The sequence below is a fragment of the Plectropomus leopardus genome, chromosome 5, assembly GCF_026936395.1.
Source record: "Plectropomus leopardus strain MGB_pleo_1.0 chromosome 5, ASM2693639v1, whole genome shotgun sequence".
Taxonomy (NCBI): Eukaryota; Metazoa; Chordata; class Actinopteri; order Perciformes; family Serranidae; genus Plectropomus; species Plectropomus leopardus.
The window spans coordinates 8,329,815-8,473,993 of NC_142180.1; the positions used below are offsets into that span (position 1 = coordinate 8,329,815).

The 144,179-nt window shown below is 38.9% G+C and overlaps 1 protein-coding gene and 1 pseudogene across 1 annotated transcript; one reads left to right on the forward strand and one right to left on the reverse strand.

The window, feature by feature from the left end:
* Positions 1-328: 328 nt before the first annotated feature.
* LOC148189522 (uncharacterized) lies at positions 329-4,918 on the forward strand (annotated as a pseudogene).
* Positions 4,919-48,979: 44,061 nt separating this feature from the next.
* Positions 48,980-115,099, reverse strand: LOC121940582 (BMP/retinoic acid inducible neural specific 3a, tandem duplicate 2). The gene is made up of 9 exons (XM_042483317.2): positions 114,420-115,099; positions 92,838-93,195; positions 73,634-73,824; positions 71,490-71,680; positions 64,929-65,034; positions 63,290-63,526; positions 58,511-58,733; positions 51,992-52,334; positions 48,980-50,303 (listed from the first exon to the last, which is right to left on the reverse strand). Exons 2-9 carry the CDS (start codon positions 93,056-93,058, stop codon positions 49,533-49,535), a joined length of 2,283 nt encoding a protein of 760 aa, XP_042339251.1. The 5' UTR covers positions 93,059-93,195; positions 114,420-115,099; the 3' UTR covers positions 48,980-49,532.
* Positions 115,100-144,179: the final 29,080 nt, after the last annotated feature.

The following is a 144,179-nucleotide window of genomic DNA, read 5'->3' on the forward strand; positions in this document are numbered from 1 at the left end:
CCCATCTATGGGAGCAGTGGATAGGTTCAGGCCTCATGTTAACTGTCTGACACCTTTACAATACTCTCAGCACTCTCATCACCGACATTTCTGCTCCTTGACCGTTTCTTGAGGGTGCGACGTAGCTGCCATACAAGCACTACCACAAATGACATGCTCCATATTTCCGCATCTTTACTAAGAAGCCCCAGGATTGCTCAGTGGACGGTCATCTTCACAATGCAATTTCACATTTCAAAAGCTCCTTTTCCCCTGCTCTGTTCCTCTGAGAGCCAAAATAGATCCATAACCAGGAGGACAAGTGATATGAGTGGTTTGGGAGAACTAGATGGGGAATGAGCAAGGGTTTGGGCATGTCTCAGGGGACTGTGGATCAGAATCAGAGGTCCTGGTAGGTCCAGGAGGAATGGATCGAGGGAGAGTTGAGGTGTGAGGGAGGGAGATCAAGAGGCCGGGAGCCCTGGGAGATGGAGAGGTGAATGTAGTGGGAGGAGGGTTCAAAATGTAGTGGAGGAATGGAAAAAGTGTGTGTGTGTTTCAGTATATGTGTGTTTGGGGTGGTCTCCCTCACCTTTCCTTCAGTTGTGGAAGGTTGCAGAGATCACTGAAGGGCGCTTAGGCCTGTGCCATAAAGCATACTAAGAGAAGTGGGGATTAAAGTCCACAACCTGACTTGAATGAATCTCACAATCAGACAAATTCAACACAGGTTCAAGTAGTCAAGATAATTGCGTATGCACTCTGTTCTTAAGCACCCCGAAAGGTCAAACATGGGTTAAATCAATACACCGTGGCAAACTGCACTAGTAAAGAGAAAGTAGAGATGTCCATGGCCTCTGAACAGTGCTTACTTTCATATCATTTTTTTAAAAATTAAAATATCTTATGACTCTAAAAAGCAATATAGCTGCTATCAACAAACAGAAAGGCTGCAAGAAACTGGTAGATCGAATGCATAAGTAGCAACTAGGTTAACTTAAATAAATACAGTTTTATTTTGAAACAACCTCATTAAATCTTTGGCACAATACATTCCGATTCAACAGAAAACCTGTACGTTGTAAAATATCTTATATAAGAATACATACATAAAACCTCAACTTATAGAATTTCAGATTTTGTTTTTGTAAGTCATGGACTTTGTGTCCTTTGGGCTAAAGAGGAAAAGGACCATCCAGATTGTTACCAGCACAAAGCTGAAAAGCCAGCATCTGTGATGAGTTGGGGGAGTCTTAGTGCCCATGACATGGGTGACTCGCATAAGTGTGAAAGCACCATGAATGCTGAAAGGTACATGCAGGTTTTTGAGCAACATATGCTGCCATCCAGATGTCTTTTTCAGGGACGCACCTGCATATTCCAGCAAGACAATGCCAAGCTACATTCTGCGTGTGGCAATAGAGACCTTGACTGGTGAGTAACTGAAGATGTGTGTTGAACAAGAACCGGAAGGAATTTCACTCTCAATACTTCAACAATTAGTGTTCTCAGTTCCCAAACACTTACTGTATACTTACTATATATGGTTTATATATATATATATATATGGTTTATATATATGGTTTATATATATATATATATATATATATATATATATATATATATATATATATATATATATATATATATATGGTTTATACATATATATATTGGATTCTGTGAAAAACTTCGAGATGACATCATGACTGCATCACACTCATAACTCGACATTCTTAATTCTAAATTCCTTAGAGGCTGTAAATACAGGTGCATCTGAAGATTCTCCCTCATTTGGTAACACACGGTTATCCAGACCCTCTGAGAGAAATATATTTGTTCACTCGTTCTACAAATCTGTTTACTGTTTTCATCTTATTTAAAACTCAACAAAATGGACACCCACTTCATTTTTGAGCAAGTCAAAAAGACGAGACCATCCTCTTTCTCAGAAAAAGAGCGACCCTGCTACCAAGCAGCAAGTAACCTTAACTGTCACAGCTCAGGTTTCTTAGGTTGTTTTCATTCATTCATGTTGTTTCCTGTTTTATTTTGAAACTCACATCTCCTCTCATTTCAGATCACTTCACTTCCTGCCCCTGTGTGTTTTCCCTCCCTTTTGATGGCTTCACCTGTGTCTGATTGTCTGTCCTGCCCTGATTAGGCTCACCTGTGCCTTGTTATCCTTCCCCTCACCACAGTATTTAGTGTGTGTCTTGCTTCCTCTCTGTGCCAGTTCGTCTTAGCCTTTCTGTGTGTCGACGTTCCAGCCTTTTGATTCCCTTGTGTCTCTTTGTTGGTTTTTTGGACTTTGCCTGTTTTTGACTTTGCCTCTGCCTTGCTCTTTTTGGATACTTTTGCCTCATTGACCATCCTGTTTGTACCAAAGCTATTTCGTCCAGTAAAGACTTTCTACTTACCTGAACTGTCTTCTGAGTCGCGCGTTTGAGTCCATTTCTACCTGGTTCACCAGTTGTAACACTTAACTGTGAAAATGTACTGTTTATATTTAAATTATATTGTACACAGTGTTAAAAAAGGCTACTTTCGACATGTTATGGGTTACAGATTACTAGCTACCCTGTTAAAAATGAAAAAAATGTAACTATTGTGATTATTTCAACAAATTAATGTAACTTGACTTTTCAAACAAATGTTAATGTGTTGGACTATACAACTGTCCAGGTAAAAACCAGGTAGGGTAAATGTCACAACAGTACTTAACACTGATTACTGTCAAACTTATATATCTATATATCTATATATCTATATATATATATATCTATATATGTGTGTGTGTATGTATGTATGTATGTGGATGTGGATGTGGATGTGTGTATATATATATGTATGTATGTATGTATGTATGTATGTATACATATATAATAATTTATGTATATAATTTATTATATATGTATACTCATATGTAACACCTTTGTAATCACCAGCATTTTGATTAGTAATTATATAATTATCTATTTTTCTCAGTAACTGTAACCAATTGCAATTACATTTGTGTTTTGATTTAATTAAGTAATGCTGTAACTAATTCCTCTCCAACATTGGTAACATAGTATGGCGTTTCTTTGAGCAGCTGAAAGCCTTCACTGTCACAAATTTTGCCATAAAAGTCTGGTTAACTACTGACTGCTGAAGTGTCCTACCATTATTTTACAGTGTCAACACAGTAAAGTACTTTAACTGTATGTATATTTGTGTTTTACTGTCTTAACACTTGATTGTTTGATTTTAAAACACATATGTACAGTGTTTTAAAATAGCAGGTCTTATATTATTGTTACAATTTGGCTGTATTTGTACAGAAAGTTTTTACAGTGTACCTGTATTCAATCCGTGTTGCAGAAAATGATGCTGAGACATGCTGCTCATGAAGCAGCAGGATCAACTTCCTGACTATTTAACTGTCAGAGACATGAAGACCTGGCTGCTGACATGAAGAAGCTTCCTGGAGGAATAAGTCAAACTGCTTGATTTATACACTGATAGAAAACACAGTCTATAAGAACTATTTTTACCAATGTGTTTAAGTTGAAAACGTTTTAAAAACAAAGACTTTTTTCACTGGTGCAGGTTTCAAGAAACAATTGAGAGGACAGAAATTGATCATCTGTTCATGGCTGAACTAGTAAGTAATCTGTCTACAGACTTGACTGTGCAGCATCATGTGAAATTAGCTACATTACTGTGAGACTAACTAAAGAATGATGCTGGCAGGCCTGGACAACAGCAAGACACTTTTGTCTCTATCAGATGGAAGCTGAGCTCCTGGAAGAACTGGACAAAGAAAAGCATCTTTCACAGCTGTTTGGTAGGAATGTCATACTGGAAGGCCTTCAGATGTTTCTCTCACTCATCCACGCAGCAGCAGAGGAGGAAGTACAAACCTTCCTTCTATTACTGCACAAGAAGCTGCTGAAAATCTTTGGTGGCATCTAGATCACCAACGGTCTGGTCTCTGCAGGTAACACCAAACCAGCAGAGCCCCTGGTACCAAAGGTGGTGGACACTGCTCTCAAGTTCCTCCTGGACGAACCAGAGCAAGAAAACAAGCGTGAAGCTGCCAGTGTCGAGATTGGTAAACTGCTGTCTAAGTCAGTAGCTCCCTGCCTCTCTCAGTTTGGAAACGTTTCTAAAACTCTTCTGCTTGGCCTCTGCACCACTGATGCCCGGCACATGGTCAAAGCCATCTATGAGAGGTTTGACAAGTCCTCGAAGTCTTTTTTATCTAATGGACTGTGATGAAAGCTATCACACTGCCAATGAATGCATCATTTCTGCTATCCAAGACATGGGCTATGAAATTCAGTCTGATGCATCCAGCCAGGCTCACCTTCAGCTGGAAGACGGACTTTTGGAGGAGAGGGAGGCCTCTCCAGAGATTGCTTTGGATGAAGAGATTGACACTATGCCAAATGATGTGACTGAAGACAATACAGAGGTAACCCTGGCTCTGTACTCTGCTGTCCAGAATATGGACCATGGAGTGCAGAATGATACATCCAGCCAGGCTCACCTTCAGCAGGAAGAAGGACTTCTGGAAGAGAGGGGGGCTTTCCCAGGAGTTTATCTGAATGAAGATTGTGACACTTTGCCAAGTGATGTGACTGAGAACAAGACAGAGGAATCCCTGGTTCAGGACTCTACTGTCCAAGATATGGACTTTGAAGTGCAGTCTGATGCATCCAGCCAGGCTCACCTTCAGCTGGAAGAAGGACTTCTGGAAGGTAGCAGGGCTTCTCCAGAGGTTGCCTCCAAAGAGAAGCTGGAATACAGACTCGTTGAGATTGACACTATGGCAAATGATATGATTGAGAACAAGAAAGAGGAGAACTGTTTCAGGGCCCTGCTGTCCAAAATCTGCACCACGATGTGCAGTCTGATAAATCCAGCCAGGCTGATCTTCAGCTGGCCACCATTCTAAGCCCACCTGATGGTACTGAGGACACACCTTCAGCCAAACTGGAAACCAATGTTGTTGGGCACTTGGAGAAAAGGGAGTCTTCTCCAGGAGTGATTCAGGACACGCGCTCTCAGACTGGAGAGCAATGTTATTGAATACATGGATGATGAGCTGGAAGAACTAAAGGAGGAGGAAGTGACAGGAGTAGGTTCCTTCTTCTGTGGTCTCTGGAAGATGGTGACATGCTGCTTTTGTGTTTCCACTGGGAACTAAATTACAGCAAACCCTGCTGTAATATTAAATGCATTAGATAAATACTGTTCATTCTCATTCATTAATCATATTTTCTCTGCATTGATTTTTTTAATGCATTGTTTTCACATTGGTGTCAATTTCAGTCATTTTACAAAATTTATTGAAAACAAGTTAACCCCTTGAAAACTGGACTTATACCACTTTTCTTGTGCTGATTTCAGACACCCTCACAAATATTTAAATCTTAGTACATTAAGCATATTGGTTTTCTTTTGAAAATGTAGGGGGAAAGAGGCAGTGAGCAACATCCTTTGGAAATTGAAAGAAATTAAAAATACTGAAAAAACTTAATATGATAATTAATTCTTATTTATAATGATTTTAATTATATATTTAAAATGTTGTACGGAAATATTATTTTTTAAACACATTTATTTTCCAGGTTTCCAGCTTTCAAAACCAACTTTCAAAATAAAATCCTTATACTTGTCAGTCAGCATTTTATTTCCTACTTAATACAGAATGTGCAAATAAAAATTCAGCTGACTGTACAGGAAGGTAGATGTATTCAGGTTTCATATTTTCATATTTTTTATTACATTTTGGCTGTGTATTTAGTCAGCTAAACACTTCCCTGCCAGCAGTTGTAGTGAGGGCAGAGGAATGAGGATCATTTGTTTAACATGAAGAGAGCTAATGTGTCTCTGGGCATCAGAAGATCACAGGTTGGGATCTGCTGTTACAGCTTGGAGTCAGAGTGTGCTGTGAAGCCAAAGTGCAGTTTGAAAACGGAACCTGAGTCCACATTATGAAGCAAACTTACATTCAAGGCTGCACTACCAATATTTTTTCAGGAATAATGTCTAATGCTGAAGGCGGCACTCAAAATCCCCAGATAACTGACAAGAATTTCTTAATATAAAATAAATTTTACTTGTGCTTTGCTGCTGACATTTAAGTTGCAGCCAAGACTTGAATACAAAACTAATTGCTTGAAATGGGAGTGCTGAAAGAGGTTTTGGTTACACTTCAACTTCCCCCAGTGTGACCACTGGAGGAAGTTGAAGTGTCAATTTGACTGCTAAGATTTGAATTGTCATCTTGAAGCGTAGGGGTTGAAAGCAGTCAAAGAGTCAGTTTCACGAGTAAAAGATGATATAAATATATCAAACAAATATCAGTTGAAGAATAATTATCTGTTCAAGTGTCAGTTGACATGTAAGTGGTGAAAGCAGTGTAAGTGTCAGGGAAGATAAAGGATGATAGCTGTTGAAAATTTAATTCAAATGTATGTTAAGGGGACACGTAAATCTGAAAAATGATGATGTAAAAATGATGACAAATTATTCAGATCATTTACAAAACTATATATATGTATATATTGTGTTTCTTCAGTGCACTAAATTTATTTAGTATTTATTTATCATTTATTTAATGTTTTGTTCATATTTTCCAAACAACTCCTTGTAATTAGATGTATGAGTTTAATAGAAAGGGCTTCAGTCCAATTGGTTAAATCTGTTGATTAAACCATGGAAACCCCTTATGTAAATGAGGTTGTTCATATACTATACTCTGTGATTATATACTGTACTTTTCATTTATTACTTTGTAATTTTTCAACACTGTTTAAATGTAGACAGACAGTAATTTCTGAATTTAATCAATTTTAACATATTTTAACTAATAATTACAGCTGTGGCACAAAACTAATTTAAAATCCTAATGCATGGAACAGAGATATTCAGAGTTAGGTAACAGTTCTTGTTGCATTCATTGCATAAAGAGAAAAGAGTCAAAACCAGGATATCAGTCAGAGACTGCAAAGTTAAGCAGGTATGGAGCAGGCAAAGGATTGTAAGTCCAGGAATCAGATGGTAATGCTGAAAAGCCAGAGCAGAAGCAAACTGAGTGAGTGGTTGAGGGCTGATATATATGCTGCAGGACTAATTAGGGAATGAGAAGCAGGTGAGCATGTGGGCGGGGAGTCAGGTGGTGGAAATGGCATGGTTACTACAGAAAAGGAGTGAGTGATTTAAAAGTTACTGTAGATAAGGCGTTTTTCAGAAGAGCAAAGTTGCAGTAATGACATTAGCTGTACATGAAATATAGCTAGCAATGCATGCTGTCCAATTTATAGGACAGGTAAATATTTATAATTTCCTCCCTACATAAAATCAATACTTTTTTACTTTGTATTCCTCCTTATGCCCAGGCCACACTGCATGTGTGAGCAGCTTGATGGCAACCTCACCAAACTGCTGCGCCTGGCAAGCTTGTGGCATTCACAGTGGCAGCGTTGTTGCTGCCTGTTGTGACCACTATGAACCTCCACATGGGCTTTGTAGAAAAAATGCAAAACAACAAATATTCATCTCTGAGACATATAAATAAGTCTAATGTCAACCTTTTTCCCCATGCCATCAGTGCATGTGGCTCAGGAGGCCAAATTCTAACAGAAAGCAAAATAGCATTGTTAGACAGAGATCTCTCTCTTTAATTTCGTAGTGTTTTTTTTTTCCTTTTTGGTGTTATTTACCATTTCTTTTTTTATAGTATGGCCCAAAGCACTATTTGTAGGTTAAAGCTATATTTGTTAGTAGGAAATGCAAGACTGCAAGTGCTTATGATTTATACATTTTACTATAAAAAGCCTTTAAAAAAAGCATTTTTGTAAACAAGGTAGTTCACATAAAAAAAGAGCAAAGGTTTTGAAAATTATATACATAGTCGCTTTTTGTCTGACCTTCAGCAGCAGAAAATACCACATTTTTATCCATCACAGAAAAGCCCTGGCATGTTTGCCTGAGGACCATCCCGTTTCAAATGTGGATTTTGCATGTAGACAACAACCTAGTAATTTCCCTCGGCGCAGCAGCTGAGCACACTCGTCTGTGCGATGACAAACGGAAAGGGTTATCCACTCCCCTCAGAGTACCACACAAACATCGTTCAGATAAACCTAATTTTGCCCAAGGCTCTCTTCACCTGCTTGAAAACTAGAGCAATAAATTTGCAAATATCTTCCAGAATTCCCAATTCTCTGAACCTGCAGAAACTATACCTCCACAGGGGCTTATCACTTTCCCTTGAGGACTTTGGGAAATATCGTTGAGGCCTTCAATTTTTATTTATTTATTTATTTATTTTCTCACGATAACAATTACAAATGTCATGGAAGAAAAATCACAAGCTCCATCAGGGGCCCTATAGCACTTTTTAAGAGGTGACATTGCCAAATGTCTTGGCTGTTTATTTATTAATTGTGTCTTTTTTTACATTATTCATGAATATTAATGTTGCCTCATGGTGGGAACTGTTTGCAATACTCAGTGAGCTGGAAGAGGCCATGAAACAAAGCTAGGAAAAATCATACTCGCTAATGTGAAGTGGGAGTTGTGGGCTTTCAGTGCAGTGGATCAGCCATTGAAATGACCACTCAGTAACAAATTTGATTTCATATATACTGTATATATATATATATATATATATATATATATATATATATATATATATATATATATATACACACACACACACACACACACACATATATATATATATATATATATATATGATCAGTGGGGGAAAAAAAAGAACATAAAGCCAGCCAAAAAAAGGCAATTTTCAGTCAAATATCTGACTTTTTTCCCCTCTCTGGCTTTCCAAAGAGCTGTCCAAGAAAAGCATCATACTGTTTTCCAAGAAAAAGTCATATGGGAGCTGTGAGCTGACCTATAGTGGGTCTTTACCCTGAGACTTGAGCTGCTTTTAGAACAGACAGCCAAACTTCAGGTCAGCAGGGATTAATTAGCTTTTTGAAACCCAACCAGCAGATGTCAAGGTAATCTTGGGATGCAGGCTGCAGAGGTCAGTGCAATATCTCAGAGCAGAGGGAACACGAGGCGATCTCATCAGTGTCCAGCGCCTTGCCATGCCAGGCATTAGTCCTAAATAGGCTGAGACTGCTCAGTGCAAACTTCCAGCCCTCATTCAGGCCTCATTAATGGCAAATGGTATAATTGGGTCACACTTTTCATGCCTTCAGATATCAACATAACTTTTTTTTACTATTTAATTTCAGACCACCCATGGGTAACTGTGGGGCATGTGTGAAATACATCATTTTTACATGGATAAAACTTAAGAGACTTTCTGATCTCTTTGGATAAGTCAAGTTTTCACATATGAGGAGGAGAGAGGAGAGATTGTCTTGTGTCTCTTTGTATCTGGGTGAACAGCGTCTCTTGTTGCCAGATTAACCTCCACTTTTCTGGAGCTTTGTGCCAGCACAAGCAGAAACTGTGGCCAAACCCATTATCATTCTCTAAAAGGTGAGAACACACTCAGGGTTGAGAGGCGTTGAGATCAGAATTGTCAAGAGCTGGCCCAGACTCTTACAAAAAATATGTTGGGGACAAATATGATGGGGGGACATGTGAGGACATAAGCAAACAATAGTATATGGGGCCCATGTAGATGGTAAATGGGCTGAATAATAGCCCAGACACTTGCAGGGTTTACCCCAGGGGACCTAAAATAAGATGCAGGGGACGACCACAACCTGGTTCGTCTGTCCCCTGCATACATTCCAATGGTGAATAAACAACCACCCACCAAGAAGTATGTACGGTGCTGGTCTCAGGAGACCAGCATGGCACTGAGGGACTGCTTCAACACCACGGACTGGGATGTGCTGTGTGAACCTCACGGGGACGACATCGACAGCCTGACCACATGCATCACAGACTACATCAACTTCTGTGTGGAAAACACTGTGCCTACCAGGAGGGTACGGTGTTTTCCCAACAGCAAATCATGGGTGACACCAGAACTGAGAGCCCTGCTGAACCAGAAGAGGAGGGTTTTCAAATCTGGTGACAGCGAAGAGCTGAGGAGGGTGCAGAGGGAGCTGAAGAGGGAGATAAGGAGGGGCAAGGACAGCTACAGGAGGAAGCTGGAGGAGCACCTTGAGGGGGGCAACACCAGAGAGGTCTGGAGGGGCCTGAAAACCATTTCTGGCCACTCCAAGGGCAGTGGAAGGGGCCCAGAATCTGGAGACCAGAACTGGGCCAACGAGTTGAATTTGTTTTTCAACAGATTTGACTCCACCACCTCACCCTCCCCCACCCACCAAAGCCCTGACCTGTCTGGGCATTCACACCTCCACCACCCCCTCCCCCCGTGTCACCTCAGACACCAACAACCACCCCCTCACACCATGTCACCCCCCTCCACCACCTACCAGACAGATCCACACACTCCACCCCCATCCACACTCAGCAGGAGTCACACCACAACTCCACCCCCTGCCTCTCCATTACTGCTGACCAGGTGAGGAGGGAGCTCAGGAGGACAAAGTCAAGGAAAGCCACTGGCCCTGATGGCATCAACTCCAGACAGCTTAAAGACTGTGCAGACCAGCTCTGTGGAATTATTCTGCATATCTTTAACCTGAGCCTCAGTCTGGAGAAGGTGCCACTCCTCTGGAAAACCTCCTGTGTGGTCCCTGTTCCAAAGACCTCGCACCCCAGGGAGCCCAACCACTTCAGGCCAGTGGCTTTAACCTCTCACCTGATGAAGACCATGGAGAGGATTGTTCTCACCCACCTCCGGCACCTGGTGAGCAGCGAGAGGGACCCCCTGCAGTTCGCGTACAGGCCGGCATCAGTGTGGACGACGCCATCATCTACCTGCTGCACCGGTCACTTTCACACCTGGAGGGCCCCGGGAGCACTGTGAGAGTCATGTTCTTTGACTTCTCCAGTGCTTTCAACACCATCCAGCTTGCCCTGCTCAGGGGAAAGCTGGAGGGAGCCGGGGTCGACCGTCACCTGGCTGCATGGACCATCGACTACCTCACCAACAGACCGCAGTACGTGAGGCTCGGCGACTGTGTGTCTGATGTGGTAGTCTGCAGCATGGGGGCTCCACAGGGTACAGTGCTCTCCCCGTTCCTGTTTACACTGTACACATCAGACTTCACCCACAATACTGACAGCTGCCACATTCAGAAGTTCTCCGATGACACAGCCATCGTTGGATGTGTGTCAGAGGGGGACGAGCTGGAGTACAGGGAGGTCATCACCTCCTTTGTCTGCTGGTGCTAACAGAACCACCTGAGCATCAACGCCAGCAAGACAAAGGAGGTGGTGATTGACTTCAGGAGGAAACCACCTCAGCCTGCACCGGTGAACATCCAGGGCCTGGACATTGAGATCGTGGAGAAGTACAGGTACCTGGGTGTTCACCTCAACAACAAACTGGACTGGGCACACAATACAGATGTCCTGTACAGGAAGGGCCAGAGTCGTCTCCACCTGTTGAGGAGACTGAGGTCCTTCGGTGTGAGCGGGACTCTGTTAAGGTCATTTTATGACTCGGTGGTGGCATCAGCCATCTCCTATGCTGTGGTCTGCTGGGGCAGTGGAAGCACAGAGCGGGACAGGAAGAGGCTGAACAAGCTGGTCAGGAGGGCCGGCTCAGTCTTGGACTGTCCCCTGGACTCCATCGAGGAGGTGGGTGAGAGGAGGATGTTGGCTAAGCTGACATCCATCATGGACAACCTCTCTCACCCCCTTCATGAGACTGTGGGAGACCTGAACAGCTCCTTCAGCAGCAGACTGCGGTACCCACGCTGCAGGAAGGAACGCTACCGCAGGTCCTTCCTTCCATCGGCCATCAGGCTATACAACACCAGCCTGAGCCAACAATAACCTGGACTCACTACAATCAAACGTTTCTGCCAGTTGCATCTTGCACATGTCACTTTTTCTCTTTCAGTGTATTTTAAAAATTGCCCCTGCCTAATTATCCTTATTACTATTTATTACCATAAAACAACAGTGCTCCCTCATTCTCCCACATTCTTACCTGCATCTTGTTTAATCTGTATATCTTTGATTTTTTTCTGGTATATCTTTGATTTTTGTATTTAACACATGTACATTTTTTCTTCTTCTTTGATACATGCCTATTTTTGCACTTTTGTATATTTTATATTTTGTATATATTGATATTTTATATATTTTTTCTGTACACACGGCTGCTGTGACAAGTTAATTTCCCACAAGTGGGATAAATAAACGTGTCTAATGTCTAATGTCCATCGTTAAACCAATCCCACTTGGTACCATAACATAACCCATGTGGGGCCCACTTGGGTAAACCCACCCATTTCAGTGATTTATTGAAGAATTCAGCTTACAGGCTCATGCAGATGCAAGGACTGGTACAGGTGTCCCAAAAAAAGAGACATGAAACAATGATGTAGCATAGTTACTTGAACAAACTGGCAGGGTATAAATGGAACTGTGCTGGTACATGAGCTGAAAGGATGCTCAAGGAATGAGATGCAGGTGAAGGGATAGGTGGGGAAGACCCAGCAATTGCAGAGCAGATGAGGGAAGTGGGAACAGATGTGCAGATGGGTGGGGCAGTGAGGTGAGGGGGAAAGGAGGGAAAGTCGGAGGGCATCTGGCGGATGGATGGAAAATGGCAATGAAGGGACGTGGGGAGTAGGAAATGAGACTGAAGAGGAGGAAAAGAGAGAAGGACCGTGACAAATCTTGCATTTTCAGGCTGTATCCGGATGTTTCTTCATGAGCTCACTGCAGGTGATGCTGGAAGATTGTTACTTTGCACACATGAATTCATCTCTTTGAATATACAAGTGTTTAAAATGTAACCTCTAGCAATTTCCCAGATGTTTTCCATCATTAGCATGGAGCATGTTAGCTTAGGCAATTGTCATCATGGCCAGAGACAGACACAAAACAAACATATTGATTACACTAGGCTAATGTCATTGTGCAATATCAGATTTGCATACAGTAAGCTCTTCTAACATTGGCGTTTAACTTATTTGTTATTATAACAAAATTAGCAAATGAAACACGCAAGAGCCATATCTTTTTTAGATTCAAAAACACTGCAGCCAAGCTTTAAAACTCCACAAATCTACTTGTAGGTGCTAATGTTATATTGATGTTTACAAGGTGTTACATTCACCATGTTAGTTTAGCATGCTAGCCTGATAACATGTTATTTTACCATAGTCCTACTCCCAGCCTGTCAAAAAAACAGTGATTTGTCAGTGACCCTCAGCATCAGATATGGATGCATAATGCACCCCAAATTGCACCTGAAATCAACTCAAATGTATCCCCATCTGTGTTGTTATTAGATGGCCAGAGCAATAGACATAGTATGAAGACTAAGGAAATCAGCTTAGAGCAGATGGATGAGGAGGTGGCTAGGTCTCACAAGCACAGACGTTCACCCAGGAGACCTAATTTTTTGGTGTTTCTGACCAAGTTTTGTTGACGAAACCTAACCGCCTGCTCCCTACATCAAAATTCTATGCAAAAGGCTTCCTTCTGCCCAAGCATCAAAATATGGCAAGTAGGGATGAGATCACGTCCGTTATTTGGCATAAAACTCTATAATGACAAGTAGAAATACACATATTTTTGTAACTATTTGGTCATAAAACAAAGAATTAGTGAAATTAAAACTTTGAGGCGATGGCGGTGTGAGGTATAAAGCAAAGGAATCACCTAATACAATTTACGTTGAGGGGGAACAGGAATGACTGTAGCAAATGTCATGACAATTGATCCAATAATAATAGTTGGCATTTCACTCAAAACCACAAATGTCAAACTCATGGTAGACTAGAGGAAAAGTCAGGGATAGCAAAAGTTTTGGAAATTCATCCTCTGACAGCCGTGTTCATTCCATGGGTTGCAATTATATATTCTGACCCAAAGTAGTGGAAAGACTGACCAACATTGCTTTCCCTAGACGCGTGCTGCGACTGTGGATCAACCAGGCTTACACCTGCACAATTTAAACCTCCATCATTAGCATGTGGAATTTTAGCTTGAACATATTTCATTATTGTTGCTTGGGACAGGAGAGAGATCTAAGTCTGTGATTAGGGAAAACGGTGTTGGCAGGCGGGCATTTACTGCACCAAGACAATGTTATTTTTGAAAAATGTACACATGTATAATTAAACACATGCTGTAAGAAGCCAGAAAATGTGTGGATATTTCTATTTAAAACACACACAAAAAAATCTATGCATATCTCCAAGATAATCTACAGAATAACCAAACAAGTACTGCAGGATATAAATCTTTATCCATCATTAGAATGCCAATTATTACATTAGTTCTCACAGTCAGTGTGAGATTTAAATGAGACCTTACAGTATAATTTTCCAGTTGAAGGATTATTGTAGTGGTTCATATCTGATGATTCTGACTATAATGAAAGGACACAGCTTTTCTATATACAGACGAGATGATAAAGAGGTGAAAGGAAAAAACAACATGCTCACATTTTATTCATACCGGTGGCTGAGAACCCCCTTAGTTCCCTTTGTTCCTAGTTGACCACACTGCTGAAAATTGGCAACCCGTTCAGCAGTGGCACAACGTTAATGACTCAGAAAATGCAGCCAGGCAGGATGTGCAGCGTTTAAATAAGCAGGTGCAGAGCTGGAATGTAGGTCTCATCAAATCCAGCAATTAATATGTTTAGAGGAACTTTGATGGTGAGCATTTATTTCAGTAACAGCCCTATAAAGAGCACTGAGTTCAAAGTGGAACATATAAATAATATGCTGTCAGTCCCTCCCTGTATTTTTCGCAGGTGTGCCTGGTTATGATTCATACTTTGAAATGGAATGCTATTTTCATCTTACCAGGATATCTGGGAAATGCCACCTATATTTCTTTAGTGTTAGTGCTGAACACAGCAAAGCTTTCTGAGAGAACCTGCAGCCTGAAGGCTCCTGTACTCCCAAAAGGAACAGCTGAACTCATGTCTGTTATAATAATGGCAGGCCCAACATTTTATTGAACTTTCAGAGCTACTCTAAACTGTATGAGTCAGTTTTATGCAAAATTGCTGATTTATAGCAAAAGCTCACTTTATAGCTTGTACGTATTGTCATTGTAGGGTGATATAAACTGAGAATTACAGAAACCAAATAACAAGTAAACAGGTATCAAAGAATTAGCTGCAAAATCTGATGAGCAAAAGTATTCAGAAGCCCTTCAGCAATTGACTGCAGCCAAGACAACCTGTTACTTCAGTTCATACTTGATGCTATTCATTTGAGAAAAGAAAGTAATTAATTGATGTGCACAAATGGCATATTAGAGGGTATGTAATACTAATTTGTGCACCCAAATGGGTTACTCATGCGTACAAATTAACAACTCTTACACACAAATGAGTAGTTTGAGGTATGCATTTTCTAATGATGAAAAATCTTGCTCCTGATACCTGCTTGGCTTTGAACAATGAATAATGTGAGTGTTTTGCTTATCTGTTGATCTCATTGGTAGGAAGAGGGCATGCCAGCAGTAGAAATTCTGGTCATTCTTTTAAGGGCACCTGTTATGTTTTCCTAGCAACTCCATCCATTCCTAGCTTTCCATAGCAACTGGTATAGTGTTGGATGTTCATATTAAAAGTGGCCAAAAATGTCGAATAACAAAGTTAACATGTAAAAGTAATCCCAGTCACACAGCCTACACTGCTAAAAGTAGCTACATGCTAACATCAGGAAAACATGTGATTTTGTTTAGTGATGTTGTCAATTTCTCCCTAATTTAGGGGCACAATAATTTTGGAACATGTCCAGATTTGGTTTATAGGCTTTTGTTATGCCCATCTAGGGGTGGCCAGGACACAACATGATAAACACCCATTTTCCTCAAGTCCCAAGCAGCCACGAGGACAAGTTTGTCAAGATTTAGGAATTAAAGTGATTTGTTAACAACTTATTTTAATTTACAAGAACAGAAGGTTAGTGGAAATTTACCTCAGAGTGAAAATCAGGCTAACATGTCAAACAAAACGGCTCTGAGAGGTAAAACTAATCTAATTAAATCTAAGAAAACCAAAGTATAATTTAACCTAACAAAACCAAAGCAAAAGGAAGTTAACTAAACTGAAGTTTTACCCTTACATTACCCAAAATAAACTAAACACAAACTCTCAAACAAAGGGAAGCGTGGCAGGACCGGTAAGGAGAGGAGAAAGATGAGGCTTCCCCTGCACTGCGGTGACGTCATTGTGCTCCTTAAATAAGGGAAGACCTCCGTCACAGCCTATCACCTGTCGAAGCAGGAGCTCGATCCACCAATCAGCTCTGAACAATGACGCACCTAAATCATTACCCACACAGGCACTCAAAGGAGCAACACACACAAACACAGAGACACACATCCAACACACATCCACACAACCATTTGACAACAAATTAATGCAACAATAAAGTACATTACGACCTCAACTGTTACAGCTTTTATTGGTAATTTTTCAGATTAAGAAGTGCCACCATACTCTGGTACAGTCATTTCCCGCATGCAAGTACACTGCTACATGTAGCTACACGCTAATGTTAGGGAAACATGTAATCTTGTTTGCCGATGATGTAAATTTCTCCACAACTTCAGAGCATATTATTTCTAAATTATATCCAGTTATTAAGAATTTGGTTTATACGCTTGTACTGTTGATTTCAGATAGAAGATACTGTTATGCTTTGTTACATTCATTCCCCCAGCTGCAGTGCTGGTGCAAAGTGGCAGAGAGTGCAAATACAGAAGACCCTGAAATGCTGACCATTTACAGCAGACTGGGCTTTTTTGAAGGGAGACTTAATGAGTCAAGCACTAAAATGGGGCGTTTCAGACAGACGCTGAATAAACAACATATCCTTGTACAACAGATCGTATATCCTATGAATTAGCGGTCCACAAAAGTAGTCCTAGTCCTAAGCATAAAGTTTCATAATTAACTTTAAGTTACTGAGGTTAGGTTTAGGCGAGTTAAGGGACTTTGGTTAGGTTTAGGAAAATTAGGGAAAAAATTCACTTACAGCTCACACGGTTCCAGACACCAGTCTCCTGGGGAAAGTCCTCGGTTTTGTACCCCATCCATGCCACAGCCAAATGCCTAAGACCGCTTCCTTGTTTACTCTGTCAGTGCATTGGCCACATGTTCGCAACCTTCTAAAATATGTTGGTTATCCACAAATTACTGGCGTATACTTATGTGGGATATGTACAAATTTGGTGCACTACTTTTCATGGAAAAACAAACAAACATTGCAAACAAACAGCCCGGAATAGAGAGATAGCACAGACAGTATGATGGGGGGTAAAAAGGTTTTTTAACATTCAAGTATGTAAACATGTTCTAACAGAAACACAAAGTAAAAGTATTAACTAAAAATAAGGATACTAGGATCCATCTTAGGTTAAGGCACACATTTTATTTTGTTGAAGTTGGATGGAAGATGGAGTGTAAACAATTAACACTTTGCACAGCAATCCATCAACACAGTTTTTTGCAGTAGTTAAATCATCAGTGCTGTAATTTGTTGGTGTTTTGTTCCAATACCCAAACCACCTACTGCTCAGTAACTTGATAAATTTAAGGAAAGACATACAACAGAATTATTCACAAAGACTTAACTCTGGTGGTTTAGAAAAACCACAGCAATGAACACTTGAAGCAGAAATGTAGTGCAAAACAGTAGCTATTCTCAGAATAGCTGTAATGCTCCAAGACTCTCATTGACACAGGGTTGTACAACCTACACAATCTTAGGTGTACTCATTACAATATCATTCCAGTTGGAAAGACCCACAAGTGGTGCAAATGATCAGATTATTCAAGAAAAATGCATGAGAGGTCACTTTGTGTTTGTGTGTGTGTGTGTGTGCTCACTCTCTCCTTTTCTGCGCCTCTGGTCTCTTATTGTATTCTCCCCAGATACTTTTCGTCTTCCATCTCAAACATCTTTCTTTCCTGTTGTATTCCAAGGTGCTGCAGCACATTTACGTTTCAGCTACTGATGACAATCTGGCATGACAGTGAAGAGAGTGGATTCCACATTGACTTAAGGGTTCTGGTTTGAGATCTGGTAAATGTGTGTCTGGAAGACAAATAACAGCAAAACTCAATGTACTCAATGCACCAGGCCTAAAAATACTGGCAGCAAATATATTTTTTAAAAAATCACACTATTAAGACTACTAACTTTTTTTTTTTACTATCCTAATTTGTGTTCACCATCTGTGTGTTTTACTTTGCATCATTGAGCAATTAATACTGTCCTTCCTTAGCACTGTGTCAGAGGTTCCTCATTAAATGGCTCTTAGGCATTAGAGATTCTATATTAAACTCTGTCTCGCAGGTCATTCTGTGTGAGTTGATGATGCCTTGCCTTGCATGGATTTGCAATGCAATGTATCTTAATACACCAGTCTTTACAGATAATGTAATACCTTCTCGCAGATGCAGACAGACACTATGCACCAACAGTTGGATATATTTGAAGTGTTTTAACTTAAAAAAAAAGATTTTCTTGCTTTTATCATTTAAGCAGATAAAGACCTTCTCCTATATCTTGTTGATTCAAACTGTAAGGAGAAGGTGATATTACACAATGACCAAATACAAATGGATGGATAGTGTGTATGAGTTGAGAGGGATAGAGTGTTGCTCCTTGCAGCAAAATTTTCCTTTTTCTCGTCCCCTTCCACATGACAGAGGTCGAGGTAGGGTCGACAGAGAATGCACGCAGGAGCTGGTACAAAGAGTCTCTGTCTTGCTTGCGGACACTTCAAGGTCCAGTGTAGTTGAAAGAGAGCTTTCCTGTTCACTATGAGACCGATGGCCCACAGTTGTGACAACCACAGACACTAAAAAGGTCACAGAGAGAAAAGAAATAACTTTGAGCCATTAATATTAAAAGTGCAATGACATTGTTTGGTGACATTGAATTGCTGAATAGTTTACCCTTTTCTCTCACTTTTAATTGAAGTTTGTAGGACTCATCCAACTGAAAGTGGTAGCATTTAGGTTTAGGGGAATCAGTTCAATTTCCAGTGACTGACATTAACTCTGTACATGCAATTTGCATTTGTTAGTCAAGCTTTCAGTCTGCAAGAACATCAGATTGTAACAGAATGTTAATTGTTTAAATTCACTTTTGCTACAGAGAAGCTTTTGACTTTGAAAAGAGACATGGACTAATTAAATATATATATTTTTTAAAAAATCTTGAATTCATTATACCAGTATTATTTATGTCCGTATTTCCTGTAACAACAGTTCCACTTAAAATTTAAAGTGTTTTTTTTTCATCCACTGTTTGTCACTTCTCTTCCTACCAACCTCTGTCTGACATGTTCATAATTAGTCCTAATTGTGCCACCCACTGTCGCTGACATACATGGCAGGCGATGCTTTTGTTTCATCCTCATAATTGGTAATGGTGGACATTTTCTTTTTGTGCTGGTGCAACACTAAAACAAAGTGTGCAGTCAGGTCTGACTGTGCGAGAAGAGACCTGACGCGACCATTGTTCAGCCTATAAAGTGTGTCAGAAAACATATAATTCAAAGTCATATTACCTTGAGATCCTCATATGAGGCATCACATTTAGTTTGAGACCCTGTTTGAAAACTGGAAGAGACTTGAAATTAAACTTTAGCATGGAAATGTGGTTTGACTTGTTAGTTTTGAGGTAATATGTTCAACGAAAAAGTAATTTTCAACCTAAGAATCATCCATTAGCTTCCCTTATTGCTGCAGCTACTGACACCATCATTCAGCCCTTGATCTAAATATGAAAGTCATGCAGGGAAACACTGGTATGAAATTTTGTATTGTGCTTTTTGGGGACAATGGAGGATATGAGGGAAGAATAATTAAGCTAATCTCTGAGGGCCACATGAGCTCTATTCCTCTTTATTATCTTTTAAAGGCAGGAACACTTGCTGCTTTCTGTTCCCCTTGAGGAACTATTTACCTCTGACTATATTCATTTGTTTTTCCTAATTCTTTGCAAGTTGGGGAATGTGTCGTCTTTGTTGTTTTGAATGCTGCATCAGAGGGAGGTGTTTCATTTACAAATGCATCAGCGTTCACCTCCAAGAAAACATAATTAGACATGTACCAAAACAACACAATGAGTTGATAAGATTAAGAATTCAAAAGGCAAATTCATAGAGCACAGTCTCATCTTTTTTGTAATTGTCTTTTGACTTTTTATGTGTAAATACATATTTTAAAATAATAAAAACATGATGAGGATGAGGTGGCATCCCTCTGATGATCTCAGCCGAGTTTTCTGCGCTCTTGCCATCAGCCCTGCAGTTGATCTTCCACATTATGCAGACAGTTATCTGCAAGGGTTCTCCCTAACAGATTTAGATTCTTCATAGAACCATTTGCTTCTGAAAAACATTTTGATGAAAGAGGTCCTCAAGGATTGTTGAAAGTATGGGTGTTAGGGATCCTTACCCTCAATTTTAAAATGTTTAACAATGATTTAAATGGTGTTTTTATCTGTAATCCTCTGAATCAAATCATTATACTTGTGTTCTACCATAGCTGATATCTTCACCATCATTCCAAACTATGCAATGCTATCTATGGAATTTTATTTTTTTTTCCTACAGGTACAAGGTTATCAGCACTTTGAATCTGGTTCAAATTTGGAACTGAGTTTTGCTACCCAACCCGACAGTACCATTGGAATTGCAAAGGTTGCAGTGGCAGTGATTTCATAACATTTTCAACCCCTGAAAACTTGATTGCACCCTTAAGGCTCTAGATGGAAACCCCAAACAGCCCTTTTTCACCTCATTGGCTCTGGTTGTTGAACCAGTTCCATTCACGATTCTTGGAACCTTGGTACTATCTAGCAAACCTGCCAGCGTTTCCACGAGTTTGAGTTAAACCATTGGAATCAAGCATGGAAAATCAATGGAAGACATTACACAATGGAATAAACAAAAGAAGAAAAATCACAGATTACACTTATTACCTGCAAACTTTTCTTTTGTTCTGTTATTACAAATATTTGTTTTTATCCAAAAAAAACAAGCATGGACCAACTATTGATTAAACCACTGCACTTTTTTTTTCCCCCAAAAGTTTCTTACTTGTTGTCTCCATTGTTACCTTCTTCACCCTCTCTTTCTAACCATGCCCACAGAGGTTAAGAAAAAAACAGCTTTTTTTGGCTGAGAAACAACTTTTGGGGTTCTGGATCAATTTATTTTTGGTCAAAATGGTCTGAACTGTTCAAAATTAGGTGCAGGAACTGAAACAGAACAGGTTCCATTTTGGTGGAAAGGGGGTTAGAGAGGGTTATAGGTGGGACCATTACTTCTCTCAAAGGGGGTTCTGGGTTTCAGAAAGGGTTCTCCTAGTGGGACAAGCAAAAACACCCTATTGGTTATAGTTATAGCACTTATATTTCTAAGAGTGTACAAGAAAAAATAAATGACATGTAACAGCAATGTTACATGGTGGGATTTAATTGAGTGGATATTACTGTAGGAGCCATAACAGTGTGCTGAGAATGTTCACATGAATACAGAGCTGAGAATAGAGGACACAGTCTCTGAATATTTGATGACCGTCACATTACTCAGCCTAATCAAATGATCAGATTTGCACTTGTTTTTATTCACACACTTTATGCATAATGCACTCCTCTTGCATCTGCATAGATCCTCAGAGCCCAGTCAAGAATGTTTTGGGTGAACTATAGACAGACTTGGATCTTTGTGTGTGAGAGAAGCTGGTGGCAAAAAAAAAAAAACCTTCTTTGACCCATATGGTGCATTTTAGGTCACCATTACTTTTAAACATTAAATAATCTCTTCTATCAAGAAAAGTTCTGTAATGCTTCCAGGCTCAAGGAGAGATTATGTGGGTTTTTAGCAGTTTATCACACGCTCCCACTGAGTAGCTCTCAGGAATATACTGGTCAAAACATGATGGAAAGCTTTCACATTAGCCCTTGTCTGCAATCCCTCCTGGCAGCGCCCACAGAGGTATTCATTTACACTTGGCTATGTGGGCGTGAATGTGAATGCACGTAACCATGCAATCTGTCATGCTCGGTCATAGCACGCCGGGGAGCAATTAGCTTTAATCAGGTTTCAACCAGGTCAGTAATTCCAAAAGCAATCACAATACTCCAGACATTTTGACATTAAATGTAGACTTGGCACCGAGCTCATTTCCTCGAGAACTGATTCGTGTTTGTTTTTCATGATAATCACTACGAGAAGTGAACGCCTGGTAATTCTACATTTGACGTTTAAATAATAAATTATAGTTTGAGACAGAGCAAGAACAAGTGCTGGAATGATATTGTTGATTTATATTTTGGCAGATCAACAATAATGAATAAAAGTTCTAAATATTGAATACTATGTATTAGATTATATTAAATTTCTCTCTGTCTTAAGCCCCTCCTAAACAACCTTGGGCATGCACACTTCGGTAACCCAGTGTTTCCCATACAGTTGCCCACAGCACATTTACTCAGCCCGCCTTGCCCTGCTCTCTCTGTATTTCTGTGTTGCTTTTCTCTGTTTATCAGACCACAAATTAAAGAAGAATTAGCTAGCCACCCTGTAGTCTCTTTGCTTCACTCCTCACCACTATGGACTGCTACCCCAAGAGGAAAACAGGCAGCAGTTGAGGACACAAACCACCAGTTGGAGGCATTAGCAGTTAGAATTTGGCCAGCAAAAACCTCCAATGCCAGGTGTCACAGTGGGCTGGTTTCCAGCAGCAGCTGGAGTCGAGTGTCCGGTCCCCTGGTGTTCGGGCTTGCGCTGACTGCCTTCAGGTTGTTGTGGACGGGGGTCCTTCTCCAGAGCTGCTGCTTGCTCCCCTACTGGCAGGGTGGTCTATGGCGGTGGAGACTGAGATACACTAGCTGGGTTAACATGAAGCCTCAAATTGCACAAATTGAAATTGTGTCTAATCGAAACTCATCAATTAAAAAAAAAATTCCATTTATGGAAAAAAAGTTTTTACACTTGCATCAGGTGGTATTTCAGGTGATCTGAAAAAAGCCATATTTCACAAAACTGCAATGGAAACACTTTTTTTTCACTTTTACAGCTCATATGATAGTATGGCTATGCACTTGCCGAAGAAACTGGCTCCTTTAGGCATGATGCAGGAGGTGCTACAAGAGGTGTTATTGCATTACCTAACTCTTCAAAAGCTGATCATCTGGAAGTTTTGAATAAACAATTCCTCTGTGAAATCCTAAACTATCACCTCCCAGAAATCACTCATATGTGGCCCCTACCACGTATGAGGGATTTGCCTTCCCATTATCTCTTGCATAACACGCCTATGTCGGATTCAATTGGAAATAATGACGGCTAGTGTGGTGGCTCCAACAGAAATAAACCTGCTAATGTTTTGAACAACCATCAACATGCTTCTTGGAATGTTATCACCAGAGCAGAAGTCTCATAACATCTCTCAATGGAAACACAGTCATCTCCCAATTTTGTTTTATCAACATTTCAGAAATATCACTTAAGTTTTGTGCAAATCTGTAATGGAAACCCACCTACTGTGATTTGAGATTCTGATAAATATAAGCCACAAAGGGCTAAGAGTAAACTTGAAGATGCAGCTATGAGCTTTTGGCTCCAATATCAGGAGGTCAAACTATTAGCAGTGTTTTCTCTCCATCTCTGAAATGCTTTGCTGGTATTTAGACTTTTTTTTTTCCTTTATTTTCAGATTCTTTTCAAGACTCTGTTTTTTATAAGTCTGTCTTCCGTTTTTGGCGTTGATTTGCAGTGTAGACAGTTGTTGCCAATACTGGAATAGCAACTTTCTCTGCAGGATTTTCCACTTTTGAATCAGGCTTTAACCAAAGGCATGTGTACACACATCTCAATTTTTAGAACAGCCAATAGGAATGTCGTCTCTATGAAGTGACTTGTGATTGGTCAAAGTTTCCTCTCACAAGGCCAGATTTTCTAAAGCCTAAAAAAACGCCAATACAGATGTGGGAGACCAATACTTTACTTACAATATGCTTATCATTCACCATTGGATTTTATCCATATAATGCCAAAATGAAACTGCCTACTCCCACGTAAGAGACGACAAAGAAGAAAAAATGTGACAAATGTGCAATTTGATAACGTCTTTACATTGGTGTAACAGAAAACAGACAAGCGTGAATGGAAAAGCACCAGTCGGAGATGCAGGTAAGACAAAGTCCAAGTTTAGTCACCTTATCAACGTAAAGTCCATTTGACTTTGTCTGTCTAAGTGTTTCAGTGTGGAACCAGGGAGATGACAGCTGTCTCTTACATAACCTGAAAGTGACCTCAGTCTCACTCTGCTTTCGTCAGTTTTTTAACCACCTTCCCAGTGACAGATGATAACTGCCTGTGCCTTCTTTTGTGAAACAAAGATAACTAATTCACAAATGTTCTTTGTCAGGTTCATTGTTTTCTTGGCACTTTCCTGGCACACTTTGGTAACATGAATCTGAGCTACAATTTTACCCCTGCATAGTGTTCTGCGCCCCATCTTGCAATGAACATAGCTCCTGCCTCTGATCACATGTAGAGGATGTTACACCCTCCATGCCTTGAGCTCCTAACTCAGGCTCTCCGTTGCAAATTCGGAGTCTCCCTTCAAAGCCAAAGATGACATTATACAACTTTTCCGTAAGCTGCACAGGACATTGATCTTGGAAATCGGTGGAGTTCCCCCTTTAGGCAAATAAAGGACAACATTTGCAACTTCAGCCTCTCAATTGTGGGGGTTTGGACTTTGGGTCTGGAAAAAAATAAAAATGAAAGAAGTCAGCTTTGGCTTGAGGAGTATGTAAGAGAATTTAGTTTTTTAATTGCTCAAACTATGAAAAAATAGGTGAACCTAAAAATAAACCAACAGACTATTTGATGATGAAAATATCTATTATTTGCAGTTCCTTTCTGTAAGCATCCATGAACATCTGCAGGGCTGTTTTTTTCTCCAATTTTCTTTGTAGATTTGAGCTGTGTGTGTGTGTGTGTGTGTGTGTGTGTGTGTGCGCGTGTGCATATATGTGTGTGAAGTCCTTGTTTACATCTGTTCCGGTGCGCCGGGTTCATTGTGAGTGAGCATTTATTCGATAAAGGCTTAGAGGGATTTGAGATGAATCTTGTTTCTCTGTCGTTTTCTGCTCCCTGTTTGATTTTGCCATGGAGGCTGAGGATGAAGATTAGAAAGAGCTGTCCAACCTTAAAAAGAAAGTGCTGCGGAGCTGCTTGCCCTTCATTTGACCTCTCAGCTGATTTATTTATGATTCAATCTGACCCTCTAACTATTCGCATCCAGAGGTGATGTATCTATAATCACTCTAAATTAACTTGTCCTTCGGTAGCAGGATCCGATCAAGGCCTGATCCTGATGCCTTCTGACGCGTTTTGATGGTTCCCTATTCAACGCAATCCTGGCCTCGCTCACAATAATGTCACCTTGAAATGAAAGCTTGCCATTAAGAAAACCTTGAGTAAATTCCAAATTTGCAGCCTGCTCTGATCTCACACAGTCACAATAACCTTCGTCTTTTGAGAAGACCAGACTTCATTATATAAAGAGTCAAAGTTGGAGAAGAGCCAGTGATTTATCCTGTTAAAATAAAAAAGCTTTGGTGTGTGAACGGATATTTTTTAAGTTCACATCTCATCTCGCATCTCTCACTGACCGACACCTGAATGCCCACACAGGTATCGGAAAATCAATATTGTCCGTCGCATTGTGAGGCCCGCCATAACCTTACATGGAAATACCAGGGCCTGAAAGCAGTAAATGCTTGTGAAAGTGAGCCTCTGCCAAGAAAATGGGCTGTAATTTAGCTGGATTTGTCATGTATGGATATGTAGGATTCCCAGCGGGAAGACAAATGCTGTACCTGCCTGTGTTAGACTGATAGTTATGACATAACATTACATGATATCCTGCTGCTCGGGCTTATCTGATGGAGCTGCAAGCTGACACATTACCGAGAACACTGGTGTCCTTATCAATATTCATTCTGCATCCTGATCCACTACCAAACAGATGGCTTTGCTGCTCTTTTCTACATAAACCCACAAGAAATTGTTACAACTCTTGCATACAGAACACAAAGTAGGCTCGTATAATGGGGTGTCACTCTGCATAATGTCCGCATTTCTGATGGATTTGGGCTCATAATGGATTCTTAATTAATGCTTGTACATTTTGAAAGGCGCCAGTGCCTGAGCAAGTGATAAGGCTTTCTAACCACTGCACGCTAGCTTTTTGGAATCAGTGGACGTGAACGCGGTGATGATGATGGCGATGATGATAACAGCTCTATTTAGAATCCTGTGTGCGACCAGTCTGCCATACATCCATCTGTGGCGTTGTAATATCCTCAAACGTGGGCTGAGAGCGTCATTTGTCTTAAGTGTCAAAGGCACTTGACATTACGGGGCCCTCTGGCTCGCATCTCAAAGAGAGGGCTGACAGGGATCTGCCAGGCGATTCGGAGCCGTCTGAGACAAGGCTTATCCGTCAGAAGTCTCTTCTTCATGCACTTTAAAAGTTAACCACTAAGAAGACTTTCGGGAAATTCGAGTCTTGAGACCAAATCTCAATTGTACTGAAGCCAGTTGCCAGGCTGCAGAATGAAAAGATGAGCAGATTATTCACTGCAGCATGATGGGCTTTGGCCAATTTAGCAATTCATCCAAAGCCGGTTAAGTAGTGGGATGGACGAGATGCACTCGAATTGATTCTGTGTAAAACTCTCTTTCGTCTGTGTCTTATAGATCTAACTCTGCATACTTTCTGCACCACATCATTTCTAGATTTGTATGTGTCAGAATGTTTTTTTTAAGAAAATAGAAATGGATGAAAATTGCACTGAAGTATAGACCTTTTTTTTTTCTTTTTTTTACTCACTCCACTGTTGCTCCAACCAATCTCAGAGAGAAACTTGCTATGTCTGATAAATGTCTCAGCAATGATTTATTTCCGCCAGATACCCATAACGTCACCGTTCTGTCAAATTCATTCACTCTGATCAAGGGCCAATTTCAGCAGATACACTAGAAGAGCTTTTTTGATTTAGTTTTTGACATTTTTGCCAATATGTCTGACATGCAATATATGCAAATTGAACCTCTCTAATAAGCATCTTCTTTGGTTCAATTGGCTCAGACTTTTTTTCCCCTCTCATCTGACAGTCTGCACGCCTAATTTTGGTCATGAAAATAGCCTTATTATTTTCCTGATAAGGGCATGCCTATTGAGATGTCACTATTCTGTTCTTGCCGAGCAATCACCCCATCCATTCAATTTGGATTCAAAATATCACTTGCACTTCTCAGGGGAGATTGTTACCTCTCTGCAGCATGCACGCATGCACACACATTCGGGCACCTCATCATTGTCATTTCGAATAAGACTTGAATGATGGATGGTTCTGCGATGCATTCAAGGCCAAATTGGAACACTGAGTTCTCTCACCCAGTTCCTCCAATTTCTTGCTCTCTGCTCTGCCAGGAGGAGGAGCAAAAACGGGCTGTCAATATGTGCTGTTGATATTTTCCTCATCTAACGATAAAACAACAGGCAGCTCGGGTCAATAGGGCTGACATTAACTACCTGTGGAGGAACAGAATCAAAGACATATATAACCGTAAAAGCGTTGATTCCCACCCTGCACATTCCCTGCACAGTCCCTGCACTCCCTCTATGGGCGTGTTCTCCCCGAGAGGGTGAAAAATGAACACCACCAAAGCAGATCTGAGGAACTGTTACCGAGCAGCTGCGCTGTGAAATTGATATTAATTGAAATTGATTATTCAATCTGGGACACATGGGTCATTAATTTCTAATCTCTGCCTTCAATCAATAATATATCCCTCTCTCTAAAGCATCTTTTACAGCTTTTAACTCTTGTTTATGAATAAAAATGATTACAATGATAGCATTCCTTAATTAAAGCCGAGGCTTCCCTGCCTCATCATTATTTTACTGAATTTCATGCCTCTGCAAGAGGGGGGCAATTAAGCTAAAAGAAAAGAAAGATTACAGGAGTAGGAGGAAACTCCTTATTTGAACTCCTTTGCAAAATGTTTGCACTTTTCTCAAATTCTGCTTTAGCAGTTTGACTCATTCTGATGGCAGAGACAAATGTGTTGTCTAATCTACTGTATGGGTCTGTATTTTTCCTTTTAGCGGTACTGGCCCGTTTTCATCAGTGCAGGGTCGGGAGGGGACAACACAGTCCATGGGATGATATATAGACAACTGTCAGGTCATTTAACACACCCTTTGGCATCCAAGTGGCGGTTTGGGCAGCAGGCTTCATCAGATTATCTGACCTACACACTCACTACAAGATGCTGTGGGTAAGCTATGCTTTAAGTCCTTTTTTTTGTTATTTTTGGTATTTATGCACATGTAATTGTTTGGGTTTTTTGGGGGTTTTTTTTAGCCTCCACAATGACACCAGATACAGCCTATGCTACTTGTAGTCTTTGGTATGCGCTGTGTACCAATTGCCATTGTAACTGTGTCCTAGTTACAGCTGTATATAGTTTGCACAATTCCATAGAATATACTGTTAAGCATACTTTACAGTCTGTACTTGCAGGAAATTTTCCAACTTATGCACCAATGAATGTAAATCAAACTGTGAGTTTGGAGTGACACATCTAATTAAACTTTAGAAAGAGAAAGCTCAGTGTTTTTCTCAAGGCTTATTACTGCTGTTGTTGTTTTCCGACATCTTTATTTAGCTGTCTCACAACAGTCAGTAATTTGCCACAATTACTTTTTTTTTATATCCGCTAATAACTCCTTGGTGCCATTTGTGCATCGAATTGTGGGACAATTAGTGTCCATCATCAGCACACTTAAAAGTCAAGCAGATTGTCTGATTTTTGACATCTGTGATTGTACTTGATTTTGTCGTCTTCTTTTTTTTTTTTTTTTTCCAGTCTAGGCAATGACATCAGTGCAGAAATGAGAAAAGATGCCATGTGTGCAGCATTTATTTAAGACAGAAACAACACTTATGTATGTTCATAGAGACAGTAACCTTTGCATTAAATAAAACATTTAACTTAGATCCACTTACTGGTGCTTTTACCATTCTTTAGTTTGCTTTATGGTCCTATGATAGAGCAGTTGTCGTCACATGACCCAAGTGCGGATGTAGTATGATAAGAAGTCAGGGACTGCAGGTGGGATAACTGCCCCTCCATTTATTTAGTATACTGCATTGTACAAGGTACTTAATTTTGTCCATTTTTGTCAATTGTGTGCACACAAATCTGCCGACTAAACAACTTAAATTGCTGCTGCTGAGGGCCCATTGGCCTCAGGATGCACCCCGAAAAGGTTTTTGTTTGTTTGTTTGTTTTGTTTTTTATTATTATTTATTTATTTATTTTTAATATACAACAAAAAAAAACAGAACTTCCTAAACAAATAAGGATAACATTTTGTCCCATATTTGCCAACAAATACTGACAAAACAGTAAACTCGGAGGGAAGAGAATTGTCAGTTCAGGTTTAGTAAGTAATTTAATGTCCCCTACAAAACAAGCACTCCTGGGATTCTGTGGTACAAAAAACAACACAGTTGTTTTAGGTATCATAAGTTAAACAAAATGAATGAATAAGATGAGAATGAAAGTCAATACAAACTAGGATAAGTATCTTTGCAAGCTATTCTTTGACAGTTTGCCAGCACTGCAGCCCTTGATTTAAGTTGAATAAATTACATTTGGAGGCCAGTTTAAGGAGGTGGTATAATTCTTTTCATACTGCAACAGCCATATGCTGCGTCCTTATGCTCCTGCTGGATTTTTGAGCCGGTGTGGAACTGACTGTGTCATTACAAATAAATATTTAGAAGTTCCTCATAAGATGTCATGAGCAATAGCGCAAATGCATGGTAAACCACTGTATTTGACAGGCCACTGGAATGCCAATATTTTTTTTTTCAAAAGAAAAATAAAATACTTGTGATTAGAATAAAACTAAATTCTAAACTATCTGTAATTCACAGTTTTGGTTCCTATAAAAATGTTTATGTTGGGGTGTATGGCGGCTCAGTGGCGAGAGCAGCATCCCATGTACAGAGGTTGTATCCTCACCGCAGCAGCTGTGGTTTCAATTCTGGCCTCGGCCCTTTGCCGCATGTTGCCCCCTCTCTCTCTCTCCGCCTCCCCCTTTTATACTAAAAGCCCCCCCGGATGTTTATGTTTTACCTTTTGTTTCAAATTTTGCTCTTTTCATGGGCAATTTTATGTTAACATTTCATGTAAAAGTGTTTATTTTTGTCCTTTTTTATTTAATCTCTGCACCAGACTATGCACAATAGTATGTTAAGTTATTTGTAATAAATTTATGATGTGATATATGATTGCCTGGTGCATCATATCCTGCATGCAATATATATAATTTTTTTTGGTCATGTTATATAATTTTAGTGTCTGAACATCTTACACATAAAGAGAGGAGAATTAACTCTCTCAAATAAGCACATAACACTAAAATATGTCTTACTTTAGTAGTTACATGGGTACACTATGTGTGCTTAAACTAATATTTACAATACACGTTGCTTTAGTGCAATGTCAAGTGGCAACACCTTCAAATGAGGGGGTCCCTAATCCAAATCCCTTTCAGGGCCCCAAAAACCATAAGGCCGGCCCTGGTAGTGTTGGATTGGGACATCGCTGGTGACTAGGTTTATATCTTTAAATCTCTAAAAATTCACATATAAGGTTAATTTAGTACAAAACACTCATTCGAATACAGGCATTGTAAATTCTCACCACCAACCACTTGGATACAGAAAATTAACACAAGCTTCTTCAGGCAGAATTGTTTGGCACAATACAGCCTGATTGGGCGTTGATTATGTTTGTTGGTTCAACCTTAATTATCCCGGCTGTTCGGTACGCATCCTCTCTCTCTGATTGCTGACGCATATCACCAACGAGGTTGTGAGGAGCAGCATCGTACGCGCATCAACAGCGACGTTTCAAGTGCCACTGAGGCTCCTAATGATCATTTGCCAGCACTCCAGGCTGCTCGGGATTTGATCTGGAGTGTATGTATCATTGGAAAGGAAGCCTATTCAGCAAACACACGCAAGTGTTGCTTTTTCATGAACTTGTCTTTTTTTGAATCATCACCCTTAAGGATGTAAAGACCTGTTGGCCTCTGAAGTGATTGGATTACCTCTTTTCAGCTTTAATTTATGTAAGAAGCATCTCTGCTCATTCCCAAGCATATGCACATGCTTTCAATAAATACTCTGTGCATTTCAAACAGTGATTTACAAAGAAGTATTTAATTATGTGATTTGGAGCAATTATGGCATCAAAATAATAAAAGCAAACAAAAAAAATCACAAAAAGCATAATCATTGTGATCATTGTGTATATGTGTTTTATGTGATTTATAGTAATAATACAGTCAAATCAACATAGTGGCTGATATCATTACATGAAGTTAAGATTCATGATTATGGGCAAGGAAAACTCAATACAATCATATAATCATCTCATTTGATCCTGGAATATGCTATTGATTTCAAGGCTTTTTCAATTAAGCTGGTGTCAAATGAGGAGCAGAAGCGCTGTAGGAGAGATAAACACTGCTATCTTGTAATATCATAAAGAAACAATCAATGAGTGGCATTAAGCTTGATAAGTCATAAGCAAAACAGCATCTCGGATCATAGTAAGATATGATACACCTTTATTGATCCTCAGTGGGGAAATTTAGTTTTTGCAGCAGTACAAGGACAGAAATGATACAGTTTAAGTACAGAAAGTCACACAAATTAATACGATGTACATCAACTAAAATAAGAATAGAGAAAAAAAAGCATAAATATACAAAAGCATTCAAGGACAAAATGATATGGCTATGTGAATGGTGCTGACAGGGTGAGATTCATATCAGAGTCAACCGGTCTATGTAAACAGTGTATACCAGACTAATATATGATATGTTTAACCCTTGTACTGTGTTCACTTTTTGGACACTTTGGACCTGTTCGGGTCAAACTGACCAGAGACATTGTTGGGCTTTTCAAAGCACTACAGAAATGGAAAAAAAATAAAATAAAATATAGAAAACTTTTACATGCATTGTCTTTATTTCAATTCCAAACAATACACATGCATAGCATTTGGGATTAATGTTTGCAATTAATATTTGCTAGATCACATTTAACAATGAAAGTATCATCCTTTTTTTGTGTAAAAAATATACTATAATAAAGACTGTGATGGCATACATGTAGGAAATATTGAAATTATGTTTCATTTAATGTTTATTATTTTTGAAATGATATATCAACTACCAGCATGTTCTCACTCTAAATTTGTCAAATAGCGCTGCTCTGTCAGTGCTTTTGGCATATGAGCGTGAAGCCAAAAGTCACCATCCACGTCCAACGGTGTTCCAGTTGGATGGCATCTGATGGGAATGCACTCGCACAGAACCGGTGGCATTGTTATCATACGCTGGACAATGGCCAGACAGCATAGGGCGCATCTATTATGCAATGCACATGGGTGTCGCCCCACTTTGTGAACACATATATGTTTAGTTTAGGATGAGGACCCAAATGCAGAACTCGGGTAGGTGGTTTTAAATAAAAAGAGAGCTTCAATGCTCATGAAAACCGAAACAGCATGGCATGAGGAACACAGAGAAGAACTGATCATGGACATAGTGAATAACAGAGAAGAACACAGCAGGGGACCCCGGACAAACAGAAGAACAAAGGGAAACACACAGGTATATATACACAAGGAACTGATCACAAGAACAAGATACAGCTGGGGTAGGTGGACAAGAGCAGAGGGAGGGAAACACAGGGATTGGCTGACAGCAAGGGTATGGGAGGGAACACTGGAGCAAACAGACTAACACAGAACAGGTGTGCAGGGAAGACTCTGGGAACAGAGAGTGACCAATGAGATGAATAGAAGGCAGGTGTGTAAGAAAACAAGTGAAAGGAAGTAACACAAGACATGACACATGAGGATCTTCACTTTCATAATAAAACAGGATATAAACTAAATGGATAAACACTATAAACCAAAACCCAGGATTATGGCAATATTGAATACAAGACACAGTATAAGGTGAAGTTTAGTGATATGGGATCATACGACAAAATGTCTAGTATTGTGCAACAATAGATTAACCCTTTGAAACCTAAGCAAATGGGTTTAATTTCCTTTCAAAAACACGGTAAGAGGGCAATGAGCAGTTTAACAATAAATGGCCCAGAAATTAGCAAAAAATTAGAAAAGACAGAAGGAGATGACTTGAAGAAAGTGCTAAATATAATCCAAGTATAATAATAAAATATTTAAAATTTGTATTTTCTTTTTTCTATAAAATAATTTTAAATCTAATATTAAGATAATTATCAGTATAGTTTTCTGGTATTTCCCTCTTTTTTTAATGATCATTTTTAATTTATTTTACCTTTTATTTTATTTATTTATTTATTATTATTATTATTATTATTATTATTATTAATATTAATATTAATATTAATATTAATATTAATATTAATATTAATATTATTATTAATAATAATACTAATAATAATAATAATAATAATAATAATAATAATAATAATCTTTTTAATTGTTATTTATTTATTTTATTTCTTTTGCCGTTTGCAGAACATTTCTTGCCACATTGCTCAGTATGTTTTTCAAATTTTTTTGATAAAATCACACTCTTATTTTTCTTTTCAGGTTTAATTGTTAGTAAAAGGAGTCCATATGCTGTACAAGAAAACTGATATCTATCAAGGTGTTTAAGGGTCAAGATAATATATCTGAAAATGACGCAATAAAACAGAACAAAACAGAATGTCAGATAATGTATCATGTGGCATAGTAGTACAACAAATATGGTGAGGTTTATTATCAGTCCAGAAGAGAGACAAATGAAAAGAGGAGGTGAGGAGAGTATCTTGGGGGAAGCAGACGCTGCAGAGAAATGGGTCTGTGTGTGTTGTGTGGTGTTCCAGTCCATGGTTCACACACTACTGTTGTGCAGTCTGATAGCAGCAGGTACAAAGGAGTGCCTGAAGCGCTCAGTTTCTCACCTGGGCGCGATGATCCGGTGGCTGAATGAGCTGCCCACTTGCCACAGCCTGTCATGTAGAGGATGAAAGGGATTGTTGAGGATGGCTCTGATTTTGCCCATCATCCTCCTCTCTGCCACCGCCTCCAGACGATCCAGTTCCAGCCCGGCCACAGAGCTGGCGGTCCTCACCAGCTTGTTCATTCTACTGGCCTCCCCAGTGTTTATACTCTACCACCCCAGCACACTACAGCAAAGAACAGCATACCGGCTACTTCAGACTGGTATTCAAGCCTGTTGCACAACCACCAGGTTTTGAGGCTCCTCAGGAAGAACAGAGTGCTCTGTCCTTTCCTCGAGGGAATTGGTGTTGTGAGACCAGTCCAGTTTTTTTTTTTATTGATTTGCACCCAAGGTACCTGTATGAGTCCAACCGCTCCATTTCCACCCACTCGATGATAACTGAAGCAGAGGGCCTTTTTTTCCTTCTATATTACAAAATGTTTTCTTGATATTGTAGCTTTTATTACTGAAGATAACGCAGAAAGGCTTTGGAATTAAGGTTTTGTTGCTCATGTTTGTTCAGCATCTGGGTACTTTAACCCTTACAAACCTGAATCGACATCACTTATCTTGTGCTGCATTCGGATGCCTTTCACAAGTATTTAGAATTATGGAACGTGCGCAAATTGGTTCTAATTGTATCATTAACATAAGGGGAAAGGCAATCAGCAACTTGGTAAAAAATGTTCCACAAATTGCAAGAAATTTGTAAATTTGTTCAGAAAGTTATAATTAAAATGTCCAGAAAACTGTATTCATAATCATACTAACACACTTTACATTTTTTTGACTTTTTTCTTCTCTTTATTTTGCTTTTTTGTTCTTTTTTTTCAGGTTATATTCTTGAATGTTTTACTAATTTTTCTGTTTATTTTGGGGGTCATTTCTTCTGAAGTAGCTCATTGCCTTTGTCCCATGTTTTTTGAAATAAAGGTGCCCTGTGGAGTTTTTGACCACTAGTAATGTTTTTATGAGTGGGTCCCATGTTTTTGCTTCTGTCAGGATACACATGAGCATGTACCCAAACATGCGTACACTCCTTATGCTATTCTATTGATCAACAGTGATGTTAATGTGCAACAGTGCTCCACAACCCATACAGTGCGTTTTTGTGAGTAACAATGAACGTAAACACATTTGTTTCCACAAATCCACTCCCCATGCCTTGTACCTTATTAAAAGGTTCATCACTTGTATATTTTGAGTAGCCTGAGTATTTCTATTCAGTTCTCTCTCATATTCCTACTTATTATGTTCTTTGGAGGGTTATAGGTAAACTATACATCCCACTTCATTTATGTTACATTTATATTCACTTGTTTACTTTACAGGTTAAGATTTACTTAGAAAATGTGATCAACCTATAAAAAATGAACAAAATGTACTTTCTCATGGCTGCTTCCCAGACCTAGAATGAAATTTGAAGGTGGTCATTTTAGCCAACATGGATAAAGTCCTTAAAGGAGCAGTTTGTGGGATTTAGTGGGATTGGTGAGATGGCAGATTGCAAACGATAACAGAATAACCCTCAGCTCACCACTCACTCACGGTGACCTTCAGGTAATATAAAAACTTAAAGGCCCTCTGTAGAGCCAGTAGTTGGTTTGTCTGTTCTGGGCTACTCTAGAAACATGGTAGTGCAACATGGGATTCATGGAGGAGAACCAGCTCACAATGTAGTATTTAAAGGCTAATCCTAAAATGACTAAATCTCAAGGATTAGTTTCAGGTGATAATAGAATAATGAGAACATGCTTATTAACATTTTATTTCGTCTCTGCCAGTATATCCTTTCGGCGCAAGTTTGCTAAACCAAAAAGCTCTTTTTGCATGTGCATGGAATGCTGTTGGATGGCGTCAGCTGAGAACACGACTGAACATTGTTATTATATGCCATCAAATGGCCAGAGGGACAGAAGACCTGTTGTGTGCTCATGAAACGCAGAAGTATGGTATCAGGTTAAAACACCGCCGGTAACCACATGATACAAGGAATGGGAGGCATGTGGGAGGAGAGGTGGAGGGGAGGAGAGGGAAACCCGAACTTTGAGCACAAAGTTTGCTTCCAGTTTGAATGTGATGTTGTGATGTTTTTTTACATCTTCCCCTAACTCTAACCATCCATGACTTTGTCGCTTAAATCTAACCATCTGTGCCAGCATGTGCATTTGTTGACATATGAACGTAGTAATGCGCTGTTGTTGCCTTAACATAAGCACATGCAGCATCATCCCACCATGTGCATTTGTTGACATCACGGTAGCGGCATCCTGGAACATAAAGAGCAGACACAGAAGGATACCCAATTTGTAAAATGTAGATGCAGAAGTCAACTGACAAAGCGGAAACATGTGACGATTTGGAATGAGAGCGTGTTGGTATATCCCCCAAGCCTGCACACTGCTCCTTTAAGGAGTAATTTAACAACAGGCTGGAGCGATAATTCTGCTTCTCTCCCTGGTTGAATATTTGAAGTGTATTTCATCTCTGACTCTGGGTATTGTCAGAAGTGTACTTTGTATATTCAACAGTGATGCCATGAGGACCTGGGGTGCACCTGTGCATCAATTTACAAAAGTGAAAACAACAACAAAAGATTTTCTCAACGTATTTAAGTGCAAAGAAAATAGAACATAGAGTGCAAACCCCTACTGAGGAAGACCATGTTGCTTGATTAAAAGCCCCAGAAACGTTACAAAACAGACCTTTTTGGTGAGTTTAGCTCCAACCAGTCAGTATCAGGCTGCTTACTTGGATCAGCAATGGCCCAATTCTGTAACAACTAAATGCACTTTTCCGTCCAATATGTACATTTTATCATACTCATGCACTTTTACCTGATTATTTCTTACAGTGTGGAATTGCTCATAGTGGTAAGAGGGGATTGGAAGAGCTGAATATGGGCTAATGAAGCAACTTTGCCTCGGGGCCTCCTAGTGGGTTAATCGGGTCCTAGTATTTTCACTTTTGCTTAAATAAAATACATGACTTTTTCCCTCATCAGTAGTAAGAAAATGATTCCCATCATACAGTATCAGCTGTGACATCAGGGATGGTGTAATTACTGTGTTAAGCTAGATACCTGAGTGAAAAATGAACGGGTGTGCCATTTTCATCAAACTCCTTTCACAGATGATTTCACATTTATACAAGGTGTTGTTGGTCCTCCTCCCTTCATGAAATATTACCAAATGAGCCCAATTTAAATGACTGCATATTAAGTCTGATGTTTGATGAGCATTAAGTAGGTAAGTGATACTTTATCCAGGCGCTGCAGCACTGCATGGCCTCAGTTATCCCGAGGAGCAATAGCTGATTTCACACTCCACTCTTCTAACACGCAGACAGACTCAGACATTGACTGTGGAGCAGCGTATTTGTTAAAATGTGACACAAATCCAAATAATTCATAAATGACCTTGTCTAGCACCGGCGCCTCAGTCCTCTGATGAGTACATGTCACCGCAAAGGATTGTCTAATAAGTGATGCATTGGAAAGCCTGGCCAGAGGATCCCTAAAGCAATTCTTTTGTAATTGATGTTGCAGCATAAAATGGCTCTCAGTGGGCCGGGCTGATTAGGTTGCTTTTTTTTGTTGCCGTCTAGGCGCTCGCCTCTCACAAACAGTCACTCACCAGGTGGAATGACAGCTTCACATCCAATTATCCCATTAAGCCCGCCCGCATTCTTGTGTGTCTTGTCGTGTGTCTTTCAACTCATCTCTAAATGCATGTTTGCAGACCTGAAGGGCCCGCGTATTAATATAAAATCTGATTATTGACTATCAATTGCATTGATGCACGGCAGTGAAAACAAACACAGACAAGCTACTGGAGTTTATTCCCAAGTATTGAATGCAATCTATAATTTATCGGGATGAAAAACGTCTTCTCCTCCACCTCTCCTTTTCATTTTATTTTCTGTATTCACTGCCGTGTGGACTCTGGGGAGTCGATGCAAATGTCCTGGTGTTCCACTTACTCCTCAACCCAGCAGGGTTCATCAAGTCTAATCAGATGTGTGCGCTGTTGATTCCCCCTCCTCGTAACAGACAGAGAAAAAAACAGCAATATATCTCTGTGCCTACGCAACCTTGTAATTTCTTTGCAACGCGTGAGCGTTATATGCACTACATGCCTAATATTAGAGTGCTATGCAATATTTATTATGATAAAGTCTGTAGAGTAGGACACAGTCTGAATACAGCATAGCATTAGATTGCCATGCAGCTTCCCAGTCACATTAGTCACCAGAATAAAATGTTTCATTGGTTTCAAACGTATCATATCAACATTTCTCAAGTTACATAGTTCAGATTATATTTAGATGAATATGGTGACAAAAAACGGATCTTTTTAATGAGATGAAGCTGTCTGAGGATGTAAAATGAACTTCAGTGTAAAGTGACAATGAAGTTGTATGGTATGGTATGGTATGGTAATATATGTAATGGTAATGTGTGATAATGTATGGTATGGTACGGTCCAGTAAATCTCCATTTATGTTTGTGGCAACAAAAAAAGGTTATTTTTAACAAGATGTGGGGGCAAGATATTAAACATTCCTAGTCACATTTGCAGCAAACCATGTATTTTTTAAACAAGACGTTGGGACATCTCTAGCCATGTTGTGAGAACTAAGCCATGTATTTTTCAGAGAAGTCAGGAAAATTTAATCTACATTTGTGGCAATGAAACAAGGTATTTCTAACACTTTATCAGGCCAGTTCCAGGCATGTGTGTGTGTGTGTGTGCGTGTGTGTGTGTGTGTGTGTGTGTGTGTGTGTGTGTGGTACAGTGTAACAAAACCGTGTATTTTTAATGAGATGTCAGGACATTTTTTGCTGCATCAATGGCCAAATGCCTTTTTGGTTTGTTTGTTTTTGTTTTTATTTCAGTTTTATTTCTGGCTATATTTGTGGCAACAAAACCAAGTATTTTGCAACTAGACTTTGGGACATTTCCAGCTGTGTTTGAGTCAACCAAACCTGATGTTTTTCAATAAGACTTCGAGGCATTTTTAGCCATGTTTGTAGCAAAAACATGACCTTGACCAAGACCAAGACCAAGGTCCTAACCTTGACCAAGTGTTTTTGGTTCCTAAACCTATCCAAACATTAAGCACATTTTGACAACATCAAATTTAAAATTGAAAGCATGAACAACAGAGCATATTGGAGGCTATTCATTGTATGTATAATGGTCTTATTTGTACAGTTACCCTTTCAAGAGGTATGGCAGTTTATAGTGTGCTGTGTGAAAAGATTGCCCAAAGTACCTTTTACCTTGACTGTTTGGCCTGCTAGTGTGAATGGAGTAATCATGCTGTGTGTGAAAACAAGCTGTGCCTTCGTCAAGGCATTACATTTTGGGATGTTTGGACTCAGAACAGATTTGTGTGGGTGAATTTCTGTCCATCGAAGTCAACAGGAAATGTTGCAACACATAAAAGTAATTGCAAAAAAACAAAAAGCCCATTTGAACATTGCAAACACTTTATCTGTTTACCTTGACTCTAATTTATCAACAGCATTTTAAAGGATAAGAGGAGAAGTAGTTAAAAGTATCATGGGAAATATTTCAACAGCTGGAATCTGTTAGAAAATTATGTTGATGATATGATATAAATTTGTCTCTAAACCACTGTATTCTGCTCTTCATTAAAAGATGAACTAAACCCAGTGACCCTTGCAGGCAGCACTGTATATAACATATGCTGTAGTAATCTGACATTAATTAAAAAGCTCTACAATGAATTTACGATGTGCCTCTGATGACATGGGTGGCTTTTCTTTTCTTATCTCAAGCACGATAAAAAAGTGTTTTGTTTGGTTGTCCGAATGCTGTATGAATTGTACCATGCGTGACGTCTGAAAGAATATCTCCATAATGAAAGTGGAAGCAGTGTCCAAGTCGGTCTCTCATCCTGCACAATGCTGATTCCATGCTGTTTTCTCCACTTTGTGGGCTTTGACTCATGAGGACACTATATTCTGGTGTTTTCTAAGACGCATCTTCTGCTGACTTTCAAAATAGAAACAAATAAATAGAACTGAGCAGAATAATAAAAAGTAGAGGTGCACTACATTCTAAACTTCTGAAAATAGCGTACATGATTGATTTTTAATAAGTAGCCTACTTGAATAGTCATAAATAGGTTTTTTGCTGTGGTGGTCTCAGCTGCTGCTACCATGTTTGCAATATGCATAAGCAGATTTATCTAATAGTACAAAAGAAGTTAAGTTTAGTCTACTAAAACCAGCTACAGTTCTGAAATGCTGCTTATCTGTGGATGTGTCAGAGATAGTCCAAAAACCCAACATAATGTTTATGCAATATAAAGATGTATACACTATGTATACATACTTTTTACTTTTACAAAGACTTTAAAAAAAAATACATATACTTTTAGTCAAATTTGGAATATTTTCACTTGTCTTACTTGATTTGAAATACATTTTATTGTTTTATTATTTATTTTAATTGAACAGTCATTAATAATAAGTAAGTTATTTCCCCTCTCCTGCATGTGCGTGTTTGCAATACAAACAAGCAGGCGCATTAGAACATGCAATAACTACAGTTAGTTGCAGTTGCATGCCTCTGCAGAACATTCAAGTTGCACTTACAGTTAACACCCATGTCTGTGAACACATGGATGGTTTACACACATCTTCCCCCCAACAGCACAGAAGATCTATACAGTCAATACAGTTTCAAGGTGGGGACCCAATTCTTGAATTATTGAGTTATGGCCAAAAACATGTTGTGTGAGGTCACCACCAAATTCTAATCAGTTCATTTCTGAGTCTAAGTGGACGTTTGTGCCAAAATTGAAGAAAATCCCTCTTGCTGTTCTTGAGATATTGTGCTCATGAGAATGAAACAGATGAAAGGTCATAGTGACCTTAACCTTTGACTACTAAAACCTATGCGGTTCAAGTGAAGTACAAGTGAACATCCGTGCCAAACTTGAAGACATTCCCTCAAGGTATTTAAATATTACATTTACAAAAATATAAGATAGATGAGGTCCCAGTAACCTTGACCTTTGACATATGACCACCAAAATCTAATCAGTTCATTCTTGATCCAAGTGGACATTTGTTACATATTTAATGAATTTCTCTCCAGGCATTCTTGAAATATCAGGTTCACAAGAATATGTACATACATATGGACAACCTGAAAGCATATTCCCTCCAGTCACAACTATTGCTTGTGCTGAGGCATACAAATAATGAGAATGTAACACAAACTAAAAATTAAAATTTATGTATCACTTTGCTTATATATCGGCCTATTGTATTTTGTTGACTCGCCTGCTACCTATCAATGTAACTATCTTAAATCTTTAAAATAAGGATGTTTTCTGTTATTTATCCCAAGAAAATTATACCATATTTGCTATATCCTGTGATCTCTTATAATTTATTCTGAAAAACATGATAACCAATTAAACCCAAGCTTACCCTTTCCACCAAAACCGTTTTCCTTCTCTCCCTCTTATTCTGTGCACATCCACGGTCGATGCAGCCTTACTTCCTAATGAATGGCATTCATCTGGCACCCTGAGTAATGTCATTTTACAATGCATCATAGTGGCTAATAAACCCAGGATTGATTTGTGCTTATACAAAAACACATCAGGCGGAAACCATCACATCAGTAATAAATTGATGCTGATCTGGTCGTGGGGACGGAGCAGCCAAATACCAGGAGAGTTTTATTTATTTATTTTTTTTCTTATCGGAGGCTCCTCGGCGGTGCAATCGATCTCGGTGCAGAGCCTTTTGTTCTCTGAAGTAATAAAGCAGCGTATTGATTTATTGGCAGGCGACAGTTACCTTTTGCCTCCTCCTCCTGTTCTCTGTTTCGTTCCACTGTTGGGTCCCTGGGGAGGAAAAGTTTGGTCTGTATGGAAGCTATGGCCCTACACTCTGCTACAGTGCAATACACATCCATACTGACATTGACATTCAAGCTCCCTGCGAAAATACAGTACAAGAGGTATAGATCTGGACAAGTATGTTGTTTTTCCTGCAATGGACTGGGGGACTTTATCACTGTGAACAAATATGTTTTTTGATTTTCCAACTCTGTCAAATGACAATATAGGCCTAGCACTAATGATCTCCTCCAGTTGTCATGCTAATGTGAGCAGGAATTATTGCAGGAAACAAAGTGACAGATGTGAGAGCAGACGCAACCTGACTCAGCTAGATATCAGCTGCACCGAGAGGACAGAATGTCACAGTGCAGCCCTTTGTTTCTGTATAAACTGTAATTATGAAGCGCTAGTTCCCTGTAAATACATTTACAGATCCTGCAATGTACGTGTGTGTTCTTTTTTACTCGTTCAGTCATCATGTACACTGTGAAGTATGCACAGATGCGTCCCTTCACTTCTCTGTCAGCTTTGCGCTAAATTTGGATTAAATTTAGGCTCTTAAGTCTATTTTGCAAGTCTTGCTGGTGTTTTTTGTGGGTTGGACATTGGTGGCGTGGGGCTGACAGTTACTCCTGCTGCTGTGGACAGCACCCATACATTATGCAAAAGTGGCTGCAGAGCAGAGTTGCTGCCCGTGTTTGGGTGGAGTAACTATAAAACTGTCGAAATCTGGATGTGTGGTTGTGTAAATTATTCCACAACCAGAAATCATGGATTACAAGAACCATCTGGAAACTTGGATGTTTATAAAGCATTAGCAAACAATGTAAGGAGACACAAAGAAAATAATTATTTTAGAGTGCATATATTAAAGGAGCTGATGGGATCACATTTCACTTGAGTTAAACCTTAAAAAATCCCATGTAACAATTGATTGATTTTTGTTTGTTTTTTTTAATTATTCTTATTTTTTTGCTTTAACTCTGGACTCCTGGACATGCATTAAAAAAACAATCAGTACATTTATGTGATGTTAGCAAAAGGCATATTATTGTGTTAGTCCGACTAAAACTGGACTTTTAAAATACATGGAAGATGTTAATACTCTGTAATTTTCACTTTACTTAATTTTTTTTATATCTGCCCTATAAGATGACCTTGAGTTTTTTATTTATTAATAATAATAATAATAATAATAATTATTATTATTATTATTATTATTATTATTATTAGTAGTAGTAGTAGTAGTAGTAGTAGTAATAGTAGTAGTAGTAGTAGTATTGTTGTTGTTGTTGTTGTTGTTATTTATAATTACATTTTATTATAGACTAGGAGACACTCATTTGGTCTGTGACGTAATAAGTCAAAAGGAAGAAGGTCTAATAGCAGCTAACTGACAGGGGGCATTTGTCGCCACCCACCGAGGCAGACGTACTTTGATCAGTAAACTTATTTTCCTTTTGGCACCTGTATATTGGGACAAGCACAGTAGTCCTATTAATTAAGCTGTAACCGTAGCTCGACTTCACTGTGCATGTAAACCTGCTGAATATGTGGATTTAACAAAATGGATGAAGGACATTAGTCCTTAGTCCGTGTTTTTACATGAATATTATTTTCCTTGCTTATTTGTTCTACAAATTAACTGGCCGTGCCTGTCCGGTTTCTATCTTTTGAATTCAAGTCATACAATGATTTGTAAATGATGATTTAAACTGCCTAAGGTCACTATCAGTATGAATATTCTGCCTTTGGGTAAAATTTCCCTTCACAGTCGCTTAAAGCAGAATGCAAAAACTGAAACAGAAATAGCAAACAGAATGTAATCACATGGTTACAGTGAATCAGATGGGCTTTTCTTGCCTTTGATACCTTTGATTGACAGACTACTATAGGTCAGATTTTCTCTCATCAAAGCTCACTTCTGGCCACCTGCTCATTTTGTCATAAGAGAGGTTGCACCGAGTAACTGGTGGAATAAAACTGTTCGCTATTTACAAGCTTGCAGTAATGTATTATGGCTATCTGCGTGTGCTGGACGGGTTTTTAGAACACAGTCTGATAATTGCACAACGAGCGGAGTGCTGTTAAACATCATAATTATGGGTATGCTACCTTGGGATCTTTTTTATTTTGCTGGAGGAACATGTACTGTCGGGAGGGGAGAATTATTTTTCATTCCTCCATTTCCATTTTTCTTTGAAAAACAACATCCATATCCCTAATTACTCAGACTGAGCGGATGTCTAATTAATTTTTTTTGGTGAAGATGAGTAAAACGCATTAGTGTTTTACCCCTGCAGTTTCCTGTTTTGTGATCCCTTTCCCTCCTGTGCACAGGCAGGGTTGGCTAACCAGCTGTGAGAGAGGATTTTTGGGCATTTGGTGACCTCAAAGTTGAAACAAAGTCACCGCAGACTCAAAAACACAACCTGTCGTCATTCTTTCTGACCTGCTCTTTTCATGGTGCAGTGAACCCCCCCCCCACGTAATTGACAAAGCTGTATCCAGGAAGAGACGTGCTGACATTTGTTAATACAATGCAGCACTCAACCATCTCATCAGACACTACTCATCCATGTACAGCCCTCGTCCAATGTAGCTTTTGACATGAGTTGATGGGAGGAACAGACAAATTGAGGTGATGACTGTTAACCTTCACAGGTGCTTTACTTCCCTTTGGTCTGCAGTGTCAGAAGACACTTGCATGTTAACAGATTGGAGGTGAAACCTGACATTAATACTGAATACAGAATCTCTGACTGACAGTACAGAGGCACAAAAGTGTTTGATCTTTGGTTGAACTAAAAACCTATGTGCTTGTATCTCTTTAGCATCAATAGATCATTATCAGTCTGGGAACAGGGGCAGGCTGGCAGCAAAGAGCAGCCTGGGGATATGCTGTCATTGGCCCTAATTTGATACACCAAATTTAAACTGACACAAATGTATGTTCATCAAAGAACCATTAATTTAAAAAATATATTTATACATATATATCAGTTAACTTATATTGTTTGTTAGGCTAATAGGTAAAACGAAACTACTTATGCAACGTTCCCTCACCATCTTTATTCATAGGTGAATTGATCACATGAAATAAATTAAAAACCTGCTTTTCAGAATAATTTAAAATGTTCCAAAACAGTGTTTATACACAGACTTAAATTTAAATCAGCAGTCTCTATCTTCAGGCGCTCACAGCCCCTTCTCACTTCCTACTTGTCCTATCCTGTCTTTATCAGCAGACACCGATGCATGGACAGTAGTGATGTTTAGATGTGCACTTGTTGGTGGCTGATACTGTGTGCGACTACTGTATAAATAAAGAGAGACAGTCTGCATGGGTAAGGTGGGAGTAGAGGGGAATGGGTCAAAATAAGGTGTACTTTGAGAGGACATAGTGCATGTAACAAGCATTAAATGACACGCCCCCTCTGAACATTTGACACTGAGGCAAGAGGGTACCTAAAGTATCATATCTGGACAAATAAAGCTGGTAAAGTTTGGGAATTAGATGAGTAAGGATTACAACATGTAGGAGAATACTATATTCCAGCCCCTGCCCTAAAGCCACCTTTTGTGTCTTTGTGATACACCCCTGGACGGCATCAACCAAGAACGAAGAGGGGTGCCTACAGGGCAAGCCATAGGGTCCAAGAAATAACAGACTTTCATACGGGGCCAATGTTTGCTTCCCATCTGAATGTGATGGGTGTTTTTTCTACACTGTACCATGTGCATCCTTCTTCTAATCCTAACCATCTGTGCCATCATGTCCAATTATTAACATCCCAGTGTGGAGTATAAAAATAACAATGTGCTGCTTAATCTCACCATGTACATTTGTTGACATCGCATGGACGCCATTCCGGAACATTAACAGCAGACGCAGAAAGATACCTAGAGAGTTGCATGTAGAAGCGGAAGTCCACTGCAAAGTTGGGATGAGAACATGTTGGTCAAACATAGGTGCATTTTGAAAAGACATAATGCATGTAACAAACATAAATTGACACTGTATTTACACTACATATTCACACAAAGCCCACTAGATTCACACTGTATGAGGTAAGGTATGTAGTTAACAAAACACTGTTGGGCTGGCAATCAAATATTATAAGCCTAATAGCAAGGATAGCTAACATGGTGCCTACAAGTGCTTGGCAGCCTGCAAAGTGTAGAGTAGAGGAAGAGCAAGTCACCGACTTGGCAAAGTTATCAGAAGGATATGTGTTTGACTAAGGTTTTAACAAAGGGTATACTGTATATATGCTGAGGTCAGGGAGAAAAAGACCAGGTACCCGCCCTCAGAAGACTTGCTCAGCAGGAAAATTCACTAACCCCCCGATAGCCAACCTACACCTGTTACTATTATTAATTTTAACAGAGAGAGAGAAAAAAATCTAACTTTCATGCAGAACTCTGGACTTTTTATGTTTTTTAATGCTCACTGCCAAAATTTCTCGGTAGCAGAGGTCCATAAAGTTAAACTTTATCTTCTTTATTTTCACAAAGTCTGTTGTGCATCGAGGGTGCAGCTTCCAACTGGAACGTGCTTTTGTGGTGTAGGCTATAGCGTGCCATTAACAGACATATTAAGCCATAGAGCCACACTGACAGACAGCCTGGCACTGGTCAGTGAGCTAGCTTTTTATCTTGCTTGCTAGCGAACTTAAAGACAATTCCTTTTTTGAAAAGTGTTGATACCTATTGTAGTGACCTTTGAAACATACCCACCTCTTTTCTTGCACAGCTAGCAGCTGTTCTGTCAAGTGTCTTCCAAGTGCTTTGTTTCGACTGGTATACTACCATCTCTCTCTCTTTCTCTCTCTCATTCTTTTGGAATGGACAAGAGTGGGTGATGAAATGTCAGTGCACAGGGCTGTGGGGGATTATAAGCTAACAATGATGTCAAACTGTAGACCCATTTACACAGCCTGTTCAAGACCGGAATGCTGCACCTTATTCCGCCTTGGCATTCTGTATAAAACGTACAAACATGAAATTAGGTGGTAACTTTTGTTCTGCTGTTAGGTTGGAAATGGAGGTAGTACCACAGCCAAACTGACGTCTGTGTAGGATGACACTTGCAGACAGTGCAGATGCTGTTGTGTTACACGTCGCACCTCTTTTGCTTCTGGAAAGACGGGAGATTGCACCGCATGACTGCATGATGCCTGTGCTGTTTGGTTCGGTATAAAAAAGCAACATCAACTAACTGGAGGCTCGTCTTTGTGGCAGTATTGCAGAATCTGTTTAAAAAGGATGTGTCTTGATGTCCCTTTACCATTGGTTATCCCTAAACTGTCGGCAACTACAGTGTGGTAATGACAAGTTTCCATAGGAAGTTCCTGAAAGACATTGCAAATAAATGTATATGTGCAAATGTATATGCAAATAAACTGGTATTCTGGCAAATATGGTAGTTATGTAAACCTCAGTCAGTGTTTCGTTGTGGTGAGCCAACTCAAACAACTGGCTAAGGGTTAAGAAAAGACTGTAGCCATGCTTAAATATTAGGCCAAAAAGCAAACACTGCTGTTACAAAGAGCCTCTGATGTTAAAAGTAAAGCTCTTGTTTGCTTCCTGTTCTTCACAGAATGCCTCCTCACACTGATACAACCACACACAGACTGTCTTGCAGGCACAATTTAACAATAGTTTGTTGAACTGCTGTGCACTTGGGTTAGACAGAAAGTGCTGTGTGGTGCTTGAGCTTAATTGGTATTTGGTCCCATCACCTTGTCTACACTGGCCATGCAACAGAAGCAGCTCGTCAGCAGCACAATAGCAGCAGCTGCTGTCCTCTGTCAGTGTCTGTCTGAATCTGCTCAGCCCCAGCACTGCTGTGCACTCAATACGTGTTTGACAGAGCTCGCAGCACAATACACAGGCATATCTGTTTGGGTAATTGATGAAAAAAAAGAGTGTTGAAAGTTTTGAAGAGGGCTCTAGGTTGCGGTTATGTATTGTGAATGAGGAACGAACCACAACACATAGTCCGCTGTGCTGGTGGAAATGCGATGCATCTGTTTCATCTCACGAAGACTGGAAAACATGGCTAAAACGCATTCACGTTAGATAAGACCTTGCAATAGCAGAGAGACAGATCTCGCAAGACCAAGCAATTTCTCAGAAACAAAACACACTTACTCGATAGTGCTAGAAGTTAAAATATGGCCTGAAACATGCACACACCAAATTCTGGAACCTGGATTTAATTAATGCACTTGCAGCCAAACTCTTCCCAATCCACTCGCTTCCAGGTTGAATTTTGTTGTTCATCGTAATATTACTTTTCGCAATGAATGAACTTAATGACTTAACAGCATTATTGAGGCAAAACTTTAAGTAAGTAAAACTGTGAATAGCACAAAACTTCCTTTTGCTATTCAACCTGCATAGTTCCAATTTCACACTAATTTGCCTTATTGAATTATAAACAGTGTTTAACAAGGACTGTTTGTTCTTAAATGGGGCAGGAACAAATACATCCCCTTGCAAAACACCAAATAGTTCCCACAGGAAATGAAGTCTTAATTTTCAATAGATTAAACATTGCCAATTGAGTCTATTCATTGTATTCACTATGGTCTTATTTTTTCAGTAACCCTTCTGATATGAGTGGCAGTTTATCGATTTGTTTGAAGACACAGCATGTAGGACCTTTTACATTGTTTGCTTGATCTGCTACAGTGAGTAGAGTATCCATGCTGTGTGTGAAAACATGCTGTGTCTTCCTCAACTCTTTACATTTTGGGAAGCTGTGCTCAGAACAGATGGTTGGATGGGGGGTGATTTTTTGTTGTATGAAATGAGCAAGAAATGTTGTGACACATGAAAGTAATTCTGGATAAAAGTTTCATGAAAAATATTCCAACAGCTGGATTCTGTTATAACATGATGTTTTAATATCAATTTATCTACAAAATCTTTACTGACACCACTGTATTCTGGTCTTCATGGAAAGTGCACTGTCACTGAAGCAAAGGAACATATAAAAGTTACAAACAAACAGACTGTACCATTTTTACCATAAAATGTCCATTCATTTGGTCATTGGTACTTACAGTATAAATGAGCAGAGTCATTTTGAAACAAGATGGTTCAACGTTCGTGTAGCCATATCTGAATTTCTACTGTAGAATTCTTTTGTTGGAGGGTTCGCTCTTGTGAAACAGTTGTGCGTTTCTTCGCCGATGCACCTCATTCTTTATGATATAGCACTGAAGGTAGTTGCCACAAAACAGAAACCAAAAGAACCGTATGAGTACATTCTTCAGCTGTCAACAGCTGGGTCTCTGCCGATTTACCACACAGTTTGGTAATCCATAAAGACAGAGCACAAATGTAAGCATCTGCACCACAATTGGCACCATTTTTTATGTCCAGGACTTTTCCTTGAGGCCGTGTGCAGTCCAGATCTCCCTTCAAGCAGCTGTTAACTGCACAGCTTGGTGGTCTCGTAATCCATCGAATTGGGCAGACGTGAGCTGAAGGCCTGTAAGGAGGCATGGATGCGAACCACCTCGCTTGCAGTCAGTTTGAGCCGGTGCCTCAAAAGACAGGCAAACAGGTCCAACCTCTGTTGACCTGGAGGGGACAGGCGATTCACCCGGTCTCGTATTTCCAAGAGCTGGAGCATGGCAGTGTCCTGGGAACCTTGGGTGTACGGGTAGTCCAGCTGGAGAATCAAGTCACGGATCGCCTCAGGGTCAAAGTGCATGCTGTAGCCAAACACCTGGATGCTATTAATCTTCATGTAGCCCAGGTTCCGAACAGGATCTGTCATTTCTAAAGGCTCATAATATATGCTGTCGTTCACGCCATCCTGCGTCTTTATCCTGCTTCGAAGGTAGATGTGAATGGTTTCGAAGAACGTCTTCCACTTGTTGCCCAGCGTCAGAGTCCAGTTATAGCACTCGAACGGCAGATCCAGCTTGGTGGCCTGCCAGTCTGGAAAATTGTTCTCATTGACAGGGATGTACCAGCTCTCTGAGTGGCTCCCTCCAAAAGGGTTGATGTATAGAGTAAGGACAGGCTCCAGGGTGCTGTTCTTTGTAAGGCAGATCTGGAGGGATACTCCCAGCAGCATGTGGACCATGTTGGACTTGTACTTGTTGCTCTTTAGAGTCAGCAGCATCCTCTTTCTCCATGATGGGTCAAACCAGCTGTTGAGTCGCATGTCATTGCTGATAAAGATTGCGTGGACCTATCGGACACACAGACAGGAAAATGGTATAGACGCACCACACTCATGAACTCAGTGAGTACACATATGCAGAAGAAAAAATTAATTCTAGCAATATAAAAGCACAGGTGCAATTGATTGCAATATTCATATATTCTGTTAGGGGAATATTTTGGCATTTTTGCCAAAGGCAATGCCATGCAACAAAGGTTCCTACCAACTCAAAATGAAATAGACAAATTGTTTCTCCCAAAGATATTTATAGAAGCAGCTGTTAAACATTTCCGAGCACCGCAATCATTCTAATATTCATGTGTTTGGAAAGCAAAAGCCTGAGGAGGTTTTTGGTGCCCAGTGAGCAACTTAAATTCAAATTATGTTGGTGCCATCACAGTGCTTGTGATCCATTTGTGTTAATACATTCATAGGTTAAAATGGTAGCAAAATTACAGTTTGTTACAAAACATTGTAACTCCCAACTCCTCAAATACTGATGCCTAGTGGCCTTGAGTATCAAAATATGACCCTCTAGGTCATACTGAAGCCCTCTAGCATCCGTTTTGGATGGTCAGAGATGATGTGGCAGTTTTAGCTAGTTACATGCATAATCTTTTTCAAAATGAACCTCCATATTCTCAGGAAATGTACAGTTTCTATAAGTCACATGCATTAAGCCAATTTTCAAAATAGGCTTAAACCAAGGTATACTTATTAAGTATTTTAGTTTTCATCACTAGGTTTAGGCAACATAAGTACTTAGATTAAAAAAAGATTAAAAAAAAGATTTAAAAAAATAAAAAAATTAAAAAAGTGGTCTCAAATAAAATTCCTGTGTTTGACCCTTCTGTTCACGACCACCTCCCTGCATGGACTTGCTCACTGTTTATACTACATCAATTGCTTTAAGAGTCTTACAATGACCTAGCCCGGTGCATTTCATACAAATGCCAAAGAGTGTCTTTATATATTGATATCAGATACTGAGGGCCACTGACCAAGTGTTGCTATTTGACAAGAATGGGTTTGCCATAAAGCCAACATTCAATACAAAAAAAAGAAAAAAAAGTAAGGCATAGGGGAACTATTTGATAGGCATAAAAAAGATATTATGTTGCTTCTTGCATCTGAACATGTCAGTCCATTTTATCTACGTAGCTTGGATGGAGTTGTTTAGACCAACTCCATCCACTGTTGAAGGCAAAAAGATGCATCAAGCTGCTGTTTCCAAGGTCAAGTGTACCCATCTTTACTTATATAAAGTAATTGTGTTGAGGTAAACACAAAGTTACACAAGGTTTTATTGTATACAACACTCCCGGACCAGGTTTTGTCCAACAATGCCTTGAGCTTTTCATTACTAAGGATACTGTAAAGAAAAAAATATATATATGTTTGACCATGAGTGGCTAACTATATATCACAGATCAAATCACTACAAAATCTAACTAGTTTAGTAGTGTTATTCTCTGTTTTAATCAATGATCCATGAGCTGCCTCAGATGTAAATGTAAAATGTGCCTCAACAAATACAAGAAAAAAAAAACACTGGGAAACTGTAGTGCCTCAGTAACCAGAAGGGGAAGACTTTGTAATGCTAAGTGGTTCCCATGAGTGAGTATATCCTCCCAAAGATACTGCTGTGAAAGACAGCTCAGCTCTCGGTCAGGCTGACATGATTAAACAAAGGGCTAAAAGGAAAAAAACAATACCTCGAGCCTGCGGTCAGCTCTCTGTAGGAGGTAACCCAGCTCCAAATCCTGGAGGTCGGTTTCAAATCCCAGGTAGTTCTCTGTAGAGTCCGCCACCATAGACCTGCAGGCCCCCTGCATCAGGGCGAATCCTGGGTTGCAGCTCCCACAGCGGGTGTGGTTATCTGGTGCGCATGATGCGCAGGCCGAGCCTTCCCCAATGGCGCAGGGCGGCGGCAGCTGACAGGGGCTGTGGTCGTAGCGGCAGCTGCAGCTGTGGAGCTCCTCAGAGAATGCACCAAGCTGGTTGTTCTCAGAGCAATACAGGAGAGACTGCAAATGACTCAGCCAGTAGGACTGAGGCCTGCATCGAGGAAGACAGAAGGAGGAAGAGAGAGGCAGAGAGGGAGTGGTTATTGAACGGGGCTTATAGGATGAGCTGGTTTAATAGGTAGCTGCTTTATTGGGTCCAGGACACCTGTCTGGGTGTGCAGACAGCTTGCTCATTAAAAAAAATAGAAAGCATAATCAGCATAATGTGAGGCAGACAGACCAGAGAGGATTCAAGCAAGCATGGTTTAGATAAGGTTAAAAGACCTCTGTGAATGAGGCTTTTTTTGGAGCTGCATTCCATTATTTCAGCAGCTTTTCAATGCATACTTTGGAGTTTTATTCTAATTTCACAGCTACAAACTCCAAGAGTAGACTCCACAGTCGACCTTTTTTTTTTATTTTCCTGCAGGATAATGATCTCAAAACTCTGACCTGACATTCCTGCCGAGCACGCCGTTTTTTTGTTGTCCTGAAGTGCCCGATAAGCGTAGGATACACATGCAAAGAGTATGAGCACAAACATCGGCGTATGAAAAAGAAGAGAAAGCGAGAGACAGTAGAGAGTGCGGGAGAAAGTTGTCTTTGATCAGTTTGTGACATAAATATTAGAAGTGCGCTGCAGCCGTAGGGTAACTGACTCTCAGACATACATATAATTCCCCCATGTGGGCCGGAGTTTGATTCCCGTCTGTAGTACTTTCTTGACTGTGATCCCTTTATGCCTCTTATCCTCTTTGCTCGCTGAAGAGAAGAAATGCACAGTACATACCGCTGGCTTTCCTTTCAGAAAAAAAGAAGAAACCTTTCTCTTTGATGAGAGTGTATTGTGGTAAACTTTATGCTAATCTGAAAATGTTTGCTGGATTACAATTGGGGCATCCTTCCTCTGCATCCCAATCTTATCGTGCGCTTGGCAGTTGGAGGCAAGTCTGAGTTCAGAGAATCACTGATTTGAATATCAAAACCCCCTAATGGAAAAAGCGGTCATGGGAAATGAACCGAAAAGGGCTCTTCCTTTCCATCACACGCTACCTGTGGGCAAGGCATTTCACCTCCGACAGCTTCAGCAGAGCAAAGCAGTCACCAAGACAAGACTGCGGCTGTACTGTTAGTTCCCTGGTGTGATTATGTACGGCCTTTCTGCTCCCTGCAACTCTTCCTCCAAACTGCTGCTGTAAATCACAGTGTCTACTAACTTCTGTGCCACTTTTAAAGGAGCAGGCAGGACTGAAAAGGAAAACAGCCAAATATGCAGTTGCAGTTTTTTTGTGTATGTGTGTTGAAAAATCCTGGAAAAACAACTCTCAGATAGTGATTCATTGGACTCTGAGTTATGCTCTTTTTCTACATTTTTTTTTTCCATAAAGGGAAAATTCAGGGATTTATGAAATATAAAAATTGCTCCTGGAGACTAGTCAAATTTTAAAATTAATGAATAAAAAATGAAATGGATTCCCTACCACAAGGTCTGATTGACATGATACTGTACAGTATAATATTTGGCTAAAAATACATGGACACCCAAATGTGATGATTGAACATGTCATCCATTGGTATTAATCTGCTGCTTGAACCCTTTGGAAATTTTAGGAAAGGTGTCCAGAACACTGTTTGTATGATTGTATTATTTCTTTATTGGAATTGTACTTTTTTAGGGACTTTTTCTTTTTTTGTAGGTTGTATTGTTTTTTGTTCAGGTAACATCCGGCTACCTTTTTTCTAATTTTCTGCAAATGTTTTGGGCCATGCCTTGTTTAGTTGGTTGTTGCCTTTTCCCTATGTTTCCTCTTGTTTAAAAGGGTTAACAATTTACACTCTTATGGCTCCATGCTCTCTGGAAGATTTTAGGAACTGTCTTCAGGGGTTTGCTAAAAGCATTAGTGAGGTGATGTGTGATAAGTAGCATGATAAAGGCCTGACTCACAGTCTGCAACGCTATCCATTGCAAATATTCTGAAAGGGGTCAAGGTCAGGGCTCTCTGGAGGCCAGTGAAGTTGTTTTTTTTTAAACTCAAAACTGATAAAACATTTCTTTATAGACCTAACTTTATGCACTGTCATGTCGAAACAGGAAAGTCTGCTTCCCAAACAGCTGCTACAAAGTTGGAAACACAATGTTGTCTAATCGACCAACACGTTTTCTCATAAGAACACTGGACAATGTTGAAGAATCAGGTCTGGATATTGTCTGGAGCTTCCCTTTCACACACAGCAGGAAATATGGTGCATTCCATTTGCACATTGAGTTCATAATGCCTGAATTCCCAGCGGAAAATTTCAACTGCAACACCTTAAAAGTCAGTTTTCCGACTCAGAAAGTTGCAAAAGCCTCACCAATCTTGACCAGCTGCGCCGCCCGCACATCAACAGTAGTAAAAACTGTAGTAATAGACTGTTAATTCAAATGTTTGTCTTATTTGTGCCTCACTAAAAAAAGGAAAACAGTCCCAGCCAGAGTCTATCTGCACATAAGTCACGGTATTTGCATGCAAAATATACAGTGTTTTCTTATCACATAAGAAAGGTTAACCGGGCTTAAACTAGTGTTGCTAAACAACATCATGTTTTTCTGAAACACGATAACACGGGTGTGACGTCACTCCCAGTTCTTACCTCTGACTTCCGAGGTAAAAGGAAAACAGCACCAGTCTGTGTCAGCATAGTCTCACCTACTGGAACTGCTCCATTTCATTTTGTGGAGGGGTGGTGCCTGGGTAGATCATGCAGGAGGTTTCACGTAACCAGTTTTGTCATTTGTTTATTAACAGCAGAGTCTGTCATTCTTTGAATTTAATGATTTGGTCAAATCTCATTATCTCTACAGTTAAACATTTTTTTAATTGATATCTTCACGTAAATTAGTCATCTCTCTTTACTCTCTTTGGTGTAAGCTTCACAGAAACATCAATACGCCCATTCTTTCACTGTGAATTCTTCATTCACCTGCTATTTTCCAACATGGGCAGACCAATCTGACTGATTTGGACATTGTACTCTCAAACAGCTCCTCTGGATAATATCTAGATAATATCAGGTTTTCAGTGCCTGTGTGAAAGTGGCTACACAGTATACACAATACGTGGGCAGGGGTGTCTATATAATTCTGGCCATATGAGGTATGAACAAGCTGTGCTACACAGTAACTTGTTTTAGTAGAAATACTACATTGACCATAGAACTATAAGGTCCTATTTGCGTTCTGAGCAATTTTGAGTGATTGATCTTCAGAGCTTTGCATTCCAAATAGCTAAAATGATATGAACCTTTTATGTTATTTAATTTAAAGTAAAAAAACAAACAAAAACATATATCTTTAAAAACACCATAGTGTTAATAAGCTGTCACAGAATGAAAATGTGTGTCTAAGTCAATTTTGACAAAAAACTCAGAAGGAACCTTTTAACAATTTTCCTCTATTGTGTTTATTTCAAAAACATTTCATAATAATCTTCTGTCAGAGATACTCTATGTATGATATTAGGAGGAATTTGCAAAGCAGTTCTTTAGTCAATTGAAACTAAAGCAAGAAAGCAAAAATCATCAATATGGAAGATGTGAAAGAAGAAAAGACAAGTGTCATGGTATGCAATACTCAAGCCTTCTGGACGTTTTTTTTCCTCTGTGCGAATTCATGTAATTGAAACAGCATGAGGCTGCAAGGATGAAATTGGTCTGATCTACTGAATCCTTTGACAAGTTAATTAAAAAGCTATTCAACATTTTCAGAGTCAAATCTTAATTGCACTCTTAGTAGTCAAACAAAGATGAGAGGACTCCTCCAGTGCAGCATTCAAAAACTTGGGATACATGAAAAAAAAAAACCTGCAACCTTTTTTTTTTTTTTGGGCGGAAAAACCTACGCACTAGAATTTTCGGAGCTGATTAAAGCAGAAGTCCTGAAAACATCACTTGAATGACAATGTGCATCATTATTCCTAATGGCAAAAGTCTGAGCACAAAGTGTGCTGTTCACTCTTATCATTACCCGCCTAATAAAAGCCAAGCTGACTGCTGCTTCGACTGACTCGCTGGCTCATAATTGTCAGTGTGGAGAGAAAAAAATAGCCCTCAGGAAGCAAAATCAATCACATATCGCTCATCTATCTCAAGTACCTCAAACAGGATGTTAAAGGGAGAGTGAGGGGTGTTTCGAGAGCTTCCGTTTCTCTCCCAGGCAAAACTGACAAACATCCTATTCTCAATCGCTTTCCACTGAGTATGAAGACTTCTGTGAAGAGGCGAAAAGAAAGGGAAGGCTTCATAGTTGACGCGCCGGTAATAACATAGATAAACACTGCCTGGATGAGGCCGATGACGCTCCCACTCCCTTTTCTCTCACAAGTGGGTGGGAATATCAGCTGCATAGATCAGTGATTAATGTGTGTTTGGGCAACGCGGTGGAGAAGACGACAGATTAGGGCCGAGACAAAGAAAAGAAAAGAAAGGGAATGCAAAGAAAGCAAGGGAGAGACTGGACAATGAACAGATTGCACTGTATAGATTAATCTGCCGGTTGATTTATGTGTTGTGCTCTCTATTATCACTGGCTTTATTTTGGAAGCTCTGTCGATGTGAGCGCTATGTGATTGACAGTAATGGTTGGATTCATCACCCACGGCAATCAGGCCCTCTGAAGGACAAAGGTAGCTGGAGGAAATGCAACTTTAATTCAGTCTTCAAACATTAGACTGGAATTGGGAGACCGTCCTCAGCAATGATCATACACTTAACCCTTTGAAACTTGAGCAGACCTGCCTGATTTTGTTTTAAAAACATGGGAGGGAGACAATGAGAAAAAAAAAAAAAAAAAATCAAGAAATTCGTAAAAAGTGCAAGAAAATTGAAAACAAACAAGGAACTGACCTGGAAAAATTGTTTCAGAAATTGAAATAATTCTGTAACATTATCTTAGGTTGATTTCTAGTTGTCCCCAGGCTGTCTCTTCTTTCATTAGACATGTTTCTCTAGCTTTTAAAAAAATATATTTCTAAATCTACAAATTTCTTGCAATATGTCAAGTTGCTTGTTGCCTTTTTCCTCTTGTTTTTGAAATAAATTGCACCAATTTGCTCATAGTTCATAAGTTTAAAAACCTGTGAAAAGCTTCTGATAGCAGTACAAAAGTGATGCCATTCTAGGTTTTAAAGGGTTAAAGTGACCTATTTGTTTTACCTCTTGCTGGCATGTGAAAAATGGCTGTCCTCTCTCAGCAGCAAAGACTGAAGGCGTGTGATGTTATTGTGAAAAGTCACGGAGGACGGAGTGCAAGATCGTTCGTATAAAACGTCAGAATTCGACACCAGAGACTGATTTCCTTGTGGTTTCCTAAAAACAACACTGGTTTCACTGCACCTTGGGGCGATGTTTCCCAACTTTACCAAAAAGTTTGAGTTCCTGAAGCTAAACTAAACCTTGACCGTACAGAATCTGATAAACTCTCTGAAGCTGATATAAAACTGTAAAGGCGGAATTTTGATCTTTTTTTGGCCAAAACACCAATGCAGAAGATGTGGCCCCAGAGGGATTTCATGGAGATGAAGTCAATTGAAATGAAATGAAGATTTCATGATTTCATCAAGATTTCATAAAACCCAAATAAAGATTTCATGGAGCGGAGACTTTAGGATTTCTGGAGTTAAAGTTTACTCTCGGCGTGGCTGATGAAAGCAGTAGAAGCCAGGTAAGCTTGTGCATGGTGATCTGCATCTTTAAAAACTGAGCTGTATTTGGTTGAAAAGGTAAAAGCTCTTTAACAGCAAATGTCTGGAACCTTTTAATGGTATTTCATTGCATTGTGCCATGAAGCAGGATGTACATATTTCTTGGAAAAACCTGTACAAAAGAGATAAAAATGAAATCCTCTACATATATTAAGAGGAGGCATTGGAAGTGAAGCGCCGCCACAGCAATGGCAGCTTGTTTACTTCCACCTACATCCCTGGATTAGTCTATAGAGAATACCACAGGCTGTGACTCCATGTACAGTAGTTTTGGGCAAAAAAAAAAGCCAGAACCTCCAGGGGTATATATCAAACAGACCGGGAAGAATGCACAAAGAGAGAACTACATCACAAAAAACGACATTGCTTTAATGTAAAAATGTTGGCTGCAGCAGGATCAAAGGTATCCTCAGCTATAACATATTAAAGCTATGTCGAATCAGACATACACAGTTCGAGTACACATGTCTGTCTGAGCAGTGCTCACCGTTCTCTTGGTAGACGGACTTGGGGCTGTCGGTGACATCTTTTACTGAGACTGAAGAGTTTGAAGATGACTCTATGGGCTCGTCTGGAGAGAACCCGCATACTATTCTCCAGCTGCTCGTATCGCCACTGAAACAAGCTGTCCATCGACCACAAGTGCTGGATGCTTGACACGTTCAGGAAGTAGTTCTGGGGCAGCCTCGCATAGAACGCCTTGAATTCATCTGTAGCAATAGATAAAAACCATAACAGGGGATATCTTATCATTGTGTCATCAATGCTGCTTTTCATTCCTGTGATTATAACCTGTCTCAGTTGGTCCATGGTTCTACTTGTCCTACTTCTGGTGTTTTAGGTATATCTGTAGCACAAGATTTGGATGCTCAGAGACTTTGAATGTCACTTTCCACCCGTTACATGCAAAGTGTCTGCTAAATAAACTTTGGTTTCCACAGGAGATGCCCGTTTTCTACCTACAGTCTCTGTTTTCCAAAATAAACTTTTGACGTAGCACAACACTACTTGGTTAAGTACAGAAAAAAGAGCATGGTTTGTGTCAAAATAAGTACTGTTTAACTAACGTTTCTTGACATGTGACATACTATGTTATGTAGTTAAAATATTTCAATGGTGACTTGATTTCATTTGGGACACAAACAGCTGTCTCTTAGGTAAGTCCTGTGTTTCATTGATCGTCTCACTCTATGCAGACTGCACCTCATCTGCATGACATAGCCCAGTATGTCTCATTCTGATGCTAAAGGGTGCCTCGGTGCGTTGGTCAGCCACAGAGGGCCAGTGACCAAGCGTCAGTATTTTAATGGGATGGGAGTGAAAATGTGATATTTTCAGAGTTTATGACTTGACAAGAATCCACTCGATGCCCTTTAAAACAATCGACCAGCGCACATTGGCTTGTGGAAAGTGAAAAACACAACTATTCACCAGTTGTGTCCTCCAGTTTGAGGCAAAAGATGGCTGTATATCTCAGTTGCATTTCAAGGAGCCTTTGAAATTGGACAGACCTTGGCAGCCTCTTCTATTTGGGCTAGACATGTGGATTTTGGAGTACCTTGAGTCGGGACACAGCATCTGGCAGATTGTGCTTTGAAAAGTCAACTCAAAACATTTTGATCATATTCAGCAAAGCAATAAAGGAAACCAATAGCATCTAGCCTGACACTAAAGACAATCAAAGACGCAAGAGGGCCCACTTTAAAGCAGAAAACAAAATGTTTAATGGGGACTGTGAAATAATTATGATATGCTGGCAAAGCTTACTCCGTATCAGAACACCAACTGTGATATATTATTGTTTTAAAAAATGCTTGTCTCCCTGATACAGCATTGCTACTGTAACAATCTGTATAACTAATGAAAAATTAAACATAAGTAATATTTAAAATCAAGGCAATATAATTTATTATCTTTTTTATCAGTAAAGATATGGAGCACTTTTATGTTTGAGCATTTCAGTTGCTTCAAGCATTTTCATCCTTAATTCATTACTGAGATTGTATTACTGGTTTTGAGTTATTTGATGCTTAATTGCCAGAATTATAAAGCTGTTTGATCAACACTGACTGGTACAAAACTACTTTGTCATCAGTCAGAACCTCCTCTTTCAAGCATCTCATCCATTTAATCTCTTCACATATTAAAAGCAGATAATGACCAAATGGAAGTCACTCTTTTACTGTTATCTTACATCACAGCACCACAATCATGTATTCCTACAGAAAAAAATACAATATGGAACAAAGACCGCACTTTCCATATCTGCGGAACACACACTGAGTCATTTGAGCTGTTGAACAATTTTATTACTTCATACATTACATTGACAGATTGCAACTATGACCTGCTCCGTGTACCTCCATGTTCCCATGAGCTGCAATAGTTTCAAGATATCTGTTGGGTCTTTGAGACTAGGTGTTTATACTTGTTAAAAAAGATTTTGGCAAGTGACATTTTCCTGTTCTGTTGGCACTTGGCAGATGTTTTGCTTATTTCAAATATGTTCTAAAGGTGCAATGCATAGTTTTTTTCAGGGCATCTATTAGCAAAAATGGTTTATAATTACAATATCCATATATACGTTTTTTATTATGTTGTAGTCACCTGAAATAAGAATTGTAAGCTGTTTGCATTTTCAAATATAGTCACAGTCACAGTCTGTCACGTTGTTATGCAGTAGCCAAAAACATACATATCAAACACTGGCTTAAAATAGGTCCATCTTGAATCAACAAGCGCAGTTCTCTCACATAGATCTCCTTCTTTCCTTTCAAAAAGGAGACGTTTTAGATTTAAACCTCATGGCTGGATAACCAAATCCTTCCCGGCTTTTAAGTAAACTTATTCTAAATAACATCCCCCCCTTGTTTTTGAGAACTCCCTTTTTGCAGTGTTCTGTGTAAAATAAATACAACGTACAAACATTCTCTTTTTACAGCTAAACAGTACACTAAAACATGTTACTACAAACATTTTAGTAAAGAAAAAGGCAATGCAGTAAAAGTATCTTGATTCATGTTTAATCAGAGCTGCTTAGTTTGACTGCAGTTCATAATGTGGATATTGCTGGCAGGTGAAACAAAGTGCAGAAAAGCAACATATAGCAACAGGAACTTGAAGAAAAAAAATATTAATTTCCAATTTATGGGAAAAAGCAGATGAATGCAAAACAGAACTGGCTTGAAACACAGGGAACCAAGATGAGGAGAAAAATCAAACTACAACACTAGAGAACATTGACAACAAACTGAGCAGAAACAAAGGGAAACACAGGTTTATATAGAGAGAGAACTAATCAGAAGAATGAGACACAGGTGGAGTCGGCGGGGACTGGACCAAGGAGGGAAACCTAAGGATAGGCTGAAAATGGAGAGACAATGAGAGTGTGGTAGGTAATACAAAGGTGGAGCAAATGACTAACACAAGACAGGTGTGAGGGGAAAACAGACAGGAAAAGCACAGGGAAAAAAGGGGTGGGTGGACTCCAGGAGTAGTTAAAGAAAGGTGAGCTAATCAGGGCGGGGCAGATGAATACTAAGGTGGGAAAACACACAAAGACAGGAAGTAAAATTAGATAAATGAGGAGTGAATCTACAAAATAAAAAAGGAAACAGATAAAGCATGAGCAAATAGAATGAAAGACAACAAAAAACAAGTCACCCCACATATTGACTGTGGTTAGTTATTTTTGTTTAGCTGTGCTGAATTCCAGCAAATGCCATTAGAAGCACTTAGAGGAAGCAGAGGAACATGTTTTTGGAGGTTGCTTTTCCACAGATTATCTGTCTCTTGTACTACTAATGATATATATAGTCACAGCGTCATCAAAAATCATTTTTTTGTTTTCATAAAAGTCACCTGCTACAACTTTAAACATGTTCCTCTTCTATGCACTTCCCCCCTTCCTTTAACATTGCACCATTGTGTTTTATAAAATTCATTAGATATATCTATTTGAGATTCAGTATATTTAATTATAAAAATATGATGACATTCATCATCTTCACTTACTATCTTCCCCCTAAACTGAGCATAAAATCAGCGAATTATGTTTATTGTGAATACAACAGCCACATATTGATCTATAGGTATCAAAGGTTTTACTAACTATTTAGATATAGTGATGATAAGTGCCATTGTTGTATCATTATTTTCATTGTTATTAATTTATCCATTTGTTTTTTTCTTTTGTTGATTGTAGCTTTTAATGTAGTTTCCCTGTTTTCTTGTTGTTTTTCACTCCTTTTGCGTTGGATTTTAAATAATGAATTTGTTTTATTTTTATGGTGTAATTTTTACTTGTGTGGACCCCGAGAAGAGTAGCTGCTACCCCGGTAGTGGCCAGTGAGGATCTAAATAAATAAATAAATAAACAAACAAATAAATAGACTACAGAAAATCCTGCCTAAATTAAAGGTAACTGCTTGGATATCAGATTGCGTTATGTCCTCTTTTGTCACCATTTTCTTCCAGGTTTAGAATAACATTGGTCGCAGGAAGGCGTCACCCTCTGATCTCCATCTTTTTTTTCAACGGTTGGAACACTTCCTGGCATCTTCCTCTGCTGATAAAGCAGCGAGCTAGAAATCTGTGATATCTCTCACTGAAGGACACATTTATGACACTTGACAGTGTCTGCATTCTGGGCACGCTCCTGCCCTCTCTTCACACCCAGCTATTAAAACATAAACTTTGAAAGTAATTGCACTTAGGGATATTTCAGCCAAATCTGAGGAGTGGAAAAAAAAGAAACACATTTTGATTTCACCTGAGTAATAATAGCCAAGGCAGGGTGACCGAGCACAGCAGTAATAACCAAACATTATGCTAAGAGCTTCCGTTTAAACTCTGTTTCTCTGCTGATATGAAAAGCTGGACTGGCAATAAATGGGTTTTATAGCTGATTAATGTGCTCTAGACATATTGTAAACTACCTGAGCCAAAAGCTGTTGATTTTTTTTAAATTTGTTTTTTTTTTTAAATCTGGTCCTGTCGCATTGTTAATTCCTTTATGCAGATAGTGTTCCAGGTCCCAGGATTCACAACCAGCTATCATAGTTCACCTATAAATCATAGAATAGGGAGGAACATACATATAGGAACCTCACTCTGATTTAACGGTGCAGATAAAACACTTGAATTCATCCTCACTCCCTCTCATATGAATGATTTATACCCTAAAAGTTTGATTTTCCTGCATTTAGGATGAGGCATGCATTGTGAAAGAAGGAAAAATCCATTATTATCCAGAGGGCATTCTTACCTGATTCCTCAAACTCTTTATAGAGCATCTCCCATGTCTCTGTGATCCTCTCCAGGCTCTCCTCCATGGCTTGGATGTCCATATAGGGACAGTTGCACTCAGGAAACTTGGGTTCACAATGGCACCAGCAGTCATTGTCCTTGCAGACAAATTCGCCCTCTCCATTGCAGGCTATGTAGCTGAGAGCAGCCTGCACAAAGCTTTCTCTCAAGTAGTCTGGAAGGATCACCTGCAAGCCTGAAAAAAACAAGCCAGATTTAGTGCCTTTATTCTAATGAGAACTTGCAAGAATGACAGTGCAGATGCAATATAGTGCTGGCTGAGCTCATGGGTTACTTAAAGGGGACCTATTACAGTCATTTTCAGGTTCAAACTTGTATTTTGAGTTATTACTAGAGCATGTAGAGCACGTTTAATGTCTCCCCCCCACCTCAATTTTTCTGTGCTGGAACACTTGTATTAACCCTCTGTCAGAGATGCTCCGCATTAGCTCCAGTCTCTTTAAGCCCCCCCTCCCTGAAAGCCCAGTCTGCTGACTGTAATGGAGCCAATAGTCTATAAGCTGTAATTTCTAACATAAGAAATCAAGAAGAAATTAAATAATTAATATCGGCAACCAAGATTACTGGTTTCCCTAATGTAAGCATGAAGCTACATGTAGCAGTGTACTTTCAGCCTGGGAATTACTGTAACTGACTATAGCATACCTGTCAACCATGAATAATCAACATTAAAGGCTCCTGAACCAAAGTACTCACAAGAATACATGCTCCATGGGCAATATGCCCAAAACTGTGAAAAATGTAACAACATTGGCAATCAAGGTTACTGGTATCCCTGACTGGCTACATGTAACAGTGTATTTGCATCTGGGGAATGACTTTAACCCACAATAGCAGCACTGAAAAAAAGCTTTGAAACTAAAATCTCCACAACCTTATGTGTTCCCAGGAATATGATCAGGTATCGAGAAGAAATTAACAACAGCTGCAACCACCTGGTTTTGCTGACATTAGCACGTAGCTACATGTAGTATTGTACTTGCAGCCGGAGCTGACTGTGGCCCACTGTAGCAGCACTTTCGACCATAAATAATCACCAATAAACATTTCTAAACCAAAATCTTCACAATATTGCAGCAAGAATATGATCAGAACAACGTCAGCAACCAAGATAGCATGTTTACCTGACATTAGCATGCAGCTACATGGAGCAATGTTGGCTGCATAATCTTAACACTTGAACATATAAAGAAATTTGTCAGCTTGTCCCAAAAGTGGAAAAAGAAAAAAACAAAAAATACAGAAAGAAAAAAACATACATGCCAATAAAGCAATTTGAATTGAATTGATTGAATTGAAAGAAAGAAAGAGAGAATTCAGAACAGTATAAAGCCCATGGTGCTTGCTCAGAGGAATTCATTTTGCATGTTACCTCATGATTTGAAACCTTGGCCATTTTTAATTCCAAAATCTGACATTGTAACATCATATATATATTGCAGAATATAATAAAAGGCATACAGACCCCCTTAACAAAATCTTTCAATCTGATGTTTATTCCATCACATATCATTTCAGAAGAATCTTTAAAAACATACTATGACAAGCACAATTAAAGTGGTAAAAATCAAACAAACCTTGCAGCTGGACTTTATTTTCAGGGCTCTGAACCAGCACAGAGCTAACAGAGTCAAGGTTGTCATAGTTACTGCATCCAAGAGGACCTGTGCGGGTCTCTGTCACCTGGGCAACAACAAATAAACAGCTCATTTATAAGTGTTCAACAGCATCCATTTTAGAACATGGTAAAGTTTTATATCTCAAAGGGTCCTTCTAAATTTCGGGAACAAAATTAGTTTTTAGGGGAGCCACAGAAAATGTGCTTTTTGTAACGTAAGTGGCTTTCTCCATTCTGTTTAAATAAAGTACTTTCTCCATAATCGATTGTGAATGTGAGAGAAACAGAAAAACTGGGGTAAGCTCATTTAGATTCCCCTAAATCGCCGTAAGAGTGCTTTGCTGCACTCATTTATCTGCAAGAATGCTACACGCTTCTTTTTTCGTCTAGTCACTGATTGAAGACATTTTCGATTGACCTTTGCCACAAAGCAACTCTAGCAAAGCATCCTTTTTCACTTCATTTGCAAGAAGAGATCTTATTTCAGCGCTCTCCTTTTTCTTGCTGTGACACGGCAGAGAGCATCTAACCGATTCTCATTTTTCTTTCTTTGTGGTTGTGGGACACCATATTTTGTTCAGCGATTTGTCCTGGTCAGGCTTGTCAGAGGACAGTTGGTGTAAAGTGACAGATGGATGAGGCGAGACAATGAGGGTCAGTCGATCAGTAACACAATCCTAGAGGGCTGAAGGGCTTGGGAACTCATATGAGGCCGGTGCTGCAGGGAAGTGAAAACTCAGTATGGGGCTCTTTAATCAAAAGCCTAATCCAGAAGAAAGGGGTTTGTGAGAGGAAGAATAAATGTCCTCTGCGAATGAGAAAAGGAAAATGGAGATAATTTGAGTGCAATTCTTTCACAATAATATTCATATCACATTATAAATCCCTTGTTTCCCTCATGAGGGATTTTAACGCTGATATGAATGTGAGGAAATGAGATACAACCCTGGGTTTCAGACCACATGATTATTGAATCCTTATAAGGAATTATTTGATATGCCATATGATAGGCCATATGGCAAAACACTGACTGATGTGCAGAGCATTCAATTTCCGCTTTGCATAGCAGCTGCTATTCACTGTAGATACATTCTGGTATATTAGAAATACTTAATAGGACATTATTGGCCACCTGTATCTTGGCACTGAATGTTGAAAGACTGAGGGAATGAAGCAAAGGCTGGAGCTCCGTCGAAGAACTGCGCCCTCTTCTTTTTTTGGTGTATTTTCATTTTTATTTTATGATGTGAACTTTGAGTTCAGGCTACAGGGCTAAAAGTATTTCACTGACTCACTCAAGCAGTAGAGTGGGAGCGAGAGAGGCACAGAAGAAAGCAAGTTTTGAACGCTGCTGCATCTAGTAGAGTAAATAGTATTTCTAAAGGTGGACATTTTCTGAATTGCAACAAACCTTGAGCACATGCTGAAACACACATTTTTGCAATTTACATTCCTGGTTCTTGAAGTAGCCTGCCAGAAGGTTGAGATGTGCTTCAAGCTAATTAAATGATTTAGTTACACTAGAGGCTAGTAAACACATTGACAGACATAGTGTCATGTTATAGAAGTGTTATAGTCCAGCAACAATCTGCAGAACAGAAAAATTAAGCTCACATAGAGCAAAAAAAATGGCAGCTCCTCAAAAGGCCATTAGAACATGAGTCAGTTAATCCCTTTAGACCCATATTGTTTAAATACTCAAATTTACAGCCACATTTATGATAACTGTATTGGTTTAATAAAACTCAACCGTTTAAAATCTGTCAAGGCTTAAACTTATGAAGAATTAAGCGTGAGGTGGCTTTGAGTGACAGGCTGTTTGCTCAGCGTCATCAACATCTTCATCTTCAGTCAGATCCACCTCTCGGTCCTCCATAGCCCCACACTCTCACTCAGTGTGGTCCCTTGACTCCAAAAAACCAACACAAGATAGCCAAAATTCCAAAATTGAGCCCTCAAAATTCTGCAAACAGTGGTTGACATCCATTATTTTTATGCAGTCTTTGGTTTTAGCTATTACATTAGCAAACAAAAAATTCACAGAAGATCATTTTGAGTAGCAATACTAATAGTAGTATTGGTAGTAGTAGTTATTTACTGCATTTACTTCAAGGCCTGAGTGGGCATCAGACGCTCAAATGAATCATTAGTACACAGTATACAAAAAGAAAAGGCACTGTGAAAGTGAACTAAGGCTAACAAAGTGTATTGTGCTGAAAAAAAACACAGTGTTCAAAATTTTGTCATGCTGGTTCAATCAGGTGAATTTGGCAACTATGATGCTTTGTTTTGATGCCAAAAACAACAGTGAAGATGTAACTACTATGGCTCCAATATTATCTGGAAGGCTGCCATGTTTGTATCTCAGAATCACAGAAGACGGGAAAATAGCGTAGGAAAAAATTGCTTAGGGAAAATGAAAAAATTAAAAAATTCTAAAATCTGAAGCTAGTGCTATTCTCAAATTTATTGATTGTGCAAATCTAGCAGAAAAACAGCAGAGCAACATTAGCATTAGGCCAGTTGTGTATACCTGACGATTATTTAATTTCCTTTTCGAATTTTTCTCCACCAGCTCCTGAGAAAAGTTTCTTGCTTCAGATCTCAAACTTGCTTCACTGACTTTGGATATCTGCTGATTGGTGCCCAGGTACTTCAGTGCATTTATTAGAGTTTCTTTGGGTGCATACTTCTTTCTGAGCGATGATATGGTCGGTAGGTGTGATTTGGTGGAAAGAAAATAGTTCTTACATGAAACTGCTCACAACAAGATCTGTGGATTATTTTGAGTAACCATGATTACTGGATAGAGACGTTGCTACTGAGTTTTGCAATCATCTCTAAGGCTTATATCTCCAACAACAAATCACTCTTTATTGATAAATAGCACTAAGGGTAAAAGAGAAAAGAAATAAATAAAGTTGGGTTTTTTTTTGATGAACTGTCTCTTTAAATATTGAATGTTGTTCCAGTTTAGTATGAGGAAGCTTGGTTTAGTGAGTGTTTTTCTGTCTGAAGGGTATTGCTGTGACAGTTATATACAATTTGTTTTATTTCCCAATCTGGTGTCCTTTGCCAGAACTATGCTTTAAAAATATAGTTTGGTTTGATTGTGATCACAGATGATCATCTGAGCTGTCCATCTACTCTGTAAGATTCCAGACAGCAATCGATCGATCTTGACAGGTGAACACAAAACTGTATTTCTCTACCATAATGAGAACAATAAAAACCAGGGGCAGCGTGCAAGCTGAAAATATAAAACCAGAGATTCCTGCTGTTTCTTCGTTCAAGCCTCTTGCCTCGTTCGTCGCCATGTGCAGGCTGACTGGCAAATATGGCCAGAGTCAGGTGGGGATATCAGCATCGATTCAGCCCATGAAATTCTCAAATCGTAACAAAAATGATCCCAGAAGCTTGAAAACAACTGGAATCATTACTCATTGTAAAAAACAAGCCGAACTGATCACAGCCTCTGCTCTGCTCCGTGACTTCTTTAAGAGAGTCCAAATTTCCACAGCCAATACCCAGCACACCACAACAGTAACAGGCTTTTTCTCTAAAATGAGCTTCAATTTCCCCCTTTGCATGGAGACAGCAGGGGGGTCTTCGCCTCACCAGCCCTCTTTTATTCATTCCTCAACTTGTTTGATTTCAAATTTGTGCAGAGGAGTGCTTAGTTGTATCTGTTCCGCTACTGCGTGGGGTCAACGCCTTGTGGAAATGATGCACGAGTGTGGAGGAATGCATCACTTCTTTGACTTACTTCCTACCTTTGATGGAGGTGAATCTCTCCTCTTCCCACTTCCTACCTGTCAGTTACGCCAGATGACTACATTTGGAGCATGAAAGCATACTCTCTCTGTAGCTATAGAAAGAAAACCCTAATTCCCAAGAAATGAAACAGACAAAAGCATCTGCCTCTGCACCTCTGATGCGCCCACCTTAGCTGCAAAAGAAATACCCAGCCCTCCCTGCACACAATGTAGTGAGAGGACAGAGCTTTGATATAAGTACAGGGAGTCTGATTCATGTTCCGCTACAGCAGAGAAAGCCACACTTCACAAGCCCACTACCGCTGTGTTCCAAGGAATGAAAAAAGGCAGAAAGAAGGGTCATCCAGTGCTTCGTAGCCCTATTAACCCCATGCTGCCTGAAGGTGCCAACCGGAGGCAGAAACCTGTCACGAGCTGTGTTTCACAAGATTCATTTATCTTCCCCTCACCATATGCACTCCTTACAAAGATTCCTCCAGACCCGATGTGCTCACGGTGGCTGGAGATCATATCTCATCACAAGCAAGCTGATAAAAAACATCTCCTTCCAATTTCTTTTCAACATCATTATTGTCGTATCATAGCAAGGAAATCATTAACATGTATGATTTCTAGAGACGCAGGTTTCTGCTTTGCAAAATGAAAGCAACGAGAACATTTTAACTTTGAAATTGCAACAAAAAATTAGAATCTGTGACTTTTTTCTCATGGTCTGTGGGTGCACAATACATAGGGATTTAAAGGTATGCACAAAGTTTATATATTTTTAAACCTATCTATGTATTTCAAGATCCACTTTTACTAAGATATGTCTTTATTTTTTGGCATTCTGTCTTGTTTGTGATTAGTATATTTCGAAATTTTTATGTTTAATATCTTTATTATTTCCTAACAAGTATTGCACTGCAAACTGATTATCAGAGGTAAACTAGAATTACAGCCTTTGCAGTTGTATGCCTCCACGAACCCGACAAGTTGCACTTACAGTTTATGTCTACATCTGTGAAAATGTCTATGCTTCAAGCACATCCCCCCTGCAGCTCAGAAGATTTATACAATCAGCACAGTTTCAAGGTGGACACCCAAGATTAGAGTCATCAATTCAGTATCTGACCAAACGTCTCCCCTTCTGCTCCTGAGTTATGATATTGAGAAATGACATGAAAAGTGTTTTTGCAGAACATAAGGATGTCACAGCAAAATTGACCGTTGACTTTTTGTAAATAAAATGGCATCACTTCATCATTTTATCCTGTTAGATATTTGTGAGATTGAGATGGATGCAAGGTCAAGGTGACCTTGACCTTTGACCTATGGCCACCAAAATCTAATCAGTTCATCCTTGAGTTCATGTTGACATTTGTGCCAATAATAATATTATAATAATAATAATAAATAAAACAAACAAACAACAACAACAAAAAAAACTCGACCCTTGACCACCAACATCTAATCAAGTCCACTTTTGTGCCAAATTTAAAGAAATTCCCTTAAGGCATTCTAAAAAGTTGGAGTTCACAAAAATGACACAGACGAGTTCACAATGACCTTGACCTTTGACCTATGACCACCAAAATCTAATCAGTTTATCGGTGAGTCCAAATGAGACATTTTCACCTAATTTGAAGAAATTCCCTCAAAGTGTTCTTGAGCTATAGCGTTCACAAAAATGGGATGTACGTCTGGAGAACCCGTAAACATAAAGCCTCCAGCCACAGCTATAAAGAGCGCAGAGTTATAAAAAAAAATATCTCCTGAATCTGTCAATATTGTCATTATGTCCATATAATTCCCAGTGGACTGCACTGAAACATTCAGTTTGGTGCGTAACACCATAGTTGTTCTTCATATTCTGCTTTTTACAAATTTGTCGATACCAAAGTCATCATATATTTAAATGTTTCTGATTAGTTTGTTTGTGACAGAACATCACATCATATCACTTCCAGCTATTGTAATGCTGCTTTGCTTTCCTTAAAAGAAGACTTTCATAAGAAGCTTCTCCGGGCAGCTTCCCATGTTAGCAGCTCCAGTTGGCAGTAAGAGGTAAATCTTAAATCCTTTAACCCAGAAATCATGTACCGTGACTTTGTGCATGCTCATGTTTACAATCAAAGCCAGTCTGTCGCTTCTATAACAAATCTTAAAAAAGAGACAGGAGCGCAAGGTCTTATGTTTGTTGTTCTCGACTCTTTGGAATAGAAGACTTGCTCTCTGCTGCTGAAGAATAGACTTGCTTTCAGTCTGTTTGTGGAGCGCTTTTTTTTAAATATTGGTCAAAACTCCAGGGCAATTTGATAAGCTATACCCTGCTTTACTTTGCTTTTACTACTTTGCTTGCCTTATTTAGCTGCTTTGTTCAATTAAAGTCTGTGAGCATTTTGATTGCCATTTTGAAAGTGAGTTAGCCAAATGTCTTTATTTTCAGAAAAAAAAAATCCCAGTTTTGCTTTAGCTACATAAGACAGTTTGCAAAATTTGCATGCAAAACAATTTGTTCAGTACGAATATGAGAAAAGATGGAACAAAGGCAAGAAAGACTGCCAAAGAAGTGGGAGAAACGATAATCCGCCAAGATTTCCAGCCTTCTAGCTGTTTACCAGCGCAGCTTAATGTCAAATATAATGATACTGACTTGATTTCAACGCTGATGGAAGATTAAAGAAGATTGAATCTTTTACGATCAATGCATTTGTCTGTGAGTGTACCCCAAGAACTCAACACCAGAGATACGGAGGCATTACCTTGATGGCAGTGGAGGCGATCTGGATGTGGTGCAGCTTGCGCAGAGTGCTCTCCCTGTCGATGAAGTAAGAGGCAGCCAACTGGTGCAGAGCTTCCAGAGTCACAGTGGAGGAGTTACCTGAGTAATCGCTCACCTCTGCTTTCTTACTCAGTTTCCTCTTGTCCACAAATATCGTCAAGGCCTCTTCTCCTGCACAGAAATAAGACAGGGTTAGGGTTAGAAAATGTTACATTATTAGATGCTCCTTCTTTGAAAAAAGAATTAAACTTGCATGCCATCTATTCAGGGCTTCTCGAAGGCTGTGGTGCACTTCACTGACATAAAATCAAAGACTTAATATCTTAAGTGTTTAAGTGATTCCTGGTGTTTGTCTCTATCTTTGGCGCTGAGCACTCGCTCCTGAGGTGTTTATGCTCCGTACTTCCAGCAAATCACTTGTCGATCAAATAGCATGCCAACTGTGTCAGACCTTTTCACTTGTATTTTCTCTTAATGAGCTCTGAGTGTCTGCATCTGGCACTCCTTTCATGGCGGCTCATGATACCCCTTTTGTTTTGAATTTATTCCAATTAATCTACAATTTGAAACAATTTTAAAACCTGCCACCTGCTCTGGGTGAGACACGTGTACTAAAATCCAGGTGGTTAAGAGCACAGAAGCAACCACACAGGAGCCTCTGAAGCGCAAAGACACTTGACCACAATTAGGATGAGGCATGTCACCCTGTATCAGTCACCACGGATCATAGCAATCAGCCCTTCATAAGTCGAGGGGCTACGGTGCAGCACACTCTTTGCTTGAGAGTCCCCAAGACACTGCACATCATATTCCTCATCATAATGCAGTGTTAATGCTTCAGGGCCATTTCTCTGCCCACTGCCTTTCTTCCTTAGCTGCTGAAGGGCACCCTCTTAATATCACAATCTATTTATTAATTTCATTAAGTCCATATGTTTCTGAACACAGAGGCAATCCATTCAGAACCACGGAGGCATATCTCTGGCAACAATCCAAGGCAAACTCCTCATTCCCCTCTCTTCATACCACTAAGTGCTGGCAGGGAGCCAGAGTGAGGGGCTGCATCAGCTCAGGCAGCTGGTAGGTTTGCATTATATGCAGCCACTCACAACAGCGACCTTTCAGAATCCTGGAGCCAGGTCTGAAATAATTGACAAGTGTTGCTCTGTAAAAGCAAATCAGCTTTGCAAGACTCGCCTGGACCTCTCTGGCATCTTAAATGAGTTTTTTTTCCCTTCTTTTTTTCTTCACTCAGAGGACCATTAATGCTTGTCCATTCATCACACTGCCGAAAAACAAAAATAGGGTGACTGTGACCGGGAATAGTGGGTTACATGTATTCATACATTTCTGCAGGGTGATATCTGTGTTGCCAGTGGCATATTATTTTTGCTGTGATGTGTTATTCAGTTACTTACTGTGGCTGAGTTATTGTGCCATGTCCATCTGCTTTCCATATGAAACGCCCGAGAACGCAAACTCTAAAAGCTTTTATCAACACAAATTGTATACTTTACTAAAGCCTAGATCATCTGTGAGAGAAGAAACTCCTAAAGGAACCTTTTTTCCCTCAAACTGGAACAAAGTAGCAGCATGTTCTCTTAATTTCTGTGTCCTCTAAACATATCTGGTGGTGGGAATGTTGACTTTACCTGGGCGATATTGTCCATACTTGCTGTATTGAGCTAGCATGCTTATCATCTATGTAGACATTTTTTTCAAGGTTCTCATTTTCAATCAAGCAGTTGAAACATCACAAAATCAACAAAAGACAGATTTCCACAATTAAACTTAATTGTTTAGCTAACTACATAATCAGATGATAAAATTTGCCAGTAACAATAACCATTTAAAAAAATGCAAAATTGATAGTTGCTCACTAAAAATGAGGACACTGCTTTTATCTGTGTCTGTCTGAAATCAAGGACCCATTGTTCCAAGGATTACTGTGATTTTTTTTTTTTTTTTTTTTTTGATGTGCCTCTTTTGTTATTGGAAATTACACAAATGCTGAGCTAGAATGCAGGGCTTGAAATGAATAAAAAAAATACTGGTGGTTAACATATGCCACTATAAAGAAATTGCCATAACATAATCAACTTAAAATCATTTTTTTTCCTTTACCTCCCAGTGTAGCTGACAACAAGAAGTGAGTCCCATACTTCCTGATCAGATTGTCAGTGATCATCTGGGTTGTGGGCCTGCGGCCGAGGAGTCGAATGTTCCTGATGAACTCAGGAGTCAGAGGTAATGAAGACTCTAAGAAATCTCTCCTTTCCACTGCCAAGTTGTTCACCTTCCATCTCCCAAACTCCCTGAGGGAAAAAAAACAACTTTAAGTGTAAAATGGAATTTGGTTGAGGGTGTGATAACATGAATGTAAAAAATAACAGAAAAGTAATTAAACATTTTAACAATCACTTGAAGTAATGTTTGTGCCACACATTTGTCATATTGATTCTAGCTTCATCAAATTTTGCTGTTTTCTCCATGTCTACATAATTGCAAAATAAATATCTTTGTGTTTGGACTGTTAGTTGAACTAAACAAGCAATTTAAAAACATTACCTTGGGCTCTTGAAATTTTAAATAAGATCTTCCTAGAATTTGGACTTTGAATGAACTAAATGATTAATTAATTATTCCAAAAGTAATCACAAGATGAATGCATAATGTGACTAATAATTACAGCAGCCATGGCACTGCCTGGTCTCAGAACTACATGTCATGGCCACAACTGCTTAACACTGCATTACCTGATGGCAGCATATGTTAAAATTACATACTGACACCACTGAAACAATGCCATTGGAAAATCAATAAGGATTATTTTTCATGGTGAACAAACACTGTAGGCAGTGGTTAATGTTACAACCAAATTGAAAGCATAAAAGGCAAGAAAGCCCCAAAGAGAAGTGGTTGGGGTGGTCCAGATGTCAAACAAACACAGGACTCTCACCCATGAGATTGCTGTTTGTGTCCCATGTGAAACCAAAGGTCAACATTGACTTACTTTAACTCTGCATACTTTTATACTTTAATGAAGACACTATCACGTAACATGATGTTAATATGTGACATAATTAAATGTCATGTGTGATATACATATAACCTGTACATAACAATCATAGCTATTTTAAGCAAAACCACAATCTTATTCTAAACCTTCCCAAGTATTTTCCCCCCAAACCTCATGGATTCTTCCATGTGTTCCCATGGTTCTATGTTTCTAGGGTCGTATTATTCCCCTGCTCTATCAAAAGATCGAAAGTCAGGTTGAGGTAAGATACTTGAAACTAATGATTATTCCTAATGCAAAACAGGGGGCAGGGGGGCTGAATGGGGGTTTGAAACCTTCAAACCCACTCTTGTCAATTTTGATATTCAATTTTATCTTTTTAGAGTTCTTTGTCTAATATGTCTCATGTATTGACCAAAACTAATATAGGTTTCAAAGGTGACACGAAAATGGCATGTACACAATAGGAGGGTTGATGTGTGTTAACAGATTACTGAACTGGGGAAGTTAGGACCTTGTGAACATAGTCAACTAGTTTTGGTGCCTAAACCTATAAAACTGTGATTGTTTCACATCATTAACCTTGTGTTTAAAACTGTGTCCATTTCAGCATATAATTTTTAGACCTTACGTGCCACCATAACGTAATTGGGTGTAAGTGGCCATTGTCATTTTTCTGTGAGATCATGTTGTCCTCGTACTAGAGAAGACCAGGTGAGCCTGAAAGGGGCAAATTCACCTTTTCTCCTTCATATATGGTGATATCATATAGGTACATCATTTGCATAAAGCCAAGTACGTATGCAGAATAAATGACTAGAAGAGAGACAGAGAAAGAGCGAGAGAGAAGCGAATTTAATTCATTATGTCAGTCTGCGCTTTTTGCAATGTAAGGAATCCCTCGACCATGCCAACACAGCCTGAACCAAAGTGAAAGTGAATTGATGGAGAAAGAACGAGAGAATGGGAAAAAGAGAGAAAGCTGGTGAGAAAAAAAGGGTATCATTTGAAACCATGATTGTCACCTGGGACAGAAATGTGCTTCTTCTACACAGCTGACAGATGTTTTCCTTAATAGCCCATCATAACAGAGATATACATCGAAATGAATAAAGTTACAAGGTGGTACAAGAAATAGCCCCATTGCTCAAATAGAGAATGCATTCTGTAATGAGAGAGAAACAAAGTGGGAGCAAGAATGCCACAAAAAATGAAAGCATCATGAACAAAAGACTCTGTCAGCCTTTGTTGCCTTTTCATGTACTTGTCTTTCACTCTGACAACTAATACGTCTGACCTCAACTATAAGTGCAGCTTATATGCTGTGTTTGTGTGTTTGAATCCATCATGCTTCATTGATTATAATATATCTGGACATGTTCATATGTGATTACATTACATGTTTGACAGCTTTAAGATGATAACATGAGTCCAGGCAACAGGATGGGAGCAGAATATTAATAAAGCTTTGTATAATGTACAGCCAGGATTTTCCTCTGGCCTACCTCCCTCTTACAGCTTTTAAGCTTATGTGATTTTCTACTTCCATGTGCAAACCTAACACATACATTACGGGAAGGAAAAAATAGATATGTCAAAGGCAGCACGTTAAGCTGAACTGGAGCAAAACTCAAGGAACCAAAGGATATGGATGTTCAATCAATAAAGACCAACCTGGCACCATGCACGTTTTCTTTCTAGTACTTTTTTGTAGAACATTCCCCACAGGGGGAAAGCTCTTTGAACTGATACTGCACTTGGCAGCGCTTTCACTCATATACAAAGTTATTCTACGAGCAAAAAGTTCAAGGTGTTTAGTGGGAGATTTCCATGTGAAGTGTCCTTCACAGATCCTTTTGTGCACTGCTTGACTTGCAGTTCCACACTCAGCTTAACAGAGAGAGCGCGCTATGAATTAAAATTAGACTTTACATGTGTTGTGTTTGTCTGACATTTGGTAGAACAGTACAAATTTTAGGCTGAGGATACTGTGTCTGGAGAAGAGAGGTGTGCATGGCATCCTTCATCCGAATAGCTCTGCAAAGTCAAACAAGTCATCTGAGATAAGAAAGCTGAATTACTGCTTTTGAATCTCAATAAAATGCATCTGAGTTTGATGAAATAAAAGAGATATTCCCTTTCTTATTTATTGTTTTGTTTCAGAACAAGATTGATCTCATACATTTATATGGTAAACCACTGTTTATTCCTCTCTGGTCAATATGATGTTGCATCTATGGCAGCTGGAATTGGAACGTAAAGCACATCTGCACCAGTAACGTTGAAAGCATAAAGAACTCATTTTATCATTTTAGTTTTGATCCGAGACACTAAAGACTGGGAAGCTTTGAAGAGGCCTCATGAGTGTGAAGTTAATCACCAAAGGGGGAAAAGGAAAGATAAAACTAAATCAGTAACTTATTCTTGAAGGCTGAGTGGTGAGTTCTGACATAAAATGTTAAAGAGCTGAGATTTTACACAATATACAGCAGATCTGTGAGGCTACATTTAGGCGTTGGGAGAAGTGCTAATGCTAGCATGGCAACATGCTCACAATGACAATGCTAAAATGCTAATGTTTAACAGGTATGTTCACAATGGGTGTTACCAGAAACCTGATCTGTTTTGGACATGAGTAATAGTATAGTCAGAGTTAGGCATTTACCTCTAATAGATAGGGTCAGGGACAGCCCATTGGTCAGGGGATAGGACCTGAAGTAATCGAGCTTCTGGTATGGAAACTGTACTAAAAATGAGTACTTTTTAAGCTTAGTTTAGATATATTATTATGTAGGGTTGAAAAAAAGTAATGTCTGCACACTAACTTCATGCCACACAAGTTTATTGAAGACGTTTTGATCCTGCCTGAAACAACTGACCTGACGAAGATCCAGGCAGGATCAAAACGTTGTCTTCAAACTTATTTGGCATGGAGTAAGTGTATAGGCATTACCTTTTTTCCCGCATGAAAGTTGTTTTTTTTTTGTGATAGCCTTTCATCTATGTGATGTGCATAAAACTATCCTTTTTTCATTATGTAGGGCTGAGCAAAGTACTGGGATGAACTGAGTTTCCGGTATACTTTTTATAGGTTTGAGTAACATCCTTGGGTAATGTGTCAACTTGTGATGAAGGAACATTCTCATTGTGGTGGCTGTGTTTAATATCTCAATCACAATTTTGAGGCTGTTCTGCAAATAGTTTTCCAATTAATAATATTATAAGATAATAATAGGATAATAAGATTACAACTCCTGATCAACCCAATGCATTTTCAGGCTTAAAATCACAACTTCTGGCTATGTCCCATCCACTTCTCGTTTAAGACCCACTCACTTTCTAATCATACTCTTCACATACCAAATACAAATATGGATACAGATAATATTGTTGGTTAAAGAGATACAGATATAAAAAATGGTGTTGCCCTTCTGTTATGTTAATATTTGCCAATTAGAACTGCACCACTACAAGGTGGAGGTTGATGGGAAGGTTGCTGGTTTTGCAGGTATTTGATCATTAAGCAAACTTTTTACAAACTGAAATTTTGACCGAGATGGTTGAAAGATGAGAGATGACAAAAGTTACAATAATAACTTACAAGAAAATAATTAATTGTAATTAATCTTTCACTGCAATCTATTCCACATTCACGGTGGGTCTGGAGGGGAAACAAATAGGATCACATAATTGATAAATGTTTTAGGATGAGTCATAACTTCGACCTAATGGCAGCACTACAGTAAAAATCCAAGGATTGTCAAAATTGGTAGGATTCACCCTCTTGAGGCCATGTCTGTACCAAATTCCATGGAACTATATCCAACAGATAACGCAATGTGAAGCGACTGAAACACAGTCATTCTCATCCCAAAAGCCATGTCACTTGTATTCCTAAAAATGCAATAGTACCTATGGCCATGGCAACAAAACATGCTGTAAATACAAGAGGTGGATGGTGAGCTTAATGGAAACCAGAGAAACTGTTAAACAAAACATTTTAGGAGACACAATTACAATGTAAAGGCTATGCCCTTTGTTCCTTCAAATATCTCTTGCTAACAGATAACCCTAACCTTGTGTCTATGGAAGCAAGCTTCCAAACACTCACACACACAGCTGCCAGTAGTTGCCTTTACATGTACCCGCTAAGCTGCAATGCCAGGTCATTTAGCTCAGTACCTCCCAAAGAAAAATTCGATGAACTAATTTCGATGAAAGTGCTTCCACTTGCCCCAAGCAGGCAAGGCTACAAGTTGTACTCTGACCGCTGCTAACCTGCTGTCATAACAAATTGGATAAAAGAACCAACGGCCAAACTGCTTATGACTAAGGCTGCACAAGATCAAAAAAAAACGCAAGGTCAAAACAGCTTGCTTTACAGAAAATATGGTCTCAGAAGTGAACATTCAGCTCAAGAATTTCAAATCTGTGCCTCCAAATCAGGGCTTAAAGGCCCTAAAATATGATGATGCCATGTATCTCCACCTACCAGTTAGATTTGACAAATAGTTGTTACATTTCTAAAGTTTTTTTTGTAAGACTGTTTTGCCACAAGCCATGTCCAAGATTATGTTTAGAATCTTTTATTAGGTTGTTTGCTGATGTTTCCAGGGAAACATGCATGTCAATTCTAACACCCACTTGATATACAATAATTAAAATGTGAAATCTAGAATTGTCAAATGTGTTTTGTTCTAAACTAAAGTTTTATTGCTGCCTATCTGGCACAAATGTTTATCCTCAAAAATAAATACTCAACCAAGTTCAGATGTTTTGAGATGGAAATGGATTTTACACAATGCATGCTGAGGATGTGCTGAAAGTTTCTTTGAATAATTAATATGACAGAATAGGACAGAACTCAAAAGACTTTACATGTAGATACAATTTATAAGCATCTAAAGGTTAGGTTGATTCACAAATATCTTTCTTGGCGCTGTACTTTTCTTTAACAGTTACAGACATTTAATAAAAAGTTAAAGCACGTAATATGAAGTCTTGACGCCTTTCAGAATTCAGTGTAACCAACTGACACAAAGGAGAAAGGCCATGACCTCAAAGAAATGGAGAGGAACTGCCAGTAAAGGAGTCTCTATATTAATACCAATGTCAAAAATTCAGGTTCTATACAACTTTTGCTCAAATGCAGTATGCCATGTGTGTCCTTTATCGTCTACTTTTTGGTTCATTAGCTTGTTTAAAGCCAGTAAAAATGCTCACTATGAAAGGGCACCATGCAGTTTTGTTTTTACATAGTTTATAGAGTTGTTTGTTTTTGCTGTGTTAAAAAATGTAACACTTTGACATTTCATTTTGGAGGCATAAAGGACATACAAACCCAAGGGATATTTTCCTATAAAGGTTTTTAGGTTATTTGAGTCTCAGAAACAGTTGACTTTTCTATATGTCTTGAAAGTAATATGTTCTGACTAAAATCTTCTGATAGCAAAGGAAGTGATCCCTCATATATCTCAAAAATTTAATAAGAGGAGCAGATGGGCTTATCCACTGTTTCACAAATGGTTGGAGAAAGTAAAAATAGCTCAAGCATAGATAAAGGCAGTTTATTATTCTGTGGGTATTAGTGGTATTAATGTAAAATCATGTTGGAGGGAAATTAGCTGAACATATAAGAAATCCCACCTACAGAGAAACAACCTGTTTCTGTAACTAGGACTAATTAAAATATGTTCTTACAAACTGAAGGCGCTGTTTGAAGACCGTAATGATCTTTGATGTTTAAAAAAAGTATGTCTGATATTAGGCCATGGGCGAGGCTGTATTTATTTTTGCAAGCACTTTTCCCTCCATCACAAATCTGCATAGCAATGACTGTATAAAGAGACAGTTATGAAGTCACGGACGGATATCACAGCTGTAATTATAACAGATCCGTTGTGATTACTTTGAAATTTCTCAGGGAGGCTACAGGAGTGCAGTGCCAATTTTTTTGCTATCCACCTGCCACTGCCCCCAATTTAGTCACATAATCATGCTTATATGAGAAGAAAGGAACTGGAAAAAATGTTTCTCAAAGAGCTGTCTGGCTTTTAAGAGAGCACTCTGTTTGAAAAGTTTTTTGAAGGGCTGTGTCCTTCTGCTTTTCAAAAAGAGAAACCCAAAGAACCCCCCCTTTTTTTTAACGTGGACATCAAAACCACGGAGGAGCCACGTAGAAGTGATTAATTGTCGTGACTGAGGCATTATTTTTGTCAGATTACACTGTGCAGCAAGAAAATAAACATTCAGTGAATTTATGAGAAGCGCATTGTTCGATCAGTCAAATGTAGCACCTTTCTCTCTCCGAAATAAAAACTTGACTGCTGTAATCAGAATGGGGTTGAACAACCTTGGCTGCTGATGATGGATGGAGGGAGTGTGGCCTTTTGAAAGGGTATATATCACATTAAACAAGGAGTAATGAGGAAAGCTCAAACACCCAGATGTTTGAATGATACACATAGTAAAATCCCAGAGAATTCAAACGGCTGCATACACAAAAGTTACAACAAGCTGTGGCAGCAAAGAGTCGCACGTCGATTTCAATTTCTGTTATATAATCACGAACCAAGACACTGATTCACACAATATTAAGCAGAAAGTGTAGGCAGAGTGTGGGAAGTAAACATAATGATGTTAAATGGATATGTGGTGCCCGCTGACCTTTTTGCTGACACTGTAGTATTCAGACAAAGCCTTTGACTAATCTCTTGCTCAGATACATCTAGTGTAGCGATTAATCTTCACCTCATTTCATGCCGTACAAATAAATGACCTCTTCAAATGGGACGCTGTGTCTCTTGAGTTGTGCTTTGCAGCTTGAAAGGACTAGTTCAAAGCCGCAGCACGTTCTGTGGAGAGAAAAAAAGAAAAAAAGAGGAATACACAAGGAGGGAGCGCAAGAGAGAAAGGGAGGGGGCAGAGAACAGGTGTAGAAAGAGTATTCGCAAATCCCCACTGTCGTTCGTTTCTTCAGTTATCGTTGACTGTGATAAGCTAGCCCCGTCTTATCTTAAACCCCCGATAGGCCAAATGGTTCGTCCTGCAGGGAGAAGAGGAAATGAAATGGGTTTCACCACGGAGTTGACTTTAGGGGCTGCAATCCTCCCCACAACCAGCTCAGTCATTATTATTATCAAATTCGTTTGCTCCTTTCTTGCCAAAGCACCATCAGTTCCATCAGTTTAACACTGTGGACGCTATCATAGCCGAGTTGTTTGAATTGTTGAATTTTTTTTAATTTAAAGAGGCCCCCTCTTTCTTGGCAGGTTCATAGGGTTTGCATCTGCAGTGGTGGAAAGTAACTGGGTAGATTAGTAAAAGTGCTGCGACATTGTACTTGAGTTTATCTATTTTATGTCACTTTTAACTAATCGCTAGAATAAATGTTGGCATTGTAGGCTTCTGCAAACCATAGATATGTTATAATTGTACGTCTTCTATGAAACTGATAGAGAAAAATTGTGTCTTTAGGTTAGGGTATTGGGTTATTATTATTCTGGAGACTGGGCTGTCACTTTACACTTCCACTACTACATATCAGATTGAGTCATTCTACTTGTTACTCTACTGTATTAATCTCACAACTACTAATAAACATACTATAAGCTAATAAAATACAATTTCTTGTTAAGGATTAAAATAACTGCTTGGTAACCTTTTCAACTTGTTGTAAGCTGTGTGTAGTTGGGATCAGTTAGATGTCATTGGGTTGTTAGCACCTCCAAAAAATGAATCCCCCCCACTCAGATGGTTTTATCTATAACTGTTAAGGTCCAAAGAGGGGAAAAAAAGATCCAATAGTCCGCAAAAAAGCCACAATTGGAGATAAGGCCAAAATATAAATACAAATTTGTGCAGTAGAACTTTCTTTTTTCCTACCCCATTAATCATCTCACTACCCCCCAGATTTATCTTGTGACCCATTGGACAAGGTCCAACCCCAAGGTTGAGAACCACTGGACTATACCTGACTGTATATGGAGTAGTAAAAATGAGCTACACCTCCAAGAGCTATAACAGGAAGCTTATGCATTACAAATCAGTAGCATCTAACAATCTGATATGTTGCATGGGGTATTTTTCCACAGCAAAGTACTTTTACATTTGAAATTTAGCTGGTTATAATTTAGCAGGTACTTGAATACATTTTCTTTTCCTTTTATATGTATGTATTTATTTATTTATTTCATAGATTTGGGGTATTTTTAGATTGGTGCATTGCTACTTTTTCTATATTTCCTCCAATAATGTGCTTGTGATGCTTTTTGCATCCACATTTATTTGCTGGCACGCGGCCTAATCTTTAAGCAGTTAAATAATATTTAATGAGCAGAGTGATTTTTTCACAGTTAAATGGTGTTTATAATGAAATCGTACCCCATAAATAAATAATCACATGCATTATCCAAATGCAATATGTTCTGAGCGCGGCCAAATACATGTCAACACTCCTGCCTTCACCCTGGTGAATATGGCTGCCTTCCCTTGGCAGTGTTTCCTGTGGACAGGTGGCCGAGGCGGAAGGCCCACATTGTGTTTGCACTGGAAGCAACGGGTATGCTCTCCAGTGAATCGCCAAAACACACACACTCACACCACAAAAAGACAAACCCTCTTTCATTTCCCTCAGACGACTTGTTAAAAATTCTTTCAAATTCAATCAGTAAGAAAAGCGGGGAATCAAGTAGAGGGGCTAACGTGGTGTGAATTCATTACTCCATCATTGCTGACGTAGCTCAAACACTGTAACTCCGAGCACCGATTCCGGTGATCCATCTTCTCCCGTCATTGAGCATTTATTAGAATTTAGCAGAGATCCGGACTGCACATGAGGAAGAGCAGACCGGAAAATAACGTTGTCACTTCCAATCACCTCTGCCCTCTTTTCTACAGAAAGTGATGTGCCTCTCAGCCAAAAATGGATGGTCAAAAATGATCACTTACAACAATCACAGGCTTAAGCATTTATCCATCCACTTTACTATAGAAGGATCAGAGCAATGACCACTGACACTTACTGATGCAACTTCCTTACGCAATGTGCAGTTTTCGACACAGAAACTGCTGAGACAATGACATGTCAGCAGGTGCTACTTCGGTTTGTTTTTTTTAAGTTGTACCTATTTTTGGCTCCATAACTGTAGTTTATAACATAATGTGGGTCTTTTAAAGCCAGAAAATATGATAATATGTTTAATGAATGTAAAGTCTCCCACTACAGTTCACGCATCAGTTTGTTATAAATATGTAGCATAAAACTGATGAAAATGTGACACAAACAATATTGACACATGCTAAAAGAATAAAAGCAGCTGAATTAAAAAGTAAATTTTAAAGGGTCCTTCGATTTTTAACACCACATTAAATCAGCAAAATTGAGAGTCCGCAATGTTAGCAGGTCAGTGAAGTTATACTTTGAGCAAATGCTCGACAGTAAAGTATACCCCTTCAGCCCCTAAATCAACTCATATATGTGTGTGTGTGTGTGTGTGTGTATGTATATATAAATATATAAAATGAAGATTTAGAAGGTGACAACCAGATTGAGGAGGATGATGACTCAGGGTTAGGGAGTTGTTTACGTTATGGTGCTGGCTAACTGCTAACATCAACATGCTAGTATGATCATAATGGCAGTGCTATTGTCCTGATATTATATTTTAATAACTACAATGTTACCATGTCCAACAGGTATTTGCCTGCTAATATTGCTCTGTAGCACTAAACACAATGTAGCCTACATCAGGGGCTGATGGGAATGTGAGGTATGCAAGTATTTGGTCATTAACTAAAGTATTAGAATAATTGAAATTCTGACCCAATGATGGCACTGAATCAAATTTAAGCACAGTGGACAATTTTCACAGCAGACATTTTGACTTGTCATAGTAGGAAAAGCACAGGTAAAATCTATATCATCAATTGCTCAGTTCTATTAAGTGTCCCAGCAAACGAGACAGCATTCACAATACCAGGACCTCTCCTTTATGGAATACATCTATCATTAATGTTATTAAATACAACTTTGCTTTTTCCACCATGACATGCAAAAATGTCTGCTGTTGAAAAAAAAGTTTATCCATTCAACAACTGTGGCGCTCTTAAAGCCAAAAAATTCATGGTGCCACTAGTGGAAAAGTCAGGTGATGACCAAAGTCAGGGGATGTATCGGCAAATGTATGTAAGAATATTTAAGGCAATCTATCTGATATTTTTTTTTAGATATTCCGGTCTGGACCAAAGTGGTAGACCAACCAAAAGACTAACATATTCATTCTTCCATGCTGCTAGTGTGGCAGAGAACCTGTATTGGGGATTAAATAAAAGAAAAAGAAAAAAAAAAAAGAAACCATAATGAGGCTTCCCCCTGTTTACAATGGAATTATCACCTCTTTTTACACTTTTCTGCTCTATATTGAATCAAACTATAGCGAGACAGCTTAACTAGAGAGAAATTGCCTTCGGTTGCCTGCAGCGTTGACAAATTGAATAAAAGTGAGAACTAAAGTAAAAACTGAGAAATTAATGGGGCTGATTCAAGGGAAAATGTCTAACGTTGTGTTTCTTATGACTTGTACAGATGCCAATATTTTTTTTCTGATATTTCAAACAGAGGGTGAGGAAAAGTGCCTTAAAGGATGGAAAACTGCTATTTATTACTGCTCTCTCACCAGCCTATTTACCACAAGAGGGGACTTGGAGTTGCCAAAACCTCTAAAGGGAATTTCAGGAGAGGAGACGAGACAAAGAAACATCAGTGAAAGTGTAGCGGTGGGATGTTGAGAAGCACCGCTGAGGGAGTCTGCTCTAAAACACTCACCTCAACCCTCTTCAGAGCACCTGCAGACTCCCCTGTGGTTTAGGAAATCTGCTGCCGTTCATTGTGCTTGAAGTGGCTCTTACATCAAACAGGAAGCTGCTTTTCTTTTGATCAAGTTAATCTCAAAGGGTGGGCGTGTCCTACATGCTCCGGTCTGAAGAATAAACTAATTGCAGATAATTATTAAAGTCCCATTGTTCTAATTCATTATGTTGATGCACAGTTATGCTTATGGACACCATCTGCACTGTAATTTAGTCATCTCTAAACCCTTGAGGGTTTTTTTCTACATAGTTTTAATTTAGTATCCTTCATTTTAAGTATAAAGCAATTACTTATTGATTTTCAAATCTGTGTTTGACAGCAGCTTCAGCAACTTTGCTGAAGAGGTTTTAACAAGAATCCTGAATGTAGTTCAACATCTTTCAAACACGTAAGCGTCCGCACTCCTGACCTTGTTTTCACACTGTGAAATGCATTCTAAATTAACATGTATGAGACTAAGTGGATTTCTTTATATCTGACCTCAAAGTGTTATTCCACACAAATCTTTTTTAATACCAACTATCATGTAGGCTTTAAATGTGGCTATTAAAAGTTAAAAGCCTGGCCACAGAGCAGCAGCTGCAGTCACTGCATATGAAACCAGTGATACATCCTCTAATTTAAGTCAGTTTTTACATCATGTTCTATCTAATTACAGTACACGCTTCTGGAGTTTCTAAGTTTTGTGTTTAATCTTATCAAATTGCTTAATTTATCCCACTTGTTTACACTTTCTGTGTAAACTTCAGTTTCTGAGAGATGCCTTCAAATCTGATCATCTCTGTCTACATGTTGCTGCAAACCGTGGTTTTCTTTGTGAGTTTCAAATGTATCATATCCAATGTTTCTAATGTGAGACAGCTGCCAAGCAGAAGACAGCAGCAGACCACTGCTGGAGACCAACAAACAACAAAAGCAAATTGTTTTTTTTTTACAAAAGTTCAAGACATTTCCAATTGTGTTTGTTGTTACAAAACCTGTTTTTTTTAACACATTTTCAATTGTGTGTGTGAATACTAAACCCAGTATTTCAAGTCAAAACATGATCTTAACCCTAGCTAAGTAATCACATTAACTGAAGCATTGCTACAACATGAAATCAATAAAAGTGACATGTAAAGTTTCAGCATATCTGTTACTGTGGCTCCCCCCTAATACAACTGCTGCACATCCAACAAAAATTATTGGACGCAGAAATCAATGTATTTAAGAGGCTGTGGTGTGCTAATCTTCTTAAACTAGCCAAGGTAGTGTTATCTTGTTAAACTAGACAACCTAAAGCATCCATTGGTACCAACCATGTCAGCCTAGCATGTCAGGGAAGGGGGGGTAAATAATGTTCCAGATATTGGCAAAGTTTTGGCTATTTTCATCTCTTGAGGCCTCACAACAAGCTGTCTGAATAAAAATGTTCTATGATTACCCGTGCCCATTTTGGTCCTTTTAATGTACTCCCCTGAATTATAGCAGTATATGTACTTTTTAGAGAGAAAAAGTACAACTAGCCTATTAGAAGAACAATGTAAATATATGGGACATGTAAAAGAACATGTTAAGATACATAACACATTAGAACAGAAGTGTTCTAATGTAAATTTGAACTATAACAGTTCTAGTCCATGCATAGATTATTCATAACATTATCCAATAAATACATATAACAATAACATTTCTTTTCTTCTTTTTTTAAGTACTCATTGATATTTGATGTGCCTGCAACACCAGGCTCCTAAAAACCTGTCAAGCACTGATGGTTGGCATTGAATGGTTGGTCGTGTCACTTTCTTGTTTTTTATCTAAACCAGAAAACTTTGCAAAAGTTGTTTTTCATTCAGTCACAGTTAGCCTTGTACAGCCTCTAAAACTCTAATCCACTGATAGGTTTGGCATATTTGGTAACATAAAAAGTACTTTTCTGAATTATTAAAATGAAACAGTCGGAGCTCTGACAAAACAAAGGTTGATGTTCGCTTATCAGACACAGTTTCTAACATGTTGTGAGGATTGACATGTAGACACGTTTTTGCCTAATCCAAGAAAAGACCGAAAGGTTAGGAAATGCTGCCATGGAGAATCACTTTCTCTTCTTGTTTGTACATGAGGGTTAGAGCTTGATTGGAAAATTTAAAGACTTCTGGTACACAGCAGGAGCACAGCTATCAAGTTGCCCCCCTTGAGAGAATATTGCAATGGGCCCACTTTCTTTAATAAAACAACCCTGTTGAATTTTTTATGAGGCAGCTCCAGGTGCGAGCTCCCAAAACCATCACCACATTTCACCCAACCAACGCAGGCACTGAAAAAGAGCTATTATTTGCCAATACAGAAAAACAGAAGCTCACCCACAGCTGTATCCCTCCTGTCTCCCTCTGATTTCTCTCTGATATCGAATGGGACTGAATCCAAGCGAATTCAATTTAGGAAGATTTACAGGCTATTTACTTTTTAGGTTAGTTTTTCCTTTTAATATCATCACTATTAATCAATGCCGCATTGTGGTAATCTAGAGAGCCTCAAACACAACCTTGCAGCTGACAGAAGCCTCTCTGGGGATTCTGTGATAATGCAGAGTAATAAGTACTAAGAGCTCACTAATCACTTGGCCACATGATAAGACTATTAATCTTGCCGCCCATGCAGCTCAGCTCCAACGGATCGCTGCCTTTTGCCAGAGAAGGAAATATTAAAAAGCTCTAACGCGGCAACCGATCACCGAAGCCATAAAGCATCCTTGCACCAATCCATAGATGTCAGGAACCCTGTCCGTCTATTTCCAGAAGCCTAGACAACATCCTCCTAAATGACGACGGATATGATTCATGACACAATCTCCACTAATTTGCTCGCATGCCAATACCTCAGACTGTGTTTCTGTCATGACAAATCATCATTTTTTCCGGCGCTAATCAACATATCTCAGTTGACCACCTGATCGGGTGACTCCCTGAGGGTTTGGAAGGCAGAATGTGATGTACAGCCAGCAGATAGCGACGTGCCTGAATTAAACACATCATGATTCTGTCTAGGCATGTGCCAGATATCTTGTGAACACTGGCTGCGAGGAACCTTTTCTGCATGACAACACAGCCCAACTAATGCAGTCTGCCTACTGAATAACCGTGAATAGGGTTTCCATAAAGCATATTGTCCACCGTGTGCTATAATGTCAAAAGTGCAGTTGTATTGAATTTCTCCCTTATATCATTTTGATGTTACAATATTAAAAGTAGGGAAAATCAAAGGTACAGCTTATAAAAATCACTTCCGCTATGAACACAGTCAGTACGTTTACATGAGGTTAGAAACAGTCAAATTGTTGTGTTATTCCGACTAAAACTGGTCTTTTAAAATACAAGTAAACATGTAAGTCTGACTGAAATCTTACTTACCTGAATTAACTCAGTCTAACACACCTAGATAATGAGATTTGGGGTTGATTTTCTCATTTTTACGTATAAGCCTCAAATGGACCTGAACTGGCTTAGACGTTCTGCACATGCTCCATAGCCCTGAAGCTGGGCTTTGACCCAGAAGTCGAGCAGCACAAATTTGTAGAAGAAAGCCGGAAAAACAAAAGAAGAAGAGAGGAAAACAAAACAAGACGAAGATACCAAATAAAGTCCAGAGTACATGCAAAATGTACAGTACCAATAGTCATGTCATGTTGTCACAGTTGACGTGCAACCCGTTTGCCATTTGCTAGCTTGTTTGGTATGTGATGTAATAGGTCAACTGGAAGAAAGTCGGGCATACTTTCATCAATAAATCGATGCGTCCCGAGTGCTTGGATACTGAGACAAAGAATGTAGTCTAATTAAATAGCCTAACGGAGCTAAAACCATAGCTTGACTTAACTCAGCATGTACTGTAAATGTGCTGTCTATCTCATACAGTATGGTGTCAGGATAAAAAGCCTTTGGAATGACCTTTTCTTCAACTTTAATCTCTGCCTAAACCAACATATTACAACAGATGTAATTTTGCAAGTTAGTTCAACCAAGGCAGATGAAAGTTCACTCCCTTCACTTCTCATCTTTATCATTTAATTCAACTTCACCTGATTTAACTGCAGCACACATCACTGCAAGCAATATAATTTTTACTAGAGTGCTTTAATAAGGGTCAGGTAAGGACAGTTTGGCTGGGCTCTGGGTTCATGGTTCATATTAATTATGAACACCTCTCCTAATCTATATTTTTTCTCTTGCTTAACATCTCAAAATATGCAACAGCTGACTGTTAATAGGGTTCTCGAAATATTTATTATTAATTAAACCATCCTGCAGCATCCAGGAATGACGCTGAATCATTACATTTGTACTGCTGAAACCCCTGTACAGACTATTTCATGCAAATCTCATATAGAATGTTCAAATGATTATACAAACAATTAAAGTTATGCTTATTAAATTATAGTATCATGCATATCAGAATTATTGCAATGGCTGTGTTTAAATGCGATATTGGGGGTCATTAGCCTTTGGGAAGCTGTGGTTGTGAACAGTTTACTGTGTCATGGCTTTGCTGATTGCTCTAAAAGGAACTGTTTGACATTTTGGGAAGATGCAACTATTGGTTATTATTTTGGTAAATATAAAGCTGTGCAATTCATATGAAAAAAAAACAAAACAGGGGTTTGTGTTAGGGGTTGGCCGATTATTAGGGCTGATATTCGGCATGTTGACGATTATCTGTATCTGTGTGTTATTTTAATGATTACCAATAAAATTAATTAATGAAAGAGTGTGCATATTACATCATTTTTATTACAACTCCAGGAAAGGCAATCTGTAATACATGCAAAAAAAGTATCAGCAAGGAGGAACCTTTACTTTGGAAAGGTTCATTCTTCTTTTAATTAAAAATTTTCACTTAACTTTATTTTTTTTAAAATTACAGGGAACTTGCAGTAAATGGTGTTCAAAGTTTTTTGTTGGAGTTTGTTATATTCCAAATTCCAAATTTTGACAGAAATATTTTATTTGTTATTATAAATGCATAGCGATTTCAAATATTAGTTATTGGTCTCATTAAGTACTAATAACTGGTATCCCTATTGACCCTGAAAAACCAATATTGGTCTACCCCTAGTTTGTGTGTCACACTATTTCAGGAAATATCCTGTCAATTACCAAGTTCTGGAGACGGATGGACTGATTTTGTCAGCTTTGCTCTAAACCAGGCCAGGAACTTTTAGTCTTTATGCTAACCTTACTGGCTGCTGGCTATCGCCTCATATTTACAGCACAGTTACAAGAGTTGTATCGATCTTCTCATATCACTTCTGGCAAGAAAGTAAATTAGTCTGGAGTCTTTCCCAAAATGCTCAACTGTTCCTTTGATAGATATGGCTCATTTATTCACTGTCATTTATTTGCCGTCTTTAAATATTGGTATAGCTGCTTAGTTTGCGACTGCGATGTCAACTAGTATCTGGTCAGCTCATGTTACTGTCTTGTTATAAATATGTCTAAGATAGAGATCTACAAGCCCATTGAGCCCTAACAGCCCCCGGTGCACTGAATCAATTCTGGCTGGGCATGAGTGAGACTCATTGAACTTCACTCCTTTAATTGTGCCCATTTACACACAGAGCACAAATAGGCCACTTTTATATTAATTATATTATAAATATTTAACGCAGGTATTTTATTAATGTGCTATAATGAGGTATATTATATTGTATATTGGTGATGCATGGCTTGCAGTTATGCCTCCTGCAGGAATGCCACCACAGCTGAAAAACAATAAGGGTTTCTTCCTATTAAGTGAGATGTGGTGCATATTCACACATGAGGCACAGCAGCATAACTTCTCTGATCCTCAAAATCTCCAGAGACACAGACAGGATCCATCAGAATCTAAAGCTAATTAATGTCCTGTGTTCTTCTACACATTTCAAAGGTCTCACACACACACAGTCAAGTCGGTCACCAGGATGATGAGAGGAACTGAGGGGGCGATATTCTCTACTGCATCATGCTTTTCTGTAATGTATGGTCTTTATTAATATTTTTTGGCATGATTGTAGGTGGCACTGGTAGTTAAGTTTTCAGCCTATAATAAATTTACCTCTTAGTGTGTTTGTTTGAGAGAGCGCACATAGAGTGCTTAAATGGATATTAGTGTTGGTTTCGGGTTGAAAATTGGAGACTTTGTTGATTAAAGCTTGTATACATCAGGCCAGGACTTTTGAATGGGTCCAAAAAAATGGTACAGACACTACATGAACTTGAATAGGTTTGTCAAAGCCTGAACAACTGCAGCAGTTTTGGACCCAAGCTTGATGAAAACCCTTTCCACTGTAAAAAAATATTTACAATGTCTTTTCACTGTGGTGAAACATTTGTGACATAAGGTGTGTTTGTAAATTGTTGCTGGGAATGCCAGAGTGCACTCGGAGCAGTGCTGGAAGATACTATTATTCAGAGCACCAACAGCAGAGGCTCAGAGTTTTCGCAGCAAAGTACCAAGTGCAGTAAAAGAGGAACTTAAGTGTTTGTTTGTTACTTCATATAGACTGGGTTTCCACACATTTTCATGGACGAAAATTCAAAAGCTTTTCCATGACTTGTAAGGGACACATAATAACATTTTCTTTTATATATTGCCCCACTTGCCTGGCATTTTTAGGACATGCATACAAACTCTATCCAAAGATAATTTCAGGTTGCTAGCATACATGAAGGGAAAGATGGAACACAGAGAGAAAATCAAGAAACATATGTGATGGTTGACAAAATGTCAAATATCGACACATATAAGAGCAACGTTGGCATCTAAAGAAAATACATTTGCTGTTATGTTATGTTACATTACGTACAAAATTATGTATGGAAAATTACTGTAACAATTTCATTACATAAAACAAAATTTCAGAACTTCTTTCAAAAATTTGTGTGAACCTGACCCACTTTAAGCCTGGAGGAATGTTGAGAAATTACATCCCACATCCTGCAGGTTAAGTCAGGCCCGGTTCCTACAGAAAATTCAAGCTCTATCTGGTGGTGTTTTTGCCCTCTGCAGTGCTCTAGTCTGAGCATCATGCCAACTCACAAATCTAGAGTGAAGAATACGAAGTCAGCAGTGTCTGTTTGCATCTTTACATCACAGCAGAAGTTTTTACTAATGCTTTAAATCAACAATGAACTGTTTGCTTATGTTAAATGAGCTGAATCTTACACTACAGCTCTAAGTGCTTTTGAGTACAGGCTGTGACTAAGGACAAAATACTGTGACTTTGTGAGTTATACTAATCTAATTATGTAAACACATAAACATAATCATATTGTGTATGTGGCCTTTATTTACAGACAGACGATCTTTCAAAGGACAACCACGGTGACTGTTTGATGTGGCTGCTGGGAGATTTGTCGTGCATATTAAAGGAGCAAACACAGTTTAAAGTGCCTCTTCATTCCGCTGTCATCTTGACTCACCTGTATATCTTGTATCTGGTGGAGAAGCCTTGCCTGTTCTTCTCCACAAAGTCGATGTACTCTGGGGAGTGGTGGAAAGGCCCTTTATCAGACAGGAGCCAGTCCAGAGGGCCCCCGGGCTTGTCATTGGGGAGGCTGGCTGTTGCTGCTGCCGCTGTTACCACAGACCGTAAACACACCCAGCAGTGAAGGCTGAGGCTGACGACACCCCATAGAGCCATCAGAGATGGAGGGAGCGAGGGAGGGATGAGGGTGGGGATGGCAGGGGGGCGTTCAGCAGCCGAAGCCGCTCGTCATTAGCTGTCTCCTCCACTGGGATGACCGGGGGACCTGCATCACCTCAACGCCCCCCGAACACCTACAGGGAAACACAAACACACAGATGAGGAATCATACAAACACCCACGTCCATCATAAAAGACAGACAGAGACAGAAACCTCAAACAGCCCCATGTGGCAGGCACATATAGACACTCTGATAAATGTTAGAAGAGGTTTTTTATCACAGCTACTTTTATCAAAAATGACAATGATCAATGAATTGATGATTTAAAGGGACAGTTAACCATATCTTTAAATATCTATTTTCCCCTCTTGCCTGTAGTGCTAAATATATATTATATCTTAAATATAATAATCCAATCATTGTAATTACTCTGAAACGTACAAATCGGAAATTAATTGGGGGATATTAATGCATTTCTTTACGTGTTCCTCAGATGTAAAAAATTACTTTTCATTATGCTGGGCAACAATTTGCAGTCTAGGAAAAGAAGATTTGTTGTTGTTGTTGTTGTTGTTGTTGTTGTTGTTGTTGTTTGTCTTGGTAAGAGTGCTCTCGACCGTGCGTGAAATTTTTCTTCCCTAAGACAAGAGCATATATATACATATATAATCATAAACACAGGGGAATCCCAAAAATCAGTGGGTACTAACAAAATGAGAGCAAATCCTGGTGTCTTTCCAGAAATGATGATATGGTTATTCATGATTATCCACAGACTTTGTTTTGAGCAGATTTGAGAACTAATTTCTTTCTACCAAACTACAACTGGCAACTGCATCATGGCGCAGAAGGAAGAGTGTGTTCACTGCTAACGTTACAGCTCAGCTGAGGACACCATTAATGTTTACATCCTGTGCTATCATGAGTGTAAGTTTTTTTATCCATGAGTAGATGTATGCTTCCTTTGGCACAGTGATACTTTGACTGGTGTACATTGGGAGAAGTAAAAGACTTCTGACATGAAACTGCTTACAGCAAGATCCATGGATTACTTTAAGTAACCAGGTTATGATTTCTGGATAGAGACATTACTGTTGAGTTTATCAAATGTATCTTTTTGCCACTTTGAGCACCACAAGTGACATCTAGTTCCATTAGATTTGAGAGAAAGCGGACATCTCTGAGGCCAAGATTCTCAACACTCAGCAACTCACACCAAAACAATCCAAACTGATGAACAGCACTTCAGCTAAGAGGAAAATTTGTCTTTTTGATTCTGGGGTGAACTGTTTCTTTCATTATTTCACCAAGGTAACATTAACTTGCTACCACTTCCTAAATGTGAGCACTTGTTGCTTTTACTTCTTTCAATTGAATACTGTACATAGAGCTGTTTTCTCGTTGCTTGAACCAGACAAGCAACTACTTGAAGCCTTGCACTAAAAAAGACTTTGAATCTACACTAAACACCAACATTTCACACTCTTGTCATCTTGTTTATCTGTTGTGTAGTGTGCTCTATTTAAAATTACTATGCCATGCAAGCCCTTTACCAATTAAGAGGAAACTGGATTTTACTGTCTCGATCAAAGACACTTCATTATGTGGACAGGGAGAGCCAGGGCTCAAGCCCCTAACTATATATAAATAAATAAATATATATATATATATATATATATATATATATATATATATATAATCCACACTGCTTTAAGTGTCCACATTGGGAAGAGCTTCATCAATTGTGCACACAAGGATATTCATGATTTAAGCACGCTCCCTGGCAATAACTAATTATGGCAAGAGTAGATGTGTAGAAACATAAATGTTGAAGGACATAATGTAGAACCAGAGGACACCGGTAAATATGCAAGAAATCAGATTCCAAGTCATGACAAAGCATCATTTTTATTCAGTGCTGAGTGACATATCTTAGTTGACCACCTGATCAGGTGACACCCCAAGGGTTCGGAGGGCAGCAGAATGTGACGCACAGCCAGCAGACAGTGACATGCCTGCAACCAGCCTCCCTGCATGACACACATCACGATTCTGTCTAAGCACGTGCCAGATATCTAGATAACATCGGCTGTGAGGAACCTTTTCTGCATGACAACACAGTCCATATTTCGCAGTCTGCCTATTACAAAAACATGAAAGGGGTTTTCATAAAGCATATCGTCCACTGTGTGAACCTGTATTAGAAACGGAGTTGTATTGAATTTCTCCTTTACATCATTTTGACGTTACAATACAAAAAGTTAGAGGGGAGAAGCATATTGCTAATAAAAAACCTTTTCAGCAGCCACTACTGTGAACATTACTGTCACACTATAGTAGTGTTGAGATATTCTTATTGCACACGGTAAGTCTTAAGGAGAAAATGCCCTTGGAATGACCTCAACTTTAATCTGTTCCTAAGCCAACGAATTACAACAGATATACAGATGAACATACATTTGCACGTTACATTCAGCCGAGACAGATGAAAGTTCACTCCCTTCCTTCTCCATCTTTTAATTCGCCTGATTTTAACTGCAGCGCATTTCATTACAAGCAATAAAATTTTCACTATGTGCTTTAATAAGGGTCAGGAAGGACATGTACAAATTTTGGGTGGGCTCGACACAGCTTGGATTCATGGTTCACATTAATTATGAAGAACGCCTCTCTGTATCTGACAGTACTGGAGAACATGATGTAGAACAGAATAACACCAGTCACAATGCAAGAAATCAATATGTTTGCTGCCGCGATGCATGCTGGGAGACTGCCCTACACACCTGCCTTGGAGAACTGCAACATAAATCAATATAAAATGATAATATTAGGTTGACTTTAATCCTTTACTGTCAACTTAATCTGATCTAATCAAGCCCTTTGGTAAAATTACACATTTTCATTTCACAGGAACAACTAGAATTGGGTGGAATTAAAATTGTATGCCTGCAGTTACAGCTTGCATTCATGTCTGTGAAAACATGAATGCTTTGGACACATCCTCAAAAAATATGCTTACACTAAGCACAGTTTCAAGGTTGACATCCAAGGTTAGTGTCACTAAATGAGTAAAATGTCTCATCTTCTTTTCCTGAGTTATGGATTTAAGTAATGGCCAGGCAGTGTTTTTGCAGAACATTGTGATGCCACAGTGATGTTGGCTTTTGACCTTTTGAACATAAAATGTTATCACTTCATCATATTTGAGACATTTTTGTGAAATTTTGTAATAATAAGCGTATAAATCCCTGAATTATTGCCAAAAACTTGTTATGTCACAGTGACTTTGACCTTTGGCCACCAGATTCTATTAAATTTGATAAAATTTCCTCAAGGTGTTTAAGATACTGTATTTATGAGAAGGCAGCAGATGAGGTCATGGTGACCTTGACCTTTGAACATTGCATTCCATCAGTTTATCCTTGATTCAAGTAGATATTTGTGCCAAATTTGATGACATTTCCTCAAGGTGTTCTTGAAACATCATGTTCACGAAAATGAGATGGATTCAAGGTCCTGGTGACCTTGACCTCTGATCTTTGACCACCAAAATCCGGTCTGTTTATCTATGAGTCCAAGTGAACTTTCGTGCCAAATTTGAGAATAATCCCTCCAGGTATTCTTGAGATATTACATTCACAAAACTGTGATGGACACTATAAGCCTCTAGCCACAGCTATTGCCAGCACAAAAGAATAAAAATGTATCCTGTTGGAATTGCAAAATGGAAATAAACTGACACTAGGAATTTGTGCAACATTTTTTTTTACTAATTTTAGACTTTCAGACCTGAGGATTTATTGGTGATTTGTAAAAAATAAACAGAAAAAATAATCAATTATAAAGGTAATCATTAAAAGCAGTCCACTCTTAAAAAAACTAAAATTGGTATTCTGAGCAGCTGGTGGGGAAATAAGTCATCAAATAAAAGAAAATCACAGCACTTTAGAGTCAAATGCACTCTGATGTGCAATGAATCAATCTTTCATATGAGAGAGAATAATTTAACTCCCTTTTCAGAACAAAATATTTCTCTTTAACTATGAATCACCGCTGCCTGTGAGTTGGGATTTTCTGGTACAAGACGAGAACTTTCTTGGGATAAAAAGGGAAAAGTTTTGCATACTTGATTAGTAATGTTTCTGTTGCAGGCTTACTTTTTGATTTACATCTATATTATGATGTAAAAGTCTGCTTTTTAACTGGTAGACGTTAAGATTCCCATTGTGAATCATCCCTTTAAGTCAGCGTATAATTGCTGCGCTGCTGCTTTCAGAACTGTACTTATCATACTGGCTTTACTGTGACACGGCAACTTTAAAGCGCTGCTCTCACATGCAAATCAAGGAGTAAATGCACACGCAGACAAAGACACTCTTTTGTTGCTCAAATACACACTTTCGTTGCTAAAACACAACGTCTCTGTTGCTGTGTTTTATCAGACTACCTGCTGTTCTGACTGTCCAGGGCTTACATTAGTCTCCATCACAATTTCGAGACCTGTCAATCATCTCCCCCGCAGTGACACACTCCTTTGCGGTGTGTGTGTTGGGGTGTTTGAGTCCCATTACAGTATTCTGATGACAATCTGTCAAGTTAACTCAGCCATATGACCGTGTGTGGGTGTGTGTGCAGATGTGCGTGGGTTTCAAAAATCATTACTCTCAGTCAACACGGCAGACAGCATGGGAAGAGCGCACAACAGCTGGAGGTAGATAGAAAAGAGCCGAAACAGATTTAAAATGTAATATTAAATACTATCATACGCTCATGAGCAGAAAGAGACAGTGATAAGGGTTCATTATTGAAAGCAGGAGGATTTTAATGTATTAAAGATGAGATGAGCTGGCAATTTGGGAATTGATTTCAGTCCGACATCGCTCCCCGGACTCGGCATGCCTGACCCCAGTGTGTGAGTATATACACACTATATTTATATTTTAGTGCGCTATCATGATAATGGGATTTCAGTGCCAATATTTGTAGGTTTTACTGCTGGAATAAATCACGCCTTATTGAGCAAAAATAGTTGGACTTATTCTTTGGGATAAAATTAGTGCACAGCCACAGTGTTTTTTTGTTTTTTGTTTTTTTTTCCTAAAGCATTGTCATAAAACTGCATCAAAATCAATGCAGCACAACCAAATATATTGTCTTTCTTATTTTTTTTATTCCATGCATTCTTCCTACTTCTCCAAACCTGATGCAACCTTACCGCAACATTTCAGTCGGAGATTCAGGTGCTTTATGTTCGTAACAGCTAGTGTAGCCTCAAACCTCTCGCCTTAAGCAGAGATGAGGAGCAGGCTGTAAACTTCTGAAAAAATATAAATTGCCTTAAGTGATGTTACTTAGAGGCAATTTTCAGTTCTCTCTGGAGCCACAAAAGGCTTCATTCGACTTTCTGTAAACAGACTGCTGGAGTTCCCCTTAGCACATTACAAGGCATGATCCAAGTCATAGCATTTACAAAAATCCTTCTACAGGGTCAAAATGAAGAATCTCTGTTTTAATTGAGGCTTAGCATTTTGACTATTAAGTCTCAAATTAAGTATTGTGGGGTATTAAGTCTCAAGTAAGTCAAGTGTCAGAACAGTCAAATCTGAATGAAGTTTCAAATTCTAATTAGTGTTACTTCAGTCTGACCTTAAAATTACTGATGCTAACAAAGACCACACACCCAATACATGACAATTTTTCCCATCAATATGCACAATTAGAAAAGAGGATAACTCACTGGACAACAGGTACTCAATAGCCTTTTTTTTTTACGCAGAGACGGTGTTATAGAGCTGCTACAAAGTCTCCTCTTGATACCGCCTTTGCATTTTTACACCGACCCAAACACTGATGGCATCATGCCACTCAAGTGTATGATTTTAGATAGCATGCCAGTATCATGGAATCAAAAGAGGCATGATGAGCATGACAGTTCACAAAACAGCGACTGCCTCCAGTGTGACATATTACATACACATTGGCAGCATTTGATGCACAATTACGATTGCATAACAATCATTTATCGTCCCTGTTATATGGCTGTTGAGGGTAAGACTCTCCCAAATCTCATTCTTTTCCCAATTTGTGGATAATTTCAGTTGTCTTCTTTTTTGATTTAGTCCCTAACCGTTGCTGACTGCGCACATAACACGCAGTTAAAACATCACACCTGTCCCACCTATTCTCCCATCTTCCCTGCTGTCCTTATACACAGACCTAAATACCGCACTGTTACTCATGACAGCAGGGGGCCCTTCAGAAGCATCACAGCCACAACACTGCCAGTGTGAACACACTCTGTGGTTCAGCAAGGTTGCCATCACGCGCTGCTCATGCATGCAGTGTGTTCCAGGAAATAAATGCAAGACAACTCTGCCCCCCTCATTCCGCCATTGTACCTTTTATACAGAACAGCGGGGTGCAATAATGCACAATATTACCGCCTTGAACATGCAGTATAAAAGGGGCTGCTGATCAAAGTAATGATGCTGGGAAACCTCCATAATCCTTTGTTCCTGTACCAAAGCACAAATAGACGTGCATCAAAAAGTGTTTGTCATGCTAATTTATGCTGCATTTTTGCACCAAAAGCGCACATATACAAAGGAAAAAGATAGATTTGGACGAGATGAGATGATAAACTGGATTCAGAACTAATTCTTATTAATATTAACCCAGGATCCTACCATTTGCAAGGCTTGCTTTTTCTCCCCTTGGTCCTGATTACAGTTGTAAAATTGTTTCAACACATTTCACATAATCTCATTGGAGAAAACAGGCAGAGACTTGACCAGAAGGCCAATAATTAGGGTAAAAAATAAAAACTCTATTATTTCATAACCCAACTGTCAACATACCAACTGGTCCAGACTGTGATGATCCAACACAGTCATGCTGCCAAATCCAATATGCCACAATAATCACAATACATTTCACTGCCTTGAGTCTGACTAAGGTCAAAGTCTTCAGTTTCAAGTCTTCAATTCTGAATCTTGCATAAAGTGCAGGGATAAACCTTCACAGCATGGCTACTAACAATAGATGGGAAGATAAAGTTACCAAACACTGAAACGGAGAAAATTCTCCGCAATTTTCCCAAATTCTTTTATTGTTAATGCAGTTAAAATGTGACAGATCAGTAAGAGCTTCTGTTCTCATTCCAGCCATGTTGAATAGTTTATTTGCGCCGTGACAGAGCAGTCATCTGGGTTTTATGTCATCTTCTGCCACGCTCTATGTTCCAACTCTAGCATCACACTTTTCCCTGTATTCCTACAGCAGCTGAGGGCCACACAGACAGCGGAGTTGACAAAATCTGACACTGAAGTTGTGTCTTATTATCTTAAAGCATCAAGTCTGACAACAAGTTGCTGCATGAAAATGTATGAAGATGTGTCAACGCTGCAGTAAAATTGGCTGCAAAACAGCTACAAGTGAATCCAAAACTACCCTCGGCTTCTACTCTGTCTAAATATTATAGGTGAAACGCAGCCTTGCTTTACACGGTGCATGTTGTGTATAGAGTGACCTCTCTCAGAGGGGAGTGCGTGGTGTGTTAATAGCAAAATAGAGCACAGAGGTCATATTAAAAGGCTCTTTAATCCTATCATCCAACAGGCAGCTGTCCAAAACGCTGATGCAGGAAAACACTCTCTGTTCCCTGTTGCTCACTTGCTCTTTTTTCCCCATCCCCTCACACTCCTTTGTGCTTTTTTCTTTTGTCTCTCCTTCCTCAAACAGCCCACTCTCTTCCTCCTCTGCATTCTTAAAAACCCATCTTTTGACTCACATCCTTCCACACACTTGCTATGACAGTCCTGTCTGTAAACATTCATTGTTTTCCGACAGGTCCGCGCCAGCCTTATAATCACATTATCGCCCCCCCAAACAAAGCCATCCACTAAGCCTTTTGTTATCAGCTGCCTGGAAGATATCAGATACATGCCATTTTCACTTACAAGGGCATTATGTCACATTCCTAACCTTATGCAAACAGTGCTTTTCATCAAACAATGTGCAAAAATGCTCCTCCTTGAGGCAGGGAGCCCTTGCATAATCTTGGAACAACAAATCAAATGTCGGGCGATACAACACGATGGAATTTTCAATTCAAGCGGTAGCAGGGCACCCAGTGTATCCACTCAAATATGATTTTGCACAACGTGGGCCACCAATAACCTGGGGCTGTTTGGAACCTCTGTACGAAATGAAAGCTCTGTTTGTTCCTGTGAGGTCCTCTCAATGGAATTGTGAGCAGAGTGCAAATGATGGGGGAATAGATTTTCCCACACATGAATATGGTGAGGACTCTTATTCCCAAAATAGGAAAGAATGCAAAGAATGATATCAGCGAAAGGCAAAACGTGGTGCATTTACCAATTATCCATGTAGATTTGAGCTATTAAGTTATTGTTTTGTTTTCTAATGTTTTCATAATCTCCCATCAAATTCTGGAAAACATCGCCAGACGTATTCTCCGAGCACTGAGGTAATCATAATTTTAAGTTAAATTAAAATAAAGGTATGAGCTGTCAGAAGCATTCTTTCTTGCTTCTAAAAAACATCCGTTATGGGGCCCTCAAGGTTTAGAAATGACTCTCAGGTGAAATAAACAGTCGGCACACATGCACAATCGCCTCAGCCTTGTTATGTGACGCACTATTTTTCTTTCTTTTAAAAAAAAAACAAACACATTTGCACAGGAAACAAAATCACCTTTCTTTTTGTTTCGACAGAACACATGGGGATTTGTCTTTTAAATGACACCTATGACAAGGTCCTGTTTATTTCTGCAGGGAGGAAATATCCGTTTGGTAGTCTTTTATGTCCTGGCAGTTAGATAGAGAAAGGAGGGTGTTAAACAAATGGCCGTTCGAGTGAGGCACGGCCAACGGTGGATCAAACTCTACAACATTTTTACGCCCACCGCCCGTCATAATGACAGGCTATATTCAGTAAGCACCGCTGAATATCAAATACTTCAGCTGCGAAAATACTTAACAAGTCGGCTCTGATGACTCCTGTCATCTGCAAAGGTTTAATGTCTTGTCATTACTTGACCAAAAGACCCGGCAAATCAATAGCAGAGTGCTGTGTATCCCTGCTGTTTTTTCTTCCTGTGCCATTTACTTTTTTGTGATTTTAAAATGAATTTGAGAGAAATTTAACACATTCTGTATTAACCAAGGACAAGCTACTTGCTCATCCACCCTTTATGACTCGACAACAAAGAGATTTAGACAACTTAGATTCCTTTAATGAATTAACTGTGTGGACTGAAGATCACAAGAAAATTAAAAAAAAAACATGTTCATAACTTATATTTCTTAGTGTTCTTCCCTGAGGCATGGTGTTTAAAAAAAAGTCAACAAAATGATGAGATGGTGAGTCATTTTTCATTACGAGCCCTGCCGGTGGTTACGTTAAGGTATGACGTCCACAGTGTGGGCCTGACATGTCCTCCGGCTGTTTGGTTCCTCTGTGAGAAATGACAACTCCCTTTGTTTTATTTCATTTCCTCTCAATGATCAAGAATGACGCATTTAAATAACAGAGGAAAGAATATATTTTTAAAGTTGGGTCCTCAACTGAGTTGAAATCTTGTAAATTTGTGGCCTTGGGGGAAAAATAATAATAACCCTGCTGGCAATAAAAATGCAACCAATGCAATGTTTTAGTAATGTTTTGTTAACATATTGCATTATATTACATTTTCATTAAAAAAAAATGTGTTATCTCAGGCCTCAATAACGTGTTCTTAATGTTCCTTTGAAAATGTTCTTCCTCTGTTCTCATGAAACATTGTCGGAACGTTTAATAAAAAGAACATTCTGTGGTCCAAGTCAGCATTTAACCTTACAGAAACATTATCTAAAATCATAAACATCCTGAATACGTTATTCAAATATTAAATTAAAATATTTATTGACATTAATGTATTATCTTATTTCATTTTTCTGTAACATTATTGCAACTTGTAGGTAATGTTAGCCAGTGGTGTGGGATATCCCCTGACGTACCTCCACAGATGCTATGCGGCACTGTTAAACTTATTGAAAAAACATAATTAATGTGAGGTAACAATTTAAACTCAATTTTTCAGCCGATTTCATGTGTTGAGCAAACAGTACCTTTTGCAACGCATCCCCATAAAACAGTTTATTTGATATTTTACAAATTAGTTCCCCCACGAATGATGTTACGTAATTAGTGTAAGTTAGGAAGGTTAGGTTTTTATGTAATAAAGTTACTGTGATTAGGTTCAGGGAGAGAAACATGGTGAGGACGCACCTCAAATGACTCAAAGTTCACATAATTCCGACCACTACTTCCTTGTTTACTAATGTCAGCGCATTGATCACATGATCGCAGCCTTTCAAAATACGTGGGATATAAACAAATTTGAGTGCCTTATTTTATTACAGAAAAGGATACGGACAATTTATGAGAACAGAATTATATTTAACAACTGTGACAAACGATAACTTATCAGGTTAAAAAAAACTTTATTACCTTATTTATCTATTTATTTATCAGTATATTAGGTCTACACAACTGATTACTGATAGGCTAATACAACGTGATTAATATTAACTTTTGATTGTAAGTAGGCAAAAGTTTGTCTACTTAATAATAGTAATTAATAAGTAGGCTTATTGATATGCCTAATTAAGTGGGTGATATAACTCCATTGGTTAAATTAATATACTATATATATATGCCATACACAGGAGACAATACTTCATTAATTCATAATTCCTCACCATTCCGTAACCGCTTATTCTGCTAAGGGTCGCAGAAGGGCAGGAGCATAGGTATAGAAACATAGATATCTCACTGGCTGCTGCTCTAAACTCGCTGTGATGGGTCTTGAGGAGATCAAGATCTGCTTGTAAACATACATCTGTCTTTAGAGATGCAGATTTCACTACAAAATATATTGTAACTCACATAATTCTGATTCTAATTTTCATGAAATTTGCTTTGTTTTAAACATCGGAAAGTGAACATAATAGTGGTTACTTGTTTGAATTAATTTCAGTTACTGGGGGTGATCTAAACAGTTCCATGACAAAACAGATATCTTCTGAGCAATTTAGGAATAAGCAACATCGAGGGATTATTCTAGTACAGTACTTCAGTACAATTTTGAGGTACTGGCACTTAACTTGATATTTTAAATTTCATGCAACTTCATTTGATTCAACTTCATACTTCCATCCAGAACACGCTTATCTACGTTTCTATATCTATAGTCCGGAGTCAATCCAAGCTGACACTGAGTACACCCCGGGAAGGTCGTCACACTATGAGAGCTGACGCATAGAGACAGACATCTATTTATTTATGCTAACATTCAAACCTATGGACAGTTAAGAGCCTCCTAACCTGCATGGCTTTGGACTGTGGAAGGAAGCTGGAGTACGCGCTGACACGGGCCAGTCACACCAGCAGGGTCAACCCTAGAACCCTCTCGCAGAGCCTGGAACCTTCTGTAACAGTACTACACTGCATCACCGTGCTGCTCAGAGATAATACTGATCATGTCAATTTTTTTTTTTTAATTGACACAATGCTCAACTGATTAGTTCATGTCTACTGAGAAACAGCCATCCAAGAGAGGTATGTATGTTTGAATGCAGCTCAACACTCTCCAGTGCTACCAAAAAATGGACTTAGCCATGTGCACGTTGCAGTGCAGAGGCTATACAATATCTTGAAGTATATATATATATACATATATATATATAATTTGAATGATATGATATGAAATGAAATTTGAATGATTTGGCTGGGCTGTATTTGCTACCTTCAAAAATCCTGTACTCCTCCTGTAATCCTACTGTGATATTCTCGCTATTATTTAAGAAATTATGTGACTGATTCACCAATTTCCTATGCAGAATTAACAAAATTGCCAGTCTTGCCATGTTTGAGTTAATATCTCTATTGATTTTTGGAGGAAAACATCCAAAACAAGTCAGTTCATTGGCTTTCCTACCAGTGTGGCATTCATGATGAATAGATGTATCTGTCTATACAAGATTTCCGAGCGCGTCTTTCAGGCTGTACCTACCGCAGCGCTTCCTGCAACTTTGTGCGCCTGCCAGAATCCTGTGTTCCCTCCAGAGTTACAGGCCTGGCTACTGACTGCGGTGTTGGATCTTGACTCTCGCCCCGTCTTTCGGAGGATACAGTAAGCTTGATGAGATGTGGGAACTCCCAAGCCTAATCTTTCTTGAGCATTTCAGCAGCCGTTTCCATTGGAGACCGGGACAAAACAGAGCATTCAGGCCCTAAACATCTGCTCGACTATTGTAGGATGCCAGAGCTGTAACGGTCACCTACCTGAGTCTCTGCCTGTGAGTGTGTGTATGTATGTGTGTGGTTTCTTGCAGTGTGTGTCCATATCCAGCATTGGAACACTCACCGCAGCAGATCCTCTTTGTTGGCACGGCGAGTATGCAAATTGAAATGAGTCTCTTTGTGATATCTCACACTTTGAACACGTTTGAAGGAAAACGATGGTAGAAGAAGATGTACAGGAGGTGGTTGCTTTGCAGGAGGGGGAGTTGATTAAAACATTTCATTAGATTTTTTTTTTTTCAACAGGATCCACTTTGTAACTTGTCTGCGAGCCAACCCCAAAACCATCCTCAAAGTAGGGAAACAGGAACTGATAAACTTTACATCTTCCCCTACGTGCTGACTAATGAGGTTTTTGGCCCTAATTAACCCAGTTATCTTCCCTCCTACAACTGTCAACAATACCTCTCATACCAATGCCGGGGGTGAAACGCAGCCTTTGTGAAATTATAATATATGACTGCCAGTTGCACTCATCCGGCTGTCGTACAAACAAATACAAAGCACGAGCTCCCGTGGTGTCCTCGGCAGAAGACATCAAAGAAAAAAGATGGCACTTCTGTAAGCGCTTCCACGCACAATCGTGAACACAGATCTACAGGCGTGCGTATATATACGTCAGACATGAAGACTCAAAGCGAGCAGCACAATGAAGAGCAGCACTGTGTTGCTGTGGGGAAGGTTAAATGAAAGTGTTTGAGCTTGTGTGTTTTTGTTGTGTAAGTGTTGTTCTGTGGACTGCTGGGTTTACCTTTTAAAATTCTCAAATAAAAACTAAAAACTGTGGTCTTCAAGTCTAAATTAAGATTTAAAGGAGGACACTATGACCTATCATTTTATGCACATTGACTCTTTTTAAAAAAACAAATATTTCCTACTTTTATCACTTTAAAGTCTGACTTAAACTAGAATAATTTGCATTTTGGCCACAATATTCTTTATCTCCTATAATCCTCTTTGTATGTAAATGACTTCTAGTGAAGCTGCACAACAAATAAACTTATTCAAATGTATTTACACAAGCTGCTGCTGATGTAGACTGCTGTACATTAAGATATTTAGAAACTGCTTCTTCTTTGTCTGCTGTGTATTTAAAAATATTTATAATAATTGCAAAATCAAACTTTACCCTAAATATTTGTTTTATTTCTTCTGACCTTACCGAAACCCAAAATTGTAGCTTTTTTCCCTATATGCCACAAATGGGGCATGCACTAAGAGGCTGTCCTTCAAGAATAATGACAGCATTTTATTAAGTGTCCCAAAATGATGTTCTCATGTTCATTGTCTCATTGTCTATTTGAACCTAAACCATAATCTTTCCCTAAACTGCACTACATTGTTTTTGTGTCTAAACCTTCCTAACCCAAACCAGTGTTGTCATAAGTGATAGTGTCTAATCAGAAAACGATCAAAAATACTAAAATTAAGGAACTTCATAATTAATAAGTTATTTCAGCAAATAAGATCATTTTTACTATATCTTCAAGATTCAATTTAAGAAATTTTTATTGTCCCCCAAGGGGCAAATTCCTCTGCAGCCAGCAGAAGTGCATTAGTGCATACAATACATACAATAAAACAATATATTTAAAATCACATTGAATCATAAAAAAACAATGATAGCAGAAAGAAATGAATGCTTAAGTCTGTTAGTCCTGAGATAATATTTACTATATCTTGTGTTGTATGTGCTATTCATTCGCAATAATACATCCCCTTTGTGTGGCAAATGTCATTTACAAACAATTAAATGTACAGCATGTTATCTTTCATACTGACATGCCTTGTGTCCATGCTAGAACTCTTATATATATATATATATATATATATATATATATATATATATATATATATATATATATATAAATATATTTAAACAAGAATAAACTTACGATAGCACACACAAAAACTCATGTCTCATCCAGAGATGCCTCCCTACGACAAGCAGCACATGAAAGATAGTGTGCATGTGCATGTCTTTCTGTATGTGTCTTTGCAGGGTTTCCTGCATGTTCATTTATTTGTGTCATCACGCCACAATAAAAACATCTGCCACCATATATTGGCATATTTGGAACTGGATCATTCATTAGCAGCACGATTGTGGTGTATTGCAACACACTGTTGAAGCGCAGGCAAACACCCTGGTCACAGACGGGAAGCAGAGCACCGGGTGTGGTGAAAGTGAAACTTTATTATTAATTGCGCTAGGTGTAAAAGTTTGCTTTCACAATCCTCATCCATCGATCTTATCTGATCAGCTCTGACTGCTCCGGCAGATCAATTATGTACCCCACGACTCAAACACCACAAAGTGCTGCTGAGGAAAAAAATAGAACTAGTGACAAGTTCGGCCTGTGCTGCATTCATGGGGCCTGAAAAATGTCCAAATTTAGAGAGGGTACATGGAATAATAATAAGTGACACAATCATACCCTCCCACTGCCATACATAGTCTGTGGGAAAGACTGCTGTGTATCAAGTTTGGTTACGTTATGTGAATCAGTTGAACAGCTATGCACCTTTTTGTTATAGGCCACACACACCCCGTTTTAGCCAGTTGGCATGAATGTAAACATAGCCACACATACTTGACCTCTATACAAAATTTCTACCTCCTTGGGCAAAAACTGTGGCAGCACAAGGGTGGGGATTTTTTTTTGACAACCAACCTAAAGAGCAAACTACAGAGCTGCAGGTCACAGCTAAAAAGAAAACTCAGATAACACAAACCCAGAAAAGGCTAATTGGGAACTTGGGGGACTTGGAAGGGGGAGTGGGAGGGGTAGCGCTGCGTAAAATAGTACTGCCAACATCAATCATGGTTTAAAAGCATAAAAAAATCCATATCTCTAACCCTGTTTTACAGCTCGAGCCTCTGAAATCCCAAACAGGAGTCATTTTCTGTAGTTGTTAACCAAATCTTAATGAGCAGTTTTTAATCAAATTAGTGGAATTAATGAAGGATAGTTGATAAAACTATGTCAAATATAAACAAAGATTCTCAGTTATGTGCTAAAAGGTTTTTGCTCTAAATTTGGTTGTCACTGTTGGACAGTGTTCCAAACTGTTCAAAATATCTGTTTCTCCATATGAGATGAAAGCAGCTGATCAACAGAGCGGCCAGATAGCAGATAAACCAATAAACAGGCCAGTGCTGCTGCAACAAATGAACTCTGGGAGTTCACAGTGCGCCAGTTTGTTACAGCATGCAGCTCTATCTAGAAGGCATAAGCATACGTCACATCAGACCCTGTCTTTGTAAAATTCCATCTAATCTTTCTAGCCTTATTTACAAAACAAGACAGTAGCTTATTAAGGCAGAGAAACTCCACAGCAGACATCTTCTAGGCCAGCATGGAAACAGATTGGTCAACAAATCTTTCCTCTCTCAAAAGCAGGATGGAAATTTGTCTGAAGGAAGCAAGAAACTGAAAACAAACTCTTCTTTGTTTTTCTTTTTAAATACAGTTACAATTCTTGATGGAAGACGGATAACAGTGCCTGTTGTCCTCTTCCACACTACCACGAAAAACCCATGTAACCATGTTTATAACTCATGTAATTGTGATTCGGGATGCTCTGATCACATGACCTAGGCGCTACAGGCTGTCATCCGTCATATGGCAGGAGCAAAAGAGGAGGTCAGGGGGCATAGTTTAAAGAGAAACAAAGCACAAACATATGACACCAACCCAGAATACAGAATTACAATTTATATGTGGCAGTAGCTCACGATACTGTGTCCCTTCACTGAATTCATTGGTTTATGTGGGTCCAGTAATGCAGCGCCAGCGGAACTCATTGAGCTTTTTTTTTTTTCTTTTTTTCCCTTAGCAGCAGCTCGAAGAGTTTTAGTCACAGGATGGATAATTGATCCGTCTATCCAGTTTGAGCTGACCACATCAGTTAGATGGATGAGAGGAGCACCAGCCCGTTCTCATTAAAATACCACTGCTTATATGCTTTTGGCACAACACTGCAACACCAGTAGGGGTGGTGGACAGGTCCAACAAACATCGGACTTTCACACAGTGTTTGCTTCCCGTCTGAATCTAATCATCTTTTCCTACACTTAAACATGTGCCTCCTTCCCCTAACCTTCCATGACAACATGTTACAACTTGGGATGAGAACCTGCTGCAAAAGTGAGCTTGGAGACCCTGTGCAATAAATTATATTTCATTTTCAAGGTGCCTTATGTTCTGCTGCTCTGTCTGTGCCCAGAGTATGCTCTGTGTTCCAAATAACCGAATGTAGTGTATTTAAATATCCCTATAGTGCTCCTAAAGAATGGTCCAGCCCCAAAATCTATTGAACATTCTATTTGAACATTCTATGTGTAAACAATCTGACTTCTTTTTAATATCTCACCCACCTTAAATCAACACAACGTCTTTACGCCTCAAGTGAAGGTGTGATGACATGTTCCCTACGTAAGACCCATCCACGATTCTTTTCCTAAACCTTACCTAATCAGTAGGGGTGCTAATTTGTAAGATATATACACCATTGCATGAGGTTATACTGAAACGTTCTGTTCAACTTCCCCTACATAAATCATTAACAAATCTTCATCTTTAAAAGTTGACAGTCAATATAAGTATGCAGACAGGAACAGTGTGTGTATGATGTTTCCAATGTGTTTAGACAAAGTGTGTGTGTGTATATTCTCCTCCATGGTTGTGGCAGCAATGGGAGATTAATTATTCAGGCAGATTCAATCAATTGCTCAGCTGGTGGTCTCTCTCACACTCTATATATGTGTGCATGTGTTTGTTTGTTTTTTTTACAAGTTCGAATTAAGTGTGCAATTTTTTACATTGAACAGTGTTGCTGCAAATAATTTTGAGGTATCGAACATAAAAACTCGAGCTGAAAGCAAACAGGGAAAAGTCACCTTAATAATAACTACCCAGACTGTAAACTTCTCACTCGCATGCTTTTATATGGCTGCATATCACCGAGTGGCCAAGAACATACAGAGAGCGAGGCTTCTATAAATCACAGTAAAACACAAATAGAACTCTTCTGCTGGTGGCCTTGTACAAACAGGGACAAAGGTTGCTCTTAAATTAAAGTCAGTGTTTTTTGTTTTTTTTAACTCTTTCTAGCTTTTTCCTTTCTTCATGTTGCTTGTGCCTATGGCTGCCATAATGGCTACTTGAATACTCAGAAATGGAGCAAATTAGAGATAATTATCAGACGCCAAGGCAAGGGTGGTTTTGTCTTCACCTTGTGAGTCTGTGTCATCGAAGCAAAATGTAGCCCTGGAAACACGTATTGCAGCAGAGACTATCAAAGAAGCTGTTTTGAGTACTTCGCCAGGTGTCCATATGTCTGTCTGAGAGTGGAAAGATTTTGTCAACTCAGTAATGCACAGAAAGAGATGTAGTGACATCACTTTACACGAGTGTAGTTGAAATCAAAATACATGCCAAGTTCAGTGATGGGTGTGGTCTGAGCAAAGGGCGCTGGAAGAAGGAAAGCAGCAATTGCCTACTTCACCCTGGCCCATATTTGTTTTAAATCCTGGATTGCTGCTTGCAGCTGGTGTAATCCAACATGGTCTCTAGGTTTTAGGGCTGTTAACCTCTAGTCAGTTGGTTGATTATTTTGCTCTTGTTCAACCAAATTCTCATTGGCTGGACAGTCGCTGGTGTTACTTTAAGCCTTTGGAACCTGGATCAACATCACTTTTCTTGTGCTGCTTTCAGAACCCTTTCAAAAGTATTTAAACAGTTGAATCCTGAGCAAATTGGTTTGACTTCTTTCAAAATCATGGGAAATGAGCAGTTTTGAAAGAAACATTCCAAATATTGCAAGAAATTTGTAGATTTAGAAAACTTTTTTAAAAAAAACTAGGGGACAAATGTCTGAGGAAAACGAAAAAATCTAGGGAAAGGCTATATTTATAATGATCATAACTGAATATTTGAAGTTTTGCATTATTTTTAAGCACTTTTTTTTTTTTTTACTAATTTTTAGGTAATTTTTTGAATTATTTACAAATGTATAGCTAAATTTGGGGTCATTTCTTCGGACATTGCTCATTGCCTCCTTCCTGTGTTTTCAAATCAAGCCAAGGACGGAAGGCAGGAAAAATGGATTTTGCTCTTTTAAATCCTTTAGGTTGTGAAAAAGACCTTGCATTTCTTCAAGTGCAACGTACTCTCACTTTTAAAGAAAGAAAAAAAAGGAAGGAATTTTCAAAATTCTGACTGCTAGTTTTTTGATTACAGCATTAACTTATGCTGTTATTTTGATTACTTAAGTATGTGTTAATATTATAAAAAAATTACTTTTGATACAGTAAATATCAGATACTTTAAGAGTTTTACTCAAGTAATATTCTAATAGGTGGCTTTAACTACCCGTCATGTTTTAATGTGAAGTCTTTACTTTTATTTTTACCATACTTTCAAGGCTTTTGGGTACGTCATCCACCACTGGCTCACAAAATTATTACCCATATTTTGGAAAGGATCAAGGATCCCCCACACACACATCAAAAACATAACCTCGCAAGTTCCTTTGGAAGGCGTTTTTAATGATGATTTGGCGTGACAATAATTTGTTTAATTTTAGGGATGAGTTATTTAACTGCATTTGCACGGTGAGTCATTTCTGTCATGCTCAGCACACGGTTTTGTCCACGCTTAAGATGGTTGATTGCCTGATGCTTGCCTGTTTCACTGAAAAGAAGTATGCACTTGATTTGTAAAACATTACATGAAAGTGAGGACATTACTTTTTGAACTGACTGCAAATTTGCTGTAAGAGCAGCCTGTCCATTAGTGTGTGTGTGTGTGTGTGTGTGTGTGCACGCTTTTACAGAATATGTTCAAACTCAACATTCAATTACCAGTTGCCTCAGAGAGAGATTTTGGTTTAATGCCACAGTCGCACTTAATCTGAGAGATTCTATTTTAACGCCCTTGTCAGTCTCAAATCCCTCAATGAGGCTTTTTTTTCCTCCCAACATTTTATGATTTTCTCCTCTTTTACTATATTCTCATCTTCTCATCTCCCCTACTTTTTATTCTCCCCCTCCAACCGCTCCGCTCCGTCATTTTAGATTGAAGTCAAACTCGTCCGTTTGCTCATTATCATAAAATAATGGGCTGTGGATATTGAGCAGATCCTGGCAAAACTTGACCCTGAAATACCACCAAATCCTGCATAGGCAATCATTTTCCTCTTTTCATCTTCATTTCTTTCCCATTCTTTCATCCCCTTATCTTCTTATTCCAGCCTTAATTTTTACCTGCCTATTCCAACTCCCACTTCCTAGCAAAAATTTGTTATGATCAAATATACTGCAGCTGTATTTCACACATTCATTAAGCCAGACACTTGTTAGCTTCTCTACCACCCCCCCACCCCACCCCACCTTCCCAAAATGTAAGCAATGAAGAACCATTTTGCATCAAACTGAAAGTGCATTTGCTCTACAGAGTCTTTTCATTCCCTTGTGGTGTGTTTACAGTGGCTGTGGGAGGGGGGGTGGCAGATTTGCTTTCGTTCCTTCCCTCTTCTCCCATTCTCTCCTCAGCCATCACACCTACGAATGATGCCTCATCCAGTCCTATCAGGCACCCAACACTAAACTGTAAGAACAAGGAGCCCTCTCAGGCATGTAATTCCTCCCGTTGGCATTAGTCTAGAAGCCTATAGATGGCTCTGTGCTCACTCACAGTTGCCGCGTAAAAAGTGCTTTTCAAGCCCAATTTGTTTCCTCTCAAGTATGTGCCCATCACAGAAGGCTGGTCTTATCATCAATGCGCAAACCCAAGCGTAAAAACACACAAACATGTATCGTAGCTGAACATCCGAACAATGAAAAATGCTGAATTCGGTTAAGTTGGTCACTTTTTGCGGGGCAGGTGAGCGACACGGGGAGAGAAATTTCTCTTTTCATAGGAGGAGACAGTGTGCCTTTCAGGCCTAGTCACGGTCGGGTTCACCAGTCTCCGAGGATAGATGAGGACACCGCTGAACAGTGGCCCTGTTGTGGCCCTATAAAAAGTCTGAGGCTTTGGCACCTCTGCCGAACACTGGCAAGTGGCAATGAGAGTTATAGCCGTGATTCGCAGTTTTTTTTTCTCCCATAAAGCTTGGCGACAAAACTACCTCCCTGTCACCGGAGTGGCTTCTCCACTTTAAGATACTGGTTTAATATACTTTAAAATACTGCAAATACCACCTATGCCAGCCTGCCCTTGGGCTGGTGTGATTGCAATTTAAAATGCTATTTGTTTTCTTCGAGGGCATTTGGCTCGTTATCAGAGCCTCCGCTGACAATCCCATAAGGCTGCCCTGACTCATGTGCCTTCTTTGAGGGCAACGCTTGAGGGTGAAATGTATAATTATGAAATCAGTGGGACTTTTTTTCTTCCAGGCTGAGAGCAAGCTGGCTTTTCAGGCTCGCTGGTGCTTGGCAAGCTGCTCTCGGTGCACATATCGGTGTTAGAGATCTGATCCTCTACAGGCAAGAATGCCAATACACCCTAAGGAATATAGATTAGAGGTGTTTGTTGGAAAGGCAGATAAAGGGTGGCAGTGTTGGTGAGGAAGGGGGGGAGGGAAAAAAAGGGAGGAGATGAGTATGATTGTGCATGTGTATATACTGACAAGGCATGAAAAGCAATATCGTGTAAGATTTCCTAAAAGCGGCACTGGATAATTTGTTGGTGTGTGTGTGTGTGTGTGTGTGTGTTTGCATGCATGCGTGTGTGTGTGTGTTTGCATGCTTGGTTGTTTCTGTGGGAGTTTCTCCTCGCATTGTGCAAAGCATTTCACACATGTCACAGCACAGCAGATTTTTTGAGCGCTATCCGGGTCAAGTACACTGCAGGAATCTTGTTATTTTCCGGGAAAAAAATAGCACAACTTATCCACAGGTAGGTTGTTGACATGTTAAGGAATCCTAATTTGCATTCACACATCCAAATTCGACATTTAAATGCATAATTTCGGGAACTCACCGCGGTTTGGAACAGCAGATAAAGTTTAACTCAGTATTTCCCATTCTCTTGCTGAATCTCGGTGCCTCTCAACTGACGATTTTGTAAACTCATCTCACAGTTTGTCAGGGCTCAATAGCAACTCCAAAAAAAAAACCAAAAAAAAAACACTCCAAAAACACTCGTTCACACTCAAGGATCCAAAGGTAAAAGTGATCGGCGAAGGAAGGATGCTCCGGAGCAATCCGCAGCACACCCCTGACAAACTTTGACTTTGCGCCGGAGGGTAAAAAGTCGCTTTATCCCACTGTAATTCAGTTCCTAGAAGCTTTGACCTTTCTGGTGATAATGACTTTACAAAATGAAATCATCCAGCAGGAGATGTAGTCATGAGGAGCGGAGGAGAGAGAGGAGGAGGAGGAGGAGAGAGACTCAAGGAGCGCAAAGGGGCTGTCGATTTAGAAGATTAAAAAGACGCGTTTGCGCATTTGTTTCAGCCAGGTCCAGATGCGACGGAATGCTACCGGGACGCGGACAGCCGCCCCACGAAGATGGTAAAATATCCCGTTATGAATTCCAACCCCGGCGCTGTTTTCCCCCCCTTCTACTTGACCCGCCTACTCCGCATCGCTGTGTGGAGAAAGGAGCACAGGAGCGGAGAGATCCTGTGGAAACTGTAGGTAGGCGCCCGGCAGCAGATAACAGGCTTCGGCGCCTCAGCTCTCCCCTGTGCCCCTCTCTCACTTAGTCACATGTTTAAGACACAAGTAAGCCTCTGTAATAGCTGCCAAAGGAGTGTAGACTGAGGTAGGCGACGTGGGGAGAATGTTAACAAGCGTTTTGGTAACGGTCTTTTTCTCCCCTACTCACTTTAAACGAATGGCAAAGAGCGGAATGACACTCTTGTCATTAACTTTACGCCCTAATATTTAGTGTCGCAGTTATTTATAAAGAGGAGTAACTGAACATTCCCATAACTGCTTGGCTGCTCCGGTTTAAAAGAAAAAAAAAAAGCGCCATCAGAGAGGACGTCAACATTTTAAGTCGTTATCTGTCTGAGCTGTCACATTAGTAAGAGGGGAGCGAAGGTGTTGAGCATAATGCCTAATCCTCTTTGGTTTTGTCTTGTGAAGCATGCCTATGCATGAATCATGAGTCATTAAGTGGCACTGCAAAAAGGCAGCTCTGCTAAAAAATCACCATGCAGCACAGACTATAGCCACTGAGTGAGTGAATGGATGCTGGCATTTTCATAATGACTATGACAGCACACATTACAGTAACAGGGATCAGAGCTGTTAAACTGTGCACCGAGGTACCTGATTTCATTTCAGATTGCATTGATCATAACTAGCTCTAGAGCGGGTAGGATTTGAAACGGTCAGGGATATTCTTTTTTTGTGTGTGTCTTTTTTTTGTCTGAATTATTGAATTTTAATCCCTCAGTGATGTGGGCACTCTTCTGTTTAAGTGGGTTTTAAGCCCATTGTGGCTAAAAGTGAATTTTAAATAGTATGCACATTAAATATCAGATATTGCAATGCAAAAATCTATATCCTTTTCGTTCTCCACAACCTTTAGGGAGAGCACATTTTTAGTCACTGCATCTTGATGAAAAACTGATCGGTAGAGATGACTGAGTCATCTCTACCGATCAGTTCTGTTACACTATAAAAATCCACTAGATGTCACTATAGTATGCCTTCTCAGTTTGCCTTTATTAAAAAAAAAAACAACAACAACAACATAAAACTCAAATATTAATTTTAAAAACATGCTTCATCCAATGGTTAATATTTGTCCAAGAAGAAGATGAAGATAGTGAGGCTAAGCTAATATTATTAAAATGGACTATTTGCACAAAATAAAATAAAATAAAAATAAACTTGCTGATGTACTATTTTTAAGTATGTTGTTTTATACTGTCGAAATCCATGCTCAACCAAATAATGTGTGTGTATATATATATATATATATATATATATATATATATATATAGTCACTGTTGTTAAAACTTTATGTGATTCCATTAAGTATTTGATGAAAATAGAACATCAAAACATATGATTTTTCACAGTTTCTGCCATGTTTTTGAATTACTGTTATGGTAAATATTCAGAATACATATTTTGTGGAAATAATGACAGTACAGTACTACTCACTCCATGGTAAAACATTGGTATATGTTGGTATACTAACATATTACAAGTACAGTCTGTTTAACCATTACCATGAAGTGACATCTCAACTGTTGTTACATACTTAAAACATGACATATATATATATATATATATATATATATATATATATATATATATATATATATATATATTCTTTATCCTTTTTTTAAAAAAAGATTTTTGTTATTATTGCTCCAAGGACATTTTTTCCTCTATTGTTTTTTTATTAAACAGACGGCAACAGAAATATGTTGTGAATACTGATAAACGATATACTGAGAATACTGAGACATGTGACTAATGTGCTTGGATAGGGTGCTATACCATATACAGTACAATGTGGGTGGTGTCCGGAGCTCATTATTCTGCCAGGTCTAAATAAAAGAACCTAAATCTACCCAGAAACAGCAGAAATTAATCCCTGAAAGCAATCAGGTCTTGGAATTCTACAGGCACAGCAGCCTCAGTGTGGTGCTAATTAACCCAGTTCCCCGTGTGTTTCAGTGTCCATTTAGTATGCTGTGCTGTGCCGTGGCTGTCCGCGGTTCTGAAGTTGATTTATGTCGCATCCCAGCAGAGATTTGTGCCAGATTCGGTGTGACACACAGACTCCGTTCTATATTCCTAACTGTCAATTCCGATCAGGATGGTGCCGCGAAAAGTGACAACTTGTTAGAAAAATGCCATTAATTTAACCATTTCCTTAAGTGTATTCATCCATCTGTATGCAACGTTAGAGAGAACGACAGCGTTGTAGCCATCCCAGTCCATTTATCATCCATATTAAAGCCATCCTGCTCTGTGGTTGTTGTTGCAGATGATAAGCTTGTGGATGCGGTGCTGTCCATGGTGCTGAATAACCAGCCTCACTGTTTGGAGCCCCTGGGATCATCAAAGTTTAACTTTTAGATTAAAAACCACTTAAATGCTTGATTGGATAAGTGATTCAGAGTAAAGCAAAGCATTACCAAGAGTGCTCTCCTTACATAACATTAAACAAAACATAATAATTACTAACCACTTAATGTGATTATGTTGTTTGACAAAAACACTTCACCAGAACCAACATTTCACCACCATACTTTTTTTTTCTCCAAATGGCTCTTTATCGGAAACAGTGTCCCTTTCTTCTTGGCCACGACCCGCTAAGTACTGTAATTCCATTAATTTTGCTATCACTCATTAATGACCGCCATTAGCATATTAATGAGTGATGTTCATGAAACGGATCTCCATCATGTCTGGTGGAACTGGAGCAACCCGGTGGATTTGCCGCTCCAGCGTCTGTGATGAGCAAGGCTGTGTAACTAATTTACACCTTAAGCACAGTCTCATTAGAGGACCTGGGAGTGTCTGGAGAGAATCACATTCATTTCAGCTCTGTGACTGTCTGGACGAGTGCAGGAAATGTTCCTCCAATAGAGAGAGGGTTGTCACGTGCAGCATTTGGTCTTTTTTTCACTGTCATTCCTCACTTCTTAATGCCAGCATTCTGTTCAAAAACGAGTTCACGTTCATGTCAGAGATGAGTCATCCTGAATCAGAGATAATCTGTTTTTGGGGGGGGCAGGGGGCTGTTTGGTTTCACTTGCATGCCTGTTTTTTTATGTGATTTTACATTTATGCCAATAGTGACTTTAAAGGGAAACTTTATTATTTTTAAACCTTGAACAAATCCCTGATTTTCTTTTTTTGTGTGTGTGTTTGTAAATGACTAATGGAGAGAACATTTCTTGATAGTGGTCCAGTATTAAGAGAGACAGCTCCAGCTGTTTCACTCCAGCTGTGAAACAGGCTGCAATTTAATCCCTATGGGCAATTGTGCACTGGTTTTCTGTCCATTATAAGTCCTTGTTTTTGCCACTTGCAGGCTCAGATAATTATGTTGTCACTGACAGCCTCAGATTGTTATTTTGCCACTGACAGACTCAGAGTACATATTTTTGCCACTGACAGGCACAATTACTTTTTTTTCCGCCACTGACAGGGTCAGGTTTCTTGTTTTTGCCATTGACAGGCTCAGATTATTATTTTGACACTAACAGGCTCAGATTGTTTGTTTTTGCCACTGAAACTCAGATTGTTATCAGAAGTGTTTAACACCATTACAAAATAAAGACCCTAGTGAGAAATGAATCCTTACTTTTTGCTGAACAGGAGTGTTTGTTTTTCTGTCTAACTAGTTTCCATCAAGAGGAAGTCTCATTCTGAAATCTTGCAGATTTTAACACATTGTCAAAATATGCTAAATATTCAGTGAAAATCTGTTAAATAACACTAAGCCACACTTTCTGTATTGCACAACAAAGTCTTCCCAGCACTCATCTCTTCAACATCAACTAACATTTCCTCTGTCATTTTACCTATATCAAGTCACATCTTGCGGGATTTCAGAAGATTGCACAGCGTCACCTTCAAATTGTGCATCAGTCACGCCACATAACTTTAATAGTGATCCTTACTGGGGTCAAGTGTGCTGTCATTTAAGAACGTCTGCATCTGGAAAGATCCAACAGTGTACAAGGTTTTGGATCTGTCACATATCCATAACAGTTTTTGAGAATATCCTGGAAGATCTGAGCCGTAGCAGATCCATAAATATGATCTTTTCAGCATATGATATCCATGACACATCCATTAAGATACCAGAATTGTATATTACAAAGATCGCAGATCTGGAAAAATACCATCAACAGATTTTCAGGCAACTGCAGATACAACAAAATCTGATTAATGTATTCACGGATCTGCAATACTGTCTCAGCTGGCCAAAAAAGATGCTAATGTTGTAATATTTATCTATAGTATAATCTATTAGAAATACAAGGTTAGGTGTCCCTTACCCAAAAAATCTTACAAAGACAAAGGAGCTTACAGCTAGCCTGAAAGATCCAGTGGTATACAATTTTATCTTTGCAATAAAGTGGTCTCAGGACATATTGTGTTTAAGACGGAATAATTAATTCTGTGTTTTATTATTCTTCATTTTTTTCTTTTGCATATGGTGGCAAAGGGGTTGCAGAGCTTTTATAAAGTTATATCATGTCTAGAGCTCAGACAAGTGAAAAATTCTGTTTTTGTTTGTTCCAAAATGCAAATGTTCAAAAAGTGTCTCAATTTAACAATACTCACTATATCCATAGATATCTGGAAAATACCTCATCTGTCGCATATGCTTCTGGATATTGTCCATATACATATCCTAGACATATACATATCCTCATCAGAGTGATGGAGCTGACACATAGTCTGAGCTCCATGCAGTTAGAACCTTGGTGCTTTGCCCAAGGGCACGTCAGCAGTGTCAAGGTGGTAAACTGGCACCTCTCCAGCTACCAGTCCACACTCTGTAATGTGGCCTAAGCTGGACTATGCTATCAACTAGTTAGTGAGATGCAATGCTGGATGGTTATTGAATAATTTCTCCATCCTTTACTCTGTGATAGCAAGTATATTATGCTGGGTTGCTACATAATCAAAACATGTAGCTACTTTATATCATATATCTTTCTATCAGTACTTTGATACATGGTCCTAATTTAGCCCACCAAAAGAACCTGAAAATTAGTCTTTGTGTAGACTCTCTAATTTAGTCCTAATTCAGCCCACAAAGAAGACACTGAGAACTGGTCAATGTTTAGACCATCTGACTTGGTCCTTGTGTAGCCCAAAAATAGATGCCATATGTGCATTTAATAAAAACAATGTGTCTACACTTGCCTGCATTATTACTGTTCAATCTTTGGCATGTTTTTATTCAAGAACTTTCTTTTAACATGTTCTTCATAGTGCAAACAACAACAGTGCAAACTAGTGCAAACAATAGTGTTGTCATTTTTTTGAATAAAAATAAAATAAAACAAATCTTATTAACTAACTTTATTTTAAAGGATAATACTAGTCTTTTTGACATGTGGGTTCTTGCCTTGATACAGAAATTACTATCATTATTTTTTCATAATCTTTTACTATTAGTGAAATAACTTTTCAGGGGAAAAACAAACAAAAAGTTGTTCAGGAAAATAAATGCTCCTTAGTTGTGTAAAGGTGACTTTCAAAGGTTATGTGACACATTTTCAGATACAATGGAAGCCAATGGCAGTTGTGAATTGGCAGAAAATATCTGCAATATTTTTCACGAATGGTAAAATATTATGAAAAAATAATGACACAATAAGTTCTGTATCTAGACAAGAATTATTTCTCTTTGATCAAGGAGAAGCGCATTTCAGCCAGAAATAGACAGCGAAAATGTTTTTTTCATGATTTTATTGACTCTATACCACTTTTTACTGCAGTTTAAAAGTCACAATGATAAGGAAATACAAAGACGTCTTTTTACGCCAACTTCCCTGCTTCCCTTTCAAAACAAAAGCCCTCTGACAACTTCTCTGTGGACAGAGTCCCTTCAGTTGCTGACACAAGGCATTTTATTTTGAAACATGTTCAGGAACGTGTTGTAGGCAATGCAGAGTAGTATGGAACACACTGTGCAGTTCGGCAGAACTGCTGCAAGGTGCTGTGTGAAACTGGCCAGAGAGAGACAGAGAGACTGTAGCACCAGCATCAGAAAACTAATCACTGATTTTCCAAAATACAGAACAAAGTGCGTTCTGTATCGGTTTAATATGGGACACGTCTTCTTGGTTTCAAATACAGGACGATTCAGTATTTTAAGGAACGGTTGGCAACTCTACTACTGCGCATGTCATTGAAAGGGGGAAACATCAGGTGCATGCTATGGACCTCCACATTTTGAATGTTTGAACCATAGACTTTATTTACACAATTTGTGGTTCCAACCGTTAACTTTCTCGAGCACTAGCTGGCTAGACCGCTAAACTTGTGGACCATAACTTTCTGAACGTTAACTGAATGGACCGTTCACTTTCTGGAACCTTCTGGACTTTAGCAAGGTGGACCTTTCACTTTCTGGAACCTTCTGGATGTTAGCTAGGTGGACCATTCACTTTCTGGAACCTTCTGGACGTTAGCTAGGTGGACCTTTCACTTTCTGGAACCTTCTGGATGTTAGCTAGGTGGACCATTCACTTTCTGGAACCTTCTGGATGTTAGCTAGGTGGACCGTTCACTTTCTGGAACCTTCTGGATGTTAACTTTCTGGACCGCTAACATTCTAAAGGAATCCTTCTCATTTTGGTGAGTATTTCAGAAATCTTCCAACATTTTCGGTGTCATTATTGTGGTGAAAAAAGGCAGTGTTATTTTTTTCTTTTAGATGTATTACTGATGTATTGAAACTGTAATATTATACTGTGGGGAAAATTGATTTCCTGTGATTGGAAGACTAATATATTGCGGACAATTTGAAACAGTTTTTAGTAACTAAGATAATGAGCTAATGTATCTTTAAAGTAGCATAAAAAGCATGAGAAATAACTAACAACAAGCCATAACCTAAAAAGTTATCTGTAAACTTAATAAAAAAAATAGTGGACACTGACAGAAACAAACAAAAAAATCACGGTGACGTCACATCACTGTTTTCACCAGATAAAATTTTGTAATAGTCTAAAAATCTGTTGCATAGTGTTGAGTTTAAATCCATCCAATAACAATTGAAAGAGGGGCATGAACCTCAAATTTTTTATTTATGGATAAAGAATTTCTCTGTTAAAATAAAAACAAACTAATAACATAGTTCAAATCATCAACATCAACAGATTACATATTTAAGTAAAGTCATGGTTGTATTACAGTTATTAAAAACAGGAGAACTTAGTTTAGTCCAAAAATTCCTTGTTATTGCACACTTAGAAAAGATTATTTAAGTCTCATCAGCCTGCCCACAGGAAGAACATGAGTCATTTGGTTGTAAGGCAGTTAGCAACATGTGAGGAAGTTAACACAACACGCTATGTGCACATCAGTCACACTATATATATAAAATATTGATTTGAATGACACAGAAATTCTTTTTTGTTTTTTGAACAGACATCTTGGACCAATGTTTTTTCTTCCAGTCTGCAGATTAAATCCATAATTGGCAATCTAGTGGCTGTAAGTCATGAATTTTGACCTTCAGTGTAAATGAGGATGCAAGCTACATGGTCACTTAATTAGCTTCACCTACAATCTAATGCTATCCAGTACAACAACAGCTCTGCATAAATTCTGCCTTAAAGGGGAACAACAGCCATTAAAAAAAAAGGAAGAAAAAACATTTTTAAAAAAAATTATGCTATATAACATGATGGAAGAAATACTAGAACCTACTCATGAATGTGCATATTGCCACGGCTTGCTTGGAAAAATAAATTAAAATGTCTTAAATAAGTCTTTCCCATACCGTGGCAGGTCACCTGTAACCTGCTTGTAGGTGGTCTGGCAGTGGAGGCTACTACCCAAAAAATAAGTAATGGCATATGTTTTATTTATTTATTTATTTTTAAATTTTGTTTTAATTGCTCTATTTTTTAGATATTAATTTAGTTGATATTCCCCCTTTTTTGTTTTTGTGTTCAGCTTTCCGTATTTTGTGTTTTGTTTTTAAATTTATTTTATTGCGCACAGTTTTAAATAGACACATTTTTTTTGCTATATCAATAAGGGTTTTATGAGTGCTTCTTTATCAGTTGTCACATTTTGAGAGAGAAGAAATCAACCTCATTATCAACCATGAATTTATGATTATACATTTACTGTGGTACAAATTTAGTATTATATTATCAGTAAATTTGGGTAAAACACAGCCATCGCTTATCCTGTATGAATGTGCTCCATGAATCACCAGATGTAGTGTGGGTAATGTCAACATAACATGAGGTCCCTAGGTAATCATAGTCCTGTACGAATGGGCCTTATGTCTGTGTTGTGTTTTTGGCCGCTGTTCCATGACTATCCCTCTACATCTCCTTATTCTTTGTCTTTCTACCAGTCCACACTCCGTAACATGGTCCACGCTGGACTTCTGGACTCCAACCCAGCACCCTCTGGTTCCCACACCAGACTGAGCTCCGGCTGCCAAACTAGATTTACGAATAGTAAGGGCCATTTTTATTTTCTTTAAGTCTGTGTTGTGGTTTTGATTGGCTGCAGTCCCTACCGATCTGTTTGATTATTGATTGTGGCCACCGTGCCATGACTATCCATCTCTCATCTCGAAACTATCCCTTATCTCTGGTTTTAACTCTCTATCTCTCTGTCTCATCCCTCTTTATCTATAAATGGTTGCCGTGCCCTGACTATCTCTCTATATCTCCTCTCTATCTCTCTATCTGCAGTGAGATATTAGTGCCATTTACATTTTGCCACCTTAGAATTATGAGTTTCTATCTGCGTTCTGAGCAGTTTTGAGAGATTGAGCTTCAAAGTTTTGCATTCATAATTGCAAAAATTACATTTTTTGTTTTCTAAATAAAAAGTCAAAAAATACATATAACTTTTATGAAACACCTCACATAATGTTAAATTGTCACAGAATAAGAATAATAACTTTGACAAAAATTTCAGATATAATGCTGAGGTGGCGGTTTGTGTTGTGATTGGTTGGTTTGATTATGTGTCATGGCCGCCGTGCTATGACTATCTGTTATCTATCTGCTTGGATCTATTAGTTTCGATCTTTATGATACAATAATTGTCGAAACTGAATATTACACTCTGTTATTATTATTTGTACACACACACACACACACATGCACACACAGGACCTATAGACATGCATTAGTTACAGAGATGTTTGACTGATGGAGTGGATGCATACTCAGAGCTCCAAGCAGTTAGAGTTTCAGTGTCTTGCTCAAGGGCACCATCCTCCACTTTCCATGTCAAGTCCCTGCAGACTTAGCTATCACCGCCTAGCAAGATCTACAAAAAGTAAGTGCCATTTTCATGTGTCATGTTGGTGTTGTGTTTTTGGTTGGCCGCCGTGCCTACTTATCTTTTGGAATGATCTTGTATGGCCACTGTGCCACACAAGATCTGTGCTTCTATATTTTTTTGCTTGGATCAATATTTATACAGTAATTTAATTTTAATCATTAATCCCTCAATTGGAAAATTCACTTTTTTCACTCTTGTAATCCGTACATACCCACATACACCAAAAATACACATATTGACATGTAGGACCTGTAGGCATGTCAATAATTGTAAAGTGATGTCAGGGAGATAATGATGCTACATAGTGAGCGCTTCAAGCAATTAGGGCCTTGGTTCTTTTTGGTTTTCACTATAAGCTGTCTGTGCATTCCAATACCTACACTGCCATATATGAAATTACATATGTTGGGTATCAGAGCCATTTTTCAACATTGTGGACTTGCCCCTCTTAAGGTCTCTGCACAGCCCTGCTTCAGTCAGTCTGAGCCTGTCAGTGGCAAAAACAAGCCCTTTTAGTGGACAGAAATTTAAGATACAAAATATCAAGGGATAATGTTTTGCTGCTGTAGCTGGATTGGTCTCTTTCAATACTGGACCAGTGTCAAAGGTCTCTGGCTCCATTAATCACTTCGACACAATAACATAGAAAAATAGGGGCAAAAAATACAAAAGTTTTCACACAACAGGACTTACGTTCTCTCCCTTTTCTGTGCTCCATCTTAGTAGATCTTTACTGTAGCAGTATGCCTGACAGTCAGGCTCCTGCGAACTCTTAAGGCAATTCCTCCACAGTCACACACAAGCTGAACCCCCCCACCCGCCCCTTATAATTTGACCTTAGCCGTCTCCAATATCCCTCAGGCAGCCGTGGAGGACAGTTGATTCAGATAACTCCATTCCACTAGGCCTGTGAAATGAATTTAGGCCTGTTCAACTAAGAGCCCATTCATTTTGGCTCCATTTCACCGTCTATCATTTCCCCCAGAATACCATCAGACCAGCAGTTATCTCTTCTATATTTAAAACAGCCAGGATTATTTGGTACCGGATATGAATATACCTCATACTTCATACAGATTACCTCAAGCTATCTTGTGTTACCTTCTATCTATTGCTGCACTACAGATTCAGTATTAGAATATAAGCCAGCGCCAGCAGTATCATCCCCTGTTTATTATGGCGTATGCTTATCACCCCGCACCCAGGACAAAAGGTTCGTGAACAGACGGAACTTTTAAACTGCTCAGTCACAGGGAGTATTCAACTTTTTGTCTCATCACAAAGCAGATCCGGCTGCTTCCCCTCTTGACTTCTTAAGAAGTGGAGCAGCGATCATCGTTATTTACCCTTTGTCGAACACAGCAAAATCTCGAGAACAACCCCATTGACGATCCCTTTTACTGGGCGCCGAAAAAGACTTAATGTTACTCAGGGTTAATGTTTTAATCTACTGGAACTTCTCATAAAATCATAACCAATTCCCAAATGCATCCTATTGTTGTACTTATTATACCACAAAAAACACTTTGTGTAATAGCTAATACGAGGCTTAATGATGACCCTGACGAAAGGAGGAATTAAGATGAAACCAGAGGCTGCGTTATGAAAAGGTGAGATAACCTTGTTTTCAGCTGAAAGCAACAACAGTAATGCTGCGATAGTAATCAGTGTTTTCATTCAAGATATTTATCATGGTATGACAGCTTCAGTGCTTAACAGCGTCGCTGTTAATTCAGGGGGATCGCAGGATTGATAAAACAACTGTGGAATGGGGGGGTGAGGAAGGTAAGCTGCTTTGTCTACCCTTGAGTAAACACAGATCACGTTTGCAATCTCATACAGATAATCTGCTATTATTCCAATATGATTCCATAAGCCAGCCAACATTTGTATGCGGGGCCCATGTGTGTTGTAAATGGGCTGAGAAATGGGCTCTATATGGGTTTCATTCTGACCCCATGTGAAATCGACACATCAGTGGGTTTACTCAAGTGGTCCCCACGTAGGATGTTCATTTTGGACCTGTACCCACTTGGTACCCAGGTAAACCTGTAGCGCCCAATAATTAAATAATTTCCTGAAAATGTAATAATCCCAGGAAATGTTGTATATTTGCGCTTAACTTGATTGAATATGTGATAAAACCCAATAATAGCCGAAGACAAAAGTCTCTCTACCTCTAATGTAATAATTTCACCAATCATGTAATAAAATGGCCTGACTGATATTGACATTTTTTCCTTATTACATCATTTAAAATTTATTACATGACACACATTTTGCCATATCAAAAAATACTGTAAATTACTAGGGATGTAAAAAATACCTTGAAACTTAAACCTGCCTGAAAATGTAGTAAAATTTGTACTTGATCAAATATGTAATAATACCCAATATTGTTTTAACAACTAATTATTTATTATTTTTTTTAAATCACATGGTCTGATCACAGATTTTCTATGATCAAAGGAGGATCTAACCAATTCAGTTTTAGAACCACTACATTAACTCCTTTTTAACACTTTACCAGTTTTATTCTTGGTACTTTTTACACCCCAGATAATTTATTTTCTGTTATGACAAATTTTGTATTCCTTTGTGATATGTTCCCAATAATGCAATTAGGTGTTACAGTAAAATGTTTTTATTAGTCAGGACATGTTATTACATAATTGGGTTTTATTACATTTTCTATTAAGTGGGAATTTAATAACATTATCATCATAATCATCATAATCATCATTACATTTTCTGGTAATTATTACATTATTGTGTGCCACAAGCTCCAGCATAACTCATGTGGGGCTTTCTTAGGTAAACCCACCCATTTTGGCAATTGTTATGGGACCATTTTGGAAACTGTAAACAGTCTCATACAGGGCCCATTTTTCAGCCTATTTGCTTCCCACATGGGTTACAAATGTTGGCTGGGAACAGGTGCAGGCTTACAGTGCTTTAGTAAAGTTTTGAGTCATAACTGGGAATGCTAATAGTATTTTCTCTCAGAAAAATAAATTTATGACCAAAAGTTGCTGACACAAATCCCTGGACAGGCTAAAAATGAAAAGATATAGTTGAACATCAACTGCAGTCAAAGTGCCCTTAGGTTAGACACTGAACTTACAACTACCCCGTTAAGCTGTTCACTGGCCAACAAAACAGAGTTGTAATAAACATTTGACAAAGAATTCCCACTGCAACTCCTCCCTTGTTGTTGCAGTAATGTATTCCCCCTTTTTTTGAAATATGCCTTGTATAAATGTTTAAAACATTAAAATAAAATAAAAGATGCAGCACAGCTGGTATCCGTCTTTGTAGTTACACATTTCAGCAGTGCAGACATTATCAGTCAGTTCTCTTACAGCGAAAAAAAAAAAAAAGGTGGAATTGAGAGGCCAGATATGGATAGACCACTGTGCCTTTATACCTAGAGTACGCTGCCATGGAGGAAGCCTATCATTGAAACCCAATGAACAGATAGCTTGGAGATTTATCAGAAATGATATAGTGCTGTGAATGAGAAGGCTACGGCTTCTCCATTACCCATCCATCACCGATGATGTATTGCAGATAAACTACCAGGCAGCAACAAGCTCTTGCTGAGAGGCTGACCTCGTTGATGAAAGCGAAAACTCCCCCATGGCCATCCCCAGCATACACAGCCTTCTCTTTTCAATACAACAGTCAGAGCTTGTCTCTGTACAAGGGAACTCATATCAACACAATTACTTGTTGGAGGTGGTGTGTGTGCACTGACAGAAAAGAGCAAACATACAATTTGTCTCCAGACATGGGATGGAAAGGTCCCCCTCCCTGACATGCTTAAAGGCAAAGTTAGGGGGCCATTCTCACACCGTGCAGCCTCACTTTATCAAATAGCACCTGGTTTTATTCTACATACGCAGTAATATATAGACTGTGTGTGAGTCATTTTGTGTTTTGATATAAATGATCCCCACATATCTAAGAAAACAAGCAGGACAGGGTATTTTATTTTTTCAGTTCTTTAGTGCTGTCAGTAACTGCTATATTCTCAACATCAGTCTATAACACAGTTGACCAAAGAGATGACTCATCTTTCAGAACGCTTTAAAATACATGACTCTCAGCAATAACATTGCATAACAGCATCCTGGCAATAACAGTCCTTTTAAGTAGCAATGTCCCAATTAAGTTTCTAGCCTACAGTCCTGATTTTAGCTCTTTAAATATTAGTTTGACCTCTATCAGCAGGAAATATTACTTCTTTTTTTTCTGTACTGTGGCACAGCTGCAAAATATATGCATTCATAATGCCTGCATTAAAGTTTATGAGCCAATTTATATAAGTTTAAGTATTTTCTTAAAGAATATATCCTTTGTCACAGGTTTAATGAAAGGGTTTCCAATAAAATTTAATAAAGCATCCTATGGTGTTATTGTTTGGCTGGTGTACCAACACGGTCCCCTAGAAACACGACTCATGCACAAGCAAATATACTTTGTAGGAAACAAAATGCCCCCTGGATTACTTATTTTCAACCAAGATAGTAAGTAAACATTGTACCTCAGGTTGCAAACACTGACCCCTGATATCAAAGTCTTACAACTTACATGCCCACCTTAACCAACTCATTATGACTTTTATACAGCAAATGTGCTTATATTTGCAATGCAATATAAACAGGGCTTCTAGAAGCTGGGGTTGGAGTGTATGCTTTCTTTATGGTCCTTTTCACATGCAAGCAAGGAGCTCCACTGGGCATGAGTAATGCATAAATTCATTGTAATCCCTTGAGACTGAACCATCCCTTGTGCAATTAAATGCCCTGTGCAATCATTAGAAGTCATTTTCAAAGAAAAGATGACCAGCACCCATTTGGAATGTTATTGCTTGATAAAATGAGTGTTATTAGAGTTTATCAGAGTCATAGATATGGGTTAGAAGGGCTCTGTTACACTGACTATTATGTTCAGAACACTGTTATCAGCCCACTGAATGGCCTTTGGCATCAGGAGCAGTTCTGTAAGGCTTCACTTTCACAAGTTTTATTGGTTGGATTATGTGGTTGGATAATCATGTAACGTGACATATGTCATGTGACAGAAGTCACATTTGACACACTTCAAGTGACATAGCTCATGTTCTTAACCCTTTGAAACCTGGATCAATATCACTTTTCAGACACCTTTCACAAGTATTTAAACCTTTGGACCCTGAGCAAATTTGTCATCGTTTCTGTGGAAAACATGGGAGAAAATGCAAGAAGCAACTTGGCAATAAATGCCCTGCATAATGTAAGAAATCAGTAGATAAAGAGAATTATATTTAAAAAGTTAAGAAAAAAAATCCAGAAAAACAAAATTATAACTGTCATAATAATATTAATAATAACATCTAATTACATTTATGTTACATAATTAAAATTATTATTAAATACAGGTCCTTGTTTTTTTTCAGGTCATTTTCTTATTGTTGTTACTCATCTCTTGCTATGTCTTCTTAACTTACTTATTGCCTGCTTCCCATGTTTTTGATGGAAATCAAGCCAATTTGCCCAGGTTTCAAAGGTTTAAATAACAGTGATTTTTGACTTCACACTAGGACATGAACCCTTGTCTCTTAAGTGAAAGTCCTGTGTTGGACCTCTCCACCACCCAGTCCAGCCTCCCTATGAGGACTTTTTTTTTGTATATAATAACAAAAAAAAAGTCAGCTTGCTTCCTTTTTCCTGTGTAACAATAGACACAGCTGTTAAACGTGCAGGTAACAGCAATCTAAAACACACTAACTGGTTTATCAAGACCCTTCTAAATCATACCTATGACACTGATAACCATAAATTATGCCAAATTTAAATGATAACATTGGAACCAAGTGTAACAAGATCCTTTACTGGTTTCCCACCCTTGGAGACTGCCGACTTTCTTTGTTGAAAGCCATGACCAAGCATCATGTGATGGGGATGAAAGCTGTTCATTACCATTAGCCACTGATTACATGCGTACTTATGTTGCTAGACATATAACATCTGACTGTCTTTTGAATAAGATGGCCTACAATATGGTGTTTGGATTTAGACCGGCCCCAGAAAGCCTTGGGCCAACCTTAGAAATGATAGAAGAAAATGATACCATGTTTCAGCTTTGTTGGATCCTGAGGGAAGATTTTGTTCTGACTATAACTTACATCCGTATTTTATTTGGCAAGTCGAATAAATCTATGGCATCTAACCGCAGCACCACTTTATGATTAAGGCTGAGGGGGTGGGTTTTTACATGGGAAAAAAAAGGTCTTAGTATGACAATTGAATAGTTTTCTTGTCTTTTTTTTTCGCCTTGTGTATTTTTCTTATCCAACCTTGTGCTTCAGCTAGAAGAGAGTAAACAAATGACACAAAGCTGAGTGGAAGTCGTACAGATAAATTCTCAACCTGTGGTTTGCAGAGGATTGAGCACTGGAAGAAGGGACAAGTTAAGGCATGTGAAGTGACCCGGTCCACATTACCCCTGTCACTATCTGTATTTCCCAGCTTGGCCTGATAGATCCATGGGCCCTGTGCTGACAGAGATAATACAAGGCGGAGAGAAAGACTGTTTTGTGACAGCGTTGGGAAAAGCAGAGAGGAGCAGTGGAAATGCCGAGAAGGGGGGAAAGTGCATGACTCAGCGAAAGGTGCTGCACCATTAAAATTAAATTTACAGCTGGTTTCAGACAAATCTGTAAGCTCCGTGGCTGTAGGCAGAGGTGGTTGGGCATTTGGAGGACATTACAAATTGACACCCTACTTCTCGGGACTACTGAATCATTTATTACACCTACCTCTACTTAAGCTGTCGAAGCAGCAATGGGTTTGGCACTGTGTTGTCCACAGTTAATTTATCAGGGATGAGCTGGCTGGTGCACTGTCTGCCCAGTCGGCTGTTGAATCTTCCTCTTTCATTAAAGATGTCAAAACCTCCAGCTTTCATTTCATCAGTAAAGCAGAAGAAGATTGTGCTTGCTAAAGAGGAGGTTTATATGGATACTGATTTGAATAATCAATAATCATGATGTGCTGCTGCTTAGATACTTATTGTTTCTGTGTAAAGTCGCAACAAAGTCAACAGTTATGGTTTATGTGGGGTTTTAATTTGTCAAACCATGAGGCAGATATCATATTACTCGACGTGTGGATGATTTGTCTCTAGAAAAGCCTCAGTGAGATTGGGTCTTTGCTTTACATTAGGTGTGAGTGCAGGCTGAATTACCCCTGAGTTATGCCACTTTGCATTGAAAAGCGTTTTTTGATTTTAGAAAGGGGAATTTTTTTTAAGTATCCACAAGCAGCAGGCAGATCTCAATGTGTGCACGAAACCATGGATAGAACTGATTAATTTCTTCTGTGGACTATGAGCCCTGATTAAACACACAAATTAAAAGCAGAACTAAAACCTGGCTTTCCCCATTGAAGTATCACTAAAACCAGCGACTTCCAACGTTATGCACAGAAATTGATTTCTTTTTTTAGACATTACCATAATACCCTTATATCTGTCTGCCCAGATTAATTACTTCAATTACAGTGGAGCTTAGCAAAATGGATTTGCATTTTTTTTTGGCCATAGAGCAAAAGCCAGTCACTCCTATTTTGACTATTACACTCGTGGACAACGGATTAAAAAAGAAAGACAAAGAAAAAAAAACATCATTAGGTTCACTGTGCTTCAAAGCTTATTTTGGGTATTTTATCTCATTAGATGTCTGCGCAGATATGTACTTATTCTTTTAGAAATTTGGTTAATGTATTTGTATTCACTGATGTGTGTTATGTCAAACAACAGTTCTAATCGATCCAAGATTTTTACCTACTTCCTTTTTCATGCAAAAAAGGTTTGCGCTGTAGCTTCACAGTATTGTAAGTTATACAGAAATGTATCAGAATTTTTTTTCCAAATACCCTATTCCACAATGTCCTCTATAGTATTATATTATGAATATACCATTTTGGCACACATGTTATGAAAGAAATGGGTTGAAAAATAGAGGTCATTCTGCCACAAATTGCAGAGTAAATGTTCTAAACACCACTGTTTTTTTTGCATAAAAACATGAGAAGGCCTTAAGTCTGTTGTCATATCGGCAGAATTTTTAATAAGTGTCAACTAAAAAAAGATTTTTTTTTTTGCTGTCCAAAGTCTTTTTTCATGACTAAAAAAAAATAAGTATAAAGGGTCTTACATAATTCAGCCTCCAAGCCTGTGAGTGGCCAGACCAGTGAACGGTTAGCCAGCTGAAGCACCGAGGCATAATATAAACAAAGCTTGTAGCATGCCAGCCAAGGCCAGACAGCACTGTGTTTGCAGGACCATTTAGCATACAAACCAGGAAAGTCAAACTCATTTTAGTTCACAGGCCACATGCAGACCAGTTTGATCTCAAGTTGGCTGGGTCAAAAAAAAAAAAAAGAAAAAAAAAAGAAAATTGGCATAATAACTAAATAACACCTCCAAGATAGTTGGTGTTCATCCATTTACAAAACAGAAAAAGAAGAGCCTGAGATGCATTAAGAGAAATAAGTACAATTTTAGAAATGTCTTTTTACGTTCAGTAAGTCTTACTCTCTGTCATTACATGTGCATTTTTCTGTACATTTCAAGATTCAAAGTGTTTATTGTCATATGCACAGTATGGAAACATGTTTCCCTGTACAATGAAATTCTTACTTTGCTGTCCACAGAATGCCTAACGTTTAGCAAATATAAAAGAAATATGAAATAGAAATTTAAAAATTTACAATAGAAGAAATTTAGAAATTTACAATAGAAGTAGAAAGAACAGTGCAAATAAAACAGTACAGTGCAAATTCGAACAGTGCAATTGTGCATGTGCAAACGGAATAGTAAACTGTCTGGTACAGTTATGAGGTCGTGTGTGGGAGGTGGTTGCTGTGTGGACTCCTGTCAGCAGTTTAGGAGTCTGATTGCAGCGGGAAAGAAAGAGTTCTTTAGTCTAGTGGTCCTGCATTTCACACTTCTGTACCTCCGGCCTGAGGGTAGAAGTGTGAACAGACCGTGCTGGGGGTGGGTGGGGTCCTTCAGGATGGAGGCCGCTCTGCTGTGGACTCTGCGGTGGTAGATGCTCTGCAGAGAGGGCAGTGGAGTCCTGATGATCTTCTCAGCAGTCTTCACCACTCTCTGCAGGCGTTTGCGGTCCACAGCAGTAGCACTGCCGTACCATACGGTGATGCAGCTGGTCAAGATGCTCTCAACGATGCAGCTGTAGAAATTGCTGAGGATCTTTGGCGACATGCCAAATTTCCTCAGCCTCCTCAGGAAGTACAGCCGCTGTTGCGCCTTCTTAACCAGCTGTGTGGAGTTGAGTGTCCAGGTGAGGTCCTCGCTGATGTGGATGCCCAGGTATTTAAAGCTGCTCACCCTCTCCACTTCAAGTGGCTGCTGAGGTCTCCTCTCCTTCCTCATGTCCACTATCATCTCCTTGGTCTTGTCTGTGTTGAGGGTGAGGTTGTTGTCCTCACACCATGACACCAGACTGGCCACCTCCCTCCTGTAGGCCGCTTCGTCACCGGTAGTGATGCGTCCTATCACTGCGGTGTCGTCTGCAAACTTCAGGATGATGTTTTCCTTATGGGAGGTGACGCAGTCATGAGTGAACAGGGTGTAAAGGATGGGACTGAGGACACATCCTTGTGGGGTGCCAATGTTTGTTGTAATGCTGGCTGAAGTCCTGTTACCGATTCTGACAGACTGGGGCCTGCCAGTCAGAAAGTCTAGGAGCCAGTCACAGAGGGCGGGGTGCAGACCAAGTGAGGACAGTTTGTGGGTGAGCTTGTGGGGGATGACTGTATTAAAGGCAGAGCTGTAGTCAACAAAGAGTACCCTGATGTAGGAGTCTTTGTTTTCCAGGTGGGAGAGGGAGTAGTGGAGGGCGGCAGCAATGGCGTCAGAGGTGGACCTGTTGGGCCGGTAGGCAAACTGCAGGGGGTCCAGGGTGTCCGGTAAGCTGTTCTGAATGTGGGCCAGCACCACTCTCTCAAAACACTTCATGATGATTGGAGTGAGTGCTACTGGCCTGTAGTTGTTCAGACAGGTGGGTGGGCTCTTTTTGGGGAGGGGGACGATGGTTGTGGTCAGTCGCATATAGTTAAGCTGGTACCAAACTAAAGCAGAAGCTATTGAGAAGGTGGGTTAAATTATCCCCTGCCTTACAAACCATTTACATATATGATGCATTTGTCTTAGCAATATGGTTTTACGTTTGAGTTCTGATGCAGATTGTTTTGTATTAAAGCTACTGATTGACAAAATTTGCACATTGTTCAATATCATGACGACAATAACTATTCATTATTTGTTTGTTTTTTTGACTGGAAAAGCCTTTTACACGAAATGGGTTTGTATTTATTTTTAAATACATTTTATTTTAACTTAAGTGCATCAGTATTCACAAGTGCATCAGTATCCATTGTGCAAGTCATTGGGTGACATCTCCAACCTAAACTATCTTGCAAGTGTTTGAACTGTAAAATGAGCTATAGCTAACTAGCTAATTAGCTTTGTTGCCTGCATAAAAAGGATTCTAGCAGGCATCCTTGCTTTCTCCAGTGACAGCTATAGTGCAAAACAAGATACATGTTTGTCGACATATTAGCTAGAAAAGCTTATATATGGATAATGGCTAAAATGTCTAAGGCTCTTTTTGTATTGCCTAACAGTTGTGGTCATGGCCTTATTCACTATCACCGTCAGCCAATTATAGAACAGTAAATGGCAATCTGAATGGTAGCACAGGCACAAGTGATTCTAGGAATCCAAATAAGATAGAATTTATCCTATTTGTTTATTTGTTTATGGATATTGTTTAGACAACTTCTCCTTCTACCAGACTTTAGAGTTACTTTACATTACATTGAAATTTATATGATTGTGTCTAAAAGTGATTAACCTTGAACCTCACGACTAGAATACTGAAAGACCCCAGAAGTATTACTGTTGTCAACCTCACATGGTGCTTTATTCTATAAATGCAATATTTGATGAATTGTCAATTAATTTGTTCCTAATTACTTAATATCATTGTTTCTGTTGTAGCTATTGCTTTTTAGAAGTACCAATGCACTGGGGTCCTTATGGCCTCTAGTCAAAAGCACCCAAGTCTGCCTATATGCAGTTTTAATTGATATGCAACTGCACTGTTGTCAACTGTAAATACTGTTCATAATATTCTAAAAATAATAATGATCTTCTGTGTAGATTACATTCATCACACACTGTAACTAAACAATGTTTTGACATTTGAAAATTTTGTTATGATAGTTGTTTCTCATTGTAGTTTATTCTTGTGATCAAAGGCTCAAAGCTGAAGTACTTGTATGTTAAAATCTTGTGTGTTGGTAGGATGAGCTTTAAATAAGGACCAAAAAAGGCTTTTTTTATTTTTCAGTTTCCATATGCCTGACAACATTCTCCTGGATAAATGCCTGCAGAGTGCTTTCAGCCAGTTAGTCTCTTAAGTGTTGTTGTTGCAAGCCGAGTTGATGATTGTCACAATAAATGTCAGTCAGAGGAAATGAAGTGGTAGTAAAGTGAAATGAGGTGGCAGCAACAGAATAGACAGGTCAAACTTGGCTTTCGGTCCTGCCCATGCGTGCTGTGAATAATAGATTAAGGCTGTGATCATGACTGCAAATTAAAACAACATTGTTTGCTGGTTTTCTAAATTTGTTTTTAAGTCGTATAATTATCCGCAGGTTTGTTGCTATAGGCAACGCTTTTTAAAAAAAATTATCACACTGTTTTCACACTGTTTTTTGATACATTGTTCTAAAAAAATAGCCACTTGAAATGGGGGTGATCAGTAACATTAGGCCTTAGCACACCCTTGAGCAAATAATAACGGCATATGTCACAATAAATCAAGTTACTGATTTCAGGTTGCAAAAGCTGTAGTCAAAATCACTGAAAATATCATAGCTGTGTTCACATCATGTACCAGAAAGAACCACTTAGAGCTGCTGAAAGGTTTGGTATTCTGAAGCCTGCATACAGTTTAATGAGCTGACTATCAATTAAATCCTCAGAGTGCATAGAACCTAAAATAGAATATTTAAAAAAAAAATACATGGTCATCAACCTGAAAACAAGGAAAGGTCATTGCTAGAAGCTTTTTTTTTGCACCAGTGAACTGTTAAGTCCAAACTCAAAGTCAGTTTCATGATACACCCACCTGCCTGGGGAACATAATTGGGATGTTTCTTATGTGCTCTCATTGGGACACTGAACATGGCGATTTTTTTATTTTTTTTTATTTTTTTTTTTAAAGACAAACTTTCAGCCATCAACATTCTTTTACTTTGAATGTTGGACATCTGTTTTTGGGGGGTTCTGGAGAATTTTTACTGAGAGACTGAGCTGTCGCCAATCCCTGGCATTGTCGCTTTATCCCTACTACAGACAAGGGATTGAGGGGCCCTTTAGAAACAGTGATTGACAGCCATATTAAATTACAGAGAGCTTCCAGAAGAGGCTTCTTCCCTCGTGGTTTGACTGGCTGTAATTTTCCCCAAATCTGGTGCAAGCATTCCCCTGTTCCTGAGCCCTAATTTAACAGCCCTAAAACACCCTTGTGCACTCGGTGCTGAACAAAAACCAAACGTTGCCACTGCCAAGTTAATTAATAGAGCCCCAGCTGCTTGGGCCTCATAATGACAATAAAATGCCAAGGAGGCAAGATTCTGCTGTGTTCATGTCTATTGTGACAATAATGCTTTGGTGTCACTGGGACATGCCCTTATTGGCCCCTGTCATCTGCTTTGTTAATTTTGTTTACGGAGCCATTGCTTTCCAAAAAATGCTGTGATTAATTTCAGCATCACGGCTCTCGGGGCTTTCATGTGCTGTCACATCTGAGAAGATGTTAGTGCTTCCACACAAGTGGGTGGCTTTCACTCAACACTGATTGAATTTTATCTGATGAAACCCAATTAGTTGTTCTTTTGACAGGAAATTTCACTTTTTGTATTTATTCTCCGCTGTTTTTTTTCATGTAATCTTCAAATAACAATCTAATGATCTGATCGAATCTTTAATAGTGTCTAAAGTTATTGTTTATTTACAACTCCATTTAACAACAGAAAAACTACTTGTAAGCCTGAATTTGAATCAGCTGAAAACCTTTGATTTTAAAGTAATTGGAGGATTAAAAGAGCAATGATGTGTGTGATGATGATGATGATGATGATGATGATGATGATGATGATGATGATGATTGTTTTGCCCATTTTTTTTAAAATAACAAGACCTTGTGTGTGTGTGTGTGCGCGTGTGTGTGTGTGTGTGTGTGTGTGTGCGTGTGTGTGTGTGTGCGTGTGTGTGTGTGTGTGTGTGTGTGTGTGCGTGCGTGTGCGTGTGTGTGTGTGTGTGCGTGTGCGTGCGTGTGTGTGTGTGTGTGTGTGTGTGTGTGTGTGTCATCATGGCGAAGTGTTGTCTTGTGGTGTCAGCTAAAGCAGGTTATTTTGAGTATTTCATACTAACAATAGACATGCAACCATGCACACTCAAAAAAGATAATTGTTAAAAATAATTACGTCAATTAGTAACACATACATTTTTTTTCAAATCAAGTTTGACTTGATAACTTGATTTTATCAAGTCAAATTAACACAGCTGCTTGGAAATCAAGTTGAGAAAATCTAATTCATGTATGTGTGACATATTAAAGTAATTGTTTTACGTTAGTTGACAATTCTCTTTTGTCAGTGCATGATGTAGTCATAAAACTTTGCATATGTATAGTTGAAATCATTTTGAAGATGGGTGTGGTCCATGCAAGGATGCCAGAAGTAGCGGTGGGTATGTAGGAGTTTAAGGAAGTCGCCCAAAGTAAACCTGAAGTAAATGTTGAGTTATTTTCATCCACTGAGGACCATGCTTCTGTTTGATATTATATTCGTTATCAGGTGCAAACATACACATTTCACTATTCAATTCATTCTGTTGGTCCCCCTCTCCATCTGTCATTGGGTTTCACCATTTCTTAACCAATTAAATGCATTTAAAAAAGCTTGTGGCTTAACCTTCTATTGCCATTGGATCCTTTTAAAAACACAGTGTTTTTTTCTAATTCCTGAAAAATAGCAACTTTGGTAGTAGTAGGACCTGAAGACAAAGCATTGCCTTTGAACAGTAAGTAGTCTTTAAAAAATGATGTCCTCATATGGGGACATTTGTTTTTAATAGTCACATGTGTGTAATAAAGCATAAACTGTTCATTTAATGCCTGGAATATGTTATGTGAAAACAACATAACAAACAATTTATTCAATGTTGGGTCACTGTTCAAGTCTAAAACTGCTCAAAAGTGTTCATGTCCATGTCTGAACATGGCTGTGTAAAAGCAAAATTGCAAATACTGAAACATATCTAATTGCCTTGGGATTTATTCATGGTGTAAACTCTGTATGATTTCCCCCTGCTCCGTACTCCAAGCTAGGAATGTCCTTTTTTGTCTGCAGGAACAGTCTGTCACAGCTAACTGGCCTGTGTGAGATGCTTCAGTAATACAATAATATGGCCCCAATGTTCTCATTTGAGACGCTAATAAAGTTTCAATGTCCCCAACTTGGTACCTTCTACTTAACAGGGTCTTAGCTTGATACTACTGCTAAAATTGGTCAAATTTGTATTCTAAATGTTTATCTACAACCTTTATTGATCATAGATAAACAAGTTTCAACCATAACATTTCTTCAGGTTTTGTACCTCATTCACTTTTGTGTCGGTATTGGCTGCAGACCAACTTGACTTAGATGGCTGCCATATTGTTTTTACATGGATTAGTATGTTGTGCTCTTGCTAAGACTACTTAGCAAAAAAAAAAAAAAGCGTCCATGACCGAGGACAAAGAGTCTTAGTTAAACAAAATGTAGTGCAAGGTGAGGCAAACCCAAAATGGAATGTCCTCATCTGAGGACACAGGGTCACAAGAGGTTAAGTTATGTACCAATGTAACGACATCATGTCATCATGTCATGTTGTCACATTACGTTAAATACATAATGACGCCCTAGCATGACTTTTTTCCAACTTCACCTAATCAATAGGGTTGCTGATTTGGATAATAATAATAAACCATGTGCATCTGTTTTGTGATATATCACAAAAACTGTTATATGAGGAGAGGTTGCATCAAAGCATATGACAGTCAGCATGTTATCGTGCTTATGTTAGAGTTTATCTCAGAGAACAGCTGTGTATTGGAACAGCCACACAAAACGACAGGCATGGACTCTTACTGAAACTGTAAGTGACAAAAAGGTAACAAAAAAAATAATAATAAAGACAACAAGTAGCGAAAAGAGGCAGAAAATGTTAGAAAATAAACATGTATTCATGACTTAATGCACAAATTTACATAAGTATTGATATTCAGAGACTTCTAGTTAATGCTTAAAACAGACATGCTTGGTGACAACATAGAAGAAAAAAAAGGAAAACATCAGTTAGAATCAAAACATGAATGCTGCCTTTGAGATAATCACTGCTTAAAATAACACGCTTTATCCCTCATTCAAAGAAGTTCTAAACCTTTTTTCCCCCACCTTTCAAATGTAATCCCTCCTCCCCTTCATCAAGGGGCCAGGGTAATTGAAAGGATAGATAACAACATGTTTCCATTGGGTGCAAAGCTTTATCTTATCCAGTTTTGAGGGAAGATAATTAAAGGTCAAATGACTGATCAAGGTAGTGCCTCCATTTGCGTTGTTGCCCCCTCTGATAAAAATACCGTGTCACCGAGTCATTTAATTGACTTTGCTTTACATGTGGTATCTCAGAAATGGGGAGCCATATATAGGACTGTGGGAGGCAAGGTCATAAATCATTTAGCCTGCCTGTAAACACTATCACTTAAAAAGGGATTGTGGAGATCTAGCTGGCGCTGTTAACAAATCTTCTTTGACCCGAGGATCAGACCGACAGGCGCTCCTGCTTAGCCCCTGACGCTTTCAGCAGAGCGTGGGAGCAGTACACACCTTTGCATTCTGTATCTGATTCTGATTTTTCATATCTAACCCACCTCCTGATAAGAAGAGGCAGGTCAAATTGAGAAGCATTGCCCTAAGTATGGTAACTGTGGTCAGTTAATGGCTCTGAAATATGTAGGCATTTTCTCCCCCCGTCGGAGGCACGCATACTATTGATTCCTTTGGGGCTCCATCAATCATGGCGATAACTTCAGCGTCACATAAGTTACTGAGAGCCATCGCTCAGGCCCCAAGGCTGAGGGAGGACGGGACAGGAAGGGACAGAAATCTATGGGCCCTTTATCTTTCCAGTTTATTTTTATTCTTGCTTGTGTGTTCTTGGCACCGGTTGGTGTATGATGTCATTAGAGCAAATGAATCAGCTGATATAAACACTCTCCCTCTAATTGTGTCTCCTGTTTATCGCCTCCTTCCTAATCAGTTTTGTAGTATCATAACCTCCCAGGTTTTTGGGAGGCATATGGGTAATGTTCAACACTGCAGACGATTAGTCCTTCACTGGAAAACAGGAAACTCGATGATACTGGCACACTACCGGACAAATGACATCTTTTTAATTTGCTCAAACCTCCACTAATCAATATTTTGTATATTGCTCTTTATTCTCGCTTGCTATGCTTGCATAGAAGCAAACATAAAGGTTAACATTGTTTCAGGGGGAAATAGAACAGATTTAATAGGCTGTGCTAATTTGGAGCCTCATTACCAATATTAAAAATAAATCAATAAATGAAATCAAAATAAAAATGGAAATTAATTAAATGACCCTGTGTGATATGAAAATTGTTGCTCAAACATTATTGCATTGGTTCTTGGTTTAAAGCTAACAATTGTTTTTTTCATCTTTTTTTTATCTGTATGTTATTAACCTATTCAAGTAATTAAACATCCAATCAATATAATTTAAGCATATATAATGGTTTATGATGGAAAAAAAGCAGTATACTGCATCTGATGCCAATACCAGTAAGTGCTATTTTTGTTTGACTTGAATTACTTGATTAATTATCAAAATTGAAGGTTTATTGTCTACTATAGTGATAAATCAACTTAATGTTTAAGCATAGCATAGCTTACAAATGTATAAATGCCTCAGTTTGTATCCATTCTTATCAATCAACCCCAATTCTGGTCACAGCAGAGAGCAGTTTTCAAAAAAAAAAAAAAAAAAAAATTCTGATTATCCAGGTTTAACTTAATTCCATGACGTCAAATACTGATGCTTTGTCAAGCCCCTGTGTGTCTTAAACCGATGCACAAGGGTCTCTTTAGCATCTGTGTGAGACACACTAGGCTTTCAAACGTGAATCAGTATTTAAAACTGAGATCACTGATGCAGTATAAAGTACAAGAAAGTCTGTGCATGTCTGGGTGGATGGATGGATCAGACAAATGCAGAACTTTCACTCAGGAAACTGCTGTTTGTGTCCTTTGTGAGGATAAAAGTCAACACTTACTTAACTACTTAACACTGCTTAACTTATGTACATATGCTACAGACATCAAGTATTTACATCATGTCACATATTTATGTTAACATATATATGTATATATCTAATCTTAACGCATGAAATTATTTCAACCCAAACAATCTCATTTTTCATTTTTCAAGCCTAACAAAGTAGTTTTGTTATCTAAACCTAATGATAAGCAATTAAAACCTTAGCTATGTGTTTCACTCAGGAGACAACGGTGTATCTGCAGATGCTGAAGGGGCATGACACAGTGTTGCGTTGGTCAATCCCAGAATGCGCTACCTGCCTAAGGTATCTTCATTTAACAATTCATATGATTTTCTTGGAATTAACACCCTGTAAATTATTATTATTAATTATTACATTATGTATTTAACACACAGTTACGGGGGTTGGGTTTAGGCAAGGAAACATGGTTGGGTGAAATGACTCAGAAATGAGTTCACATGGATTTTAACACTGGAGTCCTGGTTCATTGCTTTTTGTGCGGAAACATGTGAACAGTGCAAGACAACGACTTCACACTTCTACAGACTTCACCTAGTGAGTGGCTAGTGAAGAAGGCAGAACAAATACATCCGGATGATTTTCACAGGAATGATTCAGGATCAAACCAAAGCTGAAAGTTGGGTAATTCTGGCTTCATCTCATCAGGCTGACAAAAATGCAATTCCAAATGAATGCTAATTTTAGTCAGCGTCTGTTAATGTGTAAATAGGGAACACTATGCTAACACATTTACCATAATAAGGCAATAATTTGTCTGGTCTGTTGAGTTCTCCTTCTCACAAGTGGCCAAAACTGGTGAAATACGCTGACAGGCTTGAAACTATTCCAACTGATGTTAATTCCAGGGTAGTGCATAAAGACATACATTGTCGCCAAAAAGTATTTCTGTCTTGTGAGAAAAGTATAGCTTTGCTGACCTATGGCACAACGTATTCAGAGAAAACATGCAATCGGCATGTTATTTCTTTGCAGTTTTCAAAAGATATTCATGTCATCTTGAGTGTTTCTCCTCCTAGTGTTTCTATACTGAAAAGAATGAGTTGCCCTGGTGTTGAGAATTTCATCCGTCTCAGTTTCAAGGGAGAGCTTTTGTGTCCTGTAATAATTTAAATGTTGTTCCACAGATATTGATATCAACCTTTACTAGAGCACAGTTCTAGGGAAACAGTGAATACTTATTATTTTTCCAATGCTGATACTCCGACATGTTGAACATCAGCACAAAATTCTGCCAAATGAAAAGCCCCAGTTCTAAAATATCCACATCGATATGCACTGTATCAGTCATCCACGACCCAAGTACTCTGTTTGTTTTTAAGTGCCATGCTGTTCGGCTCTGCCATAGATCAATGCAATTAGTTTCCTGACAGTAACAGGAAAGTATTTGAAAGTCAATTTAGTATATTTCTGTGTGATTGACAACCTGTCGACTTTGCTGACACAGTCTTAATTGTGCTGGTGCAGTAAATCCCTGCCATCATGTACTGCACGCAGATTAAAACACAGAGATTGATTTGCAAGTGGTCTTTGACCCGAGCCTTACTGTGCAAATGTCACTCACACGCCGCATGTTTGAGCACAAAGCCCGACAGGCAGCAGGGTAAAATATTTATTTAAAAATGATTTTGATGGGTATACAAAGCCTGTTTCTTTTTCTTTTCTTTTTTCATACAACCAGCTGTGAGTAAACAAGTGGCTATTGCCTGATTGCTTTGCTGATGTCAAAAGCGTTCCCTTAGGGACTGACATAAAATATTCATAAGGTATGTTTTGAAATGCGTGTAAAGTCACAGCACTGAGTGAGTTGCAGAGGTGTTGCACTGCATCAAGTCGCTATCAGATCTTTTAAAGTGGAGAACAGCAGCAGCATGTTTAACCTCACTGCATGTCGTGTTAGATGGCCCACACAGGTGTTTTCAGTTCAGGCTGATTAGACCTCTGCTCGGGTCCATGATGGGTATGAATAAAACATAAAACAAGATAGAGGGGGTTACAAAGGTGCAGTAGAAACTTAGATGTATAATTTGGCTCATGCACCCTGTTGTAAGCTGGTTTATTTTAAAACATAGTTTCTTTTTTTGTTTTGTCCTTTTGTTGACCAGTAGGAAACCATGAAAAAATCCTATTTTGATGCATATATGCAAAATGACAAACGGCTCCAGCTCTTTTTCATATTTTTCTTCATATTTTGATTTGATAAATGACATCTCAGGGCACGTTAATCAGACGTTGCATGTAAACCGGAGTGTT

Excerpts from the sequence above, each read along its gene's own strand:
- LOC121940582 (XM_042483317.2), bottom strand. The coding sequence starts at position 93,058 with ATGGCTCTATGGGGTGTCGTCAGCCTCAGCCTTCACTGCTGGGTGTGT. Across the intron at positions 73,825-92,837 it reads ACCAGATACAAGATATACAG|GGAGTTTGGGAGATGGAAGG; the intron begins GTGAGTCAAGAT and ends TTTTTCCCTCAG. Across the intron at positions 63,527-64,928 it reads AAATAAAGTCCAGCTGCAAG|GCTTGCAGGTGATCCTTCCA; the intron begins GTTTGTTTGATT and ends TGTTTTTTTCAG.